We start from the raw sequence: 121,896 nt of genomic DNA on the forward strand, positions 1-121,896 counted from the left end.
TTTAATCTGAATAATAACCACTCTTATCAAAGAAACAAATTTTAATTCATTTGTGTAGTAAGTTGCCCTCTTTAAAAATGTAAACCCTATTGTTAAAAAGAGAATTAAAATATGTTAAAAATAGCAAAAATGAGTTATAATGGCAAAAAAGCTGGTGAAATTGGATTTTAAAGTAGCAGAAAGAGGTTAGAAATGCCAAAAATTACATAAAAGTGGCAAAAAAATCACCAAGAAATGACAACAATAGGTTAAAGTGGCAAAAAATGGGCATGTTAAGTGGATTCAAAAGTGGCTGAAATGGCGTTAAAAGTGGCAAAAATGGGGGAAATTTGGTGGAGTGGGATGAAAATTGATATAAACTGTCAAAAAAAGGGTTAGCTGAGGCAGAAATAGTCAGAAACTGGCCAATATAGGCATATCAAATTGTGAAATGTGGCTTAAAATAATGTGTCAACAGAACCAACAATAGGCAGAAGTGGCAAAAACAGGCAGAAAAAAAGTGGTGAAAGGGTTTGAAATACACAAAAAATGGGTTTTAAGTTGCAAAACTGTGATGAAATTGGCAAAACTGGTGGGAAAAATTGATAAAAATGGGTCAAATTAAAAGTGGCAACATGGTAGTTCAAAATGTTCGTAGTTTTTTTAAGGCATCTGGAAACCCCCTCTCAGTTCTCGGGAACCCCAATGGGGTCCCAAACCTAACGCTGGGAAACCCTGCTTTAATCAATACAGCATAAGAAACAGCAAATGTGATTTATCAGTGTTTAGAGAGCCTTAAAAGTTTGCAGCCTTGTGTGAGAACCAAGGCCAACTACAAACCAGCTTCTCCTACTTAACTGCTTATGCTATTCCTACTTTTATATTTTAAAAATACTACCTTTATCCACTTTATTCCTAGCACCCGTGATACTTTGTGTGAAATATGGGTGCAACTTCTGGTCATTTCTGTCTAAACAGGACTTTCTTGCACCTGAAACAGGTTACAATAATCATTCACCCACCTTCTACTGAAGTGGAACGATTTAAAAAATTACCTCAGAATGTACACAAGCATATTTAGCTAACTTTAACAGCTCTGTATCAGTATTTGCATGGTAATAGGGACAATTGTGCTTAGTTTAAGGAGTTGGGTCATGGCCTTATATAGCTAAAAAACGATTTAGAGCCCAGTCAGAGCTTCAATATTCTCTATAGTTTTCAGGGTTTTCTGGAATTCTTATTTCACCAACTAGTCCCTCTTTAAATGTGAGAACTAAAAAAATGAAGCAGTACAGACTAAACTGAAGATTTGTTCCTTTCAAAACAAATACCACTGGCTAAGTCACTTTAGTAAGTAAATGGAAGAAACATGTTTTTGCTATTATCACTGATACAAGAAGTTTCACCCACATTCGTAGCAACAGGACACCCAGGAATAAGGTCAATAAAGGTAGGTACCTTGTATCAAACCTTACACAGCAGTGTAAATTAGCCTCTTCGTTTAAGCCGCTACAACCAAAGTACAAATATGTAGACGAAAAAGAACCACAACAATGTAAAATGCAGCCTATTTGATATGTTATACAAGCAACAAAATACTTAGCTTATGTGAGTGGTGCAGTCATCCCCATCTTTGGAGGAGGTCCAAATCTGCCACCTAGCTAGCCAAAACTTCCCTTCTAGAGACTTAGCATAAAATATTGTGTGAAAAAGGGCAGCTGGCATTCTGGGTTGAAAAACGATTGAAACATAAAGATAAAATTGTTCATAAAATATTATTTGAGTAACAGTTTGTTTGAATTGTCAGGTCATGGCATGAGCAAACACATTAAACAACGTTCGCAATATATCCGACGGAAACAACCGTTTCACTTTACCGCCAATTTTTCCGTACTTCTTCTTCTACCTTATCGTTGGAATTCGGTGGCGGTCTTTATCCAGTGTCTTGCAGTACTGCCACCATGCGGTTAACATTATTTAAATGAAGTACAACCTATGAGTATTCCTTGGTATGGGCGGACTAGCACAATGACTTATTGTGTAGGAACTAGCTCAAATTATGCTGCTCAGTGAACGACAATTTGTTCATAGAAGGTAGAAAAGAATAGGCAATTAGTTGTTTTCATTTCAAAACATTAGAATGAAAGATACCCTGCTCTGTCCTTTTCTGAAAATTGACATGTTAACTAACCTTAGCCACTTCCTTCTAGCTTGATGACGAACCGTTGGGCTTGTTGGTATACAGGTGGGAAACAGAAATCCTTTAATGTTCATTTGAAGCCAACCTTAGTATTTATTGTATTCTTTAACTGTTTTTATTTTCCACAGTTAATTTCTGTGTAAGACAAAGGTGTCAATTCCCAGCAGAGGCCGGATTCTGGATTCAGGACTAACTTGAGGGCCTAACAGGGTCACCTTTTTAACCATAAACTGTCAACCTAATTTCACCACTAATAAAATATGAAAATACTTGGCACTGACAAATGAATTTGAAATTTAAAAAGTTAAAACGATAGGTTTAAAGGCTCACAATCTGAGAAAAGTAAATTTATTAGTTTAGAGGTCAAAACATGAAATTGAAAAATAATGTTTTCTAAAGGCAAATATATTAGAAAGAAAGACAAAATCATGAGTTTATAAGGTCAAAATATGAAATAAAATTAAAAAAAATAAAAAAATAAAAAAAGCTCAAAATATTATATAAGAAGTCAAAATTATGAGTTGAAATGCTCAAAGTACGAAATAAAAAGTCAAAATCCTAAGTTTTACTCCTAATTGTGAGATGCAAAATTGAAACACAATTTATTTTCCCACATTCCTGACTTCTTATCTAAATATTTTTACCCCTTACTTTTTCAGATTTTAAGATATCTTAAATCATCAAGGACGATGGGCCAGTTATAACAGAAATATGGGATAATCTTGCAGGCTGGATTTAACTGTTCCACAGGCCGGATTTGGCCCTTGGACCTTGAGGTTGACTCCTGTGGTCTAAGATAAAGCCAGGTATTAATGCTTTTGAGCATATATTCAAGCAGTGCAAATCCCTTAGCAATTAAATATTACCTCTGAGCTGTTACTAGTGCATCTCAAATAATTAGAATATCATGAAAAAGCCCCACCCCACAATTCATTCAAAAAGTTCAACTTAGGCTACAAATAGGATCATTACACTTAAAGTGAAATATCTTAAGCCTTTTTTGAGTTCATGTTAATGATTAAGTCTTAGAGCTAAAAAAAAAACATCAAAAAACATTAGAATTTAACAAACACCAATCAAAATGATTTACAATACAAAAAGTCTACATTTTTTAACATTTTATCTTTTGTGCACTCAGCATTTGGTCAGACCTCTTTTGCCCAAATTTTATGTGACGTGCCATGGAGGCAATCAGTCCGTGGCACTGCTGGGCTGTTATTAAACCCAGGTTGCTCTGATGGCAGCCTTCAGCCCCTCTGTATTGTTGAGTTTGGTGTCTTTTAACTCCTTGACAAAACCCAGAGATTCTCTATGGGGTTCAGATCAGGCCAGTTCGCTTGTCAATCAAGCACAGTAATATCATGGTTAGCAAAGCAGTTTCTGGTAGTTTTTGCTTTAGTGTGGGCAGGTGCCAAGTACTGCTGGAAAAGGAAATCTCCATAAGGCTTTTCAGCAGATAGAAGCATGAATTGCTCTAAAATTTCCTGGTAGATGTCTGACAGTGTTGACTCTAGACTTAATAAGGCATAGTGAACTGTGGCACCAGTTGATGACATGGCGTTCCAAACCATCACTGACTGTGGAAACTCAAAACACAGACTTTGAGTACCCTGTATTCTATTCTTGAATCTGCTTTGCTGAAGGTTGTGCTCATCCCTGTTGCTTGTGCACATTTTCTGACCAGAACCGCACGCCCTTTCAGCAATGATCATCTGTTGCCTACCCTCCTCATGGAGGGTGTCCAAGATTGTGTTCTGGGCAAGTCAGCAGTCTTCCTCATGATTGTGGCTGTGTGTACTAAAATGGAGTGAATGAATTCAAATATTTCACTTTGAGCATGATGAATCTAGAATATTAGAAAGTACAGGCAAAAATGCATTTTTTATTATCTATATATTTTTTAGATGCACTCGTTTATCAGTGTAAACTGAAGCTGCTTACTTTGTCTGGATTTAAATACAGTCTCAGTGTTTATTTAACTGGGACAAAAGAAAGGGATTCATTGTAATGTTGCAGCATATTCGGCAGTCACTCCGTTATTTCTCTAAAACCACCTTTATTTCTCCCAAAGGACAAAGGCTCATCTTTTAGCAGTATTTACATTATACAGTACACATTCAATATCTGTACACTTCTCCAGGACGTCTAGAGAAAGAGAGTCAAACGCAGAGTGGTCATACAATTAAGAAAACAAAAAAGGCAAACAAATCAAATAAAATAACACAGACACTTAAGATGAGTTTCCTAGCATTAGCTTCACTTCAGCCTTGAAAAACAGGCTTAGCCACTGCCAGGAAAAGAGGAAAAAGAAAAGTCATTAAAAATTTTAAATAACAAAAGAGAGGTTATGAAATGGCATGGCTCAAGCTAAGACTTGTCCAAGGCTTTTTCGACCATTAACACCATTACCGTACCGTTTATGTACCATTGGACAGTGTAAATTCTCGTAAACAGAAGATGAGGACTTCTCTTGCAGCAAGGCCAAAATGATGGACACAGAGTGAAATTCCCTCAATGTCATGTTTCAAGGAATGTTATTGTAGAATAAATGGTCAAGTCTGTTCAGCATTACTGCAGCTATTCCTGATTTTATCACCAGAGAGGCAAATATGGCTCTGGCCTCAGAGATAACACACATCCATTCATCCAAGTACAAAAGGACTGACTGGCAGATTTAATGTTGTTCTTTCAAAGAAACAACTTTTAAGTTATGTGTACCATTTGTATCTTTCAAGCAAGCCCACTAGTATTATTTTCTTAGATATTCAAGGAGAGATGGTGCTCCTTAAAGGTTTGTCTCATCCCAGGTCGGGTCATTCATGCTCTTTAACACCCTTCTCACAACCTTTTCCAGATCTTTCCGTGCTCTTTGCTCCTCCTCCAATGACCTTTTCATCTTTTTGTTATCCTGTAAAGTAAAACAATCATGTTATCTATGATTTGCTTTTTTTTTTTTTGCTAATTGTAAGTGCAAGCCTTAAATTCTAATGACTTACCTGTTTTAGCTCTTGTACTTCATCCCTCAGGGCGTACACAATATCAACCAGGCTCCTTTAAACAAGATGATAAAATATACACATCAGTCATGTCCACATAATCAGTTATTAAAAGACAGGCTTGTGTTTTCAAGTCTATCTTCAAAAGACACAAAAGTACATTCACAATACACTAAAACATTTCCTGTTCTCTGTTCTTATTCTATTCTGTAAATCATTTAATGCACTGAACATGAGCTCTTGATTCTGTCCCTCATATGACATTGCATGTCTGCAGAAAAGGATGACTCCCTGTACAGCATGAATGTGAAGGACAGTAACACCTTAAATTTGGTTGTTTATGGTTATATGACAAATGTTAAGAGACATATTTTAAAAGATGTGAGCCACTCAGATTTGCTCACGGCTGTTCGGCATAAACTGAAAGCCCTTCATTGCTGTCCCAATCCTTTTCAGGATTAGGAAATAGCAACTGTTGACCTTAAGAATGTTTAAATGTCACCTTATTACAATGAACATAGGCTTGGCAGTATTTTTGAGTGGTTTAAACATTCATCTCCATAGACTGGTATATGCATATGAATGCACATAATGTATGTTGACTAATTCATGTTTGAGCGGGATGTGGTTTCATTGGTGTGAAGAACAAATAAGACCAATGCATTTGATGGTAAATACAATACTTAATCTATCTGCATTCATCAGCAGGTCTCCTCTAGTATTTATGATGTTGATGTCCTACAACTGTTACTCAGTTCTCTGTTTGCAAGTTGCAAGTCACAAAAGCCAAAACTAGACCTATCCCAGGTGGATCTAACTAGATCTAAGTGGCGATCCTCACATTAGTGGTGGCTATACTGGAAATGCTACCTTAGGCAAATTTTAAGTTAACCACCAACAGGCAAAGAAATGGGGCTAAGAGAAGAAACAGCAAACAGCTGTCTCCCATCAATCAGCCATGCCCCTCATTATGAATAACTCTTAACCTTGATATCATCCATGAAAATGATTAAACTTTAAAAAGATTCAAGGACAAAGACGAACTGGAGGTTTTTGCACTTCCCCATCGGCTTAATTTTTCAATACCAGAGGGTACAACTTGGATATAACTCACAATGGCCTTTTTTTTTCAAATAAAATGGCCAAGAAATTTAAATTAATAATCATTATTTTCTCTTTTTCTCTCTTTGCAGTTCTTTTCTTTATGTAATATTGGCACCAAGAACAGTTGTTTGTGGGGGCAATTAGGGGGGTGAGGGTAGTTAGAATCAGCATTGCCACTACTTGGACCTAGGGATGGCACGATTACCCGTTTTCACGATCAATTGCGGTATTAAACTTCACGATTAGTTAATCATAAGGTTTCCTAAATACTGTCAATTTCCAGAAGAGATTATGCAGGGAACCATATTGGTACAACAGCGCAACTCGCTTGAAACGAAAACAGTTACACAACATCCACATGTCACCGCCTCCTGTTGCTTCGAGCAGTTGCAGGTGGAGGCGTGTCACAGTCCCGAACAAGCTACAGCATGAAAGAGGAAAAGCTGTTCCCTCAGAATAAATGGTAGAAGTCAGCCGTGTGGGATTTTTTGGAAACAAAAAAAATGACCAGGGTATCATTGTGGAAGACAGCCAGCCTAAATGTAAAACATGCCACAAAAAAGTTGCCATGAAATCAGGCAATACTTCAGCACCTGCGGGACAACCACCCGGCGCTGTACGCCAAAATAAAGGTAAATAGTAACTGGGCTAAGTCATGTAAATGTTCATAAGGACCCGGGTCTGTGTTTTTGAAATATCCGAAATCAATAATGTTTTCACTTAATGATACTGCTATCAAGTCTCACAGGCTCTGTGACGTAACGTCACTATAAGATAAGACTGGTGTAAAAACATACATCAGTCCTTTCAAGGGGAACATAAACTAGAAGTGTCATGCATCACATCAAACAAGAATGTACCTTAAACTGTCAGCTTGAGGAAAAAAGACGCTGCCTGTGAGGCAGGCAGGCTCACATATCCCTCACTTCAGCTGCTTAAGGACAGATTTCTTCTTCAGCAGCTCAGATAAATGCTGATAAATGCTCCAAAACTTTGAGCTGTCCTGTTTGTTAACAATATTAATCCAGTGTAGAAATCTGCGGTGGAATCGGCAGAATTGAAGTTAATTAGCGAACTTTGAGCTGAAGACGATGAGGTAACCTCAGTAAATTAGACTATTGTATTATATATGTTATGATGTGTTCAAATGCCACATAAAAATGGAAAAGTTTAGTTTTTGACGAGAAACTTTAATAAATACAGTTGTGAATATGAAGAATGTGTTTATATTTGAAAGATATAAAATAGATGGGACCGACTGAATTATAGCTTTTTAACTCAAACACTACTCAGCTAAGACCACTCGAGTGGTCCATCCACATGGGATTATTACCATTTTTCTTGTAATTTTTGGTTACTTTACATTGTTGATATATTATTTTGTTTTGAGAGCATCCTAGGATGGAAATAAATTAAAATACAAGACCTATAAGGAGTGTTCATGTGATTTTACTTATTCATGGTAGTGTGTAATTAATGAATGCAAAAATAATCGTGATAATCGTAAAATCACAATTATTTCTCTGACAATAATCGCACCTAGAAAATCTGTAATCGTGACATCCCTACTTGAACCTTGCATATCGGGTTTTGCAGATGATGTCATGTCGCAGCCGAGAACTCCAGATGTGGGGCAGGGAGTAAATCTGCATAGATGCGGCTATCAAAATACCAAAGTTCTGTACTGTCTATGACTGTGCCAACCATTCAAATTGCTAAAAAGAAAAAATACTGAGCTACTTCTGAGTCTCAACAGTAGTCTTCACATTCAGGCAAAGAAATCCTGGATGAGCAGAGATACACACTGCTTATATCGATTTTCACCAGTGGGCCCACTTGGTTCTGTACAGTTTGCTAAGGTTTCATCCTGATCTTGTGTTTCCACAGCTAATGCTGGTCCAGTCTTGTTTTCTGTGATGGGAAATCCATCTCCTTTTAGAGATTTGTATCATTTGGTTCAGCTCAGTAATATGAGTGGGACGTTTGGTGCCCAAACAGAGCTTCATTTGGTAAGTTTAGCTTTTTAAATGTGGATTAAATAATGAAACAAATGTAGAAAAGAAAACTGGTGCTCAAATGGGGGCTAGGTACTGTGGTTTGCATAAAAGACACGTGATCACCTCCATGCCAGGTAAATCTGTTAAACTTTGGGGGGGGGCGGGGGCTTTTCATAAAGTGTTGGGGTAATAATCAATGCATGTAGAAATTTCCTGATAATAATTGCAGCCTACAGGTCCATTTGGAGCTGCAAAGTATTAACTTTCCTCCATTCCCATTCATTCCTAATGGCTGTTCTTCACACCCTGCCCCCCCCATCTGGCATTATCTATATCATGGGACAGCATAAAACCTATATGGAGCCTGGGTCTTTTGAAGGTGGCAATGCAGTCTTTCTTTGTATTACTAGGGTGATCAGTCAGAGCTAGCATGGAGGGGGGCTGACACTGGGACGTTGAAGTACAACGTTCAGCCTCCTGAAAGAGACATGGGACTACTTGGATGAAACACCTGCGAAGGGGGGTTTCCACCTGTGAAATCCTGGTTCTTGCTGCCCATGAGTCTACATCGTTAGGCATAGAAGCTTGTGAGGAGCCATGTGGAAGGAAGGTATCAGTGTCATCAGTACCTGGAGTCTGCTTTTATGTGGGGTTGTTGAGGGTGGTGATGCTGTGGCAATTAAGGGCCATGTGGTGAGTTATGTAACTTATCAATAGTGCACAGGGGCATAAGTGAGATTAGGGGTCTCTTCACTGAGCACTTATATTTTCATCAGGGTACAAGTATCTTGTGGTTATTTCAAATGCAAGCCATTTTAAAGACTTTGGTAGGAAAATGACTTTCTGTGTATGAACGTGCTCTCTCACATTGTTGATTTGGGTCTTAACAAATTGACTACATTCTGGCAATGAAGAAGTGAAAGAGAAGTATCTTTCTATCTTACTTTTCTTCCACTGTACTCTGTCCGTTGCGTTTGGGACCCTCTCCCAGGACTTTCTTCTCTCCAGGGATGATCATTTGCAGCCCTGTTTCCTTTCGGGGTCCTGTATCAAAACAGAAGAGCACTAAAAGATTTGTACTTTGCTTTGTCTCACCTTGTAGTAAGATGAGTCATCTGCAGTGAATTACTTTTTAAAACTAATTTTGAGGACTGAGTGACTCATCAGAGTTATAAAATTCACAATAATTGGTAGTAGCAGAGTGTTAGTCATGCACAGACCAGATACCAGATAAGAGCCAGAGGGAAGTGAAAGAAAGAGAAGCTGTAGGGGGAAAATGACACATAAATCCATTAATTCATTCATATTCCATTTTCTGCAATCTGAAATTAATAAGAGCGCCTCCATCCTCCCCAAACAACAACAAAAACAATCAGATTAGTCTTTCTAACAAACCACCAGAATGCCAGAGACTACCAAATGACAGATTTTATTCAAAACTCATAATACAGCGTTTGGGACTTGTACACTTCAGCAGTGTTAAGACAAATACACTGAAGGCGCTGTTTTGCAGATAAGACGTGGTCACATGTGTAAACTGAATACAGCATTAGAGCACACAGAGGACAATGTTGGTCAAAGACAGTCGGTCTCTTCACCCTGCCTGTGCCACAATTTGTTTTAAGATTTTCTTAAGACCACAGAATACACCTGTCACAAAGTTTAGCACATGATATAAGGACAGTGATTTTCTTAGCTCAAATACTCATAGAAGGTAAAATGGATTTTTTTTATTTTCTTGTTCCATGACAACTATTATTTACAGAAAGGGAGACTATGTGCTCTTATATTTCAAGTCCATTCTGACAGGTTGAATGCGTAGTTTACATAGAAATGTTCTCCGTAGAACCACTGTCTCTTGTTTCTTTATCTTTTATTTTTTTAACCCTAATGCTTTTTAAAACACTGAGGGTGAGAATTTACACTACGAATGAGCATTTTTACTTTACGGTAACACTAAATACTTAAATCTACCTTTAGGACTATATCATACACACAAAAAGTACAGAATTTAACAGATCTTATTCCCCAAGCCCACTGGCCCGTTACATGATTGTGCAAAATAATTCAAACACTTTGTTATAATTTTCAGTGTAAACTTTCATACAGATCAATAGAATTAAAAAAAGAAAACATTTTAAGGGGTCATTTTGTAAACATTGACAGAATAGAATATAAATAAAATAAAAAATGCCTGCATACAAAATAATGACTACAATACAGAAATAATTTTAAAAACACTACATTGTACCGTAACATGGACCAATATATTCCATATTTCATTCGCATTGCTTGCTGTAAGAGGAGATAGACTCTAAGTGGATGCCAACCTGTACTTTTAATACCAACACTGGAAAAATACTTCTTCATAAAAATAGTCATTAATGCAAGAGAAAACATGGGAAAACCTCTCAAGCCAGACAACAGAGAGCCATGTCTGGCTAGTGAGGCTGTAGCATAGGTGCTAGTTTGTTGTGAGACAAGGGATGTTTGTTATTGACACTAAACTAACTTGGTCAGTTATTAGTCTTGTAAAGGTATTACATTAAAGGAAATATTTTAGGAAATGTGCTTTCTCCCCAGGAGTTTGATAAGACAAATGATACCATACTTCTGTTTGTTCAATAAGCAAGCTTGGTGAGCCAGCTAACCAGCTAGCAGCTTAGAAGCTTACAGGAAGCAGAAGAAACTGCGGCACTTGCTAGTTTAGAGTAATGTGTTTTTAATAACTTGCCTAAGAGATACTTGTGTTTAAAGTAGGGCTGTATAAGGAACTTGTCAATAGCAGCAGCACTAGCCTCCAGAGATTTCATTGTGTGTTGCCCTTTAAAGACGACTCCCTGGTTATACTGGCAAGAAAGCTAGGCTATGCAGTGTAGCAGAAGGGTACACTACCCCCATGTAATTTGGATTTTTTTTCAAGTTGTAGGTAAAATGGGCCTAAACACAATGCTGGCTCAATTGTATGCCATCCCTACACTTCCAGTTTATACAGTCCAATTTTGACCATAAGCTCACTAAATTACACAGAGAAACCATACCCATCTGTAGGCCTATATAGACTAGCTTCCCCAAGGACATTCAAATGCGAGGTGCAACGCTAACTTAAATCACTGGAGGCTAATGCTACGACTACTACAAAGTACCTTGTGCAGGCCAAATTCAAAAATACTGAAATATCCCTCTAAGGTGAAGAGCTGGAGTTCGCTGTTGTTTGGTCATTAAGATCTGGAACAGGGCAACAGGTAGCCTGCTCAGTCCAAAGTTTAATTAATTACACAAATGATACCAAAACTTTTTTTTTTTTCATTACACAAACAAGCTTGGCGAGCAAGCTAACCAGCTAGCGGCTTAATAGCTTATCATTGCAGACAGGAAGTACACGAACCTGCTTGACTAGCCAGTTGATGTGTTTTCTGAAAACTTAGCTAAAATTTAAGCTAGCTAAAGAAATACTTGTGTTTAAGGTAAATAGCTGGAGTTTGCGGTTGTTTGGTCAGGTTTAGCATTAAGACTGCTAACAGGACAATGGTTTGTTAAAAACAAACAATTTAAAGCTCAGTATAAACAAAGTATATGTATCTTTTTGCTTAAAACATTTTAAAAGAAAATTTGGTAGTGTTTGGTGGCTGGATTTTGTCTCTTTTCAACAGAGCAAGGCTTTTTGACACCCTCTTTCCTAGCCTGCATGCTAAACTACGTTTGCCTGCTTCTTTGCAACAGCCTCGTTTTGAGCTAGGGATGCACATATTTTTGCCATTATTAGATATGCTGACATCTAGAAACATATTTTAGACCGATATCTAAATGTAGTTTAGACGTCAGTCATGAAAACGCTTAATTCAAAGTTTGAGGATGAATGTATTAATACATTTCAGCCCTTCAAATATACTTTAAAGTTTAAGGAATGATGGCAAATAAAAAAGACTTCAGCTGAAAACTCCACTAACTTATTGTTCATACAGCCAATATTTACAGCTGATAAAGACAAGTTTTATAGCCAAAATATCACAGATATCATATTGATAATATCTTGCATCCCTATTTTGAACAGGTAGGTCTCAAAGTGGAATCAATCTTCTTATCCAACTCTCGGGAGAAATGATATTCTGAAAAGTAAGAGTATGTGTTTAACTTGTGGAAGTAATCAAACAAAGGCATTTGTTGGTCTGTGGCTGTAGTTTTGTGGATTATTAGCATCAGGCTGTTATGCTTGCCTGGTTTTAACAGACCATTTATTTAGTAAATTCACAAACTAAAGGTCTATAACTAAATATAAATCCAACCCTGTAGAACCGCTGAAAGACAGCAAAATTACTAGATGGAAGTTCAGGCTTTAAAGGATGATGCTTGAGAGACTACATACAGCAAATTATTTAAATGAATGAATTAAAGGGTCAGTTCACCAAAATATATAGAAAACAGGGTAGCCTAATGTAGTGGAGATTTCTGCATACACAACATCACATATGTAGCTTGTAGGAATTTATTTTGCTTTAAACTGTTTGATCGTCACAAAAAAAATAAGTTAAACTGTTACAAATAAGGTCTTTGGCTTATCCAAGTAAATGTGTATATATGCTTTTTAAAGACATTTGAGTGAACTGACCCCTGAAATTCACCATTCTTAGTTTACTAGTGAGAGAAAGCTGAAGAAGAGAGTTTGCAATGATCACCTCTTTTTTTAGCAAGTACGGCAAATTAATACACTATATTCAATAAACTACTAAATAAAAGAAAGAATTAAGTTTCAATAAGCTTTTGGTCATGTTAACTTGAAACCTGGTAAGCACTGCAACAAGATTAGATTCAGAAAACGACATAAAATGATTTAAAAATTTGGATATTTATTTGCATGCTGCTATATTTGTCAGGCGGCAGGAGCATATGTGCCTGAATCTGTGCATGTGTGTATGGTATCTGTGCTATGTTTGAACATACATACTCTAGAAAGTCTTACTAGAGAGAAGTCGTACGTGGTCAGTAGAATACACTCGTTCCTGAATTACATCTGAATATCAGACAGGAAAAGCTCAGTTCCCACCTCTCCCTCCCCTTAGTTATCCCGCCCCTTTTTTATTCCACTCCAACATCCCTGTACTCCCTGCTGAGAGGGTCCGCCACATTTTATGGTCAAACAAGGGGAGTGGTCACATTCAAGATAAATGAAGAATAAATACTGAACACCTACTGCATGACAACTACATGAAGAGAGGAGGCACATAAAAGGGAAAGTGGCAAGGCAACAGGGAGATGCTTAAACATCTTCAAACAAACAGTCAAAAAATAAATAAACCAAATAAGTTAACAAAAAAAAGAACAAATAGATCATAGAAAATAAATAGATAAATTAAAAAAAATCTAATTTCTTTTTAATACATTGAAGATAAAAGAGGTAAGCGCGCCGTACGTTACATTTCAGTACAGCGTGGCAGTACTGTACGTTCTTTAGTTCTGGTGAGAGATGCAGCTCTTGCGCGGCACTGAACCCATCCTGTAACTGTGGGTGGTCCAGATGGAGTCATAGTCAGAGTCCTCCGACAAGTCAGAGGACAATTCAGGCCGGGACACGCTGCTACGGCGGCCCGGTGGGTCCGCACAGGACCGGTCCACGTCTGCCAGCACGTGGTTGTGCATCAGGTCAGTGCCCTGCCAGGCTGCTCGGGCCAAGATGAAGGTTTTCGAATGCAGATGGAGGAAATGTTGAGCGGGAAAAAAGGAGTGGCGGTGCAGAGGGAGGAGGTAGTATGTGCAGCATGTGACAAATGGTAAATAATAAAAACCAATAAGAGATGCAAGATGGGATGGTAGGGAAAATCATAGACAAGTATGAGGGGAAGAAAGGGTGAAAAAAGTCAAAACTCAAGGTAAATGACAGCAATGCCAAACAGTGAAGAGTGGAGGAGAAACAGACAGAAGAAGAAGATATTGTTAGAGAGATCAGTTCAGAACACCAGTGTTGAAGACAGGCTTTAAGTAACAGAATACAGGTAAGGCAGTAAAAAGGGCAGAAAGCTCCAGTGTGAACCTCTTTTCTCCTCTGGGCATGCAATATGTTAAAGTAACATTTTGTATTTTCTTACTCGAGTTAAGAGTCTGCCTGGTTTTGGCGCTGGTGCAATACGCCTCGATAACTTTCAGGATCTGGGCGTCTTCTTCCAGTGCAGCTGTACCTGCAGAAAAACAAGGTATATGAGGGTAAATAGGAAATAACGTGATAATTTCCTTAAGCTGTCTGACTGCTTTTTCCCTCCTGCTACACAGAAAAATAAACATTTAAAAATACCATAAAAGTAAGTGTATAAGATGCACTTTTAATACCTATTTTTCATCAAAAAAGTTGGCTGCATATACACTATACAGTGTACTGATGCTGGGACTAAAATACCGGTTTGAAGGGCTGAGGCAAACACTGTCATTACTGTAAGTGAAAACACTGCTGGAGGCCTAGCACAATTGGCAATTCTTAGGACTTGTTGTACATAGTGACCCACACAAGACCAGCAGCGGCTGGCAGCTTTTTTAACTGGTGGAGGAAGGCAATGAACTGTGAGTCTGTCTCATAACAATCACCACAGGCAAAGAGCTCAACTGACTGCTATCTATCACTATTAACTCAGGAAGGCAGGGTCCCCTTCTGTTCATCTTAACACCTTCTACAAGGGTACCATTGAAAGCATTTCACCATCTTCCTGGTTTGGAAACTACAAAGCTCACGCACAAAAAAAAAAACTCAACACAGCCAGCAGGATCACTGGTGCATCCTTCACTGTCCTGACAGAGCTCTAACAGGAGCACTGCACCCACAGAGCTATCTCCATCATCAAGGGCCCTTACCATCCGTCCAATCACTTTCTCTCATTACTGCCATCAGGGAGGAGAGGAGATACAGGAGCATTAGCTGCAGATCAAGCAGGGTAAACAGCTTCTTTCCACAAGCTGTAAGACTAATTAACTTTCCCACACACATACACAACCAAACACGCCATCCCAACAGCTCGGCAGCCACCTGTCAAGGTGAAACTCAAACTGGGACCAATACCAGCAGAAGGACAAACAGAAAAATGTCTGTGAGCTTTGGTTTGAATGTTTTTTCCTGGCTCTATTTTGGAGATGTTTGTCTTTAGCCCTATCGATAATTTATTTTAAAGTATCTATTTCTATCTCTTAAATACACTGCAAGGAAGCCAATGAGAAACAATATTTAGTTTCTTTCTGTGTATTCAAATACTCAGTGAAATGACAATAAAGAGAATCTTGGATCAACTACAGCACTATAGCTAGTTGTTGCAAAGATTGTTTCTTAAAGAGCAACACAGCTGCACATAAACTCCTCATAGTGGACTTTTCTGAACACAATGCAAATCATCGTAAGTCATCACGCAGGAAGACAGATTAAACCTTCTTCTCTTTGGAAGTCTTCAAAGAAGAGACTTGTATACTCAGGTGACTTATATTTTTATGGTACTTCAAACATTTTGGAGTGAATACTTATTTGTCTTAATATGTCTCTTTCATATTCATAAATACAATTTTACTAAAATAACAGTGGGATTTCACATTAATATAAGGCAGAAAAATATTTAACCTGATTCTATTGTTTCAGTTTTTATGAGTGATTGTATGTGGTTATTCTTTTTGCTTGTTTGAATGTGCTTTTAATATCAATTGCATTTGAAATGAGGGACACTTCAATGTCCAAGCTAGTCTAAGTAATAGTTTTAAATGAAATAAGATGAAAATTAACATGACTTTTAAAGTAAAATGTGTGTCTTACATATTCAAAATACAAAAAGATATTTGGGGAGTAGATGGCCTAGGGGTTTAAGGCGCGCACAATTTAGGCAGGCGGCCTGAGTTCGAGTCCGACCTGTGGCACTGTTTCCCCACTCTTCTGTCCCTGTTTCCGGTTCTATCCACTGTCCTCCTCTGTCAATAAAGGCATATAATGTCCAAAAATATATCTTAAAAAAAAGAAAGATATTCAAAATTGTATTACAAGTTACACAACATCTGGCAAAAAAGGGATAATGATGAGAAAGAAAAAAATTATAATGGTAAATTAAAAATTAAATCAGCAGGAAAAAGTTGAAAGCCACAGTACACTGTCATGTATTTCAAGGTATGACTTAAGAGACTTTAGAGAGTTTATTCTAGGTAAGGTTAGGTCAAATAGTTACCCGTGGTTCTTCGACTAGCTGCTAGAAGAGCCATGGCTGTCCATTAAGTACAAAACTAGAGCCAGTAGATGACTAGCTTAGATTGGTTCAGTGCAAAAAAAGTGATGAATGATATGAATGATAGTCTTATTGAACCAGCACTCAACTAAATTCAATTAAGATATTTCCTAAGGATGTAAACCTGGTTCTCTGTATTAAAGACAAAAAAGATTATTGATCCATTAACTTAAAAGAATGTTATCTTACTCTTTCTCAAGGCAAATTCCTCCTCTGACTGTTTTCTCTCAGGTTTGCGCTTAGGTAGAAGCTTCTTTACACTCTTAGGACTTTTACTGAGATCCTGTACACGGGAAAGAAGAGAGACAGCATACATACAGCAGATACATATTAGAAACTCAATTTTATAGGACCATTTGAAAAAGTTTGAATCAAATAAAAGCAAAGTCACTCACCTCCTTGTAGCAGAGGGCAGCAGAGGGCCGTAGAGGAGGTGCAGGCCGTAAACAGCTCAGGCTCCAGGGTTTGGGGGTGTTGGGTGGTTCCAGAGGGCCCCACATCATGGTGCTGTGAGATGTACCGTGGGAAGAGGGGTGAGGCAGGGTGTGGTAGGTTGGGGCCACTGTCATGGATCTCCCCTCAGCATGCCGGGACGGTGTCAGAGGATGAGATGGGAGCTAAGAAACAGAAAAAAGCAGCATATTGGTTGGTTGTTCACTTCCTAAACCCAAATGGTTAGTGCTCACTGCCATGTACTACTTATAACAAGTAACATGTGGGCTATTGAAGTAATCAGTTCTGTAAAGGTTTTGAGCTTCTTTTAGCACACAGCTTTTGGTTTTCAAGCAATTGGCCTCTCATTGCTAAAAGGAATGTGATCTACTTAAATTAAAATGATCATCATTATATATGTTTTATTCCAGAAATAAGGCAGAATTTTGATATAACTGTGCCTTACAGCCTTTAAAGTAAGACAAACAAGGCACTTCACACAGGGCTGTATCAGAATTGCAGCTGGTTGCCAGGCTGTATGTAAGCAGGAGTCTTAGTGGCACATATTAACACAATAATTTGTGCAAGAAATCAACAAATGTTGTAAAGTGTTATGGCCACACCAAGTCAAAATGAATAGAAAGAACATTATGAGTGTTAGGTTATGTAATGTATAGCTCCTGACCGTGTGACAGGGAACAGTGAGCGGTTTGTGGCTGGGCGCTGTGGCTGCAGTGTGCTTGATCTGTCGGGTCAGGTGTTCAGTCCAGTCCTGCAGGTCCTGCTGGTTGTTACACACCACTGTGAGACGGTCAAACATCGTACCTGCAGGGGAAAAATGAAAATGATGTTGAAGGCTTCGTCTGTAGATTAGTTTCACTAAGCGTCTTGCTCCCATCGTATGGCCTTACCATTGAGCTCAAAGGCATTTTTGTGAGCTTCACAGTCTTCTAGTTTGTTCACCGTCATGCTGGCCAGGGGCAGTTTTCCCTGCAGAGGGATTTAAATACATCAGAATTAAGATGTAATGCAGAGAGTGCCTGCCATGAATTATACTGAGCACAGGACTCTGAGGTTAAACACTAGAGGGGGAGTCAGGAAGAGAAGCTAATCAGACTAATCACAGCAAAGGTTTATTTCTGACCTGGAATATGAAGCCGCTCATCCTGGGGCTGGCAGACAACATGAGAAGGACGTGAGGGAAGAGCATGAGGTAACGCTCACTCTTTTCCTGGAAAGAGGAAGAGGTTTCAGAATTAAACAGTGAAGGTTTTATAGGTGAAACTAAATAATGAGGTAAAAACCGGGCTAATAAAGCAATGCTTTGTCATAAAAACACTAAGTACTGGAGAAAAGAGAAGGAATAAAAGACTGCAGATGAAAAAGAGGTCATTCTTTCTGAAAAGTAACAACGAAAGCATCTTAAAATGTCTTATAAATTTGCTTTAACATTTTTATATCCTCTCAAATGCCTTTTAAAGCTTTTTCAAGTGCCTTTAAAATGCCCTTGTTTTTTGTTTTTTCCTCATTATTGCAAGCACGGTGCAGTAGCAACAGAGATACAATATAGGCTAAAAAGGCAGCCCATGAAGCTGTATGATTACTATTAGGAATAAGGCAAGAGAAGGCTTTTTCTTGTTATCTTGATAAAAACACTCAACATCATTGATAAGTCACTAATATGGACAAATGATGCATTTAAAGCTACATAATAATGCATTATACAATCATTGCTATGTCACAGTTAAGGATAAAATAGGCAATATTAGTGACAATTTCTAGGACACTGAAGTGCACATAGAGGTGGCTGGTGAAGCTCATACCTCTGATCCAGGACTCTGGACCAAAACCTGGCTCATGTAGAGCACAGAGCCCAGAGTCTTAATGTCATCCCCCTCCCACAGCCTGATGGTCTCATTGAGAATCTGCAGCTCCAGTTCTTTACGCTTCCTCACTTCCTGGCACTGAGACTGGCACAAAAATACAAACAAAAGTTTAAACTTCTGCTTTTAATTCATTTTAATTCACAGTATATGCTACATCAGAAAGTCAGCTTACAGAGAGATTTTTGAAAGACGCCATGCACTTCTGAATATCCGGTCGGTCTGGATGACTCTCCTGGAAGAAAAAGAACAAATGTTGATAATAAAAAGTACAACACAACACAAGATAGGAATAAAAAAGGCATCAAAGATGTTTAGATACACACCTCCATGTGCCTCTCCAGCTCTTTGAGTAAGGTTGGGTACTTATCGAGTCTCATAAACGGTTTACTGAGGCCTGTCGTGAGTGTGAGGATCCCAGGATTCACAGCACCCCTTCCCTCCATAAACTCCCCCAATGCATCACTGTAAGTGGGTGGAAAACACATACAAAGACAAAATAACTAACTCATTTAGGCCAAAATAAACTGCAATAATCAACCAAAACTTCTTTTAAATCTACACTTTAACAGTCACGCCACAGGGCTTATTTATAGAAACATCAGCTCTCTTTAAGCTGACACACCGTCAGCTGGCATTTGACTTTGTACAATTCACTCTGACTGCCTTTGAAAGTAAGAGGAAAATAATCCATAAAGGCAGCTTGGCAAGGTGTGTCAGAAAGTATAAAAATATGAACCAATTAACAAGAAAACTGTCGTGACTAAGAGAAACCCTAACAATGCTGAACAGAAGACACATGGTACACGGTACTCCGGTTTATAACTTATATGTGGTTGGCACTAAGTGAAACAATTGAAACATAAATGGAGGCATAAACATAAATATACAGTGCTGTGCAAAAGTTTTAGGCATGTTTGGGCCAGAAATTGAGGCTAAAGTAAGGCACAGATGTGGCAAGTAAGCCGCCTCAGCACAACATCAAGCGGGAAGGAGGACTGACACAACCCTTGTCATGCTCTGGATGTCCTTGCATAATACTGGGGATAAATCATCTGTTGAAAAAATAACAAATTCCACACTTTCAGGGTTGAGTAAGGGTTGGATGTGGCAAGTAAGCACCGCTTAAGGTACCATCCAGATAGGTAGTAAGTTTGCCATTGCCAATGCTCTCTGGCTGTATTACCAGGAGTGATAAGGCCTGGATAAAGGATATGCTGTTGAACTTAACCTTGGCTGTCCAGCAACACACAGGTGAATCAACATGTGATGAGCTTGACTCTGGCCACCCTCTCCAGCCCTGGGTTGTGGCACATCAAGCCCATGAGAATTCTTAGTGCCCTACATGCCTAAAACTTATGCTCATAACTATATACGTTGACATTTACTCCAACTCTGGTCAATGGGCCTTCTCCTCTGGCTCTACTGCCCCGATATAAACAAAAAGAGAACAAAGAACTGTGTCTTGTACTATCAGCAGTTTAATACTATCTTGATCTAGAAGACAGAAATAAAAATGTATGTAGGCTGTGTCAGGTTAACCTGGCATATCGACTGAAGTAAAAAGCACACATCCAGCACAGGTATGTGGACATTAACCTGCAGCAGGATTTATAGAGAAAATCGGTCTTTAAATTTTTAATACATTTTTTCAAGGCTCTTGTCATACATTTTTAGATCCCATTTTGTGCTGATTATAAGACAGAAATATGACATCATAGGGGAAAAATGCTATTTCAAGTTGTAGCATTAAAATAAAGCTTTCTAGAAGCATTTTGAGATCCAACTATAAGAAAAAACACCTCAGTTTGATACCATAAAGTAGCTGTTAATGGAAGGTCTGATCAATTTACTTTAAAGTAGTCATAGTATAGTCATAATACCCACTTTACTGTAGCAGCTAAAAAGCTACAGCTATAGTTGAATTCTGTTAATTTTAATAATTTATTTCTACAAGTCTAGATCGACTGAGATTTCTCCCTGCACACAATAAAGAAATACCAGCACATCTTAATTCATTGCTTATGTGCCTTAATTACATGTACAAATAAAACAAAAGCAGAGAAAATAGTCTGCAACTGTGTTTTAATGCCACAAGGCCTTATAGTCGCCTGTAAGACTTTTAAATACTTTTAAAAAGCCTTAATTTTCACTTGATTGATGTGGACACTCTGCAAAGAGGAGCGAAAGCTGGTAGTGCTTCCAGAGCTAATGTAACTCATCAAACTAATGTAGAATTGTTTACCCACAGATAATTTCACAGAGGTTGTGATCAATACGGACTCTTTATCTAGGCATTTTCTAACATTTTGACTAAGAAATAAGTGAGCTGGAAATTTCCTTTGAGTGTATTGGTCTACTTTGGATTGTAATACTTGGAAAATACATGAAGGAACGATCACATCTGACATCCCTTTCCTTTCATTAGTCAATGTAGTTTAACAAAAATGGTGTTTTTTTCCCTTCTTGTAGCTGATTTCATTTTTTCCTGTTAAAAATGCCACATTTGTTGTTTTGTTAATACTGATTACAGACTAAGACATTATCTGCCAAAGTCAACAAACACGAATAGCTACATCTGTGAAACAAAAAAGCAATAATTAAATAAAGAAAGAAATCTGAAGTAATGTGAAAAACTTACCCATGCTGGGTCAGCACGTTGACGGCAGAGGGGTGATTCGAGCAGTAACCTGCATAAAGAGCCTTCATTTGTGTTATAAGGTTGAGGAAGAAGCCTCCCACTCTTTGCTGGCTCTCTGGAAGCCTGAAGAAGAACAAAACAAAAAGGTAAATAGGGATTTGATTTTAGTCCAACATTTCAATTGACATCAGCTTAATGCCTACAATTACAGCAATTCATCGCTGGGATTTGATGTCAAATCAGCATCAAGATTTGCCTTTAATTCTACATTGAGATTTGATTTGAGCCAAATCTTTGGTTTTGACGTCAACTGAACACCGGGACAACGTTATTTGACACCAGTAAACATCAGGATTTGGCACTCGCCAAATGTCAGGATTTTATGTCAGCGCATGTTGGGATTTCTCTTCACTCCAATGTCGGCATTTGGCGTCAGCCCAGCGTTGGGATTTGTTGTCAACCCAATGTCCGGATATGAAATAAGCCCACAGTCGAAATTTCATGTTATCCAAACGTCAGAGTTTGACCACAGCTAAACATCAGGATCTGACATCGACTACATGGGTCTCTGATGCCAGCCCAATGCCTAGATTTTATGTCAGCCTGAGTTATCAGACTTGAAGAACAACATCTGATATACCTTCTGGTCTATGATTTAATAAACCATTCATGTAGTACACTCATCCCTCTAGATGTCCCTGTCCCTTTTATTCAGCGGTGACACTGATGATGCAGGGGTGATGTGAGCTGGAATGAGACTTACTTGGTGCATTCCTCCAGCGATTGGACAAGCATCTGCTGGAAGGTGCTGATCTCCTCAAGGTTTCCCAGAATCAGTGCCACATCTGAGTTGCTCAGTCTAAAGGCAAAAATGAAAGGTTAAAGAAACATGAAAAACAACATTAGCAGAGCGATCCAAAAGAAAGTCAAATCAAGATATGTTGTTAAATCAACAAAACATAATTGTACAGTCATGCATTAATAACCCAGTTTCAGTATACTTAAGCTTTATGTGTAAATGAGCCATACTTGTCACTGCTTTGCAGAGGTCGTAGGTAGTTTGTCAGGAGGCTCTGAAGGTCCTTGGAGTATTCTGTCTCTGTTTCTAAAATGTTCTGCAGGACCTGTAATCAAGAGGAAAAGCTTTTCTTACAAGAGTTTCTCCCCATCTTGGGTAAACCACCTGACAATTCTTATTTTCGCCATTTTTCAGACATTTCAGTTTCACTGCAACTCATGATTCAGTGCCAAACAAGCGGTACAGCCAAACTAAATTTATACACATAAAAAAAAAAAAAAAATGAAAAACTGATGTCGGTGTCTTTTATATGTGTGTTGAACGATGAAACAAACTAGTCTTCTGTATTTTGAGAAAAAAAAAAAGGTTCACATGTAGGCTGCCATTTTTGTGCAATGCCCTCTGGGTAGTGATGTCATTGTACAGCATGGTTGTATTGCTGTTCTGCTATGGAGTATAGTCCTTTAAGCCTTTTTAATATCAAGTGAAGTGCTTTAGTATAAGGAATAATAAGGAATAAGTTGCTGTAATGTAGATAGAGGTGAGTGCAAATGGAAAGATGTGTGGAGGGAAGTGAAATTATTTCAAATCACTACCCAGAGTGCATTACACTACAGTGCCAGCTCGCATATGAATCTGTATTTTTAAAACTTTTCTCAACAACGTAGAAATCTAGTGTATTTATTTGTACAACAGACATATGAAAGTAACATTAATGTTGTCTGACTGGCGATGTTTCACTTTGATTAGACAATGTCATTAACATCACGCAATTAACAAGATACCGTTAACATATACTTGTAAACAGATAAGGCTAATCTAATAACAAATGCACATTTTCACCCTTCTGAGTGGAAATGTAAAAGATAAATCCAGCAGTGTGAGTAAGAGATTGAGAGAGAAGATGAAGAAAAATAATACAAATCAGTTCTGTTCACTTATCAAGCAGCATGTGATGACAATTTAATAAACCACACTTGTCCTAAGCTGTAGAAATATTTGTCTCTGAGCGTTGTAGATAATAGAGAATAGGAGGTACGTCAAGTGTTTTAGAGAGAGCTGTGATTGAAGAAAACAACCAGATTTTTCCCTGGTTTTTTGTTTAATTACTCACTGGTAAATGTTAAAAGCATAAATACAAGCACAGATAAAATCAGGGTAGTAGTTACACAAACAAAACTGAACAGATACATTTTTCATGTTGCTGGTGCGGAAAGGAATTACAAATAGAAAGAGGATGCTGAGAGAAAAATACTGAGTCAATCTGTGTCCTTACCAAGTTATAGTACGTCTTGCTGATTGCAGTAGTGTCAAAGCCTTTAGGTGGGCTCTTCAGAGTGCCAGACTTGGGGGATACTTTTTATCAAACACAAAGAGATTTAAGTTAGTACACGTTTTTTCTGGACATGACACATTTCAATGAAGACTTAGCTTTAAACACTTCTTGCATGAAATATTAAAGTAGGGCTGAATGATTTGGGAAATAATCTTATTAGGATTTATTCCCCCAACACTGAGATTCTGAATTTAATATGCGATTATTTCTTTAAGTTTCTCTTCTTATGTATTTTTCAACAAAACACAACCAATACATCATGTAAAGTTCACATATTTTACCCCTTAAAGACACGTTTATATTGGTCCCCCAAACATGACTGTGAAGTTTTTTTTTGTAAAAAAATACTCCAGTATTGGATTTTTGCATGTCTGAAAAACCTTCTGTTTCAGCCCTGCTCAGAACGAGCTGTTTCTGTGTCTGTGGCCTTAAATGTCAATGAGTTATCTGACTCCGCCCCTGACCACGACCCTCTCAGGAAATGAATGTGGCTCTCCTGATCCTTAGCTGAGAGGAGGATCAGAAGAGGAGGGTGGAGCTTTCTTCCAAGCAGGGAGGGCCAACTGAACCTGGGAGCAGTGCTTACTCCCCACATGACATCATGAGGGGAAAATCTGAGAACAGCTTGTTTCAGCAGACATTTTCTGATAGGTGGAGAAGGGGGAATTGTGATTCTCTGGGGGATTGTGGACTTGCCAGGGGCATATATATTTTTGCTAGAAAAGCCTGAAAAGTGTATTTTGCATAATATGTGACCTTTAATAATATAGCCAACACAACGTTAGACATCTAGATGCAATTATTTAGACTCATATTGAAGAATAATATGAATAATGTGAATTTTGTATTTAAGTTATTTATTCTCATTTTGATTATTAAAACATCTACAAAAATGAGAGGAGTGGGATTTTTAGGTATTAAAAAAAACAACACTTGAATGATTGCATGATGTGAAAATCATAACATCTCTGCTGCAACGTTTTTAATGGTTAAAACTTTAGGTTAGGTTAAAAAAATATTGCACCGTCTATGATTTGTAAATCACAGCTGGCCATATCCATTTAGATGTAATCTAAATTGTGATTAATCGACATGTCCTATATTAAAGACCATACAAAACACACTGCATTTTTCCGGTCCAAAAGCATTAATCCCTTAATTTTCAACTGCTGGGTCAGGACCCAAAAGTGGGTCATAGAGCCATGTTTTTTCGTGGATGTGTGCCTGGATGACAAATGTGGCCAAAAAACTATGGTGTGCTTTTATTGTGAATGATATGTCTCCATCTCAGTACTGTCACATCTTTTGTTCCCTCTCTTGTCCAAACTGCTCATTTTTCACTAAAATGTTTGGTTCTAATCAAGATATGTAAGAAATATGGGTTATGTTTTGTTGTTGAGGAGGTGGTGATGGGTCCTGATGCTAGATCAATTGAGAACCACCAAAAAGTTACTAAAGCAACCTGACTCTTATTTCTTAAAGATCCTTGCATCAGCAAAAATGGTAAACACTGAAAATATCCATACCTGCATTTCCTGCATGCATACTGATGTGACTATAGGAGTTACAGTAAGTATTGCTATTTATCTAATTTCTCATGTATTTACCTTTCGGATACATTTATTTATTTATTGCTTACAGTACATGCTATGACACTTGTTGTTTTATTGTGCTTTTATATGCTTTGTTTTTTATTTCGCCCCACTGCATAACCTTTTTCTAATAGGGGATCACAATAACAATCTGACTTTAACTAAATTAAGCAACAATTTGCTCTGCTAACAATGGAAATACATCACAGTCAGCTAGGAACAAGTGATAATTCTATGATTTTTAGGCTGACCGCTGAGGGCAGCCCTACAGAGTCCGTACACTGAGTGAGTGACGCTTTTGTATGAGCCATATACTACAGAGTAGAGGGCTGCATTGGGATTACGCAAATCTTGCAGGAGCGGGCGGTTTGCACTTTGCTGCGGGCGGGAACAGGCGGCTAAAAAAAAAACACTGCGGGATCGAGATGTAGCCTAGCGACAGGACGATGGAGTCAACAAATGACGTGAAAAAGAAGCTCAAACAAGGTCTTTACAACAGAAAAAGAAAACAAGGCAAGTCTGACAAATTTTGTTTCTGCAGACAAGCTCTGATTGAATAACAGATTAATATGTACTGAATGTGACAAGTACAGTTTCATAAATAATTATTTCAACTGAATAAGCAGGTTTTTGTGTTTTTGTGACATGAATTCTCAGGGTTTTGCTGGTGTGGGCAGGAGTGGACATACACATTGCGGGAGCCGCAGCGGTGCTTCTGTTTGAACCAGACAACGTGTCTAAATCCAAACAAGCGCAGAGAGCAACAGTGAAAGCTTTCTGTGACAGAAAAATGTTCTCTCTCTCCACCCCCAGTCTGTTTTGGCATATATTTCTGATCATGGCGGTGAGCCCGTCCCCTTTACTCTACCATTAGCTGTTAGTTTGGATGTCGCAGTAGGACTGCTGCTGTTTAATTTGACCTAGGTGCTGTTCGTGTTGAAATCAGGGCACAGCCACACCGTCAGCTTGTCTTGTGCAGAGGAGGGCTTTTGGCTCTTTCTTGTAGTGTTGTCTTCCATTTACGCAGTAATAATAAAGAATATAGAGAGCGTCAGCTGAGTCAATGTGTGTCTGTATTCAACCAATCAGATGCGGTAGAACAAAAGCAAGAGAGGAGGGGGGATGACACTGCTCAGGTTTCATCTCCTCACACACAGAAGGAGACAGACACAGAGAGAGGGCAACATGTAGCTTTTTACATTTCAGTAACCACTTACTATACCTTTGGCTAAAAATAATAAACTACTAACAATTAGGACAAAATCACTCTGCCAGAACACACATTTCAGTCCGGCATTTCAAAAAGCATCCCAGATAGTTGTGGTCAGCCATATACTAGGTTTTGACCTAGTCTTATTTTTTGCAAATTTCCTTAACATCAGTATTTGCACTGATCAATTCATTTTAAGGTACTGAAAATGACACTGGTTAAAGAAGGAATCAGGTTTTAAGCTGCAGCCTCTTTCCACATGGCATCTCAACATGTTTTACAGAATCGACTGCAGCAGAGAGACATCAGATGTGTGTCTGTGTTACTGTCACAAGGCCAGATGGAAGAGAAACAACAATGGAAAGTGTGACAAAGAGCACTGTTTATTTGTGTGTCTGAGAGAGAAACATCTGTTTAGAAAATGTTTTCATCATTCAAGCTACTCAGTAATCATTTACAGATGAATGCACAGGAGATAAAAACTTTAAATTACAACATTTAAGGCATGCACTGAGGGATTTTAGAGTGTCTGAAGCTACACAGTGGTATTACTGTAAAAATGTCTAAAATAGGGAATGAGGCTACTTACCGGATCCCTTGACCTCACGGACATAGTTGCTAGGAAACCACCCTGTCTTTCCATTGAGCATCCCTTCCCACCAGCCACCATCCTCCTGACGAGTCACGCTGATGATGTCCCCCTTTGAGAAGGTGAGCTCATCCTCATTGGTCTGCTGGAAGTTGAAACGTGCCTTCACCAGCAGCTGCTGTCCGCTGTTTTCTGACATGTCCTGAGAGAAGATGAGAATAATTGACATGAAGACGTCAGGAGAAAGCAGCAGTCAAATAAATATTGCACAGCATCTATCTCTCATAAAACTTCTTTGTATTATTCTTTCCATGCTGTGGAGACTTTGTTTGTTGAAACAAAACCTACCAGGTTCAATTATACTGTCACCGCACTGTTGCCAGAAAAAACCCTGTGTTGTACAGTGCCATGAAAAAGTATTTGCCCCCTTTCTGATTCCTGAGTTTTTTGCGTATTTATCACACTTAAATGTTTCAGATCATCAAACCATTTTTTATATTTCACAAAGACAACCCAAGTAAATACAAAATGTAGTGTCTGAATGATTATTACATTTTCTAAGGGGGTTAAAGAAATCCAAACCTATCTGGCCCTGTGTGAAAAAGTAATTGCTCCCCTGAACCTACAGGTATATCTCAATTTCTCAGTAATTCATGCAAAAGGAGGCCCAACTAAGTATTGAGAAAAGAACATATTTTTAAGAAGCCTGACATTTCTGTTTAAAATATCCTTTTTTTATTGATCGTATGTAATATTCTAATTTACTGAGACACTGAATTTTGGGTTTTCATTATCTATAAACCATAATCATCAAAATTTCAAGAAATAAAGGCTTGAAATATTTCACTCTATGTGTAATGAGTCTATATAATATATGGGTTTCACTTTCTGAAATGAGTGACAAAAAATATTGAACTTTTTCATGATATTCTTTTATAATTTTTTCTTCTTCGCAGGATTGTTGGAGGTGGACTTGCTGGTATGTTTCAGATCAATGTCCTGCTGCATAACCCAAGAGCGCTTGAGCCTGAGGGTACAAACTGATGGCCGGACGTTGGCCTTCAGGATTTTCTGGTAGACAGCAGAATTCATTGTTCCATCAACCACAGCAAGTGGTCCAGGTCCTGAAACAGCAAGGCAGCCCCAGACCATCACACTGCCACCACCATGTTTGACTGTTGGCATGATGTACTTTTTATCAAATGCTGTGTTATTTTCACTCCAGATGTAACGGGCCGCACACCATCTAAAAAGCTCAACTTTTGTCTCGTCAGTCCATAGAATATTTTTCCAAAAGTCTTGGGGATCATCAAGATGTTTCCTGGCAAATGTGAGACGAGCCTTTGTGTTCTTTTTTGTCAGCAGTGGTTTTGGTCTTGGAACTCTCCCATAGATGCCATTTTTGCCCAGTGTTTTTCTTATGGTTGAGTCATAAGTTGCATTATTTTCACTTTTGGAGTCATTTTGGTTGGGCAACCACTCCTGTGAAGGTTCACCACTGTTCCCAGTTTTCTACATTTGTGAATAATGGCTCTGACTGTGGTTCGCTGGAGTCCTAAAGCCTTGGAAATGGCTTTGTAACCTTTTCCAGACTGATAGATTTCAATCACTTTGTTTTTTCATTTGTGCTTGAATTTCTTTGGATCCTGGCATGATGCATTTCTTTTTGATATCTTGTAGCCTACTTCATTTTATCTGACAGCTTCTATTTAAGTGATTTCTTCATTCAACAAATCTGGCAGTAATCAGGCCTGGGTGTGGGCAGTAACAATTAACTCAGCTTTCCAAAAAATTGTGGTTAATCACAGTTAACTCATGATTTAACAAGGGGGGCAATTACTTTTTCACACAGTGCCAGATAGGTTTGTATTTTCCCCCCCCTAAGAAATTTAATAATCATTCAAACACTGCATTTTGTATTTACTTGGGTTGTCTTTGTGAAATATAAAAAAATGGTTTGATGATCTGAAACATTTAAGTGTGATAAATATGCAAATAACTCAAGAATCAGAAAGGAGGCAAATACTTTTTTATGGCACTGTACAACACAGGGTTTTTTCTGGCAACAGTACGGTGACAGTATAATTGAACCTGGTAGGTTTCATGGCACTGTATAGCCAGCTTCAGCTGATATAAAAACCCATTTATCTTAGCAGTTTAAGCCTTAATATGGTGGCAAGAAAAAGTATGTGAACCCTTTGAGATGATCTAGTTTTCTGCATTAACTGGCCATCAAATGTGATCTGATCTGCTTCGAAGTCACAAGATTAGACAAACACAATGTGCTTAACCTAATACCAAACAAATAATTATAATATTTAGTGTCTTCTTTGAACACAGAACCACACAAGAACCTCATATATTAGTCTACTTAAGGAAAAAGTCTCTTATCAAGCGTATATTCCAACTCATGAAAATCTTTGACTGAAATTCTCTCCAATTGAAAAGAAACATGACTCATTATCAGATCTTGCAGACTGGCTTTAATAAAGGCACCAAATGGAACTAATGCCTCAAAGGAAAGTGACATTAATCGTATTTTGGAGCAACATCCTGGTGTAAAACAACTCTTGCGCTGTCATCCAGAAAATTGCATTACTCCTGGTTCTGAATCAGTGAACTGTAGTTTGACTTTAAATCTAATTTCACTTTATTATTATTCATGTGTCAGTGGTCTAAATCGTTGGATGGTGCAGCCTAGGGTGCTGCACTAGCGTCCCTACAGAGCTTCTATAAAAAGTAAGCCTAAAGTGGCCAGGCTGATGGCTTTAAAGGTTAAGCTGTGTATGATATAATCACTGAGTCTGTCATTCAAACTGCGATGGGGGCTTTGCTAGATTTCAGAAACATTTTTTGCAACTCTTCACTCCTGATGCAATGTCATCAAAATTGTGCATACAAATCTCAACAGAGGTAAGATTCAGCTCATGGGTGTTGTTTAGGCTTTGAGTTGTAACATTTTTTTCTGTGTCTCTTTTTATACCCAGATCGTCCATGTTGGACCATGCTGTTACTGTGTGTGTGTTGACCTTACCAGACTGCGAAACTGGTTCTGCAGCAGCTTGGAGGTTCGGCCCAGTGAAGCCTGAGAGGACAGAGACTCAAACGACTTGATGCGATGAGCTGAAGAATGTCGGGCACACACTGAATCGCTGCCCACGCCGATATCTGCACAGAAAGAGCAAAATATAAATACACCTGACCTTTTTTCTGCAAGCCAGCACCCACACACTCATAACTACCTGTTTGTCTTCCACAAAAACACCCACATGCATCATAAAACGTACACGGCACATAAATTTTACTAACCTGCAGTCACTTTATTCAAAGCAACCAGACTGCTGAGCACCTTTGAGAAGTTGAGTCCCAGCAGCAGGTCACTGGCCTCAAACGGCTGCAGGGGAGAGGACAGAGAGGCACAGACAGTTATCAGAAAATGCATTTCCCTTTAAAAGCTGATCGCTAATTCCTGTGAAGCAGAACTGTGTCATCACTCCGCTCCAACACCAGAACAGAGCAGTCAATCGATAACTCTCGCTGTCTTTGACAGAAGTAGTGGGCGAAACACACGCTCAGCAGAAACACAGACCTGCAGCTGCTATAAACAGACACTTTTTAAAGCTTCCTTAGTTACTGAGTTGCCCATCCCAAGTAAAAAAAATCAGCATCTTTACATTTTTGCCTTATCTGGTAGACATTTAGAAGGCTTAATTGAATACAAGCACTTCAACGGTTAAAATGTTTCTTCTTTACAACAAAACAAGACTTTTTTTCAAGCATGCATACAACCTCTTGGTGTAAAAACAGAAGTCACCAGCACACTAGAGCCTGGTTTATACTTCTGACAGAATCTACATGTAGTGACCACAGCAAACGTGTGCATTTGATGCATTTATTTGTCATCTATAGCCATTTAACAGAGTATATGCAATTTGCCAGTAGACATTCTTCAGAAACTGGCAGTCAGCTAATGCTACCCTACAGACCAGTCACAGGGCTTGCAGTCTGCATGGCTTGTGTAGTTATATTTTTGTGGAGGTTTCAACAGAAGTAAATATCAGGCTTCCGGCTAGGTGCACATTGCAAGCTTAAGTGACATTACTTTGGTCATATGAAATTCAGATCTGATTTTTATGACACTTTACAGGTCATCTGCTTTCTTTTCTTTTCAAATCAGATTTGAGCCACTTTGATACAGGCTCCTAAATCAGATCCAGGTCAGATCCCTTGGAAATGCAACCTGTTCAAACAGTGAAGTCATCATGCTTGCGGCCAGCTCTTCATTTGCATACAATGTAAACAAACATAGAAGACGGTGAAAATGGAGGTAGTCAGGACAGAGACAGTAAGGGAGAGTGTTGCACCTTAACAGTGTTTGTGGTGACACTGTAGTGCAAGCACATGTCTAGGGAGTCATATCATAACAGACCTGTTTGGAAGCATATTATCAGGGATGCATAGATACATCAGTTTAACATCAGTATCAGCCAATATCAGCCCTGTTGACAGACATTTGCCACTGGTAAATAATGTGGGTATGAACTACAGTATCTTATCAACTTAATTCTGGCATCTTGCACATCTAACAGCTGATTCAGAGAAGAGACTGGACTAACTCTGATCTGTTCATGTGGTCAAACATGAAGAAATATTGGCTTGGTGGGAGTTTTACAACAAAAGAGGTGATGCTGTCTCAAAGCGATTGCTGGGCTAATGTCGGAAGGAACACAACACCTGTCAAACATCTGACCACTTTACTCCTCTGGTTTTAGCACAAAGCCACAGAGTCCTTCTTTTATATTTTTTCAGAAATTAAAGATAAAAACATGTGTTAAACAATGGCTATTTATTATCTAATGCACAAAATGCAAAGTAAGACTATTCAAGTACTTTCAAGAGGAAAAATAGCCCTAATTCTAGCTTTGAAATCTCTACAACACAACATTCAAGCTTAAGACAACCCTGTAGAACAGATCAAGATAACGGAGCAAAAACATTAAGAGCTCTTCTACCTAAGACTGAGCAAGTTGTAGGAACCTCATATATGATGAATCCATGAGAACAAAGGTTACAGCTATTAACAGTTTTTAGAGTCAGTAGAGAACAAAGATAAGCAGGTAAGTCATGTAAAATCATCTCATCCTTCGTACTGACAGTACTGACATTCAGTCTCTGGGCTTGTTTTCATCCACTCTGGAGTGGGAAGTGATGGACTGCTCTTAGTCTCTGATGGGCTTTTTTCATTCAGGTAATCTCAGGACAGAATGTGACATGAATAGCAAAAAATTAAACAAAAAATTGTACTGGAGCAACAGATCTGACTTGTATGGAAGCCCATTTCTGACACTTAAAAAAGAAAAATGTGGAAAAATAACAACTAAGCCCTAATTTTTTGAGATACAAAATTAAAATTATGAGACAAAAAATCAAAACTGTACGATAATAAACTCATAATTATGAGGGAAAAAAGTCAAAATGATAAGATAAAGAGTAATAATCATTAGATAAAAAGTCAAAATTATAAGATCACAATTTTCATCTCATAATTTAGACTTTTTATCCAATCATTTTGATTTTTATCTAATCATTTTGGCTTTTGATCTTATGGCTTTTTATCTCTTAAGTTCAACTTTTATCTCGTAATTTTGAATTTTTATCTCATAATTATGATTTAGGATTTTTTTTTTCAAGAATTGCCTTATTTGCACATTTTTTCTTTTTTATTTGGCGGAAATGGGCTTCCATAGAATTGAGCAAAAGGACTTGCAGTGTGTCTAAATGTCTTTTAAGATGTCCAAAGGATGCACTATGTCTACATTCCTTCCGCGACACTGTTTTCTGGTTGGATGTGCAATCTTTGTTGATCAAAAACAGTCATTTCTGATCTTTACAGAAGAATTAAAGCCATGGATTTGTGGCACAGATTAGAAAGATTTCTATGTTAATAATTCCATCAGTAAACCAGGACTGATGATAAAGGTGGAAAATGAGGGTTGCACAATCAAACTTCATACTTTTCAGAATAAGAGCATTCAAAATAAGCACACCACAAAAGTCTGCATTTATTTCTGTAAATATACAAATATTTTATAGAAACAGAGTCGCTTTCTCAGTAAGCATGTGTAAATCTAACTGACTCGATGATGACCTTAGTATTACAACATTTTGGTACAGTCAGAGCTCAAGCTAGCTATCTGCTTCCCACACAATTGGACCTAATTTTGCTTGAGGATGAAAGATGTTGCAAACATAGTCACCATTTAAAACATGACGCAGATGGAAAAAAATGTGAGTTATAGCTATTATGCATTACTTTGTTAGTTACTGCACTTCATATCTTTACTGGAATATTGGTCAGTCTTACCCCACATCCTTTTATTTCACATATTGTGCAGTCCTAGAATAAATCATGGGGGTTACAACATTACATCCGTCACATCCCATAAGACTGATCTAACAGTTGGGTTGATGACTAACTGGATTCTTGGTTCCTGTTATTCCTGCAGCATTATGTGGAAGTTTTACTCAGCCCGGATGTCGACATAAATTCTCTAGGAAACTTCTAATTGCATAACATGAACTGGGCATGAGAGTCACAGACAGGGCAGTGAAGCCAGAACGAATTGAGAAACAGACTAATGCAATGATGGCGTTGTTGTTTCAGGACTTGTTGACAGGCGGGAAAAAAAAGCTGAATAATGCCAGCATTTACTTCCATTGCAGTAAAAGTGTAAGCCCTGTGTGTATCACTATCTCTCTCTTGCTCTGAGTATGAATGGCAGTGATTGTATCTGTGTTGACGACTGTGGTTGTCCTCTCGCTTCCTGTGTAACGGCTTCCAGTGATTAGTTACTCTCGCTTCAGTTATATTGAGGAAGAGTGACTGTGAGATATGAGTCTTTTTTTATCTTCCGCTCTGATTGCAGATATGTCCTGAGGGAATATGTGAATAACTGAGAGTGTGTTATTGGAACAAATGCGTGTTAGTGTGTGTTTAAAGCCGACTGGACTGCTCTGCGTCTGCTGGGGGCATCCATGTGAAAGCATCCTCTCCCTTACCTTATTTGATTTTACTTCAACTAAAACTTTCAGTATCTTTTGCCAACATTTCCTACTAAAAATATCTGCAAAATTTTGGATTCTGTCTCCATCTAGCATTAATTTTTCAGCTGGTTCTCCATTAGAAAAACAGCTTCAAACGCTATACGGTGACACACACTGAATGATTTAAATTAAACATGCATTCATGGAGATAATGACTAACACGACAAGCTTCGACGTGTCCGCATCACTGTCAGGTAATGATCGCTGCGAGCACGCTGAGACAATGTGAAACACCCCTCTGTGACTCATCAAGATACAACACAGTGAGTTGCTCCAGACTTGTTATGATTAAAGAAATGAGTGCTTATCACACAGGGTGTTACGACTTAACGCTCCATGTACGCAACATATAATGGGTAGTATAAGGCCTGTCACAACACCAGAATTATATTAACTTGAGGATAATACTAAAGCAAATCAAACAACACAGCAAAAATAATAGAAGTCGTAGGAACCAAAAGTTGGGTACTTTATGTGCATCTACAGCTAAAAACCAAGGCAAACTTTTGACAGTTTGTAATGACATTGCATTCTAATACATGTACTGTAATATGGATCTGGCCCCCGCCAGACATCTATTAAAGTCCCCTCTCTTCTTGGAAGGCTTTCCACAAGATTTTGTGTTTCTGTGGGAATTTGTGCCCATTCATTCTGAGGAGCATTTATGAATTCAGGCACTGATGTTGGACGAGAAGGCCTGGCTCGCAATCTCCGTTCCAGTTCATCCTAAAGGTGCTTAATGGGGTTCAAGTCAGGGCTCTATGCGGGCCAGACGAGTTCTTCTACATCAAACCATGTCTTTATGGTCCTTGCTTTGTGCACTGGGGCACAGTCATGTTAGAATAGAAAAGGACCTTCCTCAAACTGTTGCTACAAAGTTGGAAGCATAGCATTGCCCAAAACGTCCTGGTATGCTGAAGCTTAAAGATTGCTCTTCACTGGAGATAAGAGGTCTAACCCAAACCCAGAAAAACAGCCTCATACCATTATCCATCCTCCACCAAACTTCCCAGTTGGCACAATACAATCAGGCAGGTAACGACCTCCTTGTAGCCACCAAATCCAAACGTGTCCAACTGACTGCCAAACAGAGAAGCATGTTTATCACTCCACAGAACAGGTATCCACTGCTTTACAGTCCAGTGTTGGTGTGCTTTACACCACTCCATCAGACATTTGGCATTAGACTTGGTGGTGTGAGGCTTGCATGTAGCTGCTCAGCCATGGAAATCCATTCCATAAAGCTCCTTCGACACAGTTGTTGTGCTTATATTAATGCTTGTGGAAGTTAGAAACTCTACAGCTATGGAACAAGCAGAGCATTGACTGTCTTTGACCCCTCTGTGTGATTTGGCATGGTCTCCCACTTTGTGGACGAGTTACTGTTGTTCCTAAACACTTACACTTTCTAATAATATCACATACAGCTGACTGTGGATATCCATCTGGGATGAAATTTCAAGAATCATCTTAACGCAAAGGTGACATCCCTAACAGCACCGCTTATGAAGTCACTGAGCTCTTCAGAACGACCCATTTAGTATCACAAATGTTTGGCCAAATACTTCTGTCCATATAGTGTATCTAAAATATTGTAAACTTTAGGTTACATATCTGGTATTTCAGTCATAAATTGCTTAAACAGTTTTTAAATGTCCTATAAACTACTCATAGTTAACTTTAAAGTGCAAGATCAGAAAACAGAATTTGTATTACACAGCTTGGATTAACTTGGTTGAAATCAAACCAAACAATGGCATTAAAAGTAAGTCAATTTCTGCATGACTGACAGTGTCTATGTGCATGTTTTGTTGACAGAATTATCTCAATGTCATTTCTTTCTTAACACAAATTGTTCTCCAGTTCTGAACAATTCAACAGAACAACGACCCTGAACATGCAGAGGAGGAAGCCAAGTAGTTTTTCTCTTTCCTAACAGTGTATTATTCTTCTTCCCTAGCCAAACAAGTCAGCAGACCTTGATGCAACCCATCATGTGTTTCAGGTCCTGATGGCAAAACTCCCCACAGACAAACAAGAGGAGCATAAGTTAGTCCAAGCAATGCTAGAATTTTGAATCCAACAAGTCCATAAGTAAGAGTTGTTTTATCTTTCGCGGCAAAATATCAGTGTAGCTAGGATGTACTATAGATAGCTGCCATATAGATGTGCTGCTGATGATTCATACGTTAGCTAAATGCAAAGGGTCTTAATCCAAATCTTGAAATGTCTTATTAGTCTAAGCCCCATTCCTCATGTAGGAGGGTATATTTGAAAACTGACATTTTTCTGTAAGGTTTGGCCTTTCGTACACATGCACACACAGTTTGAGATCACTGAAAACGCACCTCTAGGAAGTCGTTCGACGTGAACATTTTAAGAAACTCCATTTACAGCATTTACATGCAAACTGGGAGAGTTTTGGGCTAGTAACGTCATGCTGATTGTCAGTTTCTCCTCTGATTTTGGGTTGGTCAGACAACTATGAAAATTAAATGGACACCACAGAGAAACAACAACTTTTTGGCACATCATGTAGCTGTCTCTAGCTGCGTTTCCATTACAGTTTTTTTGCAAAATAAAAGCGTTATTTCTTAAATTTTGACAAAGTACAATTGCGCTTTGAATGTGTTTCCATTGAAAGGAGTTTTTGGCGTGAGCCTCGCAACTCTCGTAAAATCTTAACTCACGAAACTCCGCTGCAAGGAAGCTGGATGCTCAAAACTTGTTTCGTGTTAGCACGGCTACAGCGGTTGCCTTGATAATTTTGAACAAAAGACGAAGGCAACAGTCTTGGTGTCCTCGTCTGTCCACACGTACCACGCCATGTTGTCTTAGAGTGACTGGTCACATGACACCTTACATCACGTCCTGTGATTTTTAAATGCAGAAAAAATGTTTCTGTTGCACTTTTGCGATATATTTCTATATCAAAATGTCTGAAAAACCTCCTCATGAGAGCGTTAAAAACTTGGATATTTGAAGCAATATTTGAGAAGTTTTTCAAAATTCAGGTGTTTCCATTACCAGTTTTTTATTGCGCTATTTAGATTTTGTGGATTTCTAAGGGTAATGGAAACACAGCTTCTGAGGCCTTTCAGACCAACGGGGATCTGTGCCGGTTCCCAAACCTAACTGTGAACCAGCCAGTGTGTTCAAACCGGAAAAAAAGTGGTTTGGAACCTGAAAGTTGGTTCTCAGCTAGAACCAAAAAATAGTCGGTTCTTCCTTGCAAACATGACATCATCAGTGGGCATGTCATGTTCTAGGTTGTGAGGACGAGTGAAAAAGGGAGAAAAAGTGGTCTGCTAAGGAGACGAAATGTTTGGTTGTGATCTGGTCATTGACAGAATTCCAGGTGAAGCTGGAGAGTAGCACAAGAAAGAGCAAGTCATGGGCCGAACTTGCGGTAGAGATGGCGAAGGCTGGGTTCAACCGAATGCCAGCTCAAATAATTAATACACTCAAGAAACTGAAGAAAGATTACTAGGACAGGATTACCAGACTGCAAGAAAGACTTGATGCCCATCACATCATTGCACTTTGGTTCCACTTAAACTGGTGTGAATGTGGGCTGGTTCACCAAAGAGCATCAAGGTTCTGAGACTCCAGAAGAGAGTCAGAACCAGAACTAGAACTGTGTTTGCCCAAATACAAGGACAGACTACTGCTGACATGGTGTGCTATTTACAGCACGTAACAGTGCATTTTTGAAAACATATTGTGTTGTTGGGGGTTATTTTTGAAAACCAAGGGCCAAATAAGTATTGCAAGTACCACTACTGAAAGAGACTTTTCTATCCATTCTTGTCTTACAAGAACTGACACACCAGAACACTCAAACACCAGATTGCAATAGTCACTCATCCATAATCACTGTGCAACAAATGTGCATATTGGTATATTAATTGAAGCAATACACGTCTCCTATACAGCTGTGACATGATCAGGATTGACAGTGAAATAAATAAATCTCTCTCCAGCAGTTTCCACATGTATCCTCTGAACTTCTGGAAAATTTTACAAGGGCAGCACCTTTAGGGTTTCTTGTTTATACATGCAACTCACAGTGGGAAGCTAGAAATGGCAGGCGAAGAAGTTGGACACTATGATAACAATTTAGCTCTTTATATCAAAGCTCCATGTCATTTGGCATTAACACTGAATTAACTTAAAAGCACAGTACATCATCCTAAAACACGACAAAGCAGCTTCCCTATGTGCACAGAGATAGCAGAGGTCACAAGCAAGTTGCAGGATATAAACTAAAATTTCCAGCTGTGCCTTAACATCAGCTCATCCCACCCCCACACTGAAAATTTACTGGAAGCTGGCTGACGTAAAGCTGGTTCAAATCAGTCTGAAAAATTAATCTGGTTGCACACACACCTGAAGCTCAACCTGAGAATTTCTGGGGGACTTTCCACAAGTTATATGAATGTATAAAAGTTCTATATCCCTCTTGTGCCGCTAAGGAGTTTAAAGTTATCATATGAATATGTTTCAATCAGTGTTTTACCAGTATAAGCAGTTGACGTATTCTAACTCTGACTGATGATAAAACATCACCACAATCGCACTGTTGGTTGCTTTTTAATTGTAAGAAACTACCTAAAATCAGTTCTACAATTTTATACTAGGAAATTCCCAACCATTAAAGACACGTGATAATAAATAAAAGTTCTCAAGATATTTGCTTACATGAAATGGATGAATACTAACATTTCGCAGTCAAAATTAAGAACTTTGACCAAATTACCACTGCTTTAATCAAAGCCTAAACTTTTCTGGTTAACAGCTAACAGGTGCTCACTCAGATGATAAATCATTAGTGGCAGCTGTGATAAATGATTGACAATTGAAGTTATTCAAATAAAGAAAAGTATCTTAGGCATTATCTGTCTGGTGTTTTACTGTGTTTAAAATGACATATTAAATTTCAAATGTTTTGGGTGAACCTGTTGTTTTTTGGACTTAACAGTTTAACATTTCATATTTTCACATTCTGAAGTGGAAAACAATTCAGATTTTTCCAGTTGAAACAGCAGCCCTCACTGCAAAACTGCCAGTGTTAATTCAACTCCCACAGTGTTAAATTTAACACTTTTTCAAAATTTAGGCTATACAGTTTTCAGGACTTTTAAGTTAAATTTGCACATTTGAAAGTGTAAATGTTTTCAGCTCATTATGGAGTTATTTTTACATCTCACAGTGCCATTTTGCTACACATTAGAATGTTCTTTTACCACATCATTTGAGTTACTTTTTCTTTGCATGTTAATTTATGCATTTACAGCATTTATTTTTAACATGTTAGGAGGCACTTTTCATAATTAATAGATTTTGCCACCTGTGACAAAATATGGTGTCCTCTGGCATGGATGAAGGAAAAGGACTAATTGAACGACAGATAAAACTTAGATTGAAAGATATCATGCTCAACAGGTGGGACATTACCAACTCAGTGGATAACTTCACTAGGGCTGCAATGATTAGTGGCCATAATTGTTTGTGTCAACTATGAAAATTAGTCGACGCGGACATCCAAGTGTCGACCAATCGTATTATTGTTTTTCATATTGGTAAAATCAATTACCGGCCGGTAAAGACTCATCTGTACTTGCAGTTCACTACTCAAAGAAGAGAGCCAGCCTCACACCAGAACATGTTGACATGTTGTTCCTGCACTGCAGTTTAAAGAAATTCACTTTAAAGAGAGCCATCCTTTAGTTATTTGTAACCTGCAAGGCAGGTGAACTGCTACTATTTAAATTGCTACTATTTACGTAAAATGGGGATCCAAAATTGTATGCTAAATAACCGTGATCAATTGACTAATTGGAAAAATTTATTGACAGATTAGTCGACATAAAAAATAATCATTAATTGCAGCCCTAAACTTCACTCAATGTACAAAAGTGTTAAACATAAAAAACAACAACAGAAACATGAGCAAATGAATCCCAGTAGTGATCACTGCACAACAGGCAACATAAAAACAGATATCAGCCAATGTCAGCACATATAAACATATATAAACACTCCACCCAAGGGCATGATGGAAAAACCCCAACCACAAATCCCCCCTCAGATTTGAGATGGCAGTGGGTGGAGCTTAGATCAACCAACTCTCTCCTGAGTTGGACAAACACTGATGGATTAACACTGTCAAATAAATCCAACACTGGATACCATTTCACTCATAATGGTGTTATAATTATATTTAACGAGTTAAAATCAACTCCGAAATGTTAAACACTCTAGTTTTTGCTGTGTTTATAATGCCAATAATGAAAATAAACATCAATTACAACCCTGCTAATAGGATGATAACAAAAATATGCAGTGTTTCCCTTAAGAGGACTATACTTGGATGGCCACCCAGGTATATTTGTCAACCATTTACTCTTCTAAAAAAAAAATTCATGCCTATCCATTCAAGAGAGGGGGTATCTACTAGTAGGTCTCTCTGGTAATTCCATCATTTGAGGAGTGATGCCTTATGTTAAAAATTGAGCTTCTTGTTAACATTTTTCTGCAGTTGGTTGCTGTTGATATTATCCTGTACTCCAGCACTCTCATATGGTGGCAGCAATATGCTATCTCTTCAACAACAGCCCTCATACATGCAGCTCAACTGCAATGATTGCATAATTATTACGTGAAAATATTTCAAAAGGCATTATTTGAGTGTCTTTCTACAAAGCACTGCTGATGAATTCAGTAAAAGAGTAGGAACATGTATAAACTAAAGCTCTGAAATGAAGGTCAGTGGGATGAGCCTGTGCCACTTCTACCTCCTACGTATAGTATCATTCTGTGTTAAGTCCTGATATGTCAATGTTTAAATGGCTTCACAAGCACAATGCACAATCAAGCCACAACATTATGACCAACTATGAATCTTATACAGCAGCTCTACCTTAAATTTTACTTTTACAAAGTTTCTACATTTTCAGTTTTTGCTGACATGGTCAGAAAGGGGACAAATCTATTTTATATTTTTCACTTAAATCATAGTTGCTGGTGGTGGCGCCCTGGAGTGCATTAAATGAAAAGATGTTCCTCATATTTTGACCACTGTGACTTCAATAATACAATTATTTCCCTTCCAACCTTGTCAACAAAACTGAAAAAAGAAGCTTTGTGGAATCTGATTTTATGGTAGAACTGGATTGCACTGGTGGTCATAATGTTACTGCTAAGCGACGTATGTCAACACCAGTAGCTACACAATACTTGCTTGAATTTTGATGGCCATGGACTGAAAGTGTGCCATTAGTGGAGACAGATGGATCTGTGATTATTCTCAGGGCAGACCTAACAGGGTAAGGTTACTATTCCAGAGGGACCTAGGGGGGCGTATCATGGGAAACCTAATGATCACTTCCTGTGGTCAAATGCATCAGGGGTTAAGGGTCAGTAACAGCAGCTGCCTGAAGTGTCAGACGTGGTCTCCAGTGTCTGTCTAAACCAAAAAAAAAAAGTATGAAGTCTGCTAAAATATCCTCACTAAACATGCAGACCCATCAAGGTTAGCATGTTGATGCTCAGCCAAACATCCAGCTTAACTCTATCAAAAAAGAGGCAAGTCAGGACTTTAAAAAGCACAGCTTCTGTCAGTCTGTCCTTCTCCTGTGAGCGTCCATCCACCACTGCTTTAATCTGCAGCCACAGCTACCTGGGGTCAGAGCCAGCAGTGCTCTTGGCTCTGGAGACGATCCATCTTTGCTCTACAGATGGTGAGTGGGAAGACTGCCATGTCCCAAACTACTGTAATCCTGCTCCGTCCAGTTTCATATTAAAAAGTAAAGTCACATGGGTTAAACACACTCTTGCATGCAAGCAACTAAAATAGCAGTAGTGTTTATCTTGGGGAATTTGAATATTTGTTAGCAATAAAACCGCAGATTATTGCTTGTGGCTGCCAAAAAACGGCCCTGTATTTAGTCCAAACAAACAATGACCTTTTCCAATGAAATCGCAATAGACGCAGTGTGCTTCATTGGCTTTTCAGCTGTCTGGAAGCACTAAAGGGCATGTTTCACACACTTCATATGACAGCGCTCTGTCTCACCCCATCTCCACCTCTTGCTCACTGAGGCTGCAGACTCAGTAGGGAGAGGAAGGCTGGGGAACACTGCTGTATTGTCAGACTAGGCTGGTTCAATGACTCTTCTATGCACTGGCCAGCTCACAGCCCCAAAGTGTCCTCTTTTTGCTTAAGATTAATAGAGGTGTATTCCCACAACATATCTTAAATCCCATACTAGCCTGAGAGGGTGAGGTGCTTAACTTGAGAAATGTTAAGTCTTTACACCTTATCATAACAAGTAATTACCATGCTGGAACAAGCCTTACTTACATAACCATGGTCCTTATAAGCTCATAGCTGTATTAGAGATTTGTTTTTATAAAGAAGTGGGTGCTATTGTGATCTGGTGGTGGACAATACAGCCACATGAGCATGAGGACAAAGCTCTGCATTAATTAAACATTACCCACATGTCTCTATACTTTAATAGGAACTAAAAGAACAACAAAATCGTTGGATAGTGTGACTCAAATTTGCAGAAAAAAATGATAAAACGTGGCGCAACAGCCTAACCGGACAAGCAATGTGTCTCAACCGGGCGATGGGTGATTGTTCTCGGCTTGTAGTTCACTCCTCCTCCTTCTGTCAGGGGCTCCGATCGTCCCCTCCACGAGTCCATTGTTTATTGTGTCAGTGTCTACTCTTAAACACGCAAACTATTCATTTAAAACAATGTGGTTTTATACAAAGAAGGGTGTGGTATGAACACAAGACGACACACGAATCTGAAAATGCACTTACCTCGACGCGAAACGATGTGCAGCCCTTGAGAAACTCCTTTATGTTGCTCAGACACTCGCCGTCGTTCTTCGGTTCTGGGTAAATCTGGAAAGACGGAAACGCTGGTTAAAGAAATGCCTCCAGCTCATTCCATGGGTTTATTCTTTTCACGCGGCAGGTTTTTGTGAGGGACAGAGTCCTAAAAATATATCTTCTTCATTGTACACAAACACTGTTTGCACTGGGCCTGACACTCAGGGAGGCTGAACGCAGATCCCGCAGCGGGGAAGTGGAGGAGGCTGTGGAGCTGGTCGAGGGAAATGACGTCGACAAATAAGGATCCCCACTGATGGCGTTGTAGCCTATGGATGCACTGGGTCTTTTTAAAAAAGACAGAACAACTCTTCCCTCATAAAAAAGGTTGACAAAATATTTAATAAAGCTTAGTGAATCTAAAGCAGTGCGATTCTCCCGTTGCTTCCATAAAGTTGATTGTATCCCTTAAAAATAATGCTGACCTTAATGAAGGATAGATATGGTGTAGAGCTGATATTAAAGCCTTTTGCATTAGTTTTAGACACGTGCTCCATAAAAACATGAAACTGACATTATAAATTGACGATATATATTTGTAACAATAGAAGGATATACTTTTTTAAGCCAATATTAACAGTCAAATTCTTTTTGTTGCCCAAAGCTTAGCACAGAAACGATTGATAGGTAACTTTTAGTTCAAGAATTTGCAAAATATTTCAGCAAATCAAATCTGTACCTTTTGTATCAAGAAAATGTTAATGTACAAGATATGTTATTTTAAATTAGTGCGTATTTATCTAAGACTTAAGTCTCTGAGCAATTTCTTAAATCAATAAACGACATTCAATGTTTTCTTTTAAAGTCAAAATACATTTATGTGGTTCATTTTTCTAAGTATCTGTTAAATTGATCAAGTAAGGTGCTTGATCACTTATTTTAGGGCTTAATAGTGCCCCCTGGTGGATATTTCATACAATATTGCATTTATCAAATAGTGTGGATGCTTACTCAGCATCCCCACTAATTAACTCCAATCAGGGCTGCCTCTATAAGTGGGGCCCAAATAGTATTTGCTTCATGAGGCCCTCTGCTATAGAAAGCCTTCAAGCACTTATTTGACATAGGCAATATCAACCATGGGTCTAAACATACTCACATTTTAAGTAGTCGTAGTCAGTTTTCATGCAGTAGTAGGCAACTAGGCCTTAGTAGTAGAGCATAAAATGTTACTATTAGAACTTGTAAGGCTAAAAATTGCTTCCATTTCTAATAGATGATGTAAAAACATCTGTTTTTTTGCCTTACAAGTTGTACTAGTTAGCCAAAAGATGTCAACCAATACTAATAGTGGACCGTTTTCCCCCCTCCAAATACTACTAATAAACTCAAAGGAAAGTTCAGTTCAGTGTGTTTGCTTTTGTCTGTCACAATGAGAACAGAAGTGGCAGAGCAACAGAGAGTGTATTTATCAATTAATTATGTATAATTTAATTTCTATGATAATAAGTTAACATACTGACTGTTTGTATATCTGGGTGGGGTGCCGAGGTAAAGTCCGTGTGTAGAGCCACTGGATGTTCAATTCCTTTGAAGTATGTATCATACAGATAGCAGTCTGATTAGTATAAAACTAAGAAAAGAAAAAAAAAACACTGAGGCTTGTCTTTTGTGATGAGGACCTAGGGGCAAGCTTGGCTCTGAAACATACATTTGAGTTTACTTGGACTGAAATTTATTCCTTTACCAAAGAGCCAGACAACTGACTCCACCTATGTAAAACTAACACACATCAGACTAATCTATCAGCCAGACCATACATTGGCTTCTCCTAGGCTAATAATAATACTGAATATTTTATCCATGTTCTGCTTCAGATTATTTCCTTAACATACATATATTGTTCTTATATAAAGGGGCATCTCTACAATATTTGACTTGATAAAAGTGATGTCGTATCTTGCCTTGATTCAGAAATCATCTGATTCTGTTTTGGTATAGAACTAGTCAAGTTATTGTTGAAAACTGAAAAACTAAGTGTTCAGTCTCTTTGGTGGGCAGTCTTTGGTACTGCTTTGTATTACTGGCATTTCTGCTCTGCAGTTTTCTTGTTGCTCATTGATATGCTAATACAATACCAAATAGCTAGTATCATTAGCCATAATATTTTCTGTTGACATCAAGATGCTGCCACTTTTGTACTGCTGCAGTCCAGGTTACAAATTGAAGGCCTATAAATGTAAAAAAAAAAAAAAGGCAAATCATTATCATTGGACTGCTTCTTGGTTGTTCAACAACTAAAAATCTGTAGAGACATCAACAGTGATATTTCAAGTTAAGACATTTAAAACCATCAGTTCTTGTTTCTAGCTACATCCACCATTTGACTGCATTACAGAGGGTATAAAAAGGGTAAATAAAAAGAGTATAAATTCCCAGCTAACAATGCCAGTAAGCTAAATGTAATGATAGCTAAGGACTGATTGAATGCTAAAACATTAGCAATTGCTTGTACCCTAGCATTGACTGGGTTACAGAACATATTAGAAAGGCTATAAGCCTCCATTTCCAGCTAACGATATTTGTTTGCCAGTGTAATGTTGGCTAGAAATTGACTGAGACTAAATCTCAGCTTTTGTGACTTAGCATTTTTGATGAATGACAGCTGTTTTGTTTTGAAAACTCAATAGCAACAATAAACTAAGACACAACTAGGCAACACTATTATTCACATTCAACCTTCTCCTAGCTTACTGTACTACAAATTAGCTAACCTAACCATTAACGTTGAGGGCAGTTGAGGGTTGAAAGCTAACTTTAGCTATTGTAAAATGTGAATTTATGGGTTTCAGTTAACAGGTAAGAACCAGCTACAACTTACAGCTATCTATCATATTCCTAATGTTAGGATTACAAGAACACAGTAGTATGATATGAACAACAATACTTGAGCTTCCCACACAAATTATGCCATGAAATTAGAAGTGGCTGAGAAAAAAGGGTGTATGTAGAAAAGCATACAGGGCTTGGTTGTACTGTCAAAGATTACATTGAAACCCAATAAAATAACTGTTTCACTTTACATAACATTGCATCAACCTAAAGCTAGCTCAACGCCATGAAAAACTGAGTCAAACTCTTTTTTTCAATTAAGGTTACCACCAATAAACTTTGATTTACGAAAAAGAGATTACTCTGAAACTGTACAGCAGGGCTTTGCTTAAATCTAAATTCAACACAGACTAAAGACATGAAAATGGTTTACTGTATTATCTTTGGTCAATCTAGAATTGTTATGGACAGTGATAGAAACTTTCATCTGACACCTGCATAAACAACTTTAATCAGCCAAACTAGTATTTTATAAAAGCAGTGAATAAAGTGTGGCCAAAACAGATCCATGAGATCACTATCGGGGCCTGACAGAGGCACAACAATACACACCAATGACTTACCAAACCAGGGTAAGTCTACACTACTCATATTGAAAAATATGTCATAGAAAAGCAGTGAGCATGATGCTGGACTGTAATAATTACCCTTGCCACCATTTGCGCCAATATACTTCTTTGATTATGTAAATATAGCTTATAATATGTTCTTATAAGTTTCCACTGGGACTAGCAGTTTGTGCAACATGAGCGCCCTCTACTGGGGCCCTTGCAGACTTGAGTGGTGCAGCCTGTACATCATTGCCAATCTGCACAATGCTGTCCCTATGGGAAGTTGATTTGTAATAAGATCTTTGCATTTTTTTAAATGTCATCAGAAATACAGTGCCTATAAAAAAAGTATTCACTTCCTTGCATGCTTAACAACTTCAAAGATCTTATAAATCAATCGAGTAAGTATTTATTAGATGCACCTTTGGCTGCAATCAAAGCACTGAGTCTGTGTGGATAGGTCGCAATCAGGCTTGCACATCTGGACATCACAATTTTACTCCATTCTTATTTTCAAAACTACTCAAACTCTGTCAGATTGCATTGGATTGGACCTGAACAGCCCTTCTCAAGCCCAGCCATAAATTCTCTATTGGATTACGGTCTGGGCTTTGACTTGGCCACTCCAGAACATTCACTTTTTTTGTTTTTAAATCACACCTGTGTAGCTTTTGCTGTATGCTTCAGGTCATTGTCTTGCTGGAAAACAAATCTTCCCCCAAGCGGTAGTTCTCTTGCACACTGAATAAGACTGTCCTCCAGGATTTTCCTATATTGTGCCACATTCATTTTACCCTCTACCTTAACAAGTCTTCCAGGGCTGCCGAGAAGCCTCCCCACAGCATGATGCTGCCACCACCGTGCTTCACAGAGGGGTTGGTGTGTTTGTGGTGATGTGCAGAGTTTGGCATCCATCAAAGAGCATCTTGTCTGATGTCCTAAAACCACCATTATGGTCTCATCAGACTAAAGAACTTTCTCCCACTTGACCATGGAGTCTTCCACATGCCTTTTGAGTCTAGTCAAGATTTAATATGAGTTTTCTTCAACATGCCATTCTTCCATAAAGCTTTGACCAGTAAGGAACCCAGTTGGTGTATGCAGAGTCTCCCTCTCAGCTGCTGAAGCTTGTAACGCCTCCACAGTTGTCAAAGGTGTCTTGGTGGCCTCTCTCAGATTTACACATATCCCATATTCCTTCCTTTTCTTGATGATGGGCATCCCCTGACTTAGAGTGTTCTTTTGTCTTTATTGCACAATGGTAGCCAGGAATACTGATTAAACAGGGACTGAACCTTCCAGACACAGCTGTCTTTATACTACAATCACTTGAGACATCCTATTCACTAATTGTGAGACTACTAGCACCACTTGGCTGGACTGGACTCTGTTGAATTAGGTCAGTCCCTTTAAAGGGGCTGAATATTTATGCAATCACTTATTACACCTCACATATTTTTGTTTAATTGACACAACTTTGCATAAATCTGTTTTATATTAAAGATGGTGTTGTATTTTTTGTCAAAAAGCCTTTTTTACTTAACCTGGCACACCAGACACATCCATCTCATAGACAGCGTTTGGGAAAGGGCAGAGCCGTTAAAAAAACTTGGAGTGTGATTGGATGAACGTTCTGTCTGTCACATCTTTACAGGCCAATCAGAGCAACAAAACATATGACGTAGCCGCTTCCGAGGCTCGCCACTAAGGAGGAAGTTGAGAACTGCATAACGCGAACCATGGCGACTTTAGACATGTCAGTACACGACTTCTGTTGTTTTTGAAAAGAAAACAACTCAATGGTGTTCTTTGTTCCTCTTTTAACAAAGAAATGTCTTCAAGTTCTGATAAAGTTCAAGCTTTAGCAGCATCCATGCTAATGTCTTGCGCCATAATTGCACAATTGGCCTCTTCTCACTGCTTGCATACGTCACGACTCTGCCGCACTCGAAAGTACTGCCCCTAGACACTGATTGGTCCTGTCACTTTCTAACCGGGCACAAATGGTTCAGACGGGAGCTTTGCAAGATGGATTTGTCAGTAAGAAACACGGAAACAGGTGAATCAATCTGCTTTGCAGGGTTAAATTTTACCATGATTGACTTATAAAATCCATAAAATGGTAAAACATCCAAGGGGGTGAATACTTTTATAAGCACTGTATACTGTATAACCAGGTCTACACATTGAATAGATGGTATTTTTTGTATAGGGGTTATAACAAGTGTGTTAAGTTCCCTGCCCTCTCTACCCAGCAAAGGAAAAACCTACAGTAATAATATTACTGCATTGTTTATGCTATCTCATACCACTGGGATTAACGTGGCATGGAAATAGATAAATGTTGTGAAAATATTTTAGTGGGAAAGGGCAGTGGCACTTAGCTTGTGACAGTTTTCCAAGTTTTCTACAATCCTCTTAGCAGTTAGATGTCAATAAAACATATTAAATCCTGTCCAAATGAGATAGCAGCAGATTTGACAGACTTTAGATGATAATGCCTCACTGATTTGGACGAGGCACCTATTTCCCAGCTGTTCCCCTCCACCCTACTCCCAAGCCTAAAAAACAGCATCAGGGAGAGGCTGTCTTTTAACCCACATTCTATCCTCTCGTGTGAGCAAAATGGTGAGACATGATTCGGTTATGTCACACAGACAGACAGACATTTAACGACACCCCCATTGTCGATGTGAGGTGGAAAATGGAGGAACCTGTTTGCCATTTAACAGGCACATTTTCTCACGCTTGTGTGGAGGTGCAGTGGGCAGAAGAGGCGCCTCTTTTCAGGAAAAAAAAAAAAACATTGCCTCCCTCAGGTGGCTGTCTAAACAGGCTGACGCTATACGTTGACAGACACAAACACGGTGCTGTTCCTTTAAATGGGGAGAGGGTCCATCTCCGTCTGTGCGCCTTTGCAGTCAATGGCGGCCCACTCTTATTGCTGTGGTTTGTGTATCCCTGGATGATCATGTTGTGTGCATCAAAATACATTGACATACAAGCTGCATCGCCCTGGATTAAAGAGGAATTTAAAATAGGGACTAGAAACGATAACGCACATCTGTTGAGTGTTCAGACCTGCATTACAAGCATATTAAACAAGGCCTCCATATCAAGACTAAACCACTGCTGGATCTTATGAATAATGTGATCATTATTTCTGTTATGTGTGTTGTTTTCTTATTTGGAGCAGGCGGAAAAATACGCAATGGAAAAAAGAAGCCATAGCCTTGTGTTTTCACACAAGCTGACACACGTATGTGCAGCCATATAGGGCTGTTTTTCGCAGACAATAACCCGAGCTGCCGTGACCTACAAAAGAAATCGCCTCATGGACCAGTGGGCAGAAAGAGAAGCCAGACAACAAACCAACAGCGTCGGTTTCACGGATCTGGGCAGCACACAGACGCGCTGACGGGGCGGGCGGTTGGTTATGCAGAGGAAAGTGGTGCTGGTGGTGGTGTTAGTAGCGGTGGTGGGGTGAGAGGAGGGGGGAGTGTATTGCTCTTACTTTCTCCGTGGAGCCCGGGCTGAGCCGCTCCAGCAGCCTGCACAAGACCACCCCATCTTTCAGGGAGGTCTGCAGAAACGCTTCAGGATCCGAGATGGTCTTCTTCGGCGATTCCAGCACCCCGAGCGTAATCAACCACGTAACCGTCTGTTCCGCCGAATTCATGTCCAGTCACAACAGATCCTTTTCAACAAAGCGGCTGCGTTTAGGGGTATCTGAACAGCTTACCGCCCCGGTTACGCTGTCATCTGTGCGTTAGAATAGAAACATCATTAATCCAGAAAAATGATGCATGGGATGTCGATGCGGGATGCGGATGACGGCTGGCTGCTGGTGGATATTCAGCAGGTCTGGTTTCCTCCCCTGAATGGTGTGTTTTTTCTCCCCCCTCCAACCTGGCAAGCTGTCAAGTGCGGTTCGCTGTGATGCGTTCAGGCACTGGTCTGCATACATGCGCATCGCAGCCGCCAGCCACTCATCCATTGGATGACATCACACAAGAGGGACAAGCCCGTCCGAGCAGTTGTTACAGGGCACTTCAGCGTGACATGAATAGGCTTCCTCTGCGTGGCTTTGCATATCCTGCTCTTTTTTATCCGTTTATTAAAGCCACGCCACAGGCTATCTGTTGTTATCTGCTGTAAGCCGCAATGGTTTCAACAGGCCTCCATTCAAAGCAGGCGAGCTGGCAGGTCAGATATAGAACACAGGCTTCAACTGTGGGTGCATTTAGAGATATACTTAATACCTAAACAAAACAGACAGAACACATCTGGATTTAAGCACTCCATCTTCATCTTTTATATGAGAACAGTGGCTAAAAAGATCAAACAGGGTATTAAAAGAAAACAGGATATTTTAGGTTATTTTCTTCTACTCACATCACACATTGGGAGTCATAATCCTTTGAAAAAAACAATCCTAAATGGAAAAATGTGTCCACACTGACAAAACACATGCCACAATGCCATAAGTCCACATCATTTTATTTTCATGAGTAAATATGTGCACATGAGAGGTGACCTTTATATCCTATAATCCATTGTTTTCCTATGTACCTGCTTAGTTTCAGCCCTGAACTGCAGCCTGCCGTGACAGATATACACTCTGTGAAAAAAACAATGTTTTCAAAGCTTAAACAGTCATAAATAATCCAACATTTTTTAAAAAATAGGTACATTATTATGCCAATTTTTAACAAAAAATGTAAAAAAAAAAAAAAGGCTCATGACTCCTCCAGAGCTTTGAATGTAACATGCTAAACTGAAAATAAAGAGGTTTGCACACACAAAAAGTTGTTTAAAGACCACACATAAGTGCTTTTAAGCACATTAGTCTTAAAGAAATCTATATATTAACAATAAAACAAGTAATCATATATTGTAGCTGTATTTTTGTGTTTCATTTTAACATTATTTGATGCTTTTTTTTGCAATAACTACAGTAACCTCTTTAATCACTGTTTCACCACTTGTGCTACTATTCACCTATTTTCTTTCTACCTTTACAATTCCCACATTTTCACCATATTTTTCTGGCCATTTTTCCCCACGTCATCATTTTTGCCACCTTTATTGGCCATTTTACCACCCGTACCACCAATTTCAGCCCCTTTTAAAGGTCACATATTTTGCAAAATACATTTTCAGGCTTGTGCCCCTGGCCTGTCCTCGATCCCCCCAAGAATAAGAAAAATCCATTCCCTCCCCACTTCTCTTTCTCCGCCTTTCAGAAAATGTGTGCTGAAACAAGATTTTCCCCTCATGATGTCATGTCGGGAGTTAGCACCGCCCCCAGGTTTGGTTGGCCCTCCCTGCTAGAAAGAAAGTTCCACCTTCCTCCCCAGCTACCAACTGAGAGGAGGATCAGGAGAGCCACATCTATTAAGCCACATCCATTTCCTGACAGGGGCAGAGTCAGGCAGCTCATTAACATTTAAAGCCACAGACACAGAAACAGCTTGTTCTGAGCAGGGCTGAAACAGAGGGGTTTTAAGACATGCTAAACAAACAAGTGTTTTTTAAGCAGCAAACTTCACAGGCATGTTTTAGGGACCCCTGAGACCAATATAAACTCATCTTATAGGGGTAAAATATGTGACAGCTAAGCCATTTTTGCCACTTTGAAACCCTTTCAGCAGTTTTTCTGCCCTTTTTTTCCACTTTCTCCTTTTGTTAGCTCTTTTGACCCATTTTTGCCACTAATACTCAGTTATCATCTCCCTTTTTGCTAATTTTTGCCTATTTCAACTGCATATCACTATTGAACACGCCCATTTCTGCCTCTTAAATTCAGTTTTAAGAAAAGTGGTTTACATTTTTAAGAAAGATATATACTAACTATAGCATAAATAAATTATATACACAGTGCTTAACAAATTTATTAGACCACCTGTCTCAGAGACCATCCAGCATCATGAAGTGCTTTATTGCAGACTCTTTCATTTTCAGTGAGCTCTCCCCGTTTTACCATTTTGAACAGCAATGAAGAATTTCAAACTGAATTCACCTTTTTGTACCCAAATTTGAGCCGGCTCACTAGGCTTCTCTGAGAAGTCCAAAATTAATCAAGCATAACATTCAACCACTAAACTCATTTTTCTGTTGAGGAATGCAAGTAAATAACTATAATTTGTCATATTAATCAAGAAATAATAATTTACTATTTTTTCAGTATTTTTGTAAATCAGTATATTTGAAAATTCATGGATAACAATAATAATTATATTTTAGCATTAAAAATATCATTTCAGTAAAAGAGCTTCTACATATTTGTGTATTAACCATTGCAGAAACATAAAAATGATTTTGGTTTGATCATTTTTTATCAATGCTGTTTATTTAGGGCAGCTGTGGCATAAACCTTACTTTGGGTGGTGGTCTAGCAAATTTGTTAAGCGCTGTATACATTCTATTTTTATTTCTATTTTGATTAATTTATTTTTATATATTCATTTACTTGATCTTAATATATATATCATAATATTAAAGTGTTACGTGATCATAACCTTGCATTCTGTGTCCCCTCGTCATTAGTCATCATCTCATTTTTCCTCCTCCATAAAACAAATGGTCTGTTTGTGTTGTGTATGTTTTATTTGTGTGTATATGTCTGAGTGCATATGGCAGAGGTGTTGCTAAACAAGAATTTATAATACAGCCCTGTCATTATGTTTGTCCTGAGGCAAACTGAGAATAAAACATTTATGGTACCTGTCACTTTCATGCAGGAAGTGGTGGTGGAGGAAAATAAAGCTTCACTTCACATTTGGCCACCAGGTGGTGCTGTCCACTCAGACTAAGGCTAAATATAGACACAGAAACTGCTAAGTCAGCAACAAAACAGTGATCTTAAGTTGAAATAAAATTATTTGTAAATTCCTTCTCTGATGTTGGTGAGATACGAGAACATTTGTGTTGCAAGGTGGTTCTTTGAGCTTATTCTTCTCTCACAAGATTTTAACTCTTACTCTGTCCTTTTGGGTCTTATTGTTTATGAGAATACACCTATTCTGCAGCATTGCTGCAACATCTAGCCAAAATATATGTTCAAAAGATAGGGAAGGTTTTAGTGATTTGAAGGCCCTAGACAAAAATCTATTTAAGGCCCTTCTCCATTTTGCCAGAAGCAACTCTTTGCAACCCTAAGGTTATTCTTACTTGAAGCTTTCGACTTTTATCCTTACATAATTGTTCATAAGCATTGATTAAATGATAAAATTAGCTTACATAAGTTGTTGTACAGGATGCATGTGTTATTAAAAAAGTGATGTATATATTTGTTCCCTTTTCTCTATCTGAAGGAATGTGAAAAACTTACAAAATTTCCATGACAACCAGAGCAAGCTGCAGGGACCGACCGCGTTCAAAAGTGCTAGTTCCTTCCCAACTCCTCTCCATCCTCGTCTTCCTTGTTTTGACTGCGTGTAAGATAGAGAAAGAAAGAAAAGTGGGAGTGTGTATGTTGTCAGGAAGGCTGACTCCTGAGGCCGGCCATGTTCTAGACATGCAGTGTCGAGGGATGCCGTTGCGCCTTTGAGGTCCTGTCGCCATGGGTATGTAACCAAGGGTGCTACTGTGTGGCTCCAGGCATTTCTTATTTTCCATTTCCAGTTCATCCATACATTTGCTCCACAGGAAAATACTGGAGTCTCCTTGTCTTCTTGGGTCCGTGTATATGAAAAAAGATTCAGAGAGAATTAGATTTTCTGTTTCATAAGGATAACAAGCTGTGATGGGCCATCCATTTACAGTCAGTGGTCCCTTTATCAAATACACCTGCATAGGATCATGTCTTATCATGACATTCTTATCTGTACTACATTCTCTTGATAAATAGATAACTCTTTGGTCTGTAAAACTAAAAGCTTCTTACGATATCCTAGCTCATAGGAAATGCCACACTTTAAGGGTCACTTACTGACAATATCAGCACTCTGCAGGCAAAATATGCCAGGGTCTTTAGCTTTCTTGAGAGAGCAAGGCTCATCTTACCAAAACATACCCACACCTAAGTGCAAAAAAAAAAAAAACCTGTGCAGTGAGTGAAACTTCCTCTTTGAAGCCACAAACAAACATGGGCACAGATACACTAAAGATCAGCCTGAAGCAAAAGGCATGTATTATTCTAATAAATTTAGATAAAATTAACTGAAGGAAAAGAGGGAACTAAATCCGTCATTTACTATTTCTCTGATTTCTTCCTAAGACTGTCAAACCCTAGAATAAGCTCCAGGAGGATTGTCAGTATAAGGAGCTGTGTATGCTACCTCAAATCAATGTGGCTGAAGCTATGATGAATCAAGCCTCTCATGTCTGACTTTACCTCTTTTTTCTGCATCCTGCGAGAGCCATTCAACTTAGAAAGACCGCTCATATTTAACCACGACAAGGCGAAATCCAGAGTCACAGACCAGAAAATATATTAGCCAAATAATGGATGGAAAAGTCAAGAGCACAAGGACAAAACATAGGAAGTAGATATCATCAGGGATGCTGTACATTTTCTGTAGTGGGATAGCCTGAAGCAAGAGCTGACCTTACACCCATTAGTTCAGATGCTGTCCTGTTAGATATGGCATCACTAATGACATTACATATACCTTTACTTATGATGAAAGGGGCATAACTCAAACATCTCTGCACAAATATTAACACAACACTTTCCAGTTGATCTCAGGCTTTGGATTAATTAATAACAATCAATTTTAATAATATAAGAAGGATTGCACACCGATAGACACACGTATAAAGCAGATGTAGTTTGGACAAACCTCAGCACCTCTCTGTATGGCAGTGCAGATGCGTGCATGTGTTTATCTTGTGAGAGGCAGGTTGGGATCAAGGGTAGACTGACCATTTATTAATCAATTTTTGATAGTGTTGATCTCTAAACTGATAAAACAATAATATCTAAAAGCGCAGGGGAAGTTTGGCCTGTGTCTGAATTAAATTTACAAAGCTAATATGGATGGTTGTGTGATGGCATCAGCATGCAATTCGTCTGCAAAGATTTTCAAGCCATTTTTCTTTCAGTGAATAATTTATAGACATTTATCAACAGACTTAAATGAAATGCAAAATTAACCAAAATTTCACTCTCCCTCTTATCTGATTTGTTGCCTCTACATGTGAAAAACCTTGTGAGACAATTGCTTATATTCACTCTTATCAATCTGTGGTATGTGTGGTGTGGTGTTAACAGTTTGTATCAGAAAAAGAGTAATGTTACTTACTCTGCAGTGTTTGAAATTGTCAGATGTCCCAGCATATTGAGTGACCATGCTAATGAGTGACTTTCAGTCAAATTCATCTGTGGTTGTCATAGTTACAACAGATGTTTAAGACATTAAGTGTCTTAATGAATGTCTGATTAAAGGCATCTAATTAGTATTTTTGACTGTGTATTAAAACCAGAGAGGCACTTGTTAGGGCAACTCCTGTCTTCAACATCTGCTGTAACTACAACCACAGATGCAGGGTCTACTATAAAACTTTAAGTTAAAGCCCATTCTAATTTAAGGCTTAGTGTCTTTTTCTTGTCGCATATGTTGACAAATAGAGGCAGGTCTCAATTAGAAGCCCCCAAGGCATGAATGTTCAAATAAATCTGCAAATAAAAAATAGGGAACAAAAAGCAGCAAAGGTTAAAAAAGATGAACTCCTGCATCTGTCCAAGAAACACAGAATAATGTTTGTATTGTTGTTATGAAGCCATGTTGCTTTGATAGCAGCCTTCAGCTCAACTGTATTGTTGAGTCTGGCGTCAGTTATCTTCCTCTTGACATTTCCCCAGAGATTCTCTACAGGGTTTAGGTCAGGGCCAGACTTTGATATAGCCTCCAAGAACAGCCTGCCCTTTCAGCAGTGACCTTCTGTTGCTTAACCTCCTTATGAAGGGTGTCAATGATTGTCTTCTAGAAAACTGTCAAGTCAGGAGTCTTCCCCATGATAGTGGTGGTGTGTACTGAACCAGAGTGAGAGAACAAAGGTGCAGGAAACTCTTCCGAATTGGACTTTACTCTCACTAGTCTAATATTTTGAGAGTGGATTTTCGTTTTTCATGAATTCATCAAGATTAAAATAAAAAATTTTGAAATATTTCACTTTATGAGGTGAATCTTTAACATATAGAAATTTAATTCTCTGAAGTAAATAGCAGTGAAAAAATAACTTTTACTTGATATTCTATTTTTTCCCATGCACCTGTATAGAAATGTATTTATCGATACCATAATGATCTACACAGCTTAAATATAATTTCTGATGTAAGTTGAGAATTTTATTTTTGTTTGAAAATAATAGAAATGCCTTCTATTAACGCCTATCCCAAAAACAGTCATTTCATAGACTGAAGTCATTAAAATCCCAAGCAATTAGAGGTTTTACGGTATTCAACTGAAAGTCGCCAGTTAAACGGTAACCATTTAAACCGCAACACTGGCAAGGCATTTAAGCTAGCAGTTACAAAGCTATGTGGGTTACTCGTTTTAGGAGTTGGTCCTTTAAAACCGAAAAAACTCTCAAAGGAAATTGTACGTATTAAACTTGTTTTGTTTGGTGGCTAAAGTAATTTTTTATTCAATGTTGTTCATGTCTAAGTTGTTTGCTAGCTAACACCTCGTCTGGTAGCATTTTGAGGGGAAACTAGCCTTGTGAGTGTTGGTGTCACTTACAGAGACAAATATAAATACATAAAGCAGCTCCTTTTAATCGTCATTAGGTCCTCTGTTACTAGGACAGGCTGTTTTAATACTTTCTTAATCACAGAGTTTTAATTTGGCTGCTCTGTCATCCTTGCTACGCCTTTAAAAACAAAAAAGTCAGCTCCAGTTCTGAACATTCACAGGGTCAGTGTGAGTCGTGATCTCCCCTGCGTGAGCTGCGTGTCATCACTGACGTTACCAGCCCGCCTCCATCGCCCTCTGTCTCCCCCCTGTGACACACATGCAAACCAAACAGAGACACTCACTGACTTACCAGCAGCTGCATTTTGGCAGATCCACGAGTGAGGAGCCGGGCAGCAGGAGGCAGAAACGGGGACAACATGTGCAGCTTTTAACGCGAGCCGTTAGTGGAATGGACGCCGGGGGAGAGCACTGACCATCCCGGCGGAACCATGCCGACTGTCCTCGGTGGCAAAGGGAAACTTTCCATTGTCTGCTTTCTACTTAAATGCGCTTATTCTCAGGTGAGAGGATGCATGAAGTCGTAAATACATAGTGCTTTCGAAAAGAACCAAGACTTACTATAATTTCTGGTTTTATGGCTGCAACTTGACTCACTTGCAACTTGGTTGCGCTCAATTATTGCATGTTTACATTCAAAAATTTGCACCTAGAGCACCTGCAGGTTGTTTGATAAGCATTAAACTTCTTTTGCATGAATCAAAATGAGGGAATAATTCCTACAGTCATATTTCTGATCCTGTCTGCAGATTAGAAACCTTTTCAGGCTTTTCTCAATGGCACCCATCACTGATAGATACTCTGAATGAAACCTAAAAATGAGCATAGCTTCAGTTAATGCTGATACTTTAAGAATGTAACAGGTGGTTAGTAGTGTATGGTTTGCCTGCAGCTCGATGCAGGTGTTATGATGGGTTGTGGTTTGTTTGGTCCTGGGGGATTTCACTCATCAGGGTATTGCAACAGAGCTGGAGCCAGTGCTGCTGGAGGCTATGGATGTGTGAAACACATTGCACATGATAATATCCACTCTAATGGGCCAGTAGAGTGTAAAACTACAAGAAGCTGGCCTGATTTTGGCTTATGCACCGCCACAGGGAGGTAAAATACTGTCTGTCTATGTTTATGTTTTTCATTCTGTGCCCACGGCTGCTTAACCAACTTGTGGCTTTGATAATCAGACAGTTCTCACACACATTGTTTTCCATCCGCAGGCTCTGGGGCCAGCCACTCAGACTCTGACCTTAGTGAGTCATGCAAGCAAGAAGAGTCAGCTTCACATACTCATACTCATACACAAGCATGCGCACTGCACTGTGCATGGTGCTGCACAGATGGCAGTGAAGTCAGAAAAAGCTAGAAGCCTATCACCAAAAATATAAAATGGAAAAGCACATGGAAAGTAAGTTTTTCTATGCAAATATGAAGATTATGTCTTCAACAGATGGAGTCCAAATGAGATGTGGATCTAAATCATAAAAGTGAAGCAAAAAAAACTCGATAAATTTTGGCAAGAGGTTTCCACACACAGCCTACAGTCATAATGAAACACTCTCCGGCCCACACCTACAGAAGAGGAAGTGAAAACAATGCAAAGCATTTCTTCTTTATCATGATTCTTGAGCAACATTGTTCTCTACTCCCATACCAGAGAATTGAATTTGGATTGAGAGCAGAAATGTGAAAAGATGTAAAATATAAGACAAGGAGAGAGGGAGGCAGAGAGTGTGGTTGCCTAACGTGGATAGAAACAGAAAGTTGCCTGCAACAAGTCAACATCCGTCTGATCATCTGCAGCTGTGAATTCAAAGATACGAGTCGTCATCAATCTTCAGCCGTGTCACAACTCTCACGATGACTGTGGGTTTGCGACTGTAAAGTACAGTACAGTGTTGTGTTGAGTTTGAATGACAAAAAAGGCGGGAAGCAGAATGCAGACGGTGATTATTCAAATACTGAAAAGGTGTATTTTCATCTTGAGCAGTGACTGATGGGAAAAGAGTCCTTTTCTTTGAGTCTCTATGGGTAAGATTATGAACAGTTAACTGCATCTGATTTTGACTTTATTTTAAAAATGAAGACGATACAAGCATTGCACTTTGCTGTATTGGGATGCTTAAACATGGTCTCTCTGCAGAGTCAACGGCATTTCTTTCTCCATATGGATGTCTATCTGATAATAAGATTTTTTCTTATTTTGAGGTTTTACTAAACTCCCTCATGATATGTGTCACTCTGAACTTCCTGTGACTTTCTCCTCATTTTCAATCACCTCTATTCTTGTGTTTGCACAGGTAACAAGGAGCCAACACCACAGCTGTGCCAAAGATATTCTAGAGGTAAGAGTACCCTCCTTACTATCAGTGATCTTTGTCCTGGCTGGTGGTTATAACATGGAATATTCTGCACTTCAAAAAATGGCTAGACTTATTTAAGCTTGCTGGTTTTTATCGATGTCAACCCAGCTGTTCCAAAATGTCCAAAATCCAACCAAAACATCCTAAATTTTTGCTTGTATAGTATAGTATATTTGCTTAATTATACTTTATTGCAGTCGGTTGCCTTTCTTCTAGGCAAACAGAATGAATCGTAAGAGGAAGAAAGGACATCAACATGCTAATACTTGCTGCTATTTCGGGACTATATGAATAAAAAAGAAATATAGCTGAGTCATTTGACAAAAACAACAACTAGCATAATCACTCACTACTTCATAGCATCCCCATGTAGATTAAGAAACAGAATTAATACATTTAATGTTAAAAACTGCTAGTTATAACTACAGTAAAAGCAAATTTCATGTGTAGGTATTTATTCAACTCATAACTATTATTTGCTTTTTTTTAAAAGGTAGAAATTTAGTTACAGTATATTTGTTTCCGCATTCACACTGTTTGAAAGGGGCTGGAGTGAATAATATTTGAAGCTGACGGTTAGAAACCACAACACATCAGACAAAGGGGCTTGAATTTTACTTTCACTGCTGTTTAATCTATTGACTCGTTTCTTCATGTTCAAATACACTGAAAAGAAGACAACTGTCGACCCACTAAAAGTGCTTCCATTGGTAACATGCAGTTTAATTAAGTTTTTTCAGCTCACATTAACAAGGTGCATCGCAAGTTAACTTCATGCAACTTGCTAACTTGAATTAAGACTAAGAAGTCATTTGCTTGTTACCAATTTAAGCAAATTTTTAAGGTTTTCCAACAATTTTCATTTCAGAGTGTAGTATATATCCTATGAAACAACACATTCTTCAGTGCAAGACTATTCCTTCAGATCTGATGTTTTGCAGACCAATAGTCTAAAGCAGTGGTGGGAAACTGGCGGCCTGGGGGCCACATGCAGCCTTCCTCCTCACTCGGTATGGCCCCCAAGTCAATTTCAGATATCATGAAATTGTAATGAAGGAAAATATAATGGATTCTGCCATGAAACATTGAAATTTGAAACTTTTCTATAACTTTCTAAGATTACTGGTGTATGTTTGGTTCTTTGCAAGAAATTAGAGATAAAATCAGCTGTAATTAAACTGAAGGACAATAATATACACTATTAAATGCATTCATATAAAAAAACAAGCAAGTAAGGAAAACATACTAAAACAACAAGTAGGTGTTATGTATTTTGCATTGCAATAATAATTTTAACTGGCTTAAATTATGTGTTAAGCTGATTACATTGTGCAGTTGTTATTTGCACTTGCATGGTGAAAGCTGTATATTTTTTACTTTTATTAAAATATGAGCTATCAAAATTATTAAATTATAGCATCCCCAATTCGTAACAATCTGGACCTCTGGGAGTATCAATGTGGCCCTCTCAGTAACCAGAGTTGCCCATCCCTAGTGTAAAACAAAGGGATCTTTAATTTTAAACAATATAAGACCAAGAAAATAGATAAATGGAAATGTTTATGCCATAACCTTGTACTTGTCTTATAAAGAAAAAGGCACTGAAAGTCTTGCCAAGCATATCATTGGTCATTAATAAATGAAAAAATACCTTCTTTTTCTTTGTTTTTCTGAGTTGATGATGTCAGTGTTTTGTTATTTAAGATACTGTTGTAACTAACTCAACAACAGAATAAAATTTAACTCAGAAAAACTGTGAAAAAATATGAAAAAAAAATCTCAATTCTAAGATAATGAAGTCATTAATCTTGAAAAACAGCACAAAGTTTTAGTTTTTATGGGATTTTCATATGCTTTCATAGCTTAGCTAATCTGACATACCAGATGAATTTTTTTTACTTATCCATGGCATGAGATATAGTGTATTTCACAGCCATCTGGGAAATAGCCTGTACTTCATGTGTGAAAAAAATCTTGGAGGGATCTTAGATTTTTTCTGTCTTTCTCATTCATTACAGGCAAATCAGAGCAGCTGTGTCACCCTTGGGAGTAAACTATCTAGCATGAGCTCGACAGGCAGCTGTTATTGTTGTTAACTATCAGTGGAGCCAGTTGGTGAATAAAACTCATGCTGAAGCTGGTTGGGAGAAGAGCAAAAATCAGTAGTCCAGTTCTGATAAAACTGTCTAGCTTCATATGAACTTATCACTTCACTGGTCACCAGATTGCAGTAAAACTAAACCCTGCGTGCTTCTTAAATAATGCTCATTGGTCCATTCATTCTCTGACCAGGCACAAACTTTTGAGCTTGAAACTTTTCAAGATGCAGGAACCTGATGAAAGACATGGAATTGTCATAATTTAGCAGATGACACAGAAATTGTTTGTTTTCATCATTCAACATCCATCCAGTTAGCTGCTTGCTAGCCACCAATTACTCTGGCAGAGTCAGACGTACCTCCGTTAACAAATCAGTTTCCCCAGGTGCTTGCACACTTGGACATGGACAATAATCCAATTAGATATCTTAATTGAGCTAAAGCCATAGCTCGACTTAACCGTGATGTAAACGTACTGACTATTTCCTTTGTCTGCGGCGAGGCAGAAAAAGAGTTGAAGAAAGAATCATTATGGGGGCTTGGGAAGGGTGGGGGGAAGATAGCAACACATAACACCTGGGAGACCTTGTTGTTGTTGGAGGGGGAGAGCGGTGAGGGCTGCTGCTGTGTCCTTGGTGACTGAGGGAGGAAAGATAATGAAGTGAGGGGATGAGCACAGAGAGGAAACACTTGTCCTCCAGGGTTTACTGTAGCAGTGGGAAGAGGAAGGAGGGAGAGAAAAGCGTTAGAGCCAGCAGCCAGGTTCTTAAGATGTTTCAACTCATGAACATCTGTGGATTTTAAAAAATGAAGACCAAGACTCCCATTTAGGGGGAAAGAATTTCTTTGATATTTTGGCAAATACTCCCAGTGCTTTCTTGGAAAAGTGTTGGAGCCCAGGATTGACACCTTTTTAATGTTTGTTGGTTAGCTAGCCTAGCATTGAAACTTCAAAGAGAGAAAGAGCCAGGCAGGGTTTTTTTCTGAAGAGAACAAAATGTGCTTTCTATTACCTCAGACTCACTGGTTTATGTCCTCTGTGTTCATAGCTGAATAAAAAAACAACAGCTGGTTTACAGAGGGGTTATGACCACGCCACTTTAGCCCAGCTATGCTGTGCTAGCCAACTACTAGCCATAGCATCAAATCAGCAGTGTCTTTGCTAGGCTATGCTAACTGGCTACTAGCTCTAGATTTAATCAACAAAAGACTGACAAAGCAATTCACAAGTAATTTTTTGAATTTTTTCAGAACTAAAGAGCATTCATTTTCACAGGGAAGAGATACTGCTAGCCAGGTATAATAACCTTAGCTAGGCAACACTCAGAAGGCACTGACTTTTCCTTCAAATTCAGAAGCACCGAAGGCTAACAACTCTAAACAACATTTTATGTAGTTTATATTGAAGCAGAACCAGTAGTGCCTTCATGGAGTTGTATTTACCTTGTTCATAAGAGAAGACCATGCAAAGATCCCCCCAATGCTGAGACAGAGTAAGTTGAAAGCTTTGGGGCTTTTTAATGCCTTTATTTCGAGAGGAGGACCGTGGATAGAATCAGAAACAGGGATGAGAGGGTGGCTGCTTCAGTCATAACGAGGAGAGAGTGGTTTCATCATTAAACGATCTCATAAGGTGCTTGTACAGATAAAAATACAGACATTGTCAGCAAATTAAGGTGAGAGGCCCTCCCTGCGGAGTGGAAGAGTGGATGTTCTCTTAGACTCAGCATCTAACTGTTCGCACCTACTGTTCACTGCTGGCTTGTAGAAGATGCACTGTTGGACAGAAGCTATCAACGGGTGTGGGAGGGATTTCAAAATAAAAGTGGAGTTTACAGGTGAAAGTGCAGCTTGAGGTTTTGATTTTCTATTTATCTGATTGGATAATCAATCAACCAGTCGATTTGATATTCACTGATGGATTGTTACACCCCTACTAGCTTCAATTTTGAAATCCCTGGGAAAAGAGATCTCTGAAGTCAATGGGACTAACCTGACCAAATAAAGGTTAAAGAAATAATATTAATATTAATATTACTCAGTTTCACGTCCAGTGATCATCATATGCATGTGAACTACAAACTTGACCTTGATGTTTCCACATTAAAACAAGTTACCAGATCATGATCTGGGTATATGAATGGTTTAAAAATCAGGCCACTTTGTCAGCTTCCATGTTTGTCTGAGAGAGACTGCGGGCAAATCTAATCAGCAGAGATTATAATCAGAGCAGCAGCTGAGACAGGGTACTGTGAGCAGAGATGTCTTTGTGTTAATGGTCTCTAATGGAGTACCATGTAGAGAGAACAAATAAAGAAGCGGGCTAATTGATTCAAAAATCTGAGTGTATAATCATGTGTAATCATCACAATTATGAATCTTACTTCATGGTAAGAAACACAGCAGTGAGATTTTATATCACAACCTGGTATGAATCTGAATATGGAATAATTACTATTTGATAACTGAATCAGTCATGTTTTAGTTAACATGTGTTCTGTTTTTTCAGCAGCTTTAAGAGCCTTTTTCAAGAAAATATGGCATCCTTATTTAATTTATATAAAAAAACACTTTAAGACAGCCATAAAGATTGCTGGGTTGCAGCAATCTTTTTTTGTGATAAAGTCATAATGATATTTATTAAGATCAGAGATATGTATAAGGGATACGTGTGCAAAAATGATTTTCCATTTGAATGTATCATTGAGCTGCTAAGCATACTTAAAGTTTTGACCCTGTATTTACAGTACCTTACACTAACACAGACATCCATGTCCAAAAACCTAGTCATGGTGATTTTTTGTTCTCCATTAAACAGGAAGTAGTTTTGTCAGTCTTTTTAAACACATTTTCATCCACTTTGCTGAGATTCATGCCTGTACCAATGTTTTAAGACTGGCAAAGACTTCCTGTTTCATGGCGAACAGAAAAATCGCCATAACTATTTTTCTTGATGTGACTTGAGCTTAAGCTGACTTGAACCCACTAGCAGTTGTAAAAAGGCAACAAAACAATGGCCACAACTTTCATTTTCATGTTCACAGTACATTCCCTTAGAATTTAATACAGTTTTAGAGACAGTGATTTTTACCTTCCCATAAATGTAACAAATCCCTGCAAATCTGCAGTTTGTAACATTTGTGAGCAGATATTATGTTTGCAGGTGTTATACGTGTCTTGACATTTGATGGCAGTTAAAAATACTTTTAATTTCATAATTTTCGACAAAAATTTGTTGACTCTTCTAAAGTTCTCCATTCAACACAAAAAGGACATTCTCTTAAAATGCTGCCCCAAAGTAATAAATGCTGCACATGTATTACTTTGGGGTGGTTCTGGGTCCAATTTGATATATATCAAATTTAGGAAAATACACTGCAAAAACTCAACTCTAAGATTGAGTGCATGTCTAATTTGGTATCAAAAAATATCCAACTACACCTATTTTAAGGCTCATTCACCTTAAAAGTCCACAGACATTTCTTAGTATGAGACAAAGCAAAACAAGGCCTGCATTGCAAGTAGTTGATGTGAAATGTGACAAGCAAATATGCCTGTTTTTTTTTATCTTGAAATGAAATGTATCAACTAATTTTGATAAAACATGTTATATTAAGACACTTAAAAAGTGCAAAAATGTCTCCAACCCTTAACAATGTCTTATTTGCACAGTGTTTATTGTTGTTGAAGTAATGGTTGACAGTTGTAGATGGTAGTTTTTGTTTTTGGGTAGATTTTTTTATTATTAAAGCAGTCTAAAAAGTTTTCAACAGTTATGGTTAAACACAGTTACATGATAAACTCAAACATGTCGAGACTGTTTTGCCACTTTCAGTTTCAGTTACAATATTTAAATCCTCATAGCTGTTATGTTTCATGTCCCACATAAAATAGGACCTGAGAATGTCTGACTGTGGATGCTTTTCTCTCGCCCTGCTCCCTAACACATTAAATTATCACTTTATTCATGATCAGATAGGATATTTACTTTCTTATTCGATCTGTGGTTTAAAATAGGCATAAATAGTAGTTATGAAGGGATTCCAGGCCTTCCTCACCCTTACATACTGAGACCATATTGTGAAGACATAAAATACGAACATTATTTGAGAGTAAAATGCTGAGAATACACCAGGAGAAAAAAAAGAAAGAAACCTAACGAGTGCACTGATATCTCTTCAGCAGGGATATCCACAATTATTACTAGCCACACTCCCTCTAGTGGTGACAAACAGCACTGACATCCAGTGTAGGCAAACCTATAAAGCCCTCAACACTGTTTTTGTGGAAATGTGAAAGATTAGTTAGTCTAGATAAAAGAAATCTAAATAAAGTTGCAGACACAGATTTAGGATGCCTGGACTTTTTATATGTGTGCTCCATCAATCACAGTGATGCCTCACAGTTCACCTCTGACCCCTGCTTCTGTGTCACAGGACATGACTCAGTCCTGGCAGTCCCAGCAGGCTTTAGGGGGTGACCAGGTCCAGCGAATCCTCTACAACCCTAAGGTATGTGTGTGTTTGTGTTGCATCAGTGGACTGTAGAAAAATGAGCCTCTTGGCAGTCCTCCTCTACTGTTGAGGAAGACATGCAGTAAGGCATTATGTTTATCTTCATAGTTGATTTGTGCCTTTTGAGTCTTTTAATCTCTGTTTGTATGCAATTTTGTCTTTTTTGGTTAAAAAAGCATGTGTTTGTAATGCTTAAGTGCAGTGGTTTTTAACTGTTCTAGGACCCTCTACCACATCCTGCATGAGAAATCATGACCTAAATTTCAGAAGAATATCAACCTTTCAAAATTACTCAATCAAAAATGTGGTAGTTTGGAAAAAAAAGCCAACATCAGTACAGAAACCATGAGAAGTGTATGCATAAAACACTGTTTCCTGTGATCCAATTAAGTTTTGTGTTTTCTAAAGATCTTGGTTAATTAATACTTTATGATTCAAAAGGCGATAAAGACCTCAAGAAAACACCCAATATTTCCTTGTAACATGGCAAAATGATGTATTAAAACTGTTTTTTTCTAAAGATCTTGATAAATGAACACATTATTGTGCAAAAAGCAGCCCCCATGAAATAATAATAATAATAATAATAAAAAAAAAGTTTACTTGTTATTATGGCAAATGGAGTTTAAAAAACCTAGGTCCACTTAGTGCTTCCTTATATCATCAGAAAACTGAACTTTATTCATAAATATCATTTGATGGTCTTCAATTCTGGGCAGTGGCAGTGTATAGACCACGAGGAAGGCGTTCAGCATGTATTCTTTGTTGATGACAAATTAAAAACCCTGAAAGGACATTTTTGTGAGCTCATGGTTCAGTCTCTATGAAAGTGTTCTTTATTGGGCATCTAAAAATGTTTGGTTTGGGAAGTGCTCCTGTTTTCCAAATTTCTTCTTACATTGTTTTGTTTTTGTGCCATCATTTTTTCCTGGCACACATTTTACAAAAGTTTTGGGTCCCGACCTGCAGGTTGAGACTGAGAATGACTGATTTTGTGTCTTTTTGCAGAAGTTTTGTGTCCCAGTTTGTTGGGCAAAAATGACAAAAAAAGTGAAAAGTTATTTAAGGCAGAGGTTTTGGCTTGAACACCTGGACATGCGACAAGGCCTGTTCATTAATACACAAATGTTGTGGGGGTTTTCATGCTTTTGCCTTTACTTAGTAGATAGGATGGAAGTTAGAGTAGGAAATAAGAGAGAGAGAGAGATTGGCGATTGACATGCAGGAGACCACAGCCTCTGTTAATGGGGCATGACTATTTCCAACCACTAAAAATTATTTAATGGAAAACTTTGCTGTTAGGACCTTGATTGTAGCAAAACATGATTTAATGGATTACAATTTACTAAAATCGCTTTACTTTAGAAATCAGCTTCAACTACAAGCACTTTCCATGTTACCCTAACTGCCCCCTAGAAGATATGTCATATTCAGTACTTAATGTTGATCGGTTCATGAAAGGCTTGATTTCCAATTTATACATTCTGAGGCAAAACGAGGTCCCATATACGTGGGACGAATCTAAAACTACCTTGGTGGCTGATATAGGAGATCCCATTTTGTATAAAACTTAGGAAAATATAATTTCTAAAATACACACATCATCCTTTTGTGTTTGGCATGGAGTCATCAAGTATAAAGTGGTGCGGTAACTCCACTACTCAAAGGATAAATTGGTTAAGATTTTTACAGTGTTGCCCCAGCATCCCCACAGTGTCCCTGGCCTCCCCTTGTCATATGTTGTTCATTTCAGTCTCGATCCACCTGGACCTCAGTTTTTCACTCTCTTTCAGCAGTAGGTGATGAAATTATAACACCCAATCCTCTAACAGCATTTTTTGGAGTGGTGGAGGGAGGGATGAAGTTCTCCCATTCTTTCAAAAAAATCGCTATTGCATCTCTGATTGCCAGTCATCTCATTTTGCTTAATTGGAAAAGTAAACCCCCTCCTACTCTTCTCAGTGGGTTTGAGAGCTGATATTGTTTTTGATCTTGGAGAAAATCAGGTATTCTGTACATGGGTCTGCAGAGAAATACAAGAAGGCCTGGTCTTTATTTTTGACATGTCAAAATTTTCACACTGCTTTGAGATGTTAAGCTGAGAAGCTTTGCGGGGACATGAATGCATTAATTTTATTATACTCTGTTGCCTGTGGTCCAAACATTCATTTGATTTTCTGGAGAACTTAACGCGCTATCACAGGAAACCCGGTTTTGTTATCCCAGGATAGCAAGACAAACCAATCAAGATCTCAAGAAAACATCCAAAAATGTTCCTATTATCACAGCAAAATACAGAGTAAAATGAAATGGTTGCATGTCCGCTCAGGGCTTCTGTACATCACTGAATTTTTGCTAGGCCATCAGCATCCCTGACATGTTGTGTTTTGTATGTGTTTGATGATACAACTTTGGATTTTATTGTAAACAGCTACAAAGGGGAACTCTGTGGTTTGGAGAGGAAACTGCAAGTGTCAAAAAAGCTACAGGGTAATAAAGGAAATAGTAAGATTAATAAAAAAGTGCCACTATTCTACATATATTTGCATGAAATTAGACAGTGAAGAATAAATTAACTTATTGCAGCTTTATCAGCTTTTCTTAACAGAGCTGCTGATGGAGGGGTTTCCATGTGTCATCAGTAATGTCTGTTGCACGTTATATCTGCACATTTCTTGATTAGCTACATATGTTTCGATCTGTCTTTTGATTTTCTACATTTTTAACTCTGCTGAGAATTCTTTTTGCCACTTAAAAATGTTCTCCCTTTTTTCTCTTTTTCCCCAGGAAGCAAAGCAACCAACTACACAACAAAGGCAAAGTATGTTTTAACAGTGTTAATATCTTCTATTTTCTGTGTGTTCTTTATTACGACATGGTTTGTTGCCTCTATTTGAACCCTGTTTTCTTCTTCTCTGTGTAAGGCAGGGGGGACGTTCAGCTGCGAATGACCCGTCACCCTCATGTTGCACCTCACAAATCGTAAGTGGGACACAAGGAAACATGATCCACCAAAGGTTACCTAACCTGGACTGCACTTATACAAACATGAACAAATTAATCTATCAGCATGCGTTGTTTATGTTTTCTTCTCTTTAGTTTGTGTAAAATTAGATCAAATCATGAACAGCAACATCAGGGAGAAGTTTTAAAGGTAGAGAACATGAGCAAGGGGAATTAGACCCTTAAGCGGGTCAGTCTACATAATAGTGGTCAGGTCAAAGGTCAGGTAACATTCTTGAAGCTCTCGGTGGCTAACAACTGGCTCCTGTTTGGTACCTCTTTACTTCCTCTTTTTACTGTGAACACATGTTCAGTTTTGTAGGCAAACAGTGTGTTTAACATCATTGGACAGCCTTTGTTATGTAACATGACAGTTTTATGATGGTTTACATTTCTCAAACATTTGGGAGAAATCTTCTTTTACTAATTTTGAACACTCTTTATGACCTTTCACAGATTAAAGATCTCAAAACAAAACATTAAGAACTCAATCCACTCTGTACATTTTAAACTATGTAATAATGGGCAGTATTGAATATCTATGACATTCATTACTTTTTCAGACTCCTTGTGTTATAGGATTTCTTACTGCCTTAGTTGTAAAGTTGCCAAGTGTGTCATGCTATCGTTACTGAGATGCGCTAAAAGTTTAATAAACCATATCCACCTTCATTAGGCCAGGGCAGTATGGACCAAAACATGTCATATGCAGTTAAAGTGTTGTGAAAAAGTATTTTCCCCATTCCTGATTTCTTATTCTCATGGTGAGGGCCATTATCCACAAATGACGAAAACTTGTAACAGTGGTGACCCTTCCTAGGAGTGGTTAGCCAACCCAAATTAATCTAAGAGTGCACTGATGACTCATCCAGGAGGTCAAAAGAACCCAGAACAATATCTAAAGACCTGCAGGCCTCATTTGACTTGGTTAAAGGTCAGTGTTCATGATTCAACAATAAGAGGCTGGGCAAAAATGGCATCCATGGGAGAGTTTCAAGGCCAAAACCACTGCCCACCAAAAAGAACACAAAGGCTCTACTCTCTTGATGATCTCCAAGACTCAAGAGAAAATATTCAGTGGATGGACAAGACAAAGTGGAACTTTTTGGAAGGTGTGCATCCTGCTACATCTGGGGTAAAACTACTGCAGTATTTCATTAAAGGAGCCTCGTACAGTCAAACATGGTGGTGGTAGTGTGATGGTCTGGGGCTGCTTTGCTGCTTCAGGACCTTGATGACTTGTCATAATTGATGGAGCCATGAATTCTGCTCTCTACCAGAAAATCCTGAAAGAGAATGTACGGCCATCAGTTCACGGCCTCAAACTCAAGTGCTCTAGGGTTATGCAACAGGACAATGAGCAGCAACACACCAGCAAGTCGACCTTTGAATTGCTTAAAAAATTGAAAGTTTTGGAGTGGCCTAGTCAAAGTTGGGACTTAAATCCGATTGAGATCCTGTGGCATGACCTTAAACGTGCCGTTCTTGCTGGAAACCCCCACTGGTTATGCCACCAAGGTGGTACAACCAGTTATTAGGTTGAGGGGGGGCATTACTTTCTCCCATAGGGCCAGAGAGATTTGGATGGCTTTTCCCTTAATAAATGAAATTATGATTTTAAAAACTGCATTTTGTATTTACTTGCAACTATAACACATCAGAAGAAGGGCAAATACTTGTTCATAAATGAACTAAATAAAATGATACTTGCCCACTTTTACTAAACATGAGCTTGTTTTTAATTAGCATAATGCTGTCAGTGATCCTTTGTGTAAACTATCTTTTTACCAAGCCCTAAGCCTAGCAACCGTTCATTCAACACAGCTGTCACCAATAAACACATCAAGTACAAACAAACATATCACGTTACTTGAATGCAGCATAAACCAAAGTGATAGAAACAATATTTTCTTATGCTAACTAGTTTGAAAATAAATTGATTTATCTAAAAAATTTGCCATGTATTTATTATGTATTAGACATATGTATTTGTAAGTTACTTGGTTTGTTATTTAAACATTTCTAAGAAGCTTTCACAATGTGTTTTTAGGATTTTTTAAAAAATGTGGTTAATATGGCTTAAACAGTCATTCCTTGGAAAATGTGAAGTCTAAATTTATTTGTCTGTTCCACTGAAAAAGTCTCAAGTGAATGTTACCCTCAAGGAAGATAATCTAATCAATACTAGGAGGAGAAAAAGTGCATTAGTGTTATTCCATGACAGCCTTAGGTAATAATTGCACAACAGCCTGTGACTCTGATTGTTTGTCTTTGTTTACAGGATGCTTGCTGATGACCTGAAGCTGAGCAGTGATGATGAAGATGCTCACAGGGTAGGTAACACTCAGTATCTTTGCCCACAGCCTGAATTTGTAATAAAAACATCTACAATTTTCACTCAGTCTACCAACTGGCTTCACTGAAAGCAAACAGCGATAATGGCTACCCTATAAGCTCACTTTCCAGAGCCTATAAAAGTATTCACCCCCTTGGATGTTTGACCCTTTTATTGATTTCATAAATCAGTCATGGTAAATACAATTTGGCTTTTGACCAAAAAAAACCCTCTTTAATGTCAAAGTGAAAACAGAATTCTTAAGAGGGATGTCAATTATTTAAAATATGTATCATAAAATAAGTGACTGTATGAATATTCACCCCCTTCATGTCAGAATTAATAGATGCACCTTTGGCTGCAATCACAGCACTGAGTCTGTGTGGATAAGTCTCAATCAGGCTTGCACATCCGGACACTGCAATTTTACTCCATTCTTCTTTGCAAAACTGCTCAAGCTCAGTCAGGTTGCATTGGGTTCGGGTGTTAAAAATCCTTTTTAAGTCCGGCAACAATTCTCTCTCGGATAGAGGTCTGGGCTTTGACTCAGCCATCCCCGAAAATTCACCTTGTTGTCTTCAAACCATTTATGTGTACCCTTTGCTCTATGCTTCAGGTCATTGTCTTGCTGTAAATCTTCTCCAGAGCCATAGTTGTCTTGCAGACTGAATAAATCGTCCTCCAGGATTTTCCTATATTTTGCCGCATTGATTTTACCCTCTTCCTTTACAAGCCTTCCAGCGCTGGCTGCTGAGAAGCATCCTAACAGCGTGATGTTGCCACCGCCATGTTTCACAGTGGATGCTGTGTCTGTGGTGATGTGCAGTGTCTGATGGCCAAAAAGCACCATTTTGGTGCTCATCAGTTCCTTGGATTTTTTTGTATCCATCCCCCGACTTATTCTTTACAATAACTTTTTCTCTGAGTTGCTTGGAGTGTTCCTTTATCTTTATGGTTTAATGGTAGCCAGGAATGCTGATTAACCATCTTTACATTAAAGAGGTTTTTGTATTTTTCGTCAAAAACCCATACTATATTGACCACGATTGATTTCTAAAATCAGTTAAAGGATAAAACATGAAAGGGGTTGAGTACTTTTATAGGTACTGTATGCATTCACTGATTGGCCACAGGATATTAATCTCGGTGACAATACTTTGGATGCTATACTTCAAGAGTAAATTTACCTCAATTTCAAGGTGCAAAACATGACAACTTAAGTCACAATTTTTTTTCAGTGTATGGTTGATGTAACCTTTGGGCCCTGACTTGACAAAAACCTTATGTAATTTGTGCTCCATGCATGGGCCACTGGTATTTCTTTTTTGTTCTTTTTTTTAATTTTTAGGTGTATAGAATTGCTTATAATATAATATTGGTTAGTGATTACATGTTTCAAAAATATCACTGTCTTGTAATCTGAAGGCAAAAAGCAAGATGTTAGAAAAGACATATGAAGAATAACTACTGTGTTCATGCTATCATGTAAGCCTCAGGAGGCAGCAGTAAGAAAGTGTAAAGAGAAACTAACCAAAATCATGACCAGGTTTTTTGGCAGCTCCTGCTGATGAGGCCTGTTTTTCTGGTAGTGTTTTTATGTTGTGGCACACACCCACACCTCTGTTTTGTGTCCCTGAAGACAACTCGTGAGGCAGCTTCCTGGGATGAACACAGGTACTTGATTAAAAGCATCATGTGTACACAATGTGGATATGAGCTTAGCTGTTTGTCTGTAAACATAAGCTAAACTGTGTGACTTCTCCCTCTCTGTGTGCTCCCCTTGGCTGTGTTCGTACGCTGACCCCTCTCTGATGTTTGTGCATGTGTTGACTGACAGCCTGTCAGCACAGCGAGCACACACACATGGCAGGCGGGTGAGACATTCCAGCTCGGACTCATCGGGCTCAGACTCCAGCGACGAGTCAGCCAGCAGTAGTCTTCACTCCTCCTGGAGCCACAGCCGAAGCCCCGAAGTTCACCCGGATCCTGCGTCGCCTGCCAACACGCAGCAAGAGTGCAACAGCAAGGAGGTAGTGACCAACGCTGACTCGCTGACTCCCCTTCTTCTCCTCTTTGTCATCGCGTTTACTTTTCCTTTTCTTTGTTTTTTTTTCCTCTGTGGTTGTGCTCCTTTGGGTGAATTCTCTTGAGGGAGTGGTGGCCTCTAGGCAGTTGATGGCAGGTGTGGGGGGGGGTCTGAGGAATGAGGAATGCGTGTGAGCTGGAGAGGAGGATGACGGGGGTGGAGGGTGCAGAGGTAACTCGGGAATTAGTGCCTTGGTGTCATGTCAACAGGCCTAGTCTCAAAGAGGAAAGCCCTCAGGACATGGAAGTCATCAGGCCTTGAGTTCATGTTGACTTCTACAACAAGAGTAGCCTACCCTTCTGGAAAAAAGTGCCCATCATTCAGGATAGCTTGTGTTGAATCATCTCAGAATGGGTGAGTCATTTCTGCGAGCTTTTTAGGGATGTGGGACATTGTGGAGGTTGGTTTTAGACGTTTGCTATGTGTGTAATGAAAGGGAAACCTGCTCCTCTTTTATGAATGGAAGGCCCTGTAGCTGACTGTATTGCTAAACACGCACTACATTGGGCCCCTATAGGGAGAGAGAGGAGGAGAGAGGGACTGTGTTTGGAGGGGTGCACACCATGTGTTTTTCATTTACGTGGACTGTTTAAATGTCTCGCTAGGAAGGGATGGGGGTGGGAGTTATGGATGCAGCAAACCCAGAGTTCCAGGTAGTGAGAAAAAAGAGGGAGGGACAGAAAAAGAAGGAGGGAGGGAGGGAGGGCAGCCAAGACGGTACAAGAGATGTAGTGTCTTCACTGGAAACAGGGCGCGGGATGTGGGGAGGGAAGGAGGGGGTCACTGTTTGACTTGAGGACTAAGTAGAGGTTTAATTTAGCTCCTAGTCAGCAAAGGAAGAATTGGACAACACAAAAAAGCAACGAATTTGACTTTTAAACTGTGAGTATCATCAACGTTTTCTTAATTTTAAGACTGCTTTCTCTGTATTGTTCTTGAGGTTACCATGCCAGTTGTTAAGCAAACATTATGCTAGTCATTTGGCATAATTGGATGGGGGTTGAGCTACTGTAAGCACAGATGTGGATTGTGAAACTATGCAGAAAGTAGGCTAATGAAAGGAGGTTACAATGTCAGATGGAACTTTTTACTCATGTGTCATGATCCAGAGTTTGAATTGGATTAATAGCAGCTGAGTCAGTGTTATGTGCAGTGGTAAGGGTGCATTTTTCATGATTTTGTTGCAAAGTGAGAATTTTGTGGCATGTGGGCAGACACAAAAATGCATCCTTCTTGGTTAAATGTGATCCTGCATTCTTGGCTTTAACCCAGCTATCTCTTAAGTAGCACTTAAACCACAAGATGGGATTTAACAAAGTGCATTGACTCACTTCTAAATCTAAGTTCTAATTAGATGCACTTGATTTTTGCTTCTTTGCTTTTACTGCGTCTTTGCACTTTCATAACAAGTTATAATTAAAGTGCTTGAGCTGTGTAACCTCTACTTAAGACTTTTCAACTTCATAGTAATTACCATTTGTGTTACGATGTATATTTTTCCCATGCAAACTTACAGTGCCTATAAAAGTATTATCCCCTTTGGATGTTTTACCCTTTTTTGATTTGATAAATCTATCATGGTCAATGTAAATTGGTTGTTTTCACAAAATAATTTATGAAAAACCTCCTTGATGTTAAAGTGAAACTGATTTCCCCAAAGTAATGTCAAGTACATAAAAATATGTAAGGTAAAATTAGTGATTGCAAAAAAATAAAGTCACTGACCTAATTCAGCAGAGGTCCAGCCAAATGGTGCTAGTAGTCTCATCTGTATCTGGAAGGTCAAGTCACTGGCTAATCAGTATTCATGGCTACCATTACACCATAAAGACAAAAAACACTCTGAGCAACTTAGAGAAAAGGTTATTGAAAAGTGTAAGTCAGGGGATGTATACAAAACAACTTCAAGGCGCTGAATATCCCCCAGAGTTCAGTTAAATCCATCATAAAGAATTGGAAGGAATATGGCACATGTGTAAATCTGCCTAGATCAGGCTGTCCTTACAAATTGAGTGACCACACAAGAAGGAGACTAGTGAAAGAGGCCACCAAGACACCTATGACTACTCTAAAGGAGTTACAAGCTTCAGCAGCTGAGATGGGAGAGACTCTGCATACAACTGTTGCCCGGGTTCTTTACCAGTTCAGCTTTATGGGACAGTGGCATGTTGAAGAAAACTCATAGTAAATCTGGACTAAAGTTCGCCAAAAGGCATGTGGGAGATTCCATGGTCAAGTGGAAGAAAATTCCTTTGTCTGGTGAGACCAAAATGGTGCTTTTTGCCATCAGACAAGACGCTATGTTTAGCAGACACCAAACAGTGTACATCACCACAATCACAGCATCCCCACTGTGAAGCACAGTGGTGGCAGCATCATGCTGTGAGGATGCTTCTCAGCAGCCAGCCCTGGAAGGCTTGTAAAGGTAGCGGATAAAATGAATGTGGCAAAATATAGCAAAATCCTGGAGGACAATGTGAACTACAGCTTGGGAGAAGATTTATTTTCCAGTTAGACAATGACTTGAAGCATACAGTGAAACCTAGAAGGAAATGTTTTAAGACAACAAGGTGAATGCCTGGCATGGCCGAGTAAAACCTCAGACCTCAATCCACCTGAAATGCTTGAGCAGTTTTGCAAGGAAGAATGGAGTTACATAGCAGTGTCAGGTTGTGCAAGCCTGATTGAAACCTATCCACACAGACTCAGTGCTGCGATTGCCGCCACGGGTTCATCTTCTAAATACTGACTTGAATATTTAAGCAGTCACTTATTTCACATTATAAATGACATTCCTTTGTAGAAATATGTTTTGACTTGGACATTAAAGAGTTTTTATTTTTATTTTTATGTCACTAAAGCCAAATTATATTGACCATGATTGATTTAGAAAGTCAATAAAAGGGTAAAATATTCAACGGGGTGAATACTTTTTATAGGCTCTGTATTATTCTCATTATTGGTTTTTAACCAACAATCCTGGTTTTATTCCCCTTTCTTAACAATCACGTCATCCATAAAGATGGCCTGTCATTTTCATTCACTCATTAGCAAAGATTAATTTGAACTACATCCACTCTCTGAATAATATGGGACATTTGTTCCTCTCTCTCTCTGTCCCTTCTGAAGACTGACCACCCCTCTGCTGCCCAGTGGCAGTTGGATAAATGGCTAAAGAAGCCCCGGAAAAAATCTGCCATCAGTGAACAGGATCCTTCTCAGAGCATTCCAGGACGCCTTCCCTCTCCCTGCACCCAAAGAGCTCCGTCTCCAGCCAGATCCTGGGACAGAAATCGAGACTACAGCCCAAGCCAAAGCCCTATTCCCAGCCCCCATTTCAATTACAGCGACAACAACAGTCCCTTACCCAGTCCTGGCTACAGCTTCTGCCCTAGCCCCAGCCCGTTCCCCAGCACCTGCCCCAGTCCCAGCCCCAGCCCGATCCACAGTCCACTTCCAAGTGTTTGCCCAAGTCCATGTGGGAGCCCAAGATCCAGCCGTAGCCCTAGCCCTATACAACAAGATCCACCACGAAGCCCAAGTCCGAGCCTGCCTGCTCCTCCGAGAGTTCGTCACTATCCTGACGTTCAGAGTCAGATCCAAACACAACCAAGCCTACCAACCAATCCACACAGGAGTAAAAACCGGTCATGGATTGCCCCATTGCCTAACACCAACAATAAAACCAAACCTTCAAAAAGTACTTATCCTCAACAGTCTCGGCAGCACACAGCCAGTTCTCGGCCCACACAGCAGCAAGACCAGAACCAAAGCAAATCAAAGGATTCTGCTACTTTAAACGCTAACGCCAAATCTAAAGCCAAGCATAGCTCAGTCCCAAGTTCTAGACAGGTCTCAGAGCTTCCCAAAGCCAAAAACACATCTCAATTCGAGCAAATCCAAAGAAACAGAGCCAACCACACTTCCAACCATAAGTCCAGACCTTTAATTCCATCAAATACGCAACATAGCCCCACAAAAACAAAGCACTTAGATCCCACTAGTCGTGCAACCAACTCTAGTATTTATTCCCAACCTACCTCTAAAGCTGTGACTAAGTCTAACCCTAACCCTAGCCTAAATCCCAGGTTAAAGTGTTTGGATGCTCCTGTCCATACTTCAACACCTATCAACCATACAAAAAATCCACAAAGGAAGCCCCAGTCCAAAGAAGTAGGACACAGAGGAAATCATCTGACCATAACAGAGGGGAGAAAACAAGACAGAAGAGAGGAAAGACATAGGGAAAAACAACAACAAGGCAAGCAGGAGAGAAGGGAAGACAGGAGGCTGGCGGAGGAGCAGCTACTAAGGCGTCCCTGGATCCAGAATTCTGCTGAAGAAGAGGAGGAGGAAGAGGAGGAGGAGGAGGCAGTGATAGAAAGGCAACGTAAGAGAGAGGAGACTACACAAGGGGAGACCAGGAGAAAGACGGAGAAGCAAATTAGTTGTGAATGGCAAACAGCCCAGGTCAAAAGGAGACTACCTTTCAACACAGAGCCACACCGCCCTCAGGGTGACTCACACAACCAGGGGAGGACAAAAAAGGTAGGGAGAAGTGAGGAGGAGAGAGGAATACAACAAGAACCGTCAACGCCTCCATCACACTCCCCGGCTCCTCATAGATCGTCCTCCTCATCCTCTACCTCCTCCTCTTCAAATTCAGATTCAGAATCTGAAAATCAGGGTCCAGTCACCAAAGTCCCAGCTGACTCTACCTCTCATAAGAGGCTCTCAAAGAGAGGGCAACAAGGTCCAGGAAGACCAGATGCCAACAGGCCGAAGGTGGTGTATCCGAGAGGGCCCACATCAGGGAATCCGAGTGAGGGGAGGCAAAAACTTTACACTCTGGTCCCATTTGGCCGAGGTGACAAGACTACAGCTCCTTCCCAGCGAGGACTAAGAAATCTGGTGGTGCAGATAGATCTCTGTTTGCTCAAAAGGGTCCCTGACAGCACAACTAGCTCCCCTGTTAAGAAATCCTCGACTTCCTCAACAGCAACATCAACATCAACCAAGGACAAGCAAAGAGAGGCTATGAAACACCTGTTTGTCCCTGAGACCGGGACTAAAGACAGCAAAAGGAAGCGCAAGGTAGTGAAGATATCCACTTTGCATGTTTTAATGCTTATTAGGAGATAAAAGAATTGAAAGGGCTTCTCTTAAAAGCATTCATATGTGTTTTTTGTCACCAGCTGGAGAATGGTGTGCCACACAGAGAAAGCAAGAGAAGTATTCCTTATGCAAATGACCTCCCAGGCCACACAGGGTCTTCATCTCATGCTGCTCAGCAAAACCTTGTGACTGAAACCACACACAATGGGTAAAAAATACTAAAAAACTATTCATTTCCACTTTTATGTGTGTTTGTGTCACCACCTGATGGTATGTGTTTTCTTTCAGGTACTTGGAGGAGTACCTGGACAACAAGAGGCCACTGTCTCCCCTGTCACCGCTCTCTGACAGCCCAGACTCCGCCAAGCCTCCCTCCAAAACGAAGACATCAGAGCAGCATCACACCTCCAAGAACAGAGACAAGAGTAAAGATTCTGCTATTAAGGTGAGACATACAAGGACTCATTGAGATCCTTTTAACTCTAACTCTTGTAGCCTTTTGGTGCATTTCACCTCTTGCTTACCCATGCACTCAGCCCAAGATGGAGGTGGAGTTTGTGAAAGTGTCAAGGCAGCCACAGCCACCATCCGAGTCCTGGGGCCCTTCAGGACACAGGGGAGCCCTGCCAAACCATGATACGTAAGCAATCATATAAAGTTCACACACAGTGCATTACTGCATAGCCCACATGTCTACATGTATGCTAATCTGGGTGTTGTGACTCATTGGTTACTATCTATCTTTCTAGGCCACATCATGCTGAGTACTACTTACATGAGGCTAAAAGAATGAAGCACCGTGCAGATGCAATGGTGAGTCCTTAATTTTTAATTAAATTTAAGTAGAAAGTTGACGATGTAAAATCACTGGAATGAATATAGAAATACCACTGCACACTAGGCAATATCACCTCCTTCCTCACTGTGGGTTATAAAGCTTTGCAATCCGGACCAAAAATCAAAGAAATAAATTTAAAGCTGAATGGCATAAATGTCTCAATTATTTTCTGTTAAGTTAAAAATGGTTCTAACAATCCCAGAATTATAAACTCATGTATGATTCCAGTAAAAATCAAACGATATTGACAGCTGTAGTGTACCATGGCAATAAAAGTAGAAGTCCTTGATCAGCCTCTCCCAAACTTTTGTATGCTGCAGCCCGGTTTGTGGCCATCAAAACCCTTGTACAACCATATTATGAGAATTACCTTATTTACCTTTTATTTATCCAACTGTTGTTCCTTAAACAGGGAACTTCAATGTGAATGCTTTGTTTCAGATACATTAACATTACTATGAAAGTGTTTTTTAGGTCACAGAGTGCAATCAATGAGCCACTGTCATTTACTTTGTTTTAATCAGACATCTGCAAAGTCATTTATTTTTTTCTTTTCAATATGTATCTCTGAAAACACACTCTATGGCCCGGCAAACTCTTCCCAAGTTGCATTATTGTCTCTGAAGTCACTAACAAGTTCTTAAAATCGGAAAGCAGGTGGCATAGTGGAACGTTTAACGATGTGTCACAAGTTAATCCAAGACCAGTTAAACTGTGAAATGTGTCTGTATATATATATATATAATATATAAATAATTTGTAATTTTTATAATAGTAATAATTATTTATTTTATATAATATAAATATATTTAATTAATTATATATCATTATTGCATATTTATATATAGATATTATACATTATATATATTACTTAATGGTGTCTGAATTGAACATATAAGTTGTCAACTTTTTGAACAGTGGGTTGAGCTAGCTAGACTTTTTCAAATGTTGCCAACATATTTGTACAATTAAGACAGTGTGCAGAGTTTTCCTGCAACTTTGGTGATTAAAATCATAAACCTAACATTAGCTGTCTTTCATTTTTATCACCATTAAAGCAAACACTCTAATATCAATGCTCCTCAAATTCACAATTATGTGAAATTCTGCCACCAGGGGGCGTTTAATCAAAACAGTAACACACTATGACAGTAGAGACAAGCGCTGCCGATCTCTGTTGTTTATTTTTTGTTTTGAATTAAGGACCTCCTTAAAGATGGCACCTCACAGGACTGCTTACTAAACAGAAAGCCAACATTTTGGTGAGGGGGGGGGCCATGCTCTTTGGGCAAATAATTTTCATAGGCTCTATATTATCAATCATGACTAAGAATTCTTGTGCTGTGCGTTTTTTTTTACAAGAAAATGTTCTGACAGTAACACATTGCTCAGAACAAAATCTTATAAACATGCGTTCAGCTCATTTTAGCAACTGGCTGATCAGTCACTATTACATACAAGGCTCTCCAGGATTTTGAATTCAGAAAGATTAATTTTAAAAGTGTTGACAAAAAAAATCAAAAATGCCCTTAAAACCATCACCAGAGGTTATCTAATCAATCTAACTATAAGGTAATTCATTGTTTGCTTGTACAACTTTAAAAAAAATCTTGAATCCATCATAGGTGGTTGAATTTTTTAAAGATATATTGTGGGGCTTTTTATGCCTTTGTTGATAGAGGAGGACAGTGGATAGAGTCAGAAACAGGGACGAGAGAGTTGGGTAGTGACATGGGGGAAAGGAGCCACAAACCAGACTTGAAACTTGGGCTGCCCATGTGCATGAGGTGTGATCTAACCACTGGGTCATCTGCGCCCGAGTTGGTTGCAATCTTAAATTTATTTTGGTACAGTTTTAAATGGCACAGATAATTCTAGGAGGAGGCATCTAATTTCAGGACTTTTCTTGTATTCACTATGAACAAGTGACCTGAGCCACACAGTTATCAGAACAGCTTTTACTGACGAAGAACAGACGATTCCCCCTGTATGCTAAACTAGGCCCAACAGATCCTTACTGCACAGAGTTTAGATTCCTCTTGTTTGATTCAGTCTTGTATCAGTCACTGTAGAGTTAAATATTCAAAGGTGGATTTTTTTTTCAGGTGGACAAGCTTGGAAAGGCTGTAAACTACATTGATGCAGCTCTTTCCTTTATGGAATGTGGGAAGGCCATGGAGGAAGGGCCACTGGAGGCAAAATCTCCGTATACCATGTACTCTGAGACAGTGGAGCTTATCAGGTGATTTTTTTCATGCAAAAAAGGCAAATTTCATTCCTATCAAATTTGCTACTTATGAGAAATAAGTACTGCAGTTCAATTGTTAACAGACATGTGTCTTAAGGTACGCAATGAGGCTAAAGAGTCACTCTGGCCCTGGGGCAAGACAGGAAGACAAACAGTTGGCGGTACTTTGGTGCGTATTTCATCTCCGCTGTTTATGCCACATCTGCCATCGGGCTAAAGGATCTGAATTTCGAGCATGATTTGTGGTCTAAGACTCTGTTTGTTTGTCCACAGTTTCCGATGTCTTGCCCTCCTTTACTGGCAAATGTTTCGTTTAAAGAAAGACCATGCACTGAAATACTCCAAAGTCCTGTTGGACTACTTTAAGGTACATCTAAAAACAAAGCTTATGCAACTTAAAAGATTTATTGTATTGTTTTGTAGTTTTGTTTAAATGTATATTTAGCTTTGAATGACTTTTAGTTGGTTTGTGGTGTCGTTACAGAGTTCCCCTAAAGTGCCTTCAACACCACCAGGTTGGAATGACTGTGGGAAGTAGGTGGATAATAGCTTTTTATTACATGGTGTTTGTTTTCATGTTTGAATTCATTCCTGCAACTGAGCCTTTGTTTATCACCATCACTCTGTGTGGGGTTTTATCTCCCAGGGGTACAGGAGGACCCCCTTCTTCACTCTCTCCCAATGCAAAACAAGTCGGACAGGGTTCACACGGGGGCAGTAACTTCCCCTCTCACATTAGCATTCCCCAACGTATCCACCAGATGGCAGCAAATCATTTGAACATTACCAACAGTGTCTTGTACAGCTATGAGTACTGGGAGGTGGCAGACAATCTTGCAAAGGAGAATATGGGTATGAAAATGTGACACGTTTACTAGAAAATAAGAGCAGCTATCTAAAGAATGTTTGGACTATTGTGAAATCTAAGAGTATTGTTTCTTGTCTTTGCAGAATTCTTCAACTACTTGAATACACTGTCTGGGCCATTGACTCTTCACAGTAGCATTGCTCACACAGTCCAATACACAAGACAGGCTCTTCAGTGGATACGCATTAGTGCCAAACTTAACTGACATGGAGAGGATTTGATCAAACTAGACTCCTGGATCTACAGGCCTTATTTGGAAAAGACAAACCTCTGGATCTCTGTGCAGCTCACTGACCAGTCCTGATACATGCTGAGTTGCCTGTTTTAAATGGATTTACAGGAAACGGGGCCTCATCCTGATAGAAATCCTCATAGGATGTTAGGTGATCACCGTTTGGGCCTTAATGTGTGCAAAGTCTTCTGAAGGACTAATCATCTGACAGTTCCCAGATGCATCTTCCTCTTCATCGTAGGATTAGATTGTTGTGTGTGCTACGGCTCGAAAATCACTTGCCAAACATCCCTTCATGTCTCAGAAAGAATAACATGCTTTTGTGCAGTGCTATCTGTTAAGAATTTTACAAACTTTGGGATTCAATTTATACAACCAACTGGTTAAAAACAGGACAATTTGCTGTCTGCGATGTTTTCTACAGAAGATGACTCAATGACTGTTTTTAAAAGAATTGGGTTATAATTTGTATGTGTTTTTCTTCACTGTGCAATATTTCATGGAAAATCGTTTTTTAGAAAAGAAGTGAAAAGCTGTTGAGTACTCGTGTAGGTGCCAACATTCAAGGCCTGGTATAAAAAAAATGCATTTTTACTCCTATTTCTAATGTGGGATTCTAAAATTGACTAAATAATGAAGTTGAAGGCATCACTTAGACTTCCTCTTTGCATGTTTCCTGTCTTGTGTCTGCTTCAGGAGTATGCAATTTTACATTTCTGAACTCCAGAACCGCAGTAGGCAATAGTATTCTATATGTTATTTGAGTAGGTTTTTTTTTTATTTGAAGGATTGGAGTGTTATGAAAAGCTAATAATATGCAAATCAAACGTCTATAAACCCCTTTTAAGAGCAGCTAAATTGCAATGATCAAACACTTTAACAGGAGATTGGAGAGAGCCTTACAATGTACTTTTTACTATTTTCATTCGTTTTTAAAGATATTTTGGGGTCTTTTTATGCCTTTATCTATCAAGGAAGACAGGGGATAGAGTTAACAGCAGGGATTAGAGAGTGGAGGAGAGACATGTGAGGAAGAAGCCATTGGACTTGAACTCAGGCCACTCAAGTACATGAGGAGCGACCTAACCACAAGGCCATCTGCACCCAAATTTCTTTTTTTTGGGGGGGATTGCCAAAAGAGGGGTCTCATGATGATTTTGAAACATACTTACAGTATGTGTCAACAAATGAAGGATTATATGACCCTGCAACAGCTCATCTTAAAAAAAAGCCAGGAAAATATAATCTTTTGAAGTATGTCACTTTTTGAATGCAGCCCTTTTAAATCTGGGACTGGGAGGTCTATATTTGGACAAGAGGGTGGGGCTAAAAAAAAGGTTAGCAATGCCATGTCTGCACAAGCAGAGTTAGCTGCTAATGCAACTGCTAGCTTAATTTTCTAAGTCTATAATTCACTTTTACAATGAAATTAACATGAAAACTTATTTTGGCCAACAAAAAAGGCTTTTAAAATAAATGTAGACGACAAAAAATTATAGGCCGACTCCTTTTGGACAGTTTTTTTAGAAGCTAACTAGTAATCTAATCTGATTGTAGGTAGTTACTTAATAAAATGGTTTAGCAGATCAGAACTAAAGAAAAAGAGTGCGTTGGATAACTTGTGTATGTTTATTCCTACAGAAATTAGATGACAGTTGTGATTAAAAATCAAACAAGATGAGCAGTTTAGCTCTAATCTATTCTACAGCTAGCTGCAGAGAGCTAGACAGCATGCTCAGGGTAGTAGGTAAGCCACAGTGAAAGTAAACCTCGACCAATTTGAAATATTTACTTCTGCAGGCCTTACCTTAAAAGTTCCTGAGCTTTTTGCAAAGTTTCCCCCAAGCGGGGACTTTAAAGGGGAATATTTTTATTAACCCAGAACTTAATTTTGAACAAGGTTCCTGCCATTGAATCACACCAGTTCCTAGATTCCTCTGCTAGTAGATTGCTTTCTGAGTCCTTGCCTCAAGTGAAGGAGTTCAAGTATCTAGGGGTCTTGCTCATGAGTGAGGGTAGAATGGATTGATGCAGTGTCAGCGCCGTGAGTACAATTAGGATGCCTCTTGGATGCCTCCCTGTGGAGGTTTTCCAGTCATGCACAACTGGGAGGAGACCCCAGGCGAGACCCAGGACTTGGTGGAGGGATTATACATCTCCTCTGGCCTAGGAACAGCTGGAAAGAGCTGGAAAATGTCACTTGGGAGAAAAATGTCTGAGCTGACTTGTTCAGTCTGCTGCAACTGGGAGCCGGTCCCAGATAAGCAGAAGTGAATGGATGTTCCTAATTCTTCGTGAAGGTTCATGATGTTGAAAAGCACCTAAAACAATTAAGGGGCAACTTGGAAAATGGACACTGCAGCCAGAAGGGTGTGGTAACCGGGACGGCCCATAAGGGGGGGGGGACTTTCTGGGGCCCAGCATAAGGAGGGGGCCCAAAGAGGAAAGCATAACACAGTCCATCCTAAATTTAAGCAACGGTAACCAAATCTTATAACAAAACCCTTTTTTAAAATGTACTGTTGTGTGTTTCACAAAGGAAACAATTTCACTTCTAAAGGGGGTATGCACCTTTATTTATACATTCATATTACTGTTACTCCAGTACTGTCAGTGTTAGCCATGCCAGTACTTGCACAATTGTTGTCTAAGGCATTTGACCCAGACAATAATGTAATAAATAATAATAATGTGTTCCCAAACTTGATTACTACAAGCTCCAAAAGTTCACTTGAGATAGGCTAATGTGAATATATTGAAATCAGTAAGTCATCTAGGGGATGGTGACAGTGTGGAAGTTGTAGGGCAGTTCGCCTACCTTGGCAGAATAATCCATCGATGCCCTGACTGCAAGGCTGAGCTCAAACAAAGTCTTGGACAGCACATGGGGCAATGGGTTAGCTGAGCAAGAGAGTGTGGTGTTCCCAGTATCTGAGCATGCAGTCTTGCTATACTCTCGTAAGGCCTGGACGTTGACTTATGGCCAGAGGTGCTGGCTGGACTCCTTTGTGCAAACTTAGCTTTAGTGCATTTTTGGGTAGCATTGGCAAGACCATGTGTCTAATACTGACGTGCTCAGGAGAATAGGGATGGGAAGGATAAGCTGGTTGATAAGGAAATGGCAGCTGCGCTTTTGTGGGCACCTGGTGCACTTTCCCAGGCTTGATCCGTCTCACTGCATACTGGGTGCCAAGAACTGGGTGGGCTGGTCCAGATGTCGGGGCGACCACTTGCATAGTGGAGGGGGCAGCTGGGAGGATACCTGGAGAGACGCATGGGCTTTGCACGGGCCTGGGAGATGGCCATCAGGAGGCCAGAGCAGTACAGGACCAAGGTTGACACGGTAAAGTGTCAAACCACCATGTTCTACCATACCTGAACTGACCTGGGGAGGTCCCAACTTACTTGGCTTTCAGGGACCAAGCCATTTCTGTGGGTGGGTCTGGTGGTAAAAAAAAAAAAGTGTTTGTTGGTTTACTTCTGTGACATCCCTGCCAAACAATTATACTTCACCAAAACAAAAATTTGCATTATTGAAATGTAGTATGACAATGCAAAATTGACTAAACTACCCTAAAATGCTGCATTTTGACATCGGTGAAGGCAAAGTGTTATCTAAAGGCAAACCTTATCAAGAGTGCCCGGTTTTTGTGTGTTTTAACCCTTAATAGGTCCATCATTACAGATCATGCTGGATCACGAATATCATACATTGGGTTCAAATGGGGGCAACAACTTCCAGACCCCCATATCCACCAGATGGCAGCATCATCATCTATACTACCAACGATGTCGAGCATTGACAACAGAGTGCCCTGTCCTCATGGTTCTGCAGCAGCATTTACATAACAGTAATTAGCGTTTAGCTCAATCAAGTTGGACATAACACAATAAATTCATATTTGACAGAGGCTTGGATAGCACTCCTGTAGTGCCTCACAGTTTCTATTCCATACTTGCGTGCATTCCATACTTCAGTGCTCTGCCTACGTTTGTTTTTTTCAACATTTGCATTGAATCATCAGCATACCCACCCTATAGGTTGATGGCTTCTGTCTCTGCCTCTTTTTTGCAGTGGCTGACGCACACAAACCCTCTGCAGAGACAGGCATATGAGAGACAGTGTGAGTCAGACTGATTATTCAGCCCAGTTGTGCAGAAATCTCTCTTTCTCTCTCTTTACATACATCACACTGACGCTCCATCGCTGACACTACTTCCTGCTGCATCAACACAGAAGCCGCTGTATGAAACTTCAGCATCTGATGTCTGGTACCATAGCAACAGCGAACAACCAATAAGGGGGCTCCTTAAGAAGCGACGAGCCATGGGTCAATAGCTTTTTTACCCCCTTGCTGTTATTGGGTCTGTGGCAAACTTATCCAGCGCCAGACTGACAATTAACCTTATATGGACTATGACCTATTTTATTCCTCTGATTTAAACACCATCTTTAAGCTCTCCTTCCTTCATGGTGTGTAGGGATAAAGGATCACGTGTGGACTATGTGTGCAAATCAAAACACTCAATGCAAACAGCAAAGGAAGCCCACTTTCCAACAAGGTTATGTCCCTTTAGCATTCATTTCTGATGCAGGCTATGTATTGTGAACTTGTTTCGCAGTTTTATAGCTCAGGCATGAGCATAAGTCGTGAAATTAAATTATTTTGTCATGACTGTACGGGTTAATGAGCGGGACCACTATGGCTTCTGTCTGCCTTTACGCTGATGGCTCGTTCAACCTGCACGTGCCTCTGCGTCACGGCCGTTAAAGCCCGTGTGCCGGGCCGTCTGAGGACAACCGTTCCGGAGCCAGCCAGACAGTACACATCGTAAAAAAAAACCCAGACGGACTGCTCTTTATCGACACTGTCTATCGCAGCGAAACAGTTTGTGTGGGCGCAGTGGACTAGGACACACTCATCCTCTTGATTTAATGAGCTCAAGATACTTTAAAGGGAAACAAACAACCAGAGAGCAACAACAAACGGTCGCTCCAACGTAAAACAAGTCACGTCTGTCTTCGGGCGGTATGACAAAAATAACACCATAAAATAGTACAGTAGTTGGATAAAAACTGTACAAAGCATCAAAGAGTCAGTCATATGAGGTGACATGTACTCAGTTGACCGCATAGTGGCAGCATTACAGCACAACTTGAAGCTAAAAACAAGAAGCCGGGGGTAAGCGGGGTCAAGCTAGCCCTGAGAAGCTACGAAAAAAACGGATGTTGTATGTATTTCATTGGAAAAATAAAACAGTTTATATGTACATGGGTATTCCTTAGCAGAGGCTGTATGTAAATATGAATTTGCACACAATTATCGATGTTGATTAACGCTGTGTCATTAAAACCGCCAAGTGGAAGCATGAACACGTTTGACATGTGTGGTGAAAATTGAGTAAATTAAATAGTATCAATGTTATTGCTCTATGTGAGCCCTGCGTTTTAACAGCTTTTTTGCGATTTTTAATCTCAACCCAGTTTACACGTTGTCCTCATCGAATGGTTTATTTTGAAAGGGAATGGGCGGAAATGAGATGCTACTCCTCTGTCGCCTGACTCTCCGAGGAAAGGGAAAGCAAAGCGATCAGGCGGTAGAAATGGAGAGCAAAAGGACTGGGAGGGTGAGCGAAAACGTTCAAGAGACATGGCGTGGCAACATGGCAAAATAAGGGGACCTTAGTTCACCCTAAGGAGTTCTGTTAAGAACGAAGACAGGTCGGAGGAGTCGTGCTAACTGTCTGGAGGATTATCATTTCGCTTTGGCTTTGCTCTTTCCTCGTAATCAGCGCGCACACAACGTTAGTGTTGGGCAGAATCTGCAGAGAGAAGTCCGAAGCTAACAACACAATCTGACAGCATAAAAGGTAAAAATAAGTGACTTCTTTGACGAGAATTCATTCCGACTGGACTTGTTTACAACTGCAATGGTTAAAATAGTGGTGAAGTTACACTGTCGTTCAGCGTTCATTGTTTGGCAGATAATTTTCCAAGCATTGTTAGCGAGTGAAAGGCAACACACTTGTAATGGTATTTTTGCTTGCTTGAACTGACATGATGTTACTGTCGTGTCATGGCGCAGCAACATGCATGATTAACTAGCCATTCATCGATTAGAGTTGCTATGCTAATGTTAGCTGCTTATATGAAAAATGTTACGAAGTGCCACATGGGGCTCTGTTGTAACCTACCTGTCAGCAGCGGAGGTCCTGTCCGGACATGCCCTTGGACACGAGGCTCATGCCCTGGGCGGAAACCCTTTTTCTAAACAGTTATGCCAGATTAACACTCAACCACAGTCATGAAGTAACAACACAGAAGGCAAAGAAATCGGATGTTAACAGTGCCCTGCTTGTCTTTTTCTGCTCTGTTATAGCAAAGAAAGCTTTTTAAACATGCAGTTAAATTGATTCATTGTTAAAGTTGATGAGACACTTTTATCTCCCTTTTCACTCTTCATTTCAGGATGTATGGGAAACTAGTGTGTGCAAAAATACGAGTTATTTTTCCTCCTTTGTAACATGCAACCTCAGTGATCTTAGTTCCCCTCAATCTGAGTAACTCAGTGTTGATCAGTGTCCCCTATTGTGTTCAGCTCCCTCAGTATGAGTCGAGATGGGTGGATGAGGAAGAGAGCCAATGCCAGTGGTGACAATGGTTGGGCTGAAAGAGTAAGTATTACTTACATTATAATAATCTACAACTCATGTCAGAAATTACAACTGTTTATAAACATTAGAGCAGGGATTCTCAAATGGTCATGACTCAGGTCCCACTAGCGCCTCTGTAATGACATATCACAACCCCAAGATTCAAAAATTTTCTATCACTCTGTTGCAGTTTTGATTTTAGATGGAACAAAAATTAGGATTTTAAAGGGACAGAACAAAACAAAAGTGCATCATTACAGAAACTGAGAGAGAACATGCATTTGGTTTATTTACTCATTTTCCTGTGATAATATATGCAAATTTAGTAGGTTTTCTTGAGATCTTATGAAATTAGCACATGTCATGGTCTTTAGAAAACAACCACAACTTACACATTATCACAACAAAACTGCTGGTTCTTCTCAGCTGATAGAGCAGGCACCCATATACAGAGGCAGAAGTCCTTGATGCACTGCTTGTTGGAGTGAATCCCCATCTCAACACTGTGTAGTGCATGTCTTCCTCCACTGTCTCTCCCCATATTTTACATCTCTCTTCCTCTTAATTAAGCAATTAAGTAAAACTTTATTTATGTAACACTTTTAAAGCACTCAGTTAAAAAGTGCTTCCCAGAGAAATAAGAACAGATAAACACTTTAAAAAAGGAAAAAACTGAATCACGTTGTAAGTCACATGATTGAAAGGAACATAAAAAGATTCAGTTACAATATGGAGATGACCTGAGCACCAAAGGAAATGTAAGTTACATGAAAGCCTGTCTTAAAAGGTACATTTTTAAATCTTTTTTGAGACGTTCCAGCGTTGTTGCTGATCTGATGGACTGTGGGTGTTTATTCCCACAGTCCCACACATACCTAGGCAAACACTGACAACCTACTGAAAACAGTTCATTGACCCACTATTGGGTACTGCCCCAGTTCAGAACCACTGCATTAGAGACCATCTAATTTTTGTCAAACTGATTGATTCCCATCAAAAGATAAATCTGAATCTGCTGTTATTGTCTCACAATCTGCGCCTATTTATACACTTTTTGCAGATTGTATAACGCTAAAAGAATAATGCTTTAGGGCATTTTTTTAAGCAGTGATGGCAATTTGTAGTTTGCCAAGCAAGTGAGCCTCCAAGTCTATTGTTGACAATGTTCTCAGAACTGGCTACAGCTCATAAAGCAGAGCATCACAGCTGTGCAGACAGTGATCTGCGTTATAATTGCTTGACATTGATTAAAAATGTTACATATTCTTTAGTGTACAGGTACATCTAAAAATGATCAAAAATTGTACCTCCATATAATCTCGATTCATCTTATACTAAGTGAAATATTTAGATTTTTTGTTTTAATCTTGACAATTACAGCTTAAAAAAATCCACTATCTCAATATCAGAATATTACAAAACACCAATCAAAAAACATGATTTTTTATACAGAAATGTAAACCTTCTAGAAAATGCATTTAGGCACTCAGTACTAGGGATGGGAATTGATAAGATTTTATCTATCAATGCCATTATCGATTCAATTCTTTATCAATACTTTCCTGTGAATTTTCTTTTTCGAAAAAGTAGACTATACAGTGTGCCATAAGTCTGAATTGTACTTGTGGTGGTAGCCAGTAGAAGGGGTCAACATTGCACACAAGGACAAAAAAGTTAACTTCTATGTATGTGTCTACCAGTACTTGACATTGAACTAAATTATTTGATTTATTCTGAAATTTTCATAAATATGTTTATCTAATCAAACTCGTATGGAATGTTAGACAAATGACATAGGATTCTTTTTACACCGGTCACTTAAACTAACCAAGTTAAAGTTTCTGAAAGTGATTTGTATTTACCCTAACACCATAGATTAGACTGTACCAGCCATCTCTGATCAGACTGATGTAGTCTTTTCTGATATTGTGTTTTCACTGCTTAGTAGCAGTGTCTAATGTCTAGTTGACGTTGACTGGCATTATTATCAATAGTGTCTTTAAGAATTATTGTGTCTTATTGTACACAATATCCTGCTGAAAGTTTACCTTTGTTATTTATATAAGCCTTCTTTCCATACAAACAACATAACCATTCAACAAATGAGGAGGTGTGGAACACTCATCTAAAATGTAGGCTTCATCAACCGATTTATTATGGATAAGATTATTTTTGCAGCATTTGATTATTACTACATTATTAGTTAGCACTTATAGCCCAATTTCTTCCGAATTTTAATTCTCTAGTTTTAGTAATCGGTTGGTCTTAAACTAATTTAGGAGTTTGATTACTGCTTTAATCTGCTCACCTCAGGTCCATAATCCTTGCACACACCTACCCCAGCTTGTATACAGTCTCTTCTCCTCTTTCTCTACCTGTCTCTGTGATCTTAGATCTATGACAGCAGCACTACGATTGATCAGTTTCTTTAGCAACCACTCCTTAAGTGTTTCTTGCTTGCGCTTTGTGATCTGCTTGAGGACGAGCCTTGCTCGCAAGTAAAACATGCGAGTGAAGTGAGCGAGAAAAAAGGAGATTTTGGATGAGTAAACTGATCGCGGAAGGCGGATATGTCGGTAACTACACCTGGATAGGCTGCATAGTGGCTTGCTGCCACCTGTGAGAAATACTAACCCTATATTGTCACCAGTCCCTTCCGCTGATCAACTGCCCAAACCCATGTGTGTATTTATGCAAATGAGGGGGAGCGAGAGCAGCTGCGCTAATGATCAAGACTTCTGTCGCTTATTATGATGTGACCGTTTCCTTCATCATTCATCATGTTTGCTTTTTGACATAACAGGGCACTAAAAAATATTCTAGGTTTATGAATTACACAGGATTTTCCCACATTGTGAGAGCAAAACTTTGGAACTTAATATTTTGTGTGCAACTCATGCAAATGCTTTTAAATCCTCGTCAGGAGGAGGAGCATATCGAAGCCGAGTTGAAGAGTGAAGTAGGCTTGAATGCTGGTGTGAATACCGCAGAAAATGGCTACCTCAAGGGGAAGTAAGGCATTGATAAGGGAACTGTTAAGAGTAAATGTAAATGATGTTGATGGATTGAACCAAATGAAACTGGTTCTCAGCTGGAACCGGTTCTCAATTCCCATCACTACTCAGCACTTGGTCTGGGCTCTGTTTACACAAATTACTGCATCTTTGTGATGAGGCATGGAGAAAATCCATCTGGGGCACTGCTGAGGTGTTATGAAGTCCAGGTTGTTTTGATAGCAGCCTTCAACTCGTCTGTATTGTTGAGTCTGGTGTCTCTCATTTTTGTCTTCACAATACTCCAGAGATTTTGATTTATGACATTTTCTGTGGTTCAGCAGTGGCTTGACACCACACGACACTTGTAGCCCATTTCTTAGACGTGTCTGTTTGTGGTGGCTCTTGATAAACTGACTCCAGCTTCAGCAGACTCTTTGTGAAGCTCCCCTAAGTGAGTCTGCGGTCTTCCTTGTTGATTGTGCATCTTTTCTCCCCACACTTTTCCCTTCCAGTCAACTTTCCATGACTATGCTTTGATACAGCACTCTGAGAACAGCCTGCCCTTTCAGCAGTGACCTTCTGTGGCTTACTGTCCTTGTGAAGGGTGTCAGTCATTGTCTTCTGGACATCCTAGTCATCCAAGTCAGCAGTGCTCTCTATGATTGTGGTTGTGTATACTGAACCAGTGGGAGAATGAAGGCTTGGGAGACCTTTGGACTTTTCCGCAGTATTACAGTTTTTTGAGATAGTGGTTTTTTTTTTATTTTCATGAGCTATAAGTAATAATCAAGATAAAAAAAAGTCTTGAGTATTCAATTTTCAATTTATATGAGATGAATCTAGAATATATATGAAATTTAACCTTTTTTAATTAAATCACAACCAAAAAAAAAACCTTTTTCATTTTTCTGAGATATTACACATTCAGATTTTTAAAGACATTTTTTCACAAGCATCTGTAAATCTTTAATAACTCATATTCAATGTTTGTAAGAAATCTGATTTACTATGTGAGTTAATAAAGTATTTCAGCTCTGTAAATCTTTATGAATGTTTTCTTACCTGTACCTGTCTTTGCTCTCCTCATTGTTTGCAGGGTGGCTATATGGCTGCCAAAGTTGCTAAGCTGGAAGAGCAGTTTAGACTTGATGCCCCCAGAGAAAAACGGAAGGAAGGCTCGTGCTCCAACATTTTCAGTGGAGTGGCTATCTATGTCAATGGATACACAGGTAATGTGATGCTCAATTACATGGATTTTATTGCATCTATTTGGTATGACCTCAGAGAGAATAATGTAGGTTAAATGTAAAGTTTATATTTTGCCACTGTTAAGCTACTAAGGTGAAAAATGTTAGGAAGAGGTGATTAATGTTAGGAATCAAATCAAAAAGGGGTTCTTCATTTTTATTTTGTGCCTGGTTGTGATTAGACCCAAGTGCAGATGAGCTTCGCAGACTGATGATGCTGCACGGTGGTCAGTTCCACATCTACTACTCCCGCTCCAAGACCACCCACATCATCGCCAATAACCTGCCAAACAGCAAAATTCAGGAGCTCAAAGGGGAGAAGATAATCAGGCCAGAGTGGATTACTGACAGGTCTGTTCATTAGTAGTTATACTGATTGTTTTATACCATTAATTATACGAGAAATATAATAATGGAATATTGTTCTTTTCTTTCAACAGTATCAAAGCCGGACATCTTCTGCCTTACCTGCAGTACCAGCTGTACGCCAAACACAAAGGCCCACTCTTCCCTGGCATGGCTCTGCGGCAAAACGCCGAGATCCCTGGACCGAGCCGTCAGCTGAGCCATCAAAAGCTTCCTCTGCCACAGCGCAGCATTCAGCACTCTGCTTTCAACAACGAGCAATCATCCAGCAGTCAGAGTAACTCCATCCCCGACCCCAGCAACAGCCGATTTCACCAAGGCAACGTCCAGCCTCAGTCCATCCAGCAAAGCCCTTCAGCTCGCTCTTTTAACCCCCAACAGAGTCACTCGTCAGCCGGTAACCTTAGTGCAGACCCAAGGCACAAAAGCTCTTTATACACCATACACCCCCAAAGACCCCCACAGACTTCACTTCAAACACCTCAACCTAATCTCCAGCACCAGAGAGCTGGCCAACCACAACCTCAGATTAACTCTTCATGCAACAGTGCCCAGAGCAGATGCAAAGAAGAGGAAATAAAAATGTAAATATGCAAAGCGTGTAAAGGAACAAAATGTAGCCATTTTTAACTGTTAATAAATGTATGTTTATAGATATATGGTGCCATGATATTCATAAAGGTTTCTTCATCTCTTTTAGAAATGGATCCCTGAAAACCTCACTGGACCTGATGAGCCATTCAAACATCAGTGAAATGCAAGTGTGTGATAAAGCAGATCCCCCCCTGCAGGTGGTGAAAGAAGCACCCCTGACCAACGGACATGCTCACCTTCATAATTGTGCCTTAGAGCCAGAGGACCTGTCCCCTTTTACCTCCGTTGGCGTAAAGCTACCTGAAGGCAGAGTCAATACTCCTGACCCCTACGAGTTTCCCCACAGTCCTCCAAAGCAATCCGACCATTCTCTTGATCTGCTGGAGCGATCTATTTCATCAGTAGACAGCGAGCAGAGACCTAAACCTTCATCTCCCACCTTTCAGGAGACTGTAAAACTCACAGATACCCACCTACTCCCAAAACAGCTCCAATCATCCTGTCAAGTTGATTCAAACTCCGAAAAGACCCCTCTCTCACCTTCATCTTTTTCACACTCTTCCATTCGACTGAATGGAAGTCACCATAATGCCTTCTCATCAGACCCTGCCTCACTAAATAACAAAACAGCCAAACCAGATCCTCCCTCTGAAAAGTCGTCATCATACAAGCCTTCAACCCAGCTGTTGGCACAGACGGGCGGTTTGATCTCTGAGTTCTACTCTCACTCACGTTTACACCAGATCTCCACATGGAGGTCAGGCTTCTCCGAGTACGTCAATGAGCTGCATAGCAAACGAAAAACTGCAGGGGGCGCTTCATTCCCAGGGAAGGAGCGACTGAGGAAGTCATTGGCACAGCGCACTGCAGACAGTCAAGGTATGAAACAAAGGGCTGTTTTTTTTCAGCTGTTTTCTTCAAATAGTAACTTCACTTTTGTAGTTTTTGTTTGCTGTCAAAGACCGCTGTTTAATGGTGTCATGGTGGCTCAATGGCCACAGCTAAACTGAATTTGCAAGGAGGCACATTTCATTACTTAGTTCTTTGTTTAGATCTGTTTGTGATTTCTGGAGAACAATCTTATCTTCTAATTATTAATGTTTGTGTTCAGGTACTACAACATCCACAAATGTAAAATCATGCATTTTTCATGTGGACATGGACTGTTTCTTTGTGTCTGTGGGGATCCGACACCGACCAGAGCTCAAAGGCAAGTTATCTTCTGTCTCTTTAATTTATTCTCTGCCAGTGAACCCATCAGATGTCTAGAGAATAGTCTTCAAACTGTCAGAGCTCCTGACTGAAGTCACCTTTTTTTTTTTCTTACAGGAAAGCCTGTAGCTGTAACCAGTAACCGTGGACAGGGCCGAGTGCCCCAGAGACCTGGGGCCAACCCTCAGCTGGAGCTGCAGTACTACCAGTGGAAACAGACTCATCCTCAGTCTGGTGAGATGAGCATAAATGAAGGGTTGTTACCGAATACTTTCATTCTTAAGATTAAAAAAAAAGCTATGAGAAACGCCAAGCAATGAAAAAATTGGTATATTTATAATGCGAAATATGGATGATGTGTCCTGAGAAAAAAAGTGCAAAGCTGTAACACAGCTACCTACTACTGGCCAGCACTGTAGCTCTGATTAACAGACCTGCTTTCTGTACTCTACTGGGCAGATGTAAATCAGGACATTTTTATCTAGAAAATGATGGTCTTTGTTGGCTAACAATTTTACATCATTTTCTGCAGAGTAGTACTGCAACAGTATACATGTGTTTATTTCCTTCATGTGCATTGGAACAACACAAAAAAATCTGAAGAAAAAAGACAAAATTGACATAATTTTACACAAAACTCAAATATGGGCTGGACAAAATTATTGGCACCTTTTTAAAACTGTGGTTAAATCATTTTATTTCAAGCATGTGATGCTCATTTAAACCCACCTGTGGCAGTAACAGGTGCAGGCAATATAAAAATCACACCTGAAGCCAGTTAGAATGTATAAAAGTTGACTCAACCTTTGTGTTGTGTGCCTGTGTGTGTCCCACCAAGCATGGAGAAGAGAAAGAGGAGCCGAGAATTGTCTGAAGACTTAAGAAGCAAAATTGTGGAAAAATATGAACAATCTCAAGGTTTCAAGACCATCTCCATAGATCTTGAAATTCCTTTGTCCACTGTGTGTTATATAATCAAGAACTTTATAACCCATGGAACTGTGGCTAATCTCCCTGGATGTGAGCGGAAGATAAAAATTGACAAAAGAATGCAATGCAGGATAGTTGGAATGGTGGATAAACATCCTCAGTCAACTTCCACACAAATTCAGGCTGTCCTGCAGACTCAGGGTGCAAAAGTGTCAGCTCAGACCATACATCGTAATCTGAATGAGATGAAGCGCTATGGCAGGAGACTGAGGAGAACCCCACTGCTGACAAAGAGATATAAAAAAGCCGGACTGGAGTTTGCAAAATGTACCTGAGTAAGCCTCAATCCTTCTGGAAGAACATTTTGTGGACAGATGAGACTAAGGTACAGCTTTTTGGAAAAGCAGGTCATTCTACTGTTTACAGAAAATGGAATGAGGCCTACAAAAAAAGAACACAGTACCTACAGTCAAACATGGTGGAGGTTCAAGGATGTTTTGGGGTTATTTTGCTGCCTCTGGCACTGGGTGCCTTGACTGTGTGCAAGGAATCATGAAATCTGAGACTATCAAAAGATTTTGGGTCGCAATGTAGGGCCTATTGTCAGAAAGCTGGGTCTGCATCAGAGGTCACGGGTGTTCCAGCAGGACAACGACCTGAAACATACCTCCAAAAAGCACCAAGAAGGCGCGCCGGTAGTCGAGTGGTTAAGGCGCATGCCATATACGCAGGCGACCCGGGTTCGAACCCAGCCCGTGGCACTATTTCCTGCATGTCTCTCCCCGCTCTCTCCCCTGTTTCCGACTCTATCCACTGTCCTATCAAATAAAGGCAAAAAGGCCAAAAATAAATAAATAAATAAATCTTTAAAAAAAAAAAAAAAAAAAGCACCAAGAAATGGTTGGAGACAAAGCAATAGAGAGTTCTGAAGTGGCCAGCAATGAGTCTGGATCTAAATCCCATTGAACACCTATGAAGAGATCTCAAAACTGCTGTTGCAAGAAGCACCCTTCAAATCTGAGAGACCTGGAGCAGTTTGCTAAAGAAGAGTGGTCCAAAATTCCAGTTGAGAGGTGTAAGAAGCTTGTCGATGGTTATAGGAAGCGAAATTGAGGGTGCCAATAATTTTGTCCGGCCCATTTTTTTGAGTTTTGTGTAAAATTATGTCAATTTTGTCTTTTTTCTTCTGATTTTTTGTCTTGTTCCAATGCACAAAAAGGAAATGAACATGTGTATACCTAAAACATTTGTTGATTGCAACAGCTTCTGGGAGAAATTATGTATTTTCTGGAAACATTCCAGGGGTGCCAATATTTTCGTCCATGACTGTATGTTTTCTTGTACATTTGTTACTTTTTATCTAAGATGCTTGTGCCCTTGTTCTGCCTGACAGATAGTGCAGACGGGGATCTTTACAGGACACCCTCGCAGGAAAGTCCTGACTCCCACACAAACGGAGTGGACCAGGATGCTGCTTCTCTCTCAATGGCAGAGATTGCATCATGCAGTTATGAAGCAAGGTAAGATAAGAAAACAATATGTTTTTTTCTTTCACAATAAACAGCAACAAATATCTGATTTTTCTCCAACCGCAATGCCTATAAATTTGCCATCTCTCACAGGCAGGCAGGCGTGAGGAATGGGATGTTTTTTGGCAAAGCAAAGCAGTTGTGTCCCTCACTGCAGTCTGTCCCATATGATTTTGAGGCCTATAAAGAGGTGGCGTTTACAATGTATGAGACTCTGGCAGGGTAAGAAAGACTTCTTTCTCTTTTAATCCTCCTGTCCTTTATGTGAAAATAAACCCCAATGTGCTTTCAAATGTCTTTTTTTGGCTTTGTTTTTACTTTTTTGCAGTTACACCCATGACATTGAAGCTCTGAGCTGTGATGAGTTATTGATTGATGCTTCTGCGCTGCTAGCCGAGTTGGGCATCTCCCCAGAAGACTTGGCCAAAGTGATCAGAGCAGACATCAAAGAGAAAACAGGATGCAGTGCCTCAGTGGGCATGGGTGAGTTTATGTTGGTCTAAAGCTATAAATGTATCAAGACCTTGTTGTTATTTCACAAATTCTCACCGACTGTTCCTCTGTTCAGGGTCAAATATCCTGTTAGCTCGGCTGGCAACCCGAAAGGCGAAGCCAGACGGCCAGTATCTCTTAAAGAGTGAAGAGGTGGATGATTTTATCAGAGATCTGCCAGTGACAAGCTTACCAGGTAGATACACTGCCACCTGCTGTTCATAGAATATAGCTCATAAATAAATGTATTTATGCATTTCCTTTTTGTGTGAGTACATTTCTGTTTAATTGTGGTGTCTTTTTCAGGTGTTGGTTCTGTTATGAGCAGGAAGTTGGCTGCTATGGGCGTGAGGTCATGTGGTGACCTACAGCAGGTGTCTATGTCTCAGCTGCAAAAGAAGTTTGGTCCCCGAACTGGGCAGACTTTGTTTCGCTTTTGCAGGGGGCTGGATGACCGGCCGGTGCGTTATGAGAAGGAAAGGAAGTCTGTCTCAGCAGAGATGAACTACAACATTCGCTTTACAAAGGTAAGTCCTACTTCTGCTGTCCTCTGTCAACTCTTCTTTCTTATCCTTGCCTCCTTTCCTTGAATAAGCCTCTTGTCCCCCTTATACTGTGACTAGGTTGATGAAGCCGAGTCTTTCCTCACTAACTTGTCCATGGAGGTGCAAAAACGTTTGCAGGAAGCCAGGCTGCGAGGGCGCAGAGTTACCCTCAAGGTCATGGTTCGAAAGGCTGGAGCTCCACTGGAACCGGCTAAATATGGAGGTCATGGCATTTGTGACAACCTTGCCAAGTAAGAGACATACAGTCACCACAGCTTTTTTAATAATTATTGGGAGTACGGAAAAAGAAATTCTCATTGTTTTCTCATCTCTTTCTGTCAGGACGGTAATGCTCGCTCAGTGCACTGACAGTGGAGAGCTGATTGCTGCTGCAGTCATCAAGCTCTTTCATAGCATGAAGCTACAGGTTGAGGACCTGAGAGGAGTGGGCATCCAGGTTCAGCTTCTTGAAGGAAACTCCATCGCACAGGACCCCACAAGCTCCAAGACTCGCTCCATCAAAGACATGCTGCTCTGTCAGGGATCAAATGTGAGATCCAACTGCAGAGGTATAGTGTCTCTTTCTTCCAGTTTACCTCCTAGTTTTTGTCCGTGGAATCAGTCGAGCTCATGGTGAACATTCCAAATGTTTCAGACAACAACAGACATCAGGAAAAGACTCCTTCAACCACAGCAGCTTCATCCAGCTCTGCTCCACTCTCAACTCCCCCTGAGCCCGTACCAGGAACGAGTAGAGACCAGCATGGGTTCAGACAAACTCCTAAACATTTCAGAACACGTCTTAACTTCAGTATTGAGGTCCCCTCTCCTTCACAGGTGAAGATTTCAAGAAATTTTACATTTGTTTCTATTTTTCAAATACGTTTAAAAGCACCCTGAACATAGGAACTACAATAGCCAGGTTCATGGTTTTTGATAAGATGGTAGGTCACATTTGGTGTGAAATTTTGAGAGGCTACAGGGGACTACACTTCTGACCCCAAGATATCCCAGGATATAGTTGTTTAAAATACAAAAGGACTACAACTAGAGCTTAAGTTACATACTCTTTTTTTACTGCAGTGGGCTGGCAGCTACAGATTTTCCCCTATCTTATGTGTCTCCATTATGTCACAGGTGGATCGTTCAGTGTTGGAGGCTTTGCCCACAGAGCTGAGAGAACAAGTGGAGCAGTCATGGACAAATCGAGACGGTAGACCAAGTAACCGCTGCTCTCCCAGTACGCAGCTGGCTGCTCCTCCCCCACAGCCCTCCATGCTGAAGTCTTGTCCCAGCTCTCCTCCTCATCCTCCAGCCTCTGTCTCTGCTTTGTACACCCCTCCTGCCGGCACGTTGGTCCTACAGATTCCAAACCAGCCCGACAGTCCAGGAATTGTACTGGAACTACCTAACTTCTCACAGGTGGGGATTAAAAAGTTTGTTTTTTTTCGTTATTAAAATGTTGTAATTGCATTTAAATCAACACTTCCATAGCCTTGCAGCAGAAAAGATATTTTAAATGTAATGATAGTTGACATAAAAGCTCTCTTTATGATCATTTTAATTCCTTGACTTGACTCCCCGTTTTCTACCTTCAGGTTGACCCAGATGTTTTTGCTGCCCTCCCCAAAGAGCTCCAGGAGGAACTGAAGTCTGCATACAACCGTGTTACAAATGTACAGCCCCAGGCAAGAAACTGTGAGTCTCAAGGTTTTTATATGTAAAAGAATGAGTTAACTTTTATTAGGTTTTAATAAAAACATGAGTATTATTGAGTAGTATTATTCCCCTTGACTTCTCAGCTGTGGAGCAGAAGAATGCGCTGTTACAGCTCAAGCAGCCAGGAGTGGGGATTGGCATTGGTCGTGTGAAGCGACGGTACAAGAGAAAAAATGCAGTGAGTCCGATTAAGAAAGGTCTGTCCCCTCAGAAGAAACGTAATATGACTAACAGTCCAGCTAAGACCCTACCACTTCCTTTAAAATCACGGGAACCAGTGACAACCCTAAAGGTGAGAAATAAGACACATTTATTTAGGATAATGGTTGATTGCCATTTGGGAGCTTAACTAAAATTTGTATTTGTCCTTCTCTTAGGCTGAAAACTGTTCCTCCTCATCGATCTCCAAACCAGACATCCCAGAGTCCCTGTTAAAATTCATCCCTCGTCCTCCTCCAGCATTGGCAGGAGCTTGCGACCTGACTGACATAAAAACACTCCTTCGGGAGTGGGTCACCACCATCACAGGTATGCAGATAAAAAATACAGCTCTGAATTAGTATCTAAACCCTGGTTATCCTACATTGTATAAACATAATAGTAAGAATTAAGTAGTTCTCAACTGTTGGGTTGGGATTCAGATGTGTATCACAGAGCTCTTCTTAGTGGGTCTCGAAGGTGTGCCTGGAAAAAAATTGCACCAAAAATTAATTTTAACTTGTTTAAGACATGCTTGTTTGGCCCTCTCTCTTTGATTTGTCATATGATTTGTACTGTTTGAGGTCCACATTTATCTGATTGGTCAAAAATATTGGTTATTTGGGTTGCAATCTCTCATTGAGGAGTTAATGGTAGGTCTTGAGGCTTGACCAGTTGAGAACCACTGCCTTAGAGGATACTCATCTGATCAGTAAAAGCCTTTCATCTGGTTGAAAGGCATTTCTAAGCATTAAAAACATGATGTTAAAATTGTTTTTGTTGTTCACAGACATTTGCCAAACATGGGGTTAAGATAAGCTGGCAAATGTCACTGTTAAAAGTTTTTTTGCCAAATCAAATGTTTAATAGGATGATCCAAATATATGTGAATTTCTTCAGCATGATTCAACAATAGACAGATTGTAGAACCAATTCTGTTTCTAGAAAACATTTTTTGGTGAATTCCAACACATGCCTGCACAGATGAGTTGGGATCTCTAATACAATTTCACTGATTAACCTGTTGTTAGCTGATTAGCTGCAAAAATAAGTTTCAAACCACCTCTTCCTTTTATGTTAGAACCCATGGAAGAGGACATCCTGCAGGTGGTGAAATACTGCACTGATCTGATCGAGGATAAAGATCTGGAGAGGCTGGATTTGATTATAAAATACATGAAAAGGTCAGTACTGCACGACATAACCTCCTTTATTCTTCCTTTTCTATTTCATTGTTTCCTGATGTCACATTTTGTGTTTTTTTTTTTCTTCTCTCTGCAGGATTATGCAGCAATCGGTGGAGTCTGTTTGGAGTATGGCGTTTGACTTCATAGTGGACAACGTGCAGGTGGTTGTGCAGCAGACTTATGGAAGCACCCTGAAAATATCCTGAAGAGGGAGCGATACTGTTGCCACTGCTGTGTTGCCATCACGCTACCATCGTGACATCTTAAAGACTTAACTTTTTTAGACTCTGTTGACGCTGTAGCATCTGTAAGGATGCTCTCAGTGGCAAAAGAAATTAAAGACTAGTATTGAAAACACTATTTGAAAAGGTGTTACAGAGCTGTGACAGTATTACATTGGAGTAAATGCAGAGATTTTTTATGTACTTGCTTTTTTAGGTAAAAGTAACAAACTGAAAGGCAGGAACTATACTTAGTCTTATCCTGGACAGTAGCAAGTTTTTGCAAATCCTTTTTTTTTTTTTTTTTTTTAATCTGATTTTTTTGTAAGGTTTTCTTTTCTTATTAATGCCAAGCCATTTCAAACAAAGGTGGATTTTATATAAAAGTCTTTGCTGGAATTGCTGAACTTCTCTCTAGAACTGTGGTTCTCAACTGGTATTTTCATCCTAACCACCACCTCATCATTGAGAAACTGCAACGTAAGTTCTGTGCAAAAATTCTACAAATTAAATGATTGGTTGAAAATATAAGGAATTTGGACCGCAGTGTCTCTTTAGGGAGCTGGTGGTGGGTCCGAGACTTGACCAATTGGGAGCAACTGCTCCAGACCACGCAAAAATTAAGATTTCCTATTCATGGTAAGCATTTTACCCTCAGTAAAGCACTTGTTTTACCCTGTTTGTTTTATAGGATTAAGTAGTTTGAAAAGGCACAACATCAGGTTTATTTTTATGCTTTTTTGCAGCTGAAAGCTCTAGGTTTGAAATGACAACTTTCAAAATATCACGATAAAACACAATCTATTCAAGGTTCTAAAATCAGTATTGTAGCACTCCTCAGACGTACAACTATCCCAGAAATTGTATAATTCTGAATTAATCTATCCTGTCAATATTTCCATTGGTGCTTCATGCCAGTTGTACTGACTTATGAAGAATCTACAATTACTGTGTCACCAAAAAACAAACATGATCATCTGCTGCATACAGTAGTGTTTTTCTTATATCTTTGCAAAAAAAGTGCCAAACCCTGTTACTAAAGTGTGTAAATAGTGTTTTTAAAGATACTTGTTAAAAGTTTTAAAAGAGCAGATGTATGTGAAGGGTTTCCCTCTTGTATTGTTTACATGTAGTGAATTCTTAGTAACTGTCTATAAATTGTAAATCTTCTAACTCCTTAACTGTTTGTAAGTGTTCCAACATGGAAATCAGAAGCTTGCCAAAGCACTTCATGTGAGGTTAACTGTTGATTCTCAGTAGCACTCTGACTCACAAGGATGTTGACAGGCAATCAATAAGTAGCTTATGCATTTCTTTTTCTCTCTAACAAGCGAGATGTCCCTTCAAGATTATGTAACGTTTCATACAGCTTTTGTATCTGGAGTAAATCTTGGTTTTCAAGTGTGTTTTACTAACCAGTTTCACAAATTTAAATATTGAAATAATGCTGGATATGTACAGGAACAGTTGATCTGATTTTTAACTCTTACTCCCATCGTTTGTACATGTTTACTTCATACATCGGAGACTTTTGTAAGGCTTGTGGTTACGATCTTGTATTTCTGTGAAGTAAACTGATTGGTGATTTGAAGGACTCAGCAGATGCAGCTGGCTGGCTGGCTTGGGATCTCACCATCGTGTGAAGTTTGTGGTTTTAAAAATGTGTTTTAAAAGGTATCTCTATATGCAAACCAAATCAATCAACATGTTGAAATGAATGTATCTCAGAATGTGCAAGTCTTCACTCACTTTCAAGATGTTTGCTTCTCTTCACCTATCATATCTGTTCAGAAGGAAATGGCCAGATATAAAATGGCCAGTCTTCACTTCTCTAAACTGGCTTGTGCCTGAAGACCCGAAGCTGTGAACTTGTTTGTAAGTTTTCTAAATCTTGGTAATAAACTGTAAACTCTGTATTAATACACTAGTGTTTGTTGTGTTCTAGAAAGATGCCATCAGCCAAGACGGCTTCGCTCTCTCAGGGGTGGATAATTTATATTCCTCCTTTCTTCTTGTGTTCAACTCCATCCCTAACATTAAAAGGCAGCAGTCCTAACCACTACACCAATGACTTTCAGTTCATGGCACATTAAACTGAACCATTTTGAATGTAATGTCAGGCTTCATAGCTAAGCCAGAAAATAAAATAAAAGGAACGGAGACAACTTTAAGGGAAAAATAATTAAACAACTGCAATGATTGGTAAAATGTGTCAAAAGTGACAGATGGATTAAAAGTGGCAAAAATGTGGTGATAAAGTGGTGAAAGGATGAGGCAAAAATTGGATAAAAGTGCTAAGGTTGGGTCACAGAACTGCAAAAAAATAGAAAACATGGGTGGAAAATGGTGAAAAGCTGTTAAAAGGGTCAAAAATGGGTCACAATTTGACAAAACAAGGGGAAGTGAGTACAAAGTAGAACGAATTGGTGAAAAAGTGGCAAAAATTGCCACATAAAATGGTAAAAAGGGCAAAAATGGGTAAAAGGTTACAAAATAGCAAAAATGGCCAGATAAAGTTGTAGCAAAACTGAGTAAAAAGAGGCTAAAATGTGCAAAAATTAGTGAAAAGATGTTCAAAAACAGGCTAAAATTGAACAAGTGCCAAAAATTAGTAGATACAGCAAAAGGGGGTTAAAAGTGGGTCAAAACATTCTTTTTGAGCTCCAAAAATGAGTAACACTTAGCACGCAATATTACATAGAGAGCCGAAGAATTCTAAAACTTTAGAAATGATTTACATTTTTTAAAGTTTCTTTCATACCATCTACATTTATGGATATAATACTTCCTATTCAAATAAGGTTGTTTTTGAAGGAACTACCCCTTTTCCGCTTCTTTTTTATATCAAAGACTTACATTTTCCCTGTAATTTATTTATATTACTTCAAAAAAAAATTTAAACGAATAGTAGCCTCTGTGTCACAAAAACACAAGAAATGTTTTTTAGTTTTATGAATCGCGTGTGACGTCAAGTGGCCTAGTTTGACGTCATATCCGCGGCATCGGTTTGCATTTCGCGCACGAACTGAAGTCTGCTTCCAGCTCGCTCATAACTCTATCAGGTAACTAACAGTTCAGTTAACAATGTGGATATACAGTAGCACATTTCCCCATCAGCTTGATACATTTCTGAGGTTATATATTATCTTCTACCTAAATTGAGAGTTTTTCCGCGTCCGTGCTAGTATTAACATCTGAGACTCGCAGGGCTAACGGCTGCTAGCCTGGCATGCTACATTCGCTACTTGCCTAGATAATCACTTGTTTTTTTCCTCAAATAATAAAAACTTGATGTATAGCTATAATTCAGAGCACAACTCTCAATAAGATGCAGACGATGCGAATAGCAACAGCCCGAAAAGGATCTGACAAAACAGAGTAGTGTTATGTAAACTTAGCTAGGCTAACATTAGCTAACAACCGGCTAAAATAAGGCGTGCCCTGACATTACTATGGCTTTGTCTGGGGATACATTTCCTCTGAGTGAGGATCATTTCAAGTTCTGATAGTAAAATTAAACCATTAATTTATGCATTTTGTATTTGTTTTTTTCCTTGTGGGGATCATTGTCTTTCACTGCTTTATTCAGCTCAGTGATAAAATGCATTGACCACTGTTGTCAATTAACAGGTGCTTTAGCAGACGTTACAATAATAAACCACACCGTCATGTACTGCATAAATCTGAGATTTTCTTCAACCTGCTGCATGTTATTCATGAACACAAAATACAAACGTAATTGCAGCCTTTTATTCTAGTCTGTAATTGAACAGCCTGACATCACCATTACAAAGTACTATTTGATGTTTGATCCTTTCTAGTATCTTATGGAAGATCAAATTTCTAGTGTCATAACAAGTCAGCAACTCTTCTTAAAAAAATACTCTGATGACTTCACTCATTTTCTCTGGTGTGAGTCATCATTGCACAAGTCCATGCAACACTTTAGGTATATCTCAATTTCAATTACAGTCTTATTAAGTTTCATGGTCCACCACTCCTAATCTTTTCTTTTTCCACCTAGATTTGGATAGAGCTTCACACGAAACAGTCAGCCATGGCAAATCAACCAATTGACATCATAACAAAGGTTCTGGAGCAGGTGGAGGAGTCTGTGGATGCACAGTTGAGCAAAATGAATGAAATGGATGAAGATGATTTGGAAAGACTGAAGGAGAGGCGTTTAGAGGCGTTGAAAAAAGCCCAAAAACAGAAGCAGGTATGTTTGACTATTTTTACCCACAGTTATTATTTGATTAAATGTGTTAACACAATTTTGCTGCATAAAACTTTCAAAGTAGTTTGGATTCTCTGAGCCATTTATTACTTCCACTTTTTGAAACATGTTTATAGTTTGGAACATATCGTACACATATCATATTGTCACCACCCACTGCAAAATAATTTGATACATAATATAATTACATCCAAAGAACATGGTGCTTAGCCTGTAATGATTCATAGACCATCTCTTACTCTGGCAATTGTCCCTACATTTAAGAGAGTTTCAGCTAACAGATCATATGTTGTGGTTTTACTCACTTGTGGAAACCAGTTTTTCCCTTTTCTTTTTGTTGCGTTGTTCTGCTGCTCATCGTTGCCCTGTTTTCTTTTCAGGAGTGGTTGTCTAAAGGCCATGGGGAGTACAGAGAAATCCCAAGTGAGAAAGACTTTTTCGGTGAGGTCAAGGAGAGCAAGAACGTTGTCTGCCACTTCTACAGAAACTCAACCTTCAGGTGAGTGCACAGCATAAATATATTTACATATACAGTGCTTGTATGAGTATCAAACTAATTAAGAAAAAGACGGTGAAGTACACATCTACTAAAAATAAAATCCAAAGTAAGAAGTATGAGATTAAGAAAACAAGGTAATGCCAATAGTATTACATGACAAAAAGGAAAGAAAAAATAGTGACATTTGGTAAATATAAGACATTAAAATACCAACTATTTAAATATCTTTATATCATGTACCTTTTCCCAGAAAAATAACTCTTTTGGGCTTTTATGAATTTGATTTTTTAGAGGATTGTTGATACGGAAGGAAATCAGAGAGAGTGAGTGCAAAATAGCTGTAAGGCTTGAACCTTGGCTGTCCACTTGAGCTGCATTTCCACACAATGGTCTAGTTCAGTGTGGTTGTGGTTATTGGCATGTCCACTGTCAAGCACCAGAATAACCAATCTGAACTGACATAATGTTTTTGGCACTTTTCTGTCCGGTTACCATCAGTTTAAAGAGTGGAGTCTGCAGTCTAAAACATCTGTAGTCATAATGAACAATCACAAAATGCTTCATCTTTTGTAGAGGGTGGAGCAGCTTTTCTCCCTCTTTTTGTCCTTAACATTTAAAGGAAACAATAAGAAAAAGTCATACTTTATTAATCCCTGAAGGAAAATTCACAGTTAACACTATTGTTGAACATGATACACACACAGGCTGAAGTACACACAAACAGGATCCCCAGGATTTTAGAGCGATGGCCTTGCTGCTCTCATTGAAGCCCTGTCGGCGCTGTTGGGGGTTCAGTGCCTTGCTTAAAGGCACTTTGACAGTATTCAGGAAGTGACCTGGCACCTCGCCAGCTACCAGGCCAAAGTCCAGATATGGTCCGACCGGGACTTAAACCGAGAACCCTCCGATTCCCAGCCCAAGTCCTTACAGACTGAGCTACTGCCGCTGCTATGATGTATTTTTTAGCATATAAACATCTTAGAGTACACTTCAGATTAAAATGACAACTCAACTCAATCCAAGACACGAAGCGACAAGCAAGCAGTAATGTGTTGTTAGCAAACAAACCGGTTCCAATAGCTGGCTCTTTTTCTTTTGTACCAAATGGAGGGCTGTTTGGATTTTCTCCAATACCAATGCTAGATCAGCACTTTTCCAAAGGTTCCTGTGCTTAAACACTGCCTGAATCAATACTTTTTAGAGAAAAAATATTTAAAAAGTTGGCAGCTAAATAAAAGCTGTCTCGTTATCATATAATGTTTGTTATGCCTTTCCTTTGGAGTGGTAGGAATCACATTGGGGCTTATGAGGAATCAGCATAAAGCATTAAAATCCATCTTTTCTGTGGCATTGGATGTGTTGGTACCGGATTTTGTTACTCATCCCTACTGTTTGGGTAGATGAGAGACTGACTCATTACTCAGTTGAGCCAAGTGGTCCAAATCTCTAAAAAAGAGACAAAATTCCAACAAGCAAAGAAACTGCAGAAACGCAAAATTCCCGTTTACAGCAGTTTCACACTGGGTGCATGGATGCCACAAAATTACTTTTTCACTACTTGATTGTCATTTCTGCATGCATGTTAACAAGTAAGGTCTTTCAGACTGCCTGCATGAGCACTACAACTCGCGTTCCAAATATATGTGTCTCATGTGCCAAGAATCTTGAGACTAGAAGGCTCAGCTTACACATCTTTTGGCAAAAATAGACAGGATGTTATAAATAGAGAGCAGTATTCATGTTATATTTTACTAAAACACATGTCCACAGCGGTAAATTATGTCACAGGCAAGATGAACAGCATGGTTACACTTCTAGTTTGTGCTTTTCCAAGTAAAAACTTGGTTTGGTATTTCTGTGGAGAAATTTACCTTGTTTGTACGGATTTTTTTATTCAGACTATTTTCCATCCCACTCTTGCTGTACAATGAATCAAGAAACTTGTAGAGATTTATTGAGGCAAAACTTTTGAAGAAAGACTGGGCCGTGTCAGCACAGAGATACCACCCACATGCAGCAAACATACCTGGAAAGCCATGCCCAGTCTGAAATAACCATTACCATGCCAAGCTGTACTAAACCAGACTAGACAGCTTGGTGGAAATGCAGCAGAACATACTAGCACTTGGCGCCATGCAATCTATCTTGTCTCTTTTGTGTTAGCATGATCCTGTTATTTATGTTTATGTCCTCATTGTTTTTGTATTAATTTTTTAAATTTTCACTGCTGAGGTTTGTCATCAAGAGGCTGTTTACTTTGCGTGTCCTTTTTCTACCCTCCTACAGATGTAAGATCGTCGACAAACACTTGACGATCTTGGCTAAAAAGCATGTTGAGACAAAATTCATCAAACTGAACGTGGACAAGGCCCCATTCCTGACAGAGAGGCTGCGCATCAAAGTCATTCCTACGCTGGCCCTGCTTACAGACGGGAAGACGAAGGACTATGTGGTAGGCTTCACTGACCTGGGAAACACAGACGACTTTTCCACAGAGATGCTCGAGTGGAGGCTCGGCTGTGCAGATGTCATCAACTACAGGTGAGACACTGCATGCTGCTTCTTTTACTTCTGAAGCATAACAGAGACAGTCCCAGTTATGTGGTGATAAAATTCTTCTTTTTTTTTTTTTTTTTTTTTTTTGTTGTTGTAGTGGTAACCTGATGGAGCGCCCTACAGTGAACCAGAGGCCGGGCACAAAGTTCACAAAGGTGGAGAAGAAAACCATCAGAGGGCGAGGCTATGACTCAGACTCAGATTCTGAAGACGACTGAGAAGCACAGACGGTCGTCTGGTTTTCTCTCTCAGGGCTACCTCACTTTCAAAACAGTCCAGCAGACAGCCCGCCTTGATTTTTCCATCCTTTTTCTCTCAGTGACTTTATGATTTCTAAAAAAAAAATAAATCTCAAATGTAACTATTTTACTAAGCTGTTATTATTTTAGTTTCAACCTTATTTAATGAATTGTCACCCATGTTTTATATTTGAATACATAAGAAAATAACATTCTTCAAGAACAACAAGTTTGTAGAGAATAAAAGTGTCAGTGAGCTACCATTTTGATTATGTAACAAGATTTTTGCTTTATTGATTTTCTGTTTATGTCTTTATCATAGTTTAAATCTAAACCTCTGTCATGAAACCCAGTTGCCAATAAAACTTTGTGTGTACTCTGGTAGAAATCTGTCACCACTTATCAGGAAACATGCACATTTAGATGTCAGCTCCCTCTGTATTTTCCTCTTTATATGAATCCTAAAATTTGGTACACCTGCCAAAAATGACCACAGAATGCTTACAAATGAACATAATTCAATTACCTCACTGAAATATAAATACCTGCATTAGCAGAAGCAGTTAAAGTGAGCATGATCTGATCAGATCAGCTTCATTTGCCAAGAATGAGTGCAAATATAAAGAACTTGACTTCAGTAATTTTTGCTGCCTGTACCATCATTGAAAATACATAACTGTTTACCTGGATAGATGCAAGCTGGGATCAAAATGGAAAAGACAGTGTACTCTATTGTCACGCCACCATGTTATTAGGAACCAGAGCTTGTAGCACCAGAATAGTATTATTTTGAAAAAAAGGTGAGAAATTCTGGGTTTTAGTCACATACTGTGGCCATTGGGAACTTGACTGAAGCAGCACTCAACTCAAGCCACCATTAACAATAGCAAAAAAATGGATCCCTTGTGAGAGGTGCTAAAGTTAGATAGTGGGGCATTTGTTCATCAAATCATAACCTTGAGAAAAATAACCAGTGCTCTAGGAACTACATGGTGCCAGATGCACCTGGCCTGTTCAGTGGCAATGTCTGGCCCATGTATTGTAAACACAAGAACAACACTAAATTATAGGGTATAAAACAGCAAAACTTGGTCAATTTAAATTCCATAAAACTCTCTTTAATGTATAGTGCATTCAGAAAGTATACAAACGCTCTTCACTTTCTTCAGTTTTGTTAAGTGAAGAAGTTCGGCTCAACCAGGACTCTTAAAGAGCTAGTCACCTGGCCAAACTGAGCAACTACAAGACAAGGTATTTAGTAAGAGGGTGACCGACAACAACCCATTGGTCACTCTGAGCTCCAGGGATCCTGTGTGGAGGGGGGACAAAATTCCACAAAGACTACCATCACTGCAGCCCTCCACTGATCTGGGCTTTATGGCAGAGTGGTTAGAAAGAAACTTCTCTCCATGCAAAACACATGAAAGCCTGCTTGGAGTTTGCAAAAAAACTTCTAATGACAGCAAAGTGGGCAAGCTTCTTAGGTGAGGATACAAATGTCAAGGAAAAGGCTCTTGTTTTAAAAAAAGAAACAATTATTTGGGCATTTATAGTGTTAAAAAATCTTCTAAGTCTTCCATTTATATCAGGAAGTTCTTCTAAGATATAGGAACAGTCAAGTGACACAGAAGTCAAAGTTAAAATGTCAAAATAAAATCATCTGAAAAGACTGAAGGGAGAGAACCTAGAAATAGAACCTGTAGTAGATGCTGCCACTGCTACTGCCAATACTACTAATAATAAATTATTGTTTTTGTGTCAGCAAGAGCATCAAATGGGTGCAAGAGCCCTACTGGATTTGTAGGCAGGGTTTTTTCTCCAACTTCTGCCCATTTTTGAGGGATTAGACATTCACCAACTTGCATGATAACACACCTAAACCTCTGACAAAATGTGAAGTTGATGTAGGTTTTAGAAGTGAGTGTGGAGATTTGCTCTCGTGCTTCTGTGCTTACGTGGAGAACTGCCAGTTCAACAGTTATAAAATTTGCTGTGCAGATGGAGCTTGGGGAGTTCCATAAAAACCCAGTGGGACCAATACTTTAACTCAAAAAGGAAATCTGGTATTTTGAATAAACAACCCAAAAATAGGTTATTTTGGGCCATTTCCAGGAGTCACATCAGGATGAAATAGTTAACATTATTACAAGTAGTAGGAATAATAGTCCTGGGGGTAGCAGTTATTTGTTAGTATTATTTTCTTGCATTCTATGTAATAGAAACAAGAAGGAAGACTTGCCATTTCTTTTTTTTTTCTTCTAATCTGTCCCTGTGTAACAATCACCTGGAACTTATTCCCATCACCCATGCTGCTTTAAGATAAGCAGATAGAGCTCTTGAATGTTTGTGCTCTGTAAATATGTAGTGGAAAGGAATAACGACAAAGCTACATTCCAGTGTAGAGGTCTAATACTACTAAGTGTTGAAAGTTGCATAAATAAACCTGGTCTAGGGGGCCTTTAAAGGAGCTTTAAAACCAGGCTTAATACAAATCCAAACTGATGATCTAGCTAAACAGAAAGGATCTATGAAAACAAACACAAGTGAAGAGATACAGGCTAAATGTCACTTCAAAAAGTATTTAATTTAAACTGAAGTCAGAATAACATCATATGTGACTGAAATGTCAGAGCAGAAAGGTAGTGAGCACAATATTTTTGTTTTATTCATGAACAGCTGAACTATAAACAGATGTGACTGAGAGCAAAGCTAAGATTCGATAGCTTTTGGTTCGACAGGTTTAAGTAGACGACGAACAATCAGCTCTCCTTTGCTGTTGATGTAGGTTTCAGCCATGTCTTCTTCAGCAGGGAGTCCATAAGGAGTCTTCAGTGGCTGGATCCTGAATGCAGCAGAACAGAGAGGCAGGAAATTATACTAAGTTTTTTTAAAAGATATCCCTATGACCACATAACTTTTCAGACGATGGTAATAATATAAGAAAGAAATGTAAGAAAGGAAGGTTCCTCTCCTCTGTGTTTGCCTGCCTTACCTTACGAGGTGCTTGACAAATTTCAGCTGGCTGTTGACTGCAGGTGTATTTTTGTGAATCACAGGTACATGTGCCTGAATGTGAGAAGAGATAAACACAGCCCATTCAAAATTTCATACAGATCAACGGTAGAGTGAGTTTATTTGTATTTAGCATTCTACAACCATAGCTAGTGTTTTTCTAGGCTATTAAATCCCTTAGATAGAAGGGATAGGATCATACAGAGCCACTAGTGTTACGTTATTATCGTGGAATACATCTACTTTTTTCATCTTCCTCCAAATCTTAAATAAGTTGTGGTCAACTATTGAGAATTACAGAGGGAGGCAAACTGTCTTAAGTATGCTTTACGAAAACAGCCTTACCTTTGTAAGCCCGAGCGTTTTCACCATGTCTTTCTCCCAGTACGGTCTTCGCATCACACTTTTTACACGTGTTACTATGTGCAGTTTATGTGGTTGATCTGGATCTCCCCCATATTTGTCATGTTCTTTGGATCTCTCGACAAAAATCTGTGAAGAATAAAACGTGATCTTTATATGCTGGTGATAGAGTGGAAAAAAGTGGAAAAGTGCTGTGAGGCTTTGCAAAAGCTGATGGATTACAAAATGTGCCTCTGTTATGTGTGTGTCTTCAGTGTTATGTAATGCAGCAAATGAAACGTGAAAACCTCAGTGATAAATACGAGCTCATTAAGGTCTTAACAAATGCCTCATCAAGACAAGCGACCCCTAGAAAGTTTTATATACCTCAAATTGAACTTTCTTGACAAGAATTATTTTTTAATTTCATATTTTTCCTGTATTAATGTAATTCGAATGACTCTTATCAGTCCTGACCCTCAAATACTTCTGGGTCATTTCCATTAAATCAAAAACTTCCAAACCAAAAAGAAGTATCTCAGTGGACCCTTGTGTTTCAGGACAAAGGTGGGCCATAAACAAAGGGCTAGAATGAGTTCTATCAAATTTTTTGGAGTCTACAGATAATCTAGAAATATGTGGAAAATAATGAAAGTGTGTTTTTATTACATTCCCTGATCCAAAATGACAAACAACAGCAGAGTAAAAACAATATTTTCATAGGTTTAAGAATATGATACTACATTAAGGGCTTTTAAAAGGCTTGGTTGACATACACAATATAGGCAAAAGTATTTGGCCAAATCTGTTAATTGTTAAATTTAAGTGTTTTAATCACACCTGTTGCCAAAGGTGTACAAAATCAGGCACGTAGCCATGTGATGGATGCCACTTTTGCAGCAAGACAGTTTGTCATATTTAATACCTGCTGGATGTTATATATTTAACTGTAAGTGATGTTATAAGAGAGTGGAAGCATTTAGGAACAGCTAGTGACAAAGCCGAAGACCAAGTAAGTGTAGCAGAAGCTTCACAGATGTGTTTCCATGGCTCAGCAACTACATGCAAGCCTTACTTCACCAAGTCCAACGGCAAGCGCTGGATGGCGTGGTGTGAAGCACCCCGACAATGGACTGTGGAGCAGTAGAAATGTATTCTGTGGAGTGACAAATCCTGCTTCGATGTTTGGCAGTCAGATGGGTGAGTCTGGGTGCCAGGAGAACATTACCTGCCTGACTGCACTTTGCCACCTGAAGTTTGGTGGAGGAGAGATAATGGTATAGGGCTTTTTGTCAGGGTTTGAACAAGGCCCCTTATCTCTAGTGAAGGGCAATCTTAATACTTCAGTGTACCAAGACAATGCTATGCTGCCAACTTTGTGGAAACAGTTTGGGGAAAGCCCTTTTCTATTCCAACATGTCTGTGCCCCAGTGCACAAAGCAAGGACTATAAAGACATGGTTTGATGAGTTCAGTGTCAGGGAACCTGCACAGAGCCCTGACCTCAGTGCCATCTAGTACCTTTGGGGTGAACTGGAACAGAGAGCCAGGCCTTCTCGTCCAACATCAGTGCCTGACCTCATAAATGCTCTGCAGAATGAATGGGCAAAATTTCCAACAAAAGCACTCTGAAATATTGTTGAAAGCCATCCAAGAAGAGTGGAGGCTGTTATCGCTGCAAAAGGGGGGCTAACTCTGAATTAAAGTACATGTATTTGAATGCAGTGTCATTACAGTGGTCAGGTGGCTGAGTACTTTTGTCCATATAGTGTGGTTTTACAGATTCCTAACATCTGCAATAAAATAAAATATAATATTCAACTTGGAGACTTACAGCTAATTTTGGACTTCTGTTGTAATATTTTTACCTCTTTAGGAATTCTTGCTTTTGTGAATTTGCAGCGTGCAGGCACAAACCACAGACATGGCGACAAAACTGTTGCTTCTGTCAGGATCTGAAAAGATTAACAGACATATATGAGGCAAATTAAAAGGCAAAGTTAAAACAAGCCATCGGCAAGAGAGCAAAGTACTCCTGTAATAACAGCAAGCAAAATGGTGTATTTTAGCACCGGGACACGTTGTTATACAATGTTTAACCTAATGTTTATACTTTTATAGTTCTGATGTAGATTCTGATCAAAATTTTTAACACGAGTAACTCCATTTGTCCTGCTGAAATATGCTTGTGTGACAACAAACAAAAATAGAAATTACACAGCGACTCAATAATCAACCAAACTATAAACTGAAGTTATATCAGCTTTCAGTACGATGAATTCTCACATGAGATTAGCTTAAACAAGTACGTCTGCTGTCCTGTCACAAAATAATACTTTCAAGATTAAATTAGGAAAAACATCGTTCTTACCTTGACTGGGGATTGGCTTAGTCCTCGACACAACCCTAGCATTTTTATTTTTCAGTAGATAAACCTTCTAAGAACAGCAAACCCTTGATAAAACTACAGACTTGCACGCCAAGGTTACAACCTGCTAGCAGGTAAACCAGCGCGTGGAGCAAACGGAGCCACACGTTTAGTAAAAACTTCAGTGTAGTAATTTTAGTATCATTTTACCGCACTAATGTAAAGATGACTCAGAAGATAGGGAAAGACTGTAAAGTGAATATCACGTTTTTGTCATAACAATTTTCTCCCCCATACAACACCGGAAGTGTCGGTGACATGACGGGAAATGGAGAAACTGTGTCGCGATTACAAGTGTTCCTTGTCAATGGTTCCTAGTCCGAATTTAAATTGAATTTTATAGACGGCATAATAGAATAAATGAATCAAATAATATAGAGTGAAAGTGGAAATGTGTCAGCTACGTCTTCGTTGTATGATTTGTTTAAACCACTCCTTTCAAGAACCAAAGAGCCTTACTTAACTTTATGTTTCTTCCAGAATTGTTTTGGTGGTACACCAATGTAGCTATCAACTTTGGGAGTTGGCAGCACTTCTTTCGCTCTCTCCTTAAATATAGTAATGAGAGAGCGCACCTTTAGAGTTTTCTGTTAATTAGATGAAGGGTGGACAAAGCCATGACCCAGAATCATGTGTCAGGGATGGAGACCTCCGCGATCTCCGTGTTGAAGCGGGCGGTGGAGCTGGACCAGACCGGCCGCTTTCAGGAGTCTCTGGTCTGCTACCAAGAAGGCATCCAGCTGCTTATGGACGTGCTGAAAGGTCTCTGTCTTAGTTATTCGTAATTTCAGATATTTCACAGAGAAGTGATTCTCAACTGGAGGGTTGGGACCCAAAAGTGGGTCTCAAATGTGTACTGATATACGGAAGCATTAGGTGAATATACACCTCGTTTTACTCGTGAGTAGATCTTTTTTCCATGAGCTAAAATTGTTTCTGTCTATCTTGTGACAATAAAGCTGGTTTTCCCATGATAGTGTTGATTTCTCGAGACCTTGGGAAAACAACCAACATTTACTAGTACATGTTATTATAGGAAAATTGAATCAAATACAACCCAAATTCCAGGAAGGTTTGGGTACCCTGTAAGATGTAAATAAACAATGCAACAATTGTCATATCTCACAAACCCATATTTTATTCACAATAACACATAGCATATCAGATGTTAAAATTGAGACATTTTACCATTTTATGAAAAATATTAGCTCATTTTGAATTTGATGGCAGCAACACGTCTAAAAGAAGAAGGGATGGGGCAGTAAAAGGGTGGGAAAGTCAGTTTAGCTAATTTTACCAAAAAGAAAAAACAGATGGAGGACCATTATGCAACTAGTAGGTTAAATGGCAACAGGTCAGTAACATCACTGGGCATAAAATGGGCTTTTTAGAAAGGCAGGGTCTCTCATAAGTCTTTTAGACTGGCAGGGCTTCATGCTGGTGCCTGCGAATCCAAACCAAAAAAATAAATAAATAAAAAAATGGTTTGGAACCTGAAAAGTTGGTTCTCAGCTGGAACCAAAATATAGCTGCTTTTTCCTTGTGAACCGTAATATCATCATTGGGCGTGTCATATTCTAGGTTGTGAAGAAGAGCAGAAAATGATGATAATCACATGATCATGATGATTTGAATAACCCACTATCAATGGTTCATATTATCATCAAAAGATTTAGAGAATCTGGAGAAATCTCTCCACAGCATGGACTCAGAAGCATATCAAGAAATCATTGTCTGTCAACACCATTGACTTTGCCACCCACAAAATTAAGTTAAAGCCGTCTCGTGCAAAGAAGAGGACATGTGTGAATAGGATGAAGAAACGCTGTCATCTTCTCTAGGTCAAAGCTCATTTAAAATGGACTGAGGCAAAATGAAAAACTGTTCCGTGGTACTCTAGGGTGTTTGAAAGGAGGCTCCGGCCAATTGTCAGACCTCAGATTCACTGAGGGATTACGTATCCTGTCTGGTCTGGGAATGCCTTGGGATACCCCCAGCAGGAGTTGGAAAGTGTCGCTGGGGAAAGGGACATCTGGATGGACTTGCTTAGCCTGCTACCCCCGCGACCCTGCTCCGGATAAGCAGATGAAGATGGATGGATGTTCTGTGGTCACTGTAATCAAAATTTGAAATTCTTTTTTGGAAACCATGGACCTGTGTCTTGGGGACTAAAGAGAAGAGGGACAATCAAGCTTGTTATCCTGGCATAGTTCAAAAGCCTGCATTTCACATGGTGTTGGGTTGCATTAGTGCACCTGGAAAGACCCTCTCAATGCTGAAAACCATATAGAGGTTTATTATCAACATATTCTCCCATTCAGACAACTTCTCCTTCGGGGAACACCTTGCATGGTTGAGTGAGACAATACTAAACTGCACACCAAATCCATTACAACAGCATGGCCTCCCAGTCGAAGAGTCTGGGTGCTGAACCAGCCTGCCTGTAGTTCAGACCTTTCACCAATAGAAACATTTGAAGCATCATAAAATGAAAAATTGAGCAAAGACCCAAGACTGTTGAACAGCTCTAATCTGTCATTACACAAGAATGGGACAACATTCCTCTCCTATGGACAGCAAAAAAAGGCTACAAAAGTTTTGCGTTTTCACCTGAAAATGTTGTGTAAACAGGGCCTAAAACTCCAGCAACTGGTCTCATCACTTCCCAGAGATTTAGTCTGATATTAAAAGAGAGAGAAGTCGTAAACATGGCCCTTTCTCTACTTTTTGAGGTGTGTTGTTGCAATCAAATTAGAAATGTGTTAATATTTTTCATGAAATGATAAATTATCTGAGTTTCATCTGGTATGTTGTTTATGTTCTTCTGTGAACCACTGCTGTAGAGCATCATAATGAAGGCCTGAACCACAACTTATTCTTGTTTCCTGTCTCCCTCCATCAGCCGTGAAAGATGAGTCAAAGAGAGGACACTACAGAGATAAGATTAAAGGCTACATGGACCGAGCAGAGCAAATCAAAGTTCACGTAAACCAGATGAAAGAAGGCAAGTAACAAAAACTGGAGAGCTGAATGTTTGCTGTTTTAGGAGAGCCATGCAGTAAAAATGTACATAACATATGATTTAACATATGATACCTTAGGCTACATGCCATGTTACTGGGTTCACAATACAATTTCAGTCAAAAATGTATGGTTTTCATAAATTTTGATTAAGACAGAATGGTAGTCAATCAATGAATATATTTTTTTGTCTGACAGAAAAACACAGAAGATTCTATTTACTTTGACAAAAATAGTTTTTCAATATAGAATAAGGATTTTCAACAAAAATCCTAATATCATTCAAGAGGGCCAACTCATATGGGGCCCTCTCCTAGTTAATGAACAAAAGAGCAATGCAGTTTCATTCAGTCTAATTGAAAATCTAGTGGTGTAACTGATAATGTTAGATTCATGTTTTTGTATACCAGAGGTCTCTCGTTCATAGCCTCCAGCAACTGAGGTTGTCAAATTTTTCCAATCAAAAACTATTAATAATGCTACTTGTTAAATTCAAATGCTAATCTATTTCAATGATTGAAAGTATTGACAATTAGAAAAAATGGAAGAAACCTGAGATATTCAGTCACATTTTTAACTAAGAGCTGCCTTAAGAAAAAAAGTATTACCCACAAATTTTGTTTTTAAAAACCTGTGACCCATATTGAGTTCCCAGGCCTTGTAGTTTTATTACTGTGGTATTGAAAGCATTATTTTGATTTTACTAGAACCATATTTAAGTTTAAAAAATGTGTATTTTGACAACCCAACCTGCAATTTTTTTTGAGACCTCCTACTTCACTCATGTCTTGTCAATTTTCCCTCTCTTGGCAGATGGAAAATACCATGAGCAGGTTAAAATAGCAGAGGATGCTACTGGTTACAGCTACGACTCTCTGTTCAAGCCATATATCAGCAGTTTACTCACAGAGGTCTGGGTACAAGACCCATACATACGGCACATCCACCAAGTAAGATCTTTGTTTTCATCGTTGTTGTAGTGTGGTGTTTGTCTTCTGTGTTTCTGACAGAATTTTACAGTTACTTGATCAATTCAAAACTGGATAAATAACTAGAAAAAGCTCAATTGCTTTCCTTGGATTTGATATTCTAAGTTTACTGTGTGGCAATAGGCAATTTGATTATTTCTAACTCAAAACTTATAACCCGCTATATTTTGTTGATATTCTAGCTGTACTTAAAAATGAATACCGTACCAAAATCATCCTACAATGTCATACAGATTTCTTCCTCTTGTTTCCACCTCAGTTGTACAACTTCCTGCGTTTCTGTGAGATGCTGCTCAAAGCGTCGTGCAAGGTGAAAAAGATCCATCTCCTCACATCACAGGATGAGGTCGGTTATTTAACCAGTGAAGTTCAAACCTTGTGATAACTGTTGCAGCTTCAGCTGTGTTCAGTGTTGTTCTTTTGATTCATCTTGTCCTGCAGGCGGATAGCGGGCAGCAGAGCAGCGCTCTGGCTGAGCTGAAACAGAGTCTCAGTGCTCAGGGAGTGACTCTGGATCTGCAGTACTCCTCCACCATACATGACAGGGAGATCAGGTATCACTGATAAGAGTGCTCTTATTGTGAAAGGAATCCTTGCTGTAGTATGCAACATGTATGTTCTGATTCAAACACTGTAATTATAGCTTAATTCTATAGGTAATTGGAAATAAACTGTGTTTTTAGATTTGACAATGGATGGATCATAAAGATCGGAAGAGGACTGGATTACTTCAAGAAGCCTAAAGTGAGATTTTATTCTAAGTCATAATTACATTTTCTGTTGCCAACATTATAAGAACTGTAAGGATGATTTTTCCTAATTGCTGACGACAGTTATTCTTCTTCTATTTTCAGGGAAGGTTTTCTATTGGATATTGTGACTATGACCTTCGAGAGTGCCATGAGACCAATGTAGACATCTTCCACACAAAACACACAAAAACACTATGAGATCCACAGAGCTTAAATTATTCTTTTATTACATCGCAGGTGATTTTACTTCCTGCTCTAAAAACACACCTAAACATCTGCTGTGTAGTTGGCTTTGCCCTAACAGACAGATCCCTGTGTTCAGCCTTTAACTGAGTAACTGCATAATGCTTTTGATGTTTTTTAAAATAAATTTTTTGTAATACAGATATGTTTTTATTTTTAATGGGATGTTTTTTTTTTCCTTCTTTTTGATTTTTTTTCTTCTTTTTTTGGTACCCACTTCTTTGGTTTGTTTTCCAACAGGTAATCCATGATGCCTTAAAGGGAAGGTGCTTTTAAGAGTGGCGTACCACCATCTGGTGGAAGAATTGAAAAACTTTAGAATTATATTAAAATGCTTTTGTAATAAAATAATTCAATTTTTATTTTCACTCTTTTTTTAATAATACAAGTCGACTTACTGTCAATTCTGCCATATGTAAAAGCTATACAGAGAATATATAAATGTTATTTTCCCTGACATCAGTGCATCAGACAAAGAAAAAGTAAAAGAGTCTGAGACCTAAATTATAACAGCTACATGAACATAGTTAGCAAATGGGCCTTATCGATATAAGATACACTTGAATTTCTCGGTAGAAAAACTGGTATTAGTTAAAAGAGGATACAACTCATACATATGAATGACCCTTTGCACATCCTATATTACCTGTTACCCTGACTCATAATGGGCATTTGCACTAATAAA

The 121,896-nt window shown here is 39.2% G+C and overlaps 6 protein-coding genes across 11 annotated transcripts; 4 read left to right on the plus strand and 2 right to left on the minus strand.

Annotated features, from left to right (window-relative positions):
- Nucleotides 1-4,218: 4,218 nt before the first annotated feature.
- On the minus strand, nt 4,219-50,398 carry arhgef7a (Rho guanine nucleotide exchange factor (GEF) 7a). Of its 2 annotated transcripts, XM_041807273.1 has the most exons (22): nt 50,124-50,398; nt 43,155-43,238; nt 30,524-30,608; nt 30,249-30,382; nt 27,215-27,416; nt 23,764-23,843; nt 22,499-22,593; nt 22,233-22,328; nt 21,470-21,592; nt 19,155-19,293; nt 19,004-19,063; nt 18,769-18,915; nt 18,090-18,176; nt 17,857-17,935; nt 17,631-17,770; nt 16,909-17,130; nt 16,703-16,796; nt 14,360-14,449; nt 13,754-13,933; nt 9,221-9,320; nt 5,176-5,230; nt 4,219-5,087 (listed from the first exon to the last, which is right to left on the minus strand). In XM_041807273.1, the coding sequence occupies exons 1-22, from the start codon at nt 50,286-50,288 to the stop codon at nt 4,965-4,967; spliced, it is 2,580 nt and encodes an 859-aa protein (XP_041663207.1). In that variant the 5' UTR covers nt 50,289-50,398; the 3' UTR covers nt 4,219-4,964. The 2 variants fall into 2 exon arrangements, with proteins under 2 accessions (XP_041663207.1, XP_041663206.1); XM_041807272.1 differs by lacking the exons at nt 13,754-13,933; nt 50,124-50,398 and having other exon boundaries at nt 43,155-43,255.
- A 7,201-nt stretch (nt 50,399-57,599) lies between these two features.
- aff3 (AF4/FMR2 family, member 3) lies at nt 57,600-83,731 on the plus strand. 3 transcript variants are annotated; one of them, XM_041806289.1, is made up of 19 exons: nt 57,600-57,812; nt 59,604-59,648; nt 66,202-66,276; nt 69,067-69,100; nt 69,204-69,261; nt 71,564-71,615; nt 73,257-73,291; nt 73,455-73,647; nt 76,833-78,797; nt 78,899-79,026; nt 79,107-79,263; nt 79,355-79,458; nt 79,568-79,631; nt 81,762-81,898; nt 82,002-82,073; nt 82,178-82,271; nt 82,389-82,438; nt 82,551-82,756; nt 82,856-83,731. In XM_041806289.1, the coding sequence occupies exons 1-19, from the start codon at nt 57,741-57,743 to the stop codon at nt 82,975-82,977; spliced, it is 3,663 nt and encodes a 1,220-aa protein (XP_041662223.1). In that variant the 5' UTR covers nt 57,600-57,740; the 3' UTR covers nt 82,978-83,731. The 3 variants fall into 3 exon arrangements, with proteins under 3 accessions (XP_041662223.1, XP_041662224.1, XP_041662225.1); XM_041806290.1 differs by lacking the exon at nt 57,600-57,812 and adding an exon at nt 59,201-59,334; XM_041806291.1 differs by lacking the exons at nt 57,600-57,812; nt 59,604-59,648 and having other exon boundaries at nt 66,204-66,276; nt 69,208-69,261.
- A 4,839-nt stretch (nt 83,732-88,570) lies between these two features.
- On the plus strand, nt 88,571-104,808 carry rev1 (REV1 DNA directed polymerase). Its single transcript, XM_041807336.1, has 22 exons — nt 88,571-88,875; nt 89,604-89,679; nt 93,751-93,883; nt 94,084-94,252; nt 94,342-94,851; nt 94,968-95,740; nt 95,973-96,071; nt 96,191-96,307; nt 98,397-98,523; nt 98,626-98,754; nt 98,861-99,015; nt 99,101-99,220; nt 99,331-99,551; nt 99,648-99,820; nt 99,912-100,138; nt 100,225-100,406; nt 100,707-100,991; nt 101,168-101,267; nt 101,372-101,580; nt 101,666-101,816; nt 102,568-102,670; nt 102,768-104,808. The coding sequence occupies exons 2-22, from the start codon at nt 89,614-89,616 to the stop codon at nt 102,877-102,879; spliced, it is 4,161 nt and encodes a 1,386-aa protein (XP_041663270.1). The 5' UTR covers nt 88,571-88,875; nt 89,604-89,613; the 3' UTR covers nt 102,880-104,808.
- A 1,066-nt stretch (nt 104,809-105,874) lies between these two features.
- txndc9 (thioredoxin domain containing 9) lies at nt 105,875-110,801 on the plus strand. The gene is made up of 5 exons (XM_041806318.1): nt 105,875-105,956; nt 106,919-107,113; nt 107,512-107,630; nt 109,917-110,171; nt 110,284-110,801. Exons 2-5 carry the CDS (start codon nt 106,952-106,954, stop codon nt 110,402-110,404), a joined length of 657 nt encoding a protein of 218 aa, XP_041662252.1. The 5' UTR covers nt 105,875-105,956; nt 106,919-106,951; the 3' UTR covers nt 110,405-110,801.
- Nucleotides 110,802-112,990: 2,189 nt separating this feature from the next.
- On the minus strand, nt 112,991-116,452 carry mrpl30 (mitochondrial ribosomal protein L30). The gene is made up of 5 exons (XM_041806874.1): nt 116,150-116,452; nt 115,647-115,733; nt 113,783-113,929; nt 113,418-113,491; nt 112,991-113,267 (listed from the first exon to the last, which is right to left on the minus strand). Exons 1-5 carry the CDS (start codon nt 116,189-116,191, stop codon nt 113,135-113,137), a joined length of 483 nt encoding a protein of 160 aa, XP_041662808.1. The 5' UTR covers nt 116,192-116,452; the 3' UTR covers nt 112,991-113,134.
- A 160-nt stretch (nt 116,453-116,612) lies between these two features.
- Nucleotides 116,613-121,573, plus strand: mitd1 (MIT, microtubule interacting and transport, domain containing 1). Of its 3 annotated transcripts, none has more exons than XM_041806871.1 (8): nt 116,613-116,968; nt 119,109-119,210; nt 120,041-120,177; nt 120,476-120,562; nt 120,658-120,770; nt 120,900-120,960; nt 121,071-121,205; nt 121,452-121,573. In XM_041806871.1, exons 1-7 carry the CDS (start codon nt 116,824-116,826, stop codon nt 121,164-121,166), a joined length of 741 nt encoding a protein of 246 aa, XP_041662805.1. In that variant the 5' UTR covers nt 116,613-116,823; the 3' UTR covers nt 121,167-121,205; nt 121,452-121,573. The 3 variants fall into 3 exon arrangements, with proteins under 3 accessions (XP_041662805.1, XP_041662806.1, XP_041662804.1); XM_041806872.1 differs by having other exon boundaries at nt 121,071-121,127; XM_041806870.1 differs by having other exon boundaries at nt 121,071-121,573.
- The last annotated feature ends 323 nt before the right edge of the window (nt 121,574-121,896 follow it).

This window comes from Cheilinus undulatus, linkage group 15, assembly GCF_018320785.1.
Source record: "Cheilinus undulatus linkage group 15, ASM1832078v1, whole genome shotgun sequence".
Taxonomy (NCBI): Eukaryota; Metazoa; Chordata; class Actinopteri; order Labriformes; family Labridae; genus Cheilinus; species Cheilinus undulatus.

Excerpts from the sequence above, each read along its gene's own strand:
- arhgef7a (XM_041807273.1), bottom strand. The coding sequence starts at position 50,288 with ATGAATTCGGCGGAACAGACGGTTACGTGGTTGATTACGCTCGGGGTG. Across the intron at positions 30,383-30,523 it reads TTTGAATAAAGTGACTGCAG|ATATCGGCGTGGGCAGCGAT; the intron begins GTTAGTAAAATT and ends CTTTCTGTGCAG. Across the intron at positions 5,231-9,220 it reads CAGAGTACAGTGGAAGAAAA|GAGCCTGGTTGATATTGTGT; the intron begins GTAAGATAGAAA and ends TCTTGTTTAAAG.
- aff3 (XM_041806289.1), top strand. The coding sequence starts at position 57,741 with ATGCCGACTGTCCTCGGTGGCAAAGGGAAACTTTCCATTGTCTGCTTT. Across the intron at positions 57,813-59,603 it reads TTAAATGCGCTTATTCTCAG|GTAACAAGGAGCCAACACCA; the intron begins GTGAGAGGATGC and ends GTGTTTGCACAG. Across the intron at positions 69,262-71,563 it reads CATGTTGCACCTCACAAATC|GATGCTTGCTGATGACCTGA; the intron begins GTAAGTGGGACA and ends CTTTGTTTACAG.
- rev1 (XM_041807336.1), top strand. The coding sequence starts at position 89,614 with ATGAGTCGAGATGGGTGGATGAGGAAGAGAGCCAATGCCAGTGGTGAC. Across the intron at positions 96,072-96,190 it reads ACACCGACCAGAGCTCAAAG|GAAAGCCTGTAGCTGTAACC; the intron begins GCAAGTTATCTT and ends TTTTTCTTACAG. Across the intron at positions 101,581-101,665 it reads AACCAGTGACAACCCTAAAG|GCTGAAAACTGTTCCTCCTC; the intron begins GTGAGAAATAAG and ends TCCTTCTCTTAG.
- txndc9 (XM_041806318.1), top strand. The coding sequence starts at position 106,952 with ATGGCAAATCAACCAATTGACATCATAACAAAGGTTCTGGAGCAGGTG. Across the intron at positions 107,114-107,511 it reads AAGCCCAAAAACAGAAGCAG|GAGTGGTTGTCTAAAGGCCA; the intron begins GTATGTTTGACT and ends TTTTCTTTTCAG. Across the intron at positions 110,172-110,283 it reads GCAGATGTCATCAACTACAG|TGGTAACCTGATGGAGCGCC; the intron begins GTGAGACACTGC and ends TTGTTGTTGTAG.
- mrpl30 (XM_041806874.1), bottom strand. The coding sequence starts at position 116,191 with ATGCTAGGGTTGTGTCGAGGACTAAGCCAATCCCCAGTCAAG. Across the intron at positions 115,734-116,149 it reads TAAGCCAATCCCCAGTCAAG|ATCCTGACAGAAGCAACAGT; the intron begins GTAAGAACGATG and ends TAATCTTTTCAG. Across the intron at positions 113,930-115,646 it reads AAGCAAGAATTCCTAAAGAG|ATTTTTGTCGAGAGATCCAA; the intron begins GTAAAAATATTA and ends TATTCTTCACAG.
- mitd1 (XM_041806870.1), top strand. The coding sequence starts at position 116,824 with ATGACCCAGAATCATGTGTCAGGGATGGAGACCTCCGCGATCTCCGTG. Across the intron at positions 120,563-120,657 it reads TCCTCACATCACAGGATGAG|GCGGATAGCGGGCAGCAGAG; the intron begins GTCGGTTATTTA and ends CTTGTCCTGCAG. Across the intron at positions 120,961-121,070 it reads ATTACTTCAAGAAGCCTAAA|GGAAGGTTTTCTATTGGATA; the intron begins GTGAGATTTTAT and ends TTCTATTTTCAG.